The sequence below is a fragment of the Diorhabda carinulata genome, chromosome 4 (assembly GCF_026250575.1).
Source record: "Diorhabda carinulata isolate Delta chromosome 4, icDioCari1.1, whole genome shotgun sequence".
Classification (NCBI taxonomy): Eukaryota; Metazoa; Arthropoda; class Insecta; order Coleoptera; family Chrysomelidae; genus Diorhabda; species Diorhabda carinulata.
In genome coordinates, this window is record NC_079463.1 from 30,643,347 (window position 1) to 30,758,767 (window position 115,421).

General features: G+C 32.2%; 4 protein-coding genes and 1 non-coding gene across 10 annotated transcripts; 3 read left to right on the plus strand and 2 right to left on the minus strand.

Moving 5' to 3' along the window:
* Positions 1 to 4,771: 4,771 nt before the first annotated feature.
* LOC130893236 (cilia- and flagella-associated protein 70-like) lies at positions 4,772 to 24,875 on the minus strand. Its single transcript, XM_057799157.1, has 21 exons — positions 24,781 to 24,875; positions 24,620 to 24,715; positions 24,165 to 24,348; positions 23,717 to 23,893; positions 22,668 to 22,859; positions 22,359 to 22,597; positions 19,977 to 20,095; positions 18,744 to 18,945; positions 16,211 to 16,334; positions 15,837 to 16,075; positions 15,630 to 15,778; positions 13,996 to 14,171; positions 12,695 to 12,861; positions 12,431 to 12,595; positions 11,891 to 12,021; positions 10,160 to 10,260; positions 9,899 to 10,107; positions 8,696 to 8,836; positions 7,987 to 8,238; positions 7,783 to 7,932; positions 4,772 to 4,888 (listed from the first exon to the last, which is right to left on the minus strand). The coding sequence occupies exons 1-21, from the start codon at positions 24,823 to 24,825 to the stop codon at positions 4,808 to 4,810; spliced, it is 3,339 nt and encodes a 1,112-aa protein (XP_057655140.1). The 5' UTR covers positions 24,826 to 24,875; the 3' UTR covers positions 4,772 to 4,807.
* On the plus strand, positions 6,207 to 6,278 carry Trnaa-ugc (transfer RNA alanine (anticodon UGC)). The gene has a single exon. It is a non-coding gene; the product is annotated as a tRNA-Ala (tRNA).
* Positions 24,876 to 25,397: 522 nt separating the features above from the next.
* On the plus strand, positions 25,398 to 81,905 carry LOC130893237 (homeodomain-interacting protein kinase 2). Of its 6 annotated transcripts, none has more exons than XM_057799163.1 (18): positions 25,398 to 25,684; positions 26,432 to 26,855; positions 30,585 to 30,926; positions 33,965 to 34,106; positions 48,594 to 48,793; positions 48,855 to 49,085; positions 53,710 to 53,993; positions 54,050 to 54,353; positions 55,576 to 55,686; positions 56,444 to 56,629; positions 57,669 to 57,926; positions 57,997 to 58,308; positions 58,372 to 58,545; positions 59,014 to 59,346; positions 60,136 to 60,363; positions 60,437 to 60,732; positions 62,249 to 62,434; positions 63,366 to 81,905. In XM_057799163.1, exons 3-18 carry the CDS (start codon positions 30,588 to 30,590, stop codon positions 63,559 to 63,561), a joined length of 3,780 nt encoding a protein of 1,259 aa, XP_057655146.1. In that variant the 5' UTR covers positions 25,398 to 25,684; positions 26,432 to 26,855; positions 30,585 to 30,587; the 3' UTR covers positions 63,562 to 81,905. The 6 variants fall into 6 exon arrangements, with proteins under 6 accessions (XP_057655146.1, XP_057655143.1, XP_057655147.1 ...); XM_057799160.1 differs by having other exon boundaries at positions 25,643 to 25,791; positions 26,344 to 26,855; positions 33,965 to 34,118; XM_057799164.1 differs by having other exon boundaries at positions 25,659 to 25,791.
* Positions 81,906 to 83,092: 1,187 nt separating this feature from the next.
* Positions 83,093 to 89,560, minus strand: LOC130893238 (endoglucanase-like). Its single transcript, XM_057799165.1, has 4 exons — positions 89,380 to 89,560; positions 87,607 to 87,807; positions 85,001 to 85,179; positions 83,093 to 83,431 (listed from the first exon to the last, which is right to left on the minus strand). The coding sequence occupies exons 1-4, from the start codon at positions 89,408 to 89,410 to the stop codon at positions 83,126 to 83,128; spliced, it is 717 nt and encodes a 238-aa protein (XP_057655148.1). The 5' UTR covers positions 89,411 to 89,560; the 3' UTR covers positions 83,093 to 83,125.
* A 12,704-nt stretch (positions 89,561 to 102,264) lies between these two features.
* LOC130893045 (helix-loop-helix protein lin-22-like) lies at positions 102,265 to 102,784 on the plus strand. The gene has a single exon (XM_057798811.1). The coding sequence runs from the start codon at positions 102,265 to 102,267 to the stop codon at positions 102,706 to 102,708; it is 444 nt and encodes a 147-aa protein (XP_057654794.1). The 3' UTR covers positions 102,709 to 102,784.
* The last annotated feature ends 12,637 nt before the right edge of the window (positions 102,785 to 115,421 follow it).

Genomic DNA, 115,421 nt, shown 5'->3' on the forward strand with positions numbered 1-115,421 from the left:
TCCTAACAAACACCGTGAGCAACTTGTGAAATTCGTGGATCTCTCAATTGAGATTAAATAGATGAGAACATCGAAAAGATTAGTACTGATATTAGAAAACATATTGAAAAAGGTTTAAAAATCGCAGAGCTTTTTATATTAAAATAAACAGATTATATATGATTCTTACCTGCATAACAAAAACAAAATATCACAAACGATACTAGGAATACTCTCAATTCCATTTTACAAGCATCTGATTTACAATCTAGATCACAAAGTTTCTACAACGTAACCTGACAAACTGAAAGAAATATTTTCAATCTCATTAGAGAGATAATAAAATTTTTCGAAAATATTCTTACGCTAATGGGTATTTTAGAGGTTAATTATATTGCACTTTAAGAATATTAACTTAATGGGAATCTCATTTGGTTACAGCTTAATGAGATACAAGGCGCGACGAAAAGATATTAATATTTTTAAATTACCAAATATGACTAACAAATCAGAAGTGATATATCTTGAAACCATTCGTTTTAATTTGATATGTAAATATAATAAAAAAAGGGGATTGATTCTCGTTTAAACCGAAATTGAATTCATGGGAGATCATAGTATGTTCTATTGAAAAAATATTACTTCAGTGGCAAATAGTCTGTATCACTATTTACCTGTCATATCAGTGACTTAACTGTAGCCAAAGTTTACTACTTTAAAATTGAGTTATTTAAAATTAAGTTTAAAAAAACTAAAAAACAATAATGATTGAATATTACGAGTAGTATTCTTTTGAAAAAGGGAACTCAATTAAAGTGATGGGATATACTAACAATGATAAATCACAGAGGAGAATTACAAACAAGCTCACGAAATAACCCACATACAAGTTAATGAAAGCGAGTTTAAGAATCCAGTGTTGCCGGGTCTACCTCCTCAAGTTTCGCTACATCTTTTCTAAACATACAAGTTTACAATCTTGCTGCAGGTGTCTGACTTGAAGACTTTTGAATGCCATTTCAGTTTAGAATTGGCGCAGAAATTGGTGAACATTTAATTGAATTCTTTTAGGTTATATTTGATTTTGTGCAACGCAAATTGCTTAAATTTGCAATAATGAACTAAAATATTAAATTTTTTAGCTTGGCTACAATTCAGAAAATTTCTATATTCATACTATAACCTTTGTCTACATCAGCGCCAATCTGAAAGGATTTGAACTGTTATTTATCATACATAGTTGGACACTTTTTTTACTTTATTGACATAAATAAAAAGTTTGTTGATGTTTGTTGCTATTAAATTGTTTTTATGAATTGAAATAGATCAAATTTTAAGATAAGTTAAGTCGTTATGAATGACATTGAATGTTACGTTAGATTATAACACTAAAGTTAAATATTTCTATAGTTAGTTAATTACTGACGACGTTGAATTGCTACAAAATTGTCAAGGATTGAAACGAATTCTTTTCCGATTAGTTTATGACCTGTTATTGTGGGATTGTGGCAATAAAACACAAAAGTTTACTGTTTTCAATATATATTCCGAACTAACTCTCATCATCAACAAATAAACGGTTTTTCATTATATACCTCGTAATAAAAATAAATTCAATTGAAAAACATTCTCTCCAGATGCATTATTTTAATCAAAAGTCTGAATTGCGCAGCTGTTTCTTGTCCAGTTAACCATTAAAATACAAAATTGAATTTTTCTTTGCTTATAATATATGAAATAAACCCGTTCTGCGGGGGTGGCACAACCTCCTTTATATTATTTACCTTTAATTGATATAAAAACAGTTATTACAATTATTTGATAGAAATGGGGTGCAGGACCCCGATCGCGTGCCTTCGATATTTGATTGTAATGTATAGTAGCTAAAACCGCTAATTATTTTTTTATACGGGAAGATAGGGTGTAGGCAGTAGATGCACGTGTGCGTATTGTCAATACCTAATTTCCTTCTGGGGTAAAAATAATTGTAGTAGAAAAAAAATCAGTTGCGTTTTCCTTTTGTCACAAAACCAAAGCGCATTGCGACGATGTCCTAAAACAAGGATTACCAAAGTGATATCGATTCCTTTTTGTCGAAATCGGTTTGCCAATGAGCCTACATACACGAAAATTGACTTGGAGACTCAGATCTTAGAGTCAGCCGAGTGTTGAAGAGTAAATTCAACTTAGGGTTCAAGTGGTTCACATATTTCCAGTACGTCTTAGAACCAGCTCCCATCTGACCTCCGATGATGTTACTCGATGCTTCCGAGCTCGTTACGATTGCGCCAACTCGGGTCGGGGATATTTCAGGTAAACGAAAACGTAGTTCGAGCACTTAATACAATTCGTGACGTATTCATTAGGAGTATTACCTGGAATTTAGTACCTAATCCACTTTGTAAAATTGGAAAATCGAAAAATTTTCATTTCGTAATTAAAATCCCTAGCTGCCTAATCTTCCGTCACGAGTTGTATAATCTTCATGACAACATCCTTATCATGAGACACAATGTTTTTGTCAATGCGGCATTCTGAAATTATTGTGAAAATATTTTCTTATCTAGTGAGATAAGGGTGTGGGTACTCTCCTTCTAAATATTTTGTTTTCCAACCGGAATTTACTCAAAATCTGAGTGTTCTGCTATCCTCCACTGAAGTTCTGTGATTTTCTTCATCTTCTTCATCTCCTTCTTCCAAACACAGCGCAATCTTGGCTACATCGCATTTACCAAATGTTTTAAACATTGAGCGCAAGACAATATTGTTTGAATCAAGACTGGCGACTGTAGCGGAAGCTTGTGCTCATTCCTTTAAGGTGGGGTCACACTCCGATCCATTTCCGGTCCGATTTTGCTCCAAAGAACGGATCAGTCCGGGATTGGTGCGAAATCAAAACGGGTGACCACAAACACGTTTCGGAGTTCCACCTTCTGCACGATACATCCGCCATTCTCGCCAGTTTGGATTTGATATTTAAATCGCGAAAGGTTTCGTAAGCAATATTCTACACTTTTAACTCATCTGTCGAATGACGGCACAAAATTTTACCATTTTAGAAAGTCGATGGCGGCGTTTAGCCTGTTAGGACTCAAACTTCAAGAAACTTTGTCTGAATAAGATACATATTTTAGACAAACGATCAATTCTAGACGCAGTTTTTTGAGGTAAAATACTAATTTACTTTCCTTACTTCCATTTATTTTTTAATTCCAACAATTCGAGGTACACTGAACAAAAGTGTTAACAAAAATTGAACCGGTATATTGTATTTCAAACAGTAAAGCTTATTACAAATTAAAAAATGATGGTTCGGCGGCGTCTTCTCCAGTAATGGACACTAACACCGATACGCTTTTGTAGTTTTAAGATTCGCTCAAATTGATTCGCACCACACGTACCCCAGAAGGGAAATATGCGACTCAATAAGGGCATAATAAACTGTTAACGAAGTGAATAAATTCATTTCTTTGGAAACTGATCTCAGAGCAAAGCAGGAGGAACTAAATTTTTTAGATAAGGGGGCAATATGTAACTCCACTTTCAGGGAATTGTCCACAACAAGCACTAAGAATTTTACAGATTCAACGATGTCAATGATGGGATAGAAAAACGTATAAAAGGGTCTTAGAAGTGAATAGTTGAACAAGTTGTACAAGCTGATAAACTTAGTTATTCGTCATATAGTTCCCAAAGACCCAAAGGGCACCGGGCAGTGTTTCAGCAGCTGTGTTAAAACGATGAGGTGGCTATCCTCATAAGTCGTTTTGTGAGTTCCTTCCAATTTTATTAACGAGGAGTCTTAATTTCCTTTTTTTTTTAGGTAAATCTCTCCGCCTCATTATTGGATAATTCTTTTGGGGAGAGTACGATTTCCGTGGCGCAGCGGATTTGGCTTAATTAAGCCAAAATAAATCGAAAATGAGGAATTAAATTTTTTGATATCTCGCTTCGTTTTCGAGATATCGATACGTTATAATCAAAGGTTAGTTCAAAATTCGCTTCATTGAACAAATGGTGTTCAATACTTCGTTTCAAATGAATATTTCATCACTTCTAATTCAATATGAATCTTGTAATTCAATGAACAGAAAATTTTTTATTTAATTTTTATATTATTTATCCTAATTTTTATAACAGAATTGTCGGTTGTTTTTCATTGTTTATAAAATAAAAAAAATATTTAATGATATTTGAAGATTTCATTAGTAATTTAATGTAAAATTATGCTCTTTCGAGCAAAAAGTACGTTCTTTAAATGCTTTAAAAAGTTATTTATTTTCGTTTGTTTTATAATTGAAAAGCCCAGCTACTGTAGTATTTCACAATTATCATGAAAAAGTTCTCCAGCAATTATTTTGCATCATTTCTCTTAAGCGAATAAGAAAAATAACTGTAAAAAATAGTTCCAAATCTACCCGCTCCGAATTTATCTGCCCCCAATCTCCCCTTTCCAAACTCACCCATTTCTCACGGCCTGTGGCTGTGGAGAAGCCCCCCATAAGAAAAAAAAATAATAAAATAAAACTAAAATAATCTTCACGCGAAGAAAATTTTTCTTTAGACAATTTTGGCTGTAAAAAATTCACGATTTTTTAACTTTTTATACTCAAATTGCACCACAAGAAGGTTAGATTAGGTTAGGTTATGTTAGGTTAAGTTAGGTTAGGTTAGGTTAAGTTAGGTTAGGTTAGGTTGATATATACAAACATTAAATAAAAATAAATTTTTCCAACTTCAAGTATCGATATCTCGAAAACGAAGCCGCATACAATTTTACTAATAATTCAACTTTGTAATGCGTCAATTTTATTACATTTTAATACAACTAAAATAATTTACTCATGCTCGTTCTGCAGGACATTTGCGAGTCAATAAGTCGTATGATGTCGTCGTCTGATAAATTATTCTGAAAAACAAATAATAAATTTAACTCATTTAACTCAAAAAGAGAAAAATACAGTTTGAAATAATTATTTTAGTAACGTTTATTGCCTTCCCGAACTCTAATCAAATTAAGACAACGCCGTGGGCTACTTGTTGTTGAAGGTCGGCTGGTATCAAATTTCTGGATCTCGCCTTTTCGTGTAAATATTGCCCCACACAAGCTCAATAGGGTTTAAGTATGGGTCGCGTGCAGGACAGTCCAAAATTACAATAGTTACCTCTTAAAGATGCTGGTGTACTATCCTAGCAGCATGGAGATATGCATTATCAAACATTAACACAAAGCCTTCCGTATACAAGGACCGTAAGAAACAACATGTGGTTCTAAAATTTTGTAATGTAGTTATCAACAATTGTTAATCCTCTATCTAACAGTACTAATTCTATGTGTTTAATTTAATAGTCTATATTTTTTGTATTTTTGTGAATTTCTAATTTTAGATAAGAGAAAATAAGATTAAAACCAGATGATAAATAATGAAAAATAAGACATGAGCTTAACCTAATCAAAATTTTTTTGAGGTTACATTCACGAAGCAGTTTTGTTTTTAACCACAAACGTATTATGGTTTCAAATATTCTTCGATACCATTTGGTTTTGTTTCAATTCATTTCGTGTGAGTTTAGCCAACTGAAAACAACCCTAGACTTTCCCTTTTCCTATTCAAACAGTTCTACTTTGAACCTTTGCCACCAGTCGCCCAATTTTTCTTTTATTTCTCTGAAGAATTTTTATACAGACACACAACCGACTTTTTTCGAGAAATCGACTTCAATTTAATCAATTTCTCGACTCAAAAAACATGAGGAATCACTCCTGATGCTGCAGATTTCCAAAATTTTTAAAAACCTAAGGAAGGTTTAAGAATTATTAATATAATAAAGGTAAAAATAATGAAGGATATTCCAAATATTATCCGTGATTTATTTCAGGTACAGAAACTAATGTCACTTCCTAAAGACGGCCGTCGAACTCCCTTCGACAAGTATTTTAAAAATTAAAAAATTGAAAAAAAAATCGGTGAAAAACTTATGGTACATTTGAAGCATTGCATTATGGTTAAATGTAAACAAAAAAATTTTTAAGCCATGAGGATTTATGTTACCTCATACGGCTTAATCGCAAACGTGTTAATTTACGTTATTTTGCCTTCCAGTATGAACGTTATTCGACAACTTCTTAACAGAACTTATTTTTTTTCTTTTATTTCATTTTCGGTTTCTATATGGACTTAGTTTAAAGATACTTAACATAAACAAACATTATAAATTATGTATATGGGGATGTAGCTCAGTGGTAGAGCGTTCGCTTTGCATGTGAAAGGCCCCGGGTTCGATCCCCGGCATCTCCAATTTTTTTCAACTTTCTAGTAATATCTACAAATATTTTTTTTATATCTTTGTCTTATTTGATGATAGAGGAAACGATATAAAATGCATCGCATCATATATACAGGGTGTCCAGATACAAAATTTCAGAAATTGGTGACTTGTTTTGATTAATGGACACTATACGCGAAAATCCAGATACGTATTGCGCCCAATGGGTAATAATCCGTAATTTTAACACAAATGATCTGTATAATATAGTTTTTCTGTGATTTTACTTTCATTTTCCTCAGTACACCAAAAAGATATTGAAATAAACATTTTTTTCAATTCCTTTGCCAACCAAAAAATATAATTTTTTTACTACCGCGCGTACATTTTCGTTCGTATAAATTCACTTTACGCACTAGTGAGTAAAGAAACATAGTTTAACCAATAGTGCGTAAAAAGAATTATAATTAAAGTCTCCGTAGCGTAGTGGCTAGAGTACAAGGCCCACATGCGCGAGGTCCCAGGTTCAAGTCGCACTTAATATGATTTTTATTTTTCTACTTTTCTACCAATAATTGTTTTTAGATGGCATTTATTCATGTTGAAGAGGAGAGGAGAGAGAAAAATTTAATAACCTTACTCCACAAATAATATTAGTATTGTTAATAATTAAATTCGTTTTTTGTTTTGTTAATTTGTTCTAATCTTGAATAAAATATTCAAAATATTGATAAATTCATAATTTATTTTATGGGGAATCCATATATATATTTCTAAGGAAATATTAAACTTTCGCTAGTGGAAAAAATATTGTATGCAATTCGAGTGTAAAGGCCTATTTCGACTCGTGTGATTGCAACATTCAAATTCGTCGAAAAAAGGCTACTTTACACACTGTTACATAAATAACTATTTCAAAAATTAAATTCAAGAAGCATAAAAACGCGATCAAAACAAGAAAAATGTTACAAATAAAGCTGATAAATACTTTATCTGGCAAAAGGTATGAAGTAAACATGTGTACTCCATGTGGAACCATTACTTTACACCCAAAACAAAAAAATAATAAAAACAATGGACTGAAGAAAACCGGCTCCAAAGAAGACAAAGACCGTTCCATCTGCAGACAAGGTTATGGCGTCGGTTTTTTGGGATGTGTGAGGGAAAATTTTCATCTACTATTTTGAAAAAGGAAAAACTATAAACGGCGAGTATTATTGCGAAGAAATAAAGCAAAAACGGCCGCATTTGGCTAAAGAAAATTTGCTGTTTCATCAAGATAATACACCAGCTCACAAATCCGTTATTGCAATGGCCAAAATTAATGAATTAAAATCTGAACTGCTACCTCATGCACACCATTCGCCAGATTTATCTCCCTCGGTTTATTTTCTATTCCCAGACTTGAAAAAATGCCTCGGTGGTGAAAGATTTTTCGACAATTAAGAGGTGATTTCGGCTATTTTGAGGAGCTTATCGATTCATATTATAAAATTCGACAAAATCATCACTAATATAGTTAAAATAGATTATTACTTTTATGGCTTGATCCAAACAAAGTTCGGCTTCGTTTCGTCTGTCAAATTTGAAATTAAGCAATGCCAAATACCCCCATATTTCAGCGAATCTGTTATCCATGAGATTTCCTTCGGAAAAACATTCTTCGGCGCTCAATAAATCATTTTCCTGTAAAATAATTACATATTATAAAACCAAAAATTCATTTAAACAAATATGTACTTGATAATACAAGACGCCGGCTAGATACCACGTATATGGTGTAGGTTTATATTTACACGCCAGTAAAATGAATTTCCTTGCTTCTTGATCCTCCTCCAATTCCGCCAATACCCTCGCAAGATTGATACTCGTCAAATGCAAGTGATCGGGGCGATCAAATGATTCTAATGCGTGATAATATTGCTCTTTCGCTTCGACTTTTCTATCTAACGCCATCAAACAATGACCTGCAAGACTCGAAACAGCGTAATTCTAAAAACAGAGCGATACATCCTTCAATTATTCCGATTATTCAACTGGTTTTGAGCGTTTAATAGTGTGACGTGTACAGAACCGCGCGTCATCTGACGGCGTCCGTCATAACTTGATGTAATGAAAACTATAAGAGATGGTAAGTGGCTCTATCTATTATTGGGTAGAAAATGTTGTAGTTATTTCTAGAAAAAGCAGTTGGGTGTCAATGTCCGTACAAAACGGGCTGTTTTTTAGTTTCGGTCATTCGTTCTTAGAATGAACGATTATTTATTAAGAATTCATTCTAAAAAACAATAACTACACATAAAAGATGAAGCTACTTTTGAGTCTTCTACTTTTGTGACTCAGGCATCTAATGAACAATATTTAGCAGTGTAACAGTTTTACTAACTGTTCAATGTGAATTTCTTTCTGTTTGATGCAATGATAACAATATTGTGTATAACATACTTACGGAACCATAATATTTCAATGTTTCTTCGATATGATCTATGGCATGGCGATACAATTTCTTATAATAACAGATAGCTGCTAATAAATAATTCACGATACCTGGATTTGAATATATCTCTTGAGCTAAAGCTAATTCGCACCACTAAAAAATTTATTCAACTGTATTCAACTCGATAGTGTCTACATCTATTTACGTAATTTTGAAATAACTCCATCTATTGAGAATCCTGCCGACTACGAATTACGTACTGATTTACTGAAGGCTTCAAAACATAAGATGCCAAATCAGTGATGTTTATAGACTTAGTAATACTAGACCGACTATGGAGATATTTATGGTGAAAATGGTGAAAATAACACTGATCAACAGTGGTTTTGCTGCTATTGATATAAGGATTGATTTTAGATGCATTATTGGTCGCAATTTATGAAACTATCAATGATTTGCTCTCGATAAACATGAAATAAAATAAGATTTGTGTTTATAACAAGAGTTTTGTTCTGAAAAATTAGATACGTAGATAAGAATATAACGAAAACGTGTGTTATATTTGAATAAAACGCCTTCATCAGCTTTTCTATGAATGATGGAATGTTGCGGAATAATTTAGTCTCTTCAAAGATGGTCGCGCAAACATTCAAGATGAGGAACTACAACAACATTCAGTCTATACTTGGATTCAGCAAAGTTGAATCGAATTTTACTGTTGTCTGAAGTAATGGATGCCAGAAATGGTAACTCATCATCTCCGTGTATTTTTCGAATCGAACAAAAAACCTTATCGCTTATTTTGAGTTGGGAAAATTGGATCGCACTCCATATATTACCGATTTAACGCCTAGCGACTACAGTTGAATCTGGCGAGGCAGTATCATGACGAAGTTAAACCGACTATAACGAATAAATTATTTTCTTATTGCGTGATATACCGGGTGTCTTATTGAAAACGAACTTTATTTTTCCCCTCTTATACAAAATTCAAAAACATGAATTATGCAGTGAAATGAAATGGTCTTGAATTTTCAAATGCCCTTTATAACTGAGTGAATTTACGTATCGTACTAAGGAGTATTACAGGAAGAAGGTAAATGTGACAAATATACGGGGTGTAGCATTAAAGAGTTTGGTAATGTCCTCGAATAATTTCTACAATAACGTAATTATCACGCCCTGTAAACAAATTAAGACAATGATAATACAAACCTCGTAAAGTCTTAATTTCAATAAAAGTATGGCTGCGCGAAAAAATACAGTCTTAGGACAAATAGTACTAGTCCATACCAACTCATCGAATTCGTCAATATAATCAGTTGGCGGTTTCAGATCACTATATTTATTCGCCATTTCAATAGTTTTATCCATTCCCTCATAACTATCAATTTTCTGATAAAACAAATAAAAAATTGCCCATCCTGAAATTTAATTATATTAACCAACTTCTACTGTCCTTTGATATCAACAAACCTTCACTCCAAGTTGAATTATCAATCATTAAATTCAAAAAGCAAGTCTCGGCATCTTCTTTTTGTCCTTTGTTACATAACAATACTCCAAGTACCAACAAGCTGTAATTTAAACTTTTTAATGAAATCAATATTGGAACATTTTTAACTTTTCTAAAAAGTTAATTACAATTTAAACGCTCCGCTTGGTTTCAAATAAATTAAATCCTGATTAACATTTTGATTCAAGTATATTACGGATAGGTTAACACTAGTGACACCTATTAACGATTAGCCCAACGTAAGTACCAATAAGAACTGAGTATAATGAAACCTTAATTGCAGATTCCTGTAATCTTTCAAATTTCAATTGAACACTAGGAAATAGAACGCTGAACGTTCAAAGTCAATCTTTTTATTAAAATCGATATTTCTCAATATAGTTAGAACAAAAAAGAGACATTATTCAACTATAACATATATAAGTGGGTACTAGTGACACCTATGAACCAATTTGTTTACGTATAAACAAGTATAAACAAAATGTCACAAAAACTCAATAACAGAATCCTTTAATCTATTATTATTCTAGCAACTAGCAGATCGTCCATTTTTACTCCAATGTAAAGCAAATTCCGAAAACGTTCATTAAATTGTTTCAAGTATAATCGAAAATAAATAGAAAAGGTGAAAGAGTAAGTATATATTCGAACCGACGAAACTAATATAAATGATTACTATATTCAAAAGTTGAAGCACTATGACTAGCGACATCTAGAAACTGATAGCACTCACACATAATTCGGAAAGTTAACATTAATTACATGTATCAACTAATAGCTCAGTTAAAGAAGGATTTCTGTAAATTCGTCCATGTTTAATCCACTATAAATTGAATTTTGAAAACGTTTTTTTTTTGAGAATTACCAGGCAAAAATTTACAAAAAAGGTAAAAAAAGTGTATTGAAATTCAAAAAACTAATATGATTGATTACTATAATAAGTTTAAAACACTTCAACTAGCAGCATCTATACACTGACAACATTCACAATTAATAATAAAAACGTAATCTTACACAGATTTCTGTATTCACCTATGGTTCTATTAATGATATAAAAATGTAGAATGTGAAAATTTTAGCAAATTGTCCATATTTAATCTACAATGAATATAATGAATGATGCAATTGTATCCACATCTATGAACGAATAGTTCAGCTCAAAGTTAATAAACGAAACTGCAATTACAGATTCCTGCAATCTTCTATGTATCTTCAATTTATTGAGGAATATAGACAAAGCGTATATTGGCGTATATTTTGAAAACATTCATTGGATTGTTTCTAGTATTATTAAATCAAAATAAAAAAAATGTAGAAAGGTCGAACCTAACAAACTAATGTAATTGATTACAATATTCAAAAGTTTAGAACGCGACAACTAGCGACATCTTTAAGCTAAACGAAAAGCTACATAGCGTCATCAACAGATTTCTGTAATCATTTATAGTTCTGTTAATCATACGAAAATGTAGATAGCGAATATCTCATTAAATCGTTCATACTTAATCTACAAAAAATATAATATTGACAAGGATAAATCTGATTAGTATTTTAAAGATAACAAAACCAAAGGAGAAAATTAAAAATCGGATGATACACATGCTACTTGTATTTGAAAACTTTGATGCGTTATCCAAAAACCAATATCAATTGGATTTTTTAATTTCTGCAGTTGTACTTCTATTATTTACCTATATTTATGTTCCTGTTTCAACAGCGCTTCTTTCATACACTCGTATGCTTTATCGTCTTCTCTTTGTTCTAAAAGATATACACCATAATCTAACCAACAATCTGCATTGTTTGCATCGTTACAAATTCTCTACAAAAATTAAAAAATAGGAAAGTTTTTTCATTGAGTCTCAAAAAGTTATTGTGGCGACACCTATCAAATTATAGCTAAGGCTTAGTATATTATAGAAATCTATATAAACAAAAAATTAATAAAATTCAAAAAGGTTTTTAGATATAGTAAACTGTATGTTCATGTACAAGTTCTTCTAAACAATATAAAGCTTTTATCACTATACAGATCCGTTACTTCAAATTTAAATTTACATTTGATATGTTCATTATTATACCTTGAGAAGCTACAAGTAATGACGCCTAGGTAATGATGGGTCAAATAGGAAAATATCAAATTTCAAAGCAACACAATATATTTTTCACTGTGTTATTATTTTTTTTGACTACATTCGTATATTTTTATATTTATAAGGTATGGTAATTACCTCTAATAAATATCTTTCGGCCAATTTAGGTTTATCTACATCCAAAGCTTCTTTAGCAAAAAAGAAAAATTTATCTGTTTTCTCCAATGCCGTAGTAGGTTCCATGCCATGGCACATCATGGTATTAATGATTTGATTCATTCTAGATATTAAAAAAACAAATACCTAAAAATTTGCCATATTAATATTTTCCAAACAATAAAAATCGAATTTTCATATGTTTTTCTACAAAGAGAAACAAAGTACATAATTTTTGAAATATACCTCGCCAACGAACTTCTGAAATTCTCTGCTATTTTGAAAATCGTCCTTTTGAAACTTTTTGCTCACCAATAAACTGGTAGCTTGAGTAATAGAACTCACATAAGATTCATAGATACCCTCAACTTTGAGAAAATTTAGGAATCTCTTGGTGATGTCAGTAAAAGTTTCTGAAAACCAATAATTAATTTTTCCTATTCAAACCACAAGTTGTTTAATGGGATATTGCACACAAAATAGTTTATAAAAATATAATTTCATTGGTCTATTTCGTCTATACATGAGTAATCACATCAATTACTCATTCAACGATACATAATAACACGTCAAATTTCTATAATTGAACCTAGAGATTAATTGTTTTTAAATAATTGGAATAACTTAAGTATCAACAAATTTATTTCAATTTCAAAATTAATTACTTCTGATTTTAACTGTTTTTTATTGGTATTAATCACATTTACATGGATTTTCACATAAAATCATGACAATTTCCTTTTTGAATAAACTCAGTAACATTATGTTTGGTGAAAAACCATTCAAATGTGATTGAAAATATAATGCAATCTGATAGTCTATTAATTATTTTCTTACGATTACATTAAAATTGTGTTGATATCATCATCTACCGCACATATTATTAACTACGTATTTATCTCTTTATGAATCTTTTCTTGCAAGCAATCATTATTTAATTATTAAATATCTCATTTTATAAGGTGATTCTCGTCACAATACAATCTGTCACAAAACCACTCCTGTACAAAACCAATAACATGATTGCAGCTGACCAATAAGATCACGCGATTTGCACGTCAAACGAACGTAGATAGGAAGTCAATCTGAATTCAATACTTGTACATGTTTTTGATATAAAATTTAAATGTCTTGAAATTAATCAAATAGTTGGTGATATCGGAATGCAGTAAATTTCATGATATTTTATAGACAGAGATTAATTAATTCTCTCCAAAAATTAATTTAAATTAAATTAAAAGTGAAACCAGTAATACAATGAAGTATATCGTGTTGCCTATCTTTGATAATCAATATAAACAAATTTTTTCTTTAACTTAACATCGTTAAATGGATATTTTCAACCAATTTATCACGTTATATACTTAAAAATGTTTTTCCATAACGTTATATAGGCGATAAAAAAGTTTCTAGACACAATAATAAATATAATTCACTATGCCTGTGCCTAATTTTTATATGCATTTTAAGAATATAACTATACAAGTTTATTATATTATATAATCAATAAAATGAATGAATTTTGTCTAAAAAAAAAATGGAAATACCTTTTTCGGTAGATGGTGGCGGATTCTCCTCCAAAAAAACAATAAATTTCTGATTTAAATCTGTTATCATGGACCCTAACACTTCTTTATAATAATCGAACGTCATACACGGGGACAGGAAACATTTTTTGTTGAGAAATTTATTTTCTTCTTTTTCTTTCAATAACATCGACAATCTATAAGAACCGATTCTATCTGTATACACTTAAGCTACCATTATACAAGGATGCTAGCATCCCGGATGCTAGCATCGACACTTTGAGTCGAATATGTGTTGGGATGCTAGCATCCCGGACTGCTATTTTATTTTAATTTTTTGCCGGTCGTCAATATGGCCCCAACGAATCAAGAGATGTTACTAATTAAGAAAAGAAGGCGTCGTGCGAAAAGGAAGTTTAGTGTGGACCCCATTTTAGCTGTCCGTCGCGTTAAAAGCCTGCATTTTACATTGTTTGATGAAACAAAACTGAGATTTCTACTCAGTTACACATGCAAATCCAAAAGGAAACTACAAGCCCAACAAAACATAACGTTGAGACAAGCATTAAATATCTGTTGACAACAAGAAGCGATGAACTATACTGAGAAACAGGACCGCAAAAATGATTGGACATCTTGAACGACGGGACAGAGTAGTTGGCAACACATTCTAACCAGGAATTAATGGAGCTCATCAAGTACACCAGAAAGGATTATAACAAAGCCTCCCAGAATCTCCCAAAGAGCTCAAGGTAGAGGAAGGAGTCTACGCGCGAAGCTGTGACGCGAACGAGGATGAGGACCTGTAGAAGGACTACAAGGAGGGGTGGAATGTACTTCTTCTCATCCATCCGAGGATTTATCCGGTGGTGTATGCTTGGAAGGACGGAATTTCTCACGCACAATGTTTGTATACAAAGCAGAGTATGAAGTAGTTGGTGTCTTCTAAAGGCTAATTTTACTAGTGAATTTCAAAGCTCAAACGTCAGTTTGAACTACAGATATTGACTTTTTCACGTTTAAACGTTACCGGCGGTCTGGGGATAGTTTAAACTTCAGATTATCATGAAACTGAAGATCCGAACTAAACTTTTTCAGATTGTTCACATTTCTACAATATTATAAATGGTTTTGGTAAAACGAAGTCGACGATGATGATGAAGAAATTATCAACAATTGCACCACTTATTTTTCAAATTTGGTGTACTATTCACGGTCCAGTTAAAACAGAAAACAGAGAAATGAGAATTGTGATAAAATTGTTAAAAGAAATAATGAAAAAATCATAAAATCACACAGGGTGGGATTGTATGCACTAATCTACAGAATATGTGCAGAATAGTTGTAGACCAAGCAAGGAAAAGATTTGAAACAAGATGGAAAGACCAGGTAAATACAGATTTGAGTAGTATGAGAAAGGACACCCAATTATGGATAAAAAAATCAATTCTCATGTCAATATTTGAATGAACAGCGACACATTTTCAACTTTCTTCACTCAGGTAAAGTCTTTTTTATTTCACAATCAGATCTGAAGATGGCTCTGCCAGAAACAGTTGACGAAAATGAGGTAGCATTGAATGAGTTTTTGTTTGTAGAGCTTAGGAATTTTGGTTCGTTCTGAAATTTTGTTATATAACAATCATAGTACTCACTCTTCTCTTAAATCTTCAATTTTCCGCGTAAGTACTAACGGACTGGATAGTTCTATGGTGACTATAACAAAACAAGGTTTTCCATCTTCGTTATAAATAGGAACGCTGGGTTCTGGTTCTGGTGGTGGAATTGGCTTAGAAGGAAGTTTCTGAAATACGTACAATATTTGTAATACGAAAAAGATTAGGGATTAAAGATGAACAAACTTCTGCCATATCTTGTCCTTTCGATAGTTTCATTTTAGATGATTTAGAACTCTTGTTAGATTTGTTATCTTTCTTTGATAGATTGTCTTTTCCTTCTCTTTCTCTAGTTTCTTTGCCGTTTTTTTCCTTTGATTCCTTTTTTGGGATCGGAACGAAAAATGAATCTTCCAATCCACCGTATTTGGTAGCTTCGTCAACGGAAAATGTTGTTAGTGGAGCAGCAACTCGTATCCGTTTTACTGAAAATTCAGTAAAATTCATTCGCACGAATATTGTAAAAAGAAGAAATTGATTGTGGATAAAGTAGAAGCGTGATTCAAGACATCTTTATATTTATTCGAAGCTGGTAGGTTGCTAAACGTAAAATTTCTCACCACCAGGATATAGCAGCGCAGCTACATCTAATACGGCCATCAAATGTAAAAATTGTCCAACTTTACCAGTTTTTTTGGCACCGAAATCAAGAGGTTTAGCATATATACCCAATGAAGTATTTTTCTGAAAAATTATACCGTAATATTTAAGAAAAAAATTGTTTATATTGTACCACATATGTGAGGGTTCATTGCCGGCAATTTAATTTCTTACCAGGACTCTAAAGAATACGTAAACTAGTAAAATTCATGAGTAAACTTCAAGTGAGAATAGATTCTGTAATGTTCTTCTTATTTATTTAAACTTTTTCTTGTTACAAAACGAGTAAGAACAATTATTACTCATGTAATAAATGTATACACTTACTATTCACTAACACTTGCACTAATTTATTTAAATACACAGTTTAGTTTACGTGTCACTATCCCGATGAGTTCACTACGGTATCAAATTATTCATTGACTCCTCTGCTGCTCAAGAATCGTTTTATATATACTCAACTCACGTTGTTTGTTTCCTAGAAACCTCAATTCATCATAAACTAACGAACTAACGAACAGTGATCGTGTTAGTGTCCACGGTTTCCTCGAAGTTTGAATTTATTTTGATCATTTTATATTTTTTGGTTCAGCTTTTCATTTCCTCGGTGGGAAATTACAAGAAGTAGGCAGATTGAGGCATTGGAATCGGATCACTTCTTACCAATGAACGTATAACCTTACCCTCACCCCTCTTTTGGGAATGGTTTCAAAAGTAGGATTCGAAACGTCGAGAATTTTCAAAATTCCAACGGTAAACCCAGATATTTGTTTGTGTGTACCTTTTGTGTGTATCCTTTTATTCTTGTAAAAATTTTTGCATTTTATTTGCGGCAATTGTGATTTCACACGATTTTCTTGGGCGTCCTCTTTTTCTCTCTTCCATACTGTTCTCCATTCTACAAAGGTTTCAAAACTATCTAAGCCGTTGTTTATCAATTGTTTTAATCACAGATACGACATTCCAGTCTTCTCTTAATCGTTTTGTTTCATATTTCTGTTTCTGTTTTCTGAATACACGTTTGACTCTGCGTAACTACTTCATTTCAGCTGCTTGAATTTTGCTTCTGAGTGAGTTTGTAAGTAAATAAGTGATTAGATAAGTAAGTAAATTTACTTCTTATAAATCGGAATCAAAATCAAAAGACTGTCGCAATCAATATTGACAATTAGTAGCACGATCATCTCATTGGCCTCCACGTTTTCAGGCCTCACATTATTTACTGCGTCCAAAAACAACTGTTTAACATCATTCATTCCAAAAAAAATTATTTTTTCGTAAAACTTCCCCCTTTATCTGTATCCATATCCGTTCAATCGGGTCTAGTCCGCAATGACATGGTGAAGATCTAACCGACTACATTCCACGATGTTCTGCAATTTTGAATTTCTCGTTTTTCACCACTTGGTTTTGGGAATTTTCACCAAAATTGTCGAGTGTTAACTTGCATTATCCATTACTAGTATACAGTACTGATGAAAAAGATCATTTGTTCGAACCAGTCTTTAAAAACATCAACATTCATGTCCACCTTCAACAAAACCGTTTGAACTGCCGATCTGTATTATCATCAGTCTGGGTCCCTTTTCGTGTTGGTGGATATAAACCAGTAGATGAATTATTTGCAAAAGCCTGTCTTCTACTCGTAACATTTCCATTGTGCCACAATTTGTATAAGGAATTTTAATGGAACCAGGTCTCAAAAAACATAATATAAATAGGTAACAAACCTAAACTAGTCGCTACAAAAACTATGAATAAGCACCGTCCACCAAATGTTAGCTTCGATTAACATATAGTTTTTTATTGGTTTCAATTAACCTGTTATAGGTGCCTTTTTGAATTTAATTAAAATCCTAATCAAGGTATATTTACAAGTAATCATTGTCCGATATGTTTCTAACAAATCAAGCCCAAATACACGGTTCTAAATTGCCGAAAGCAAAAAAAAATATTTCAACAAATCCCTATTTCCTTAACTCGTACAAATTTTTCGGAATTCTCCAGAATAGTGGTAAATAATCTTTAATATGAGTTTTTCATGAATATTATTCCAAGCTCCGGGTCTAAGCTTTCTAATATCGTGATTATAAATGAAGAATACAGTTAGAGTTTCGAAAAACTTGAGCAAATCTAAAAATTTTTTATTGCACGATCAAAAGTTTGTTGATTGTCGAGTTCCTGCAAAATTCCAAGATATTGTACAAAAGTGTATGAATTCTTTTTTCTTTTCGATGTAGAGATTATCTCAAAAGCTTAACGGTCTATATCAGTGGGCAATAATATTTATATATATTTTTTTCGGTGAATTTCCTTGCTCAACTAATACAAAAATAAGTAAATGCCATAGTAGAATCGTATGTACATTCCACGGCTACTATTTTCCGTTCAAACATTCTTACGTGAATAAAATGCTAAAAAGCACTCATACTATAAACACCAGCCTCCAGAAATTATAGTACGGGAGCTTAGCGATAAATATAAATTACTCACAATTTTCTCTTTGGTGCTAACATAGAATTCCAAGACAATTTTTCTGTATACTCTTATATGATTAACTAATTGAGTGACGGCATCTTTTAACATTAAATGTCTCTTTATCATAGCAAATTGCAATCGGGGACTTTCCGTTTCTATATGGCTTTCGAAATTCGATTCAAATTTACAAATTATGTCTTTGTTAGAAAGCGGAGTGCTGAAAGCATAAATAGTTAGTCCGTTATAATATTCACGTTTTTTTTTTTTTAAATCATTATCATTTATTTCTTGATATTCGTTCAAGAAAATCCGTTTTGTGTCTAATTAAAAAGAGTGTAGTATTATTATTAGTGATGGAAAGTAATAGTGAAGAAAGTTCAAACTGCACACCAGAAGATGTTGTTGATTCGGCAACTGCAGCGATATTATTTGTAACATCTTTCAAGTTGCTTTAATATTCGGCAAAACCAACGACAATTTCGAAATTGACTAAGTTGTTTAGAAGAGGGTAGTTTGTGCAAAAAAGGAAATCACCCATGAAGGTTCACTTTGGATGTTTTTATTTTATTTTATAGAAGGCCTTATTCAACAACAATGCATAGAATCGCTTCCGTCGTACGTCTGTCAATAATTAATGTCAAGAAGGTCGGCCAAAATCGATTGTCATTTCGAGATACATCCGATGTTGTGCACAAAATAATTAAAGAAGATCGACATGTGATTAACAGACAGATAGAGGCGTCTCTTAGGATTTCGCAGACTCCAATACAATCGATTTTGCAAGAAAGTATGAGAAAGATATATTCCAGATGAATTCCACATGCCAGCTCCCATAGAGCACAACAAACAACTGAATGAGAACATCGAATAAATTTTTCTGTTAAACAAAAGATGCGAAAACAGCGATTTTCATCACATTAAAAAACTATTGAAAACTTGTTTTCACGATGTCAGCTTTAGAGTGGAGAAAATTTCCTCATTTTAAAGTTTTTTCGCGAATGAAACTGTTTTATTTGGCACGCACAAACTATTCTTGTCGCACGCAAAATGACTGTGAAAACTGCTAAAATTGGAACAAAAAATTGATAGATTAATTAATTTTATTTATTTCTTGTTTAGAATAGATTTATTATTGGTAATTTGATATTAATTAATATGTATTTATTGTTTTTTTTTTCAGCTTTTGTTTTCTCGGGAACAATCGACAACTTATAGCACTAGCTGCACAATATATTCCCCCATACTTACGTATATAGAGTGGCGTTTGCATCGCCATTAACTCTAGTTGTACCAGGCCACAGCTTCGCAATATTCCCTTTGGTGACAGTAACCATGGTTGGATTCGTAAATAACAAGGGCGATTTTTTCTAAAAGTACATACAAGAGTCCACATTTCAGTGATTAAAAACAGGCTAAAAGTTAATATACAACTTTGTTTTGAACGATACACCCAACTTCAATCAAAAATGGGCCAAATTTTGATAGTGGGACGAAACACGACGATTTGATTAGTGAATTAATTAGTAATAGCTGATAAATATCGAGAAAATACGATCGAAATCTGAGTAAAAATTGCGGCATTCAAAATGAATGGTACCCTCCAAGTGATCCCCATCTCTAACATGTCAGAATGGTGTCTTGATTCGATCGAAAAAAGATTAACAAAATTTTGACAACTTTCGAGTGTAGGTTTCAAAAATCTTATCAAAAAATTTGTATGCCATTGCACTTTTCATGTAAAAAAAAACATTTTTTGCGAGCCCCACAACAAAAATCAGCTTGATATTAATAAATTCTCGTCAAAACGAAGCCTTATATTAACTTTCAGCCTGTTATTAATCACTGAAATCCCTTATATGTGAGCCTGTGAACTAGATATTCAATAAAAGAGTCAAGATCTTAAAAAATGCGGCAACATATTGATAGAAAAGGTAAGACCCCTAATGCCCGATCCACACTCTCTATGAGGCTACACAAGGGAACGCATGGGCGAATTGTAGAGTCCAAGATCAAGACAGCATGAACTAAATAGAGAGTGTGGATGGCTAACACTCCTGTTACCTCGCCAAGACTAGTGTCGAGAGTCTGTAATAGGCATGAAATACGCAGAGAGAAGCAGTAGTCTAAAGGATAACTTCCTAGGTTGATTGTTTCCAAGTCAAACTCTAATAATAGACGTTTATGATAACTGATATAATTTTGTTAACCTGGTGTAGTTGTATTAAGTATTTTACGCATTTTTCTTAAGGAGATGCGGAAGCCAAATAACGGATTCCACTAGGAGAGCTGATGGATATGTGGGACTCCCCAACCCCCTAAACTGTCATCTTCTGTCATTTCCGTCCAACCAATGACGTATACATTCTACCTTGTGCAGAAAATTATTATAGCATTGTGTGATGTATTACTGAAGTTATTAAATGGAATGGTTTTAATTTTCATTCTATTAGAATAAAAAATGATTTTGATCAGCAGTAAATCTGGATCTGTTTCCTTTCCCTTTTTGTTTTCGCTAACGACTCAGTCAGGGTCATTCCGTTTTCCAGTTTTGCCAGTGCCTCACGCACTTCTTCGTGTGTCACGTAATCTTCTTCTAAATCTTCTTCCGGGTCATTATTATCTGCATAATCTTCGTTATCATTTGCTCCTGATCCATATCTCTTACATTTTTTGTGATAATTCCAGTATTAACTCTTATAATACAATTGCCTTTGGAAATAGTTTGTTTGGTCTATCGTTGGTTTAATCTTTCCATCCTTTCAAATGGTTATAAGAAAAACGAATGTACATAATAGGATGCTTTTCCTTTCTATATAACATTGTATTCTCAATGCCGAATTGATTGATTGGACGATTATTTTTCATTTTACACCAACGAAACCCTGTCCTGTCCCTGGATATCTTTTCTTTATGTTTCTACTTCTGTAACATGCGTTATATCGAGTGTTTCTCTTTTTATTGGGTATTGAAAACATCGGTGTTTCACAAGTATCAACCTTTTGTCTTAAAATTTTAATTCGCCCAATCGTTTGAGGACTCACACCAGAGACTGCAACAACAACACGTTCTTGAACGTCATCATCTAGTTTATAATTTCACGACTTTGACCTTGTCTCGGGGGGTTTTTCCACATTTGCCAAGCTCTAAATATTCGATTTAATCCACAAAATATCTTTCTAGATATACGAGAATTGGCCATATCGATTTAATTAAGATGATTCAACTTTCTAGTTATCTAGTTTCTGTATTTTCTTTTTATAGTGCTTCCTCGAGCTCTTTTGGATGGCTTCATCTGGTATATTTTCCCAATTCAACAACTGCTGAATCATTAGTGTGGGTACTATATGTCGAACTAATCGTTTTAGAACGTGTTAAAGGTGTTAAGTAAGGTCTGCACTATATTTTGGCAAGTCTAGTAGGTGCAGAACGGCTGGAAAGACAAAACAATCTAATATTTGGTCCAAATGAACACATGCGGCATCAAAATATTTGAGATATCCAACTGAAACACGGAGTAGAGGTAGATCACGAAAGGGGTGGATGGTCAGCTTAGAGGAAAGGTATCGAAGAAGAAACAGGCGTTAGACCTATTATGGAAGAATAGAGAAGAAGAGATATAAGCATACTCACGCCAGTATGCATGGGTAGCATAACGCAAGCCCAATAATCCATGTCTTCGGACATGACTAACGGCGTATTGAATAAAGTTTCTAATGTAAAATTCAAAAAAGTGGGATCTCTCAATTCTAAATCTTCGTCTATAGAAACCGTCACCAACACTTTTGGATGGGCTTTGAATGATAACATTCTATCGTCAAAATAATGATCCAAAGGTTTAATCAATAATGCTTGAGTGAATTGTTTATTACCTGAAATTAGCGAATTATATTTATTACTGAAACTCCATGTCAATAATCACTGGAGGTTGAGATTACGTACCATAAAACAATGGTAGAAAGTCCAAACAACACATTCCAAAAGCAGTGGATTCGTATGTGGTTTCAACTTCAACTGATTCAGTGTTAGTTTCCAAAGAAGAAGATGTTTTTGATAGGGAAGTTTTTATAAGTTTTTTGGATTCTTTACGAACAGGTTTGTCTGTTTTCGGTTTCTCTGCGCCTTTAGCACTACCTAAGGTATTATCAACATCAATTCCTTATTAATAATTGCAAAGAATATTAACGCTCATTATTTAGTGATGTTATATGTATAATGGAACGAATACGATTTCCGTGGCGCCTGGATTTGACTATGCCATTTTGTAAATCGACCCAAAATAAGTCGAAAATGAGGAATAAAATTTTTCGATATCTCGCTTCGTTTTCGAGATATCGATACTTGAAGTTGGGAAAATTTATTTTTATTCAGTATATGTATATATCAACCTAATCTAACCTAACCTAACCTTTTCGTGGTGTACTTAGAGTATAAACAGTTCAAAAATCGTGAAATAAACACGCCTCTTTACGCTGGTCAATCAGATTTAACTGCAATTGTTTTTTATACATAGCTACAGACAGGGTACAATGAAAAAATTAATAAATTGTTTACAGAATCCCAATCTTGCCGCCTTAATGTACCTCCTAATGACTAATGGGCGGAGCTTATAACCTCATAATCGCCATTATTGTCTGCATGCGCCGATATTTAAATTATTTCAATCAAAATTTAAACTAATGAAAATTTTACAAAAACTTATACAACCAGAAATATAAATAAGACGTTTAAAGCTAAAAGACAAATATTTTGGAAATTTCAAAATTCCGTATTAACGTTTTCAGAATTTTAGTTTCTCTCGAAGAGATGACGTCATGTTAGTCAATACGGGAAGTAGTTAAGACAGTTAAATACGCGCCGTTATTTGAATTATTCCAAAAGAAATACAAATAATCTAAGATTACATATTTGTTTTCATTATTAATTAATTTTTTTTAAAATATTCTATAAGTTACAAAAAAATTGAGAAAAATATTTTTTTGGAACTTTACCTTTATTCTTGCCTTTCTTATTTTCTGATATTTCTAGTTTTTTATTGTTCATAGCTTCATACATGCTGACAATGCTATCAAATGATTTGATCGGCGGGATTAAATGTAATTGGGTATTCAGTTGCATTTGTGGATAAAGAGATTTGTCCATTGCACCTTGAATTTGATCAACAAAAACTGAAAATTCAAAAATAAATGAATATACTAACAAAACTATTGCAATTAGTTTATTTAATGTGTGTGATAAAACTAAAAAATAATGGAAAGATTCGTAATACGAAATTATATCAAATTTTTGAAAATTTCGAAGCCTACGCTATTATTCATTAAACTGTATAATGACTACCATTTCAATCAGTAGCCATTTAATATGAAATCCAACCCTTGTATAAGAATATTTTCTTAAAATTATTTTTTTTGGATGTAGAGTATTGTTTTCTTTGCGTACATGTAGCTGGAGAACTTATAAGGGCATCAAGCTCTTTCGTATTATTAATATCCACTATGAAACTGAAATTTTCGTCAACAAGAATAAAATCATCATCCGTTATGGGTACCGCAGATGTAACACCTACAACATCTTCTCCATATTTAATTTTTGTCTGTATATCGGCTATTGGAAAAAATGGCTTCTGTAAAAAAGGAATAAATATTACATTTGGATATTATTTTACATTACACTTCCGTATAAAGGTTATCTATATATTGATATATTACAGAGTTCTGCTGCTGGTCAAATCGGAACAAGTTGTTAGTTGATAATTTGTCTGGTAGATGGTAATATGTTCGCACGTGTATTGATGTCAGTATAATCAATAGTATGTTTAAATAGAAACAGCATTTGATTTAGAAGAAAAAATACGTTAAGCTTTTTTTAACGATTTTTTTATCATTTAAACTTACTATATTTTGATAGCTTTCTACATGAATAGTAATTGTTCTTATTTTAGCTTCAGGTATAGGTTCGATATTTTCGTCTTGGACCAGTCTAGCGATGGACTGAAACAGTTTAATAAATTAACTTTGGCAAAACCGATATATTCGGTCAGTTTATTTGAATTTACCATTTTGGAAACTTCTGTTCCACTTTTACTTTTTTTGGAAGGCATTTTGTGTAATTAACTTTGAAGTTTTAAAATTAAAATGTCTTTGTAGAAATGTCAAAGTAGAATAGCATAATTTGAACAAAAAATACCTATATGAATATTCAGTCATAAATTTCATAGTATACTTGAAAATATTTAAATAAATGTGATGTAATATCATTACACAAATGAAATTACCAAACAATAAAAATTTTGTATGAATTCATTTCATAAAAATTTTACAACACTTTTAATTATTTAAAACCTATTATATTCGCTTCTTTTGTCAACTATAAAAAGTGTATCTACTTTAAATACGTCCGCTCAAAATCTCGATAAGTAACTATTATCGAGGTCATGAGTTTCGTTCTAATATGGAGTAATAATTATTCATAGAATTCTAAATTGGGAAACTTTTTGAATGAATCATAGTGTTTCTGACTTTCCAAATGACATCAACAGAAACCATATTGCAGGCAACACATAATATTCCTAACTGCTTTACTGGTTGTATAACTCCGCTTTTTGATCGATTCCATTTCAATTGCGTAATTCTTTATTATTCAATATTTTCTTTAATAGTCAACAGTGATAAAATGAGTTGCTATATTACTAACACATTTTTGGGCAATTAATTAAATTCAATAATTTGCTAAAAAAATATCTGACCTTAATCAGGATTATATAAAATTATTATATCGACTAGCTTATGGTGATTATCTAAAAGATTTGCTGGTAACTATGATATATATTACGTAAATCAGTGAAATAAAAACCGTTGAAGTATAACGTCGAAAATGAGAACGAGAAATCTATTTTGTAACGTGTCAAATAACAGTGAAAAAGTAAATTTAGTTGTGTTGGAGCGCACTTGTTGCTTGCGGTGAGATGAATCCTTTTTACGTAAACTGCAATAAAATGGGAGTCATATTTCTTAAAAAACATTAATTATTCTATTTAATTGTGAAAAATACATTATGAGAGCTTAAGGTAGGATTAATTTTGCAAAACGCCTAGGTAAATAGAAATTTTAAAAATATAAACAAGTTATCGGTACTGTCTACTCAACCTTCTATCCGGGATCTAATATATAATTCATGTAAATTCTGTTCTTTAAATATTTATGCGAATGAACTGCTCAGTTTTTAGAATATAATCCAGATCTTTGAAATTGAAAATATCCAATTAATTATTAATAATTAGAAAATATTTCCGAAGTTGTGACAATTTAATTCGAGACCAGTCCAGACACCAGGCTCAATACATTTATATACACTATTAGTTATTTAGTAAGTCACAAATTAATTGAAAGACTCATCAACTGAGCAAACCAATATTGATTTAGTCCTAATAATAATTATTGTTTTTGTACAAATATTAATGGCTTTCTTTCAATGATCATTTACTGTAGACTTTTATTAGATAAAAATTTAAATATAATATATATATAATTTATATTATAACTTATTTGATTTGAATTATCACAATCATTAACAAAAGTAGTTAAATTTTTGTTTCTATGATTTGTATTACATTTGGCAGAAGTCATAAGATATCAAAATGAACAAATGTCGCTTATAAAAAAAAATAAATTGCTCCTTAATCGAGAAATATTTATTAACTAATTTAGTGCGTCGCATTTCTAAGAACTATTTATAAAAGTATTGGAGTAATAGCCACTACTTTCGATTTTCGCCCCCTATTTGATACCGCAGAAGTAGCGACATATGTGATTGTCTCGAGAACTAGTACAGAGCCGCGGAATACGTTGTACGAATAGATTAAGAGTGGACGTGTGTGGCTCAGCATGAAGAAAAACGTCAAAATTGGAATAATTTCATAGTTAAAGTGTAAAAGTGCAAGAAAATAGTGCGTGGGGTGTGTGTAGTACAGTGTATATAATGTAAATAATGCCTTTATTAACTTTGGGAACTTGAAAATTATTTGTAAACAAACTGCGAGTTTCGTTCAAGATGGCTGGACTTTGAAGACACTCTTTGTCCGTATGTCATTATGAAAGTTGAGCTTATCGCTCAGGATAGAAGGATAGAGTGGTAAGAGAAATATATATTCATATTCTATAATTGGTATTTGTTTGCATTGTAAGAACACACCAATATGGTGCAATGCCGACATTTTGTAGGAGTCTACTCCCAATCTATACATACATGAGGCCCTGATTTATGTGGCCTCGTCTGTTACTCAGTTTTGTTTTTATCTACCATATCTAGTCTAAGGGAACTCAATTTCACCATTAATTTATATTTATTTATAAAACGTTTATAGTAATCATTGTTTTAATAAGCAATACGTTTTTAAGGAGTCAGGAGTCAGGTTACTTAGGTAAAAAAAAAATAAAAACAAATATGTTTTTACCAACATTTTTTTTTTCAATTATATAAGTTTTGATACAACTTTAAATGTACATATATCATATATAAATATAAAAAGTTTTTATTTAACGGTGTGACATACTTTTATTAAATTTTCACAATATTGTGGGTAGGTTAAAGAGAAAATCAACGTATAATCAATGTTTTTGGATAAAAATTGAATCAAAGTATTTATAATAATTGTATATCATAAATCAGTGTTACATTATATTATCAACAGGTCTTATTCTAAAATTTTCTCTCTCTATCGACTGTTTTTCTAAACTACCCACGTCCTTTTTTTTCAAATTTTCTAAATGTAAGTCATTGAATGTTGTTTAATTCTAATTAAAAATAATAAACTTTGAATTTACAACAAAAAAATTTGACCTTTTCGTTGGTATATTAGAATAATGATGTTTTGGATAATTTGATGGAGATTTTAAACAACATATGTTGATCTGACGCACGTGCTTTAGTTCAATAAAAGACAGGTTTCAATGGAATATAACATAATCTAAAAATATTGACCAATAACTATAATAAGGAGAAAACCTGTATGTTGACAATAAAATTTTATTCATGCAAATTCATATTATGTACAAAAGACTTGTTTTATTATCACTAGCAACAAGAATTTAATTTCACAAATTTATTCCTTCATTTTAAATTGAAAAGGTCATTTGCTGAAATGTTTTTATTATCAATAATTCTTGTTTTATAGTTGCCTTACCTTAGTTGGTTACAATTTCTTTTGATTGATTTACACCCATGATATTTTAGAATAATTATCCATCAACAACAGACAGTTCTTCTAAGTCTTAGGACTTCAAATATTCTAAAAATACCATACATTTTGAAATTTCATTAAGAATTTATTAAAATATATGTCTTTTAGGTGAAGGCTGAATTATTTTTTAAAAAACTCTATTCAAATGTCAAAAATCGAATTTATTGACAATATAAACTCAATGAATTGCATAATTATCTTCTTCCATTCAGAATCGAAATTTTCCTTTAAATTTCGTCAACGTGATTTGCAATATTTTTCCCTAGTCAGGAGATGATGTACACTACCATTCAAAAGCTTGTAAATATTAAAGGAAATAAAACAAAGCCATCTAAATTTATTTGTACTGATTTCAATATCAATTTCTTGAAGCCATAAAATTATTTGTTTGAATGGTTAAAAATAATAAATTTACTTAATTTTTCGTCTATTCCATGCTGCTAATTTAATTCTTTGCACTTAACTTTTATAAGGCTAATTCCAAGGACATAATGATTCACAAGTTTGTCTATATTAGTTTTATATTTCCTTATTAGAAATTTTTTTATGCTTCACAAGGTGATGTAGATATATCTATTGAGAATTGTTTCAGGAACTAGGATATGTATAATCCTTTTTAAACATATTTTATATGTTGATAAATATAGGGGGAATCAAAAACAATGCGAATTGAAAAAGGAATTTTTATGCTATAATTTGGGGCAGTATTAAGGGAGGTTTATATAATTAAACCAACGAAAATTACTAAAGAATTTCTATTTGTACTTTGTCATTATATATAATAAAATTTAACAATAATTTTGATTATAGATACTTAAAAAATCATGATTCTCTCTCATGAAATTTCTAGCAAAATCTCTATTTCTATTGCTTTCTTTTTTTGTTGTTGCTTGTATATTTAATTTCCATTATCTTTGAATATCTTTTCTTCTTCTCTACACTGTCCCCTACTTTCCTTCAAGAGTTGCTCCGAACATCTATAATTGTAATTTGAATTCAAAACTAGCTAGGAGAATAAAATGTATATAATTAACTGCCTGAATATTTATTTTTGATATTTGAAAGTAAAAAGTCAACTACTACATTTTTGAAATACAATTATGTAGAAAACCACCTAGGCTAGAGGTTATTTCGTGGTAAATATCACAAAAAATATGAATGTATATGCGCCAGATTAAAAATCCTTACCCGTGAATGAGGATACATTGGATGTAATCAGAACATGTTCAGAATTAGAAATCTGTGCTCCAAGAACACAGGATTTTGAATCCTGAACATGTTTCATTAAAAACGCGAACGGACAATTTAAATCTGTGCATAAATCTGGTGATATAACATTTTCAGGATATCTACCGCGAACATAGTTGCTAAAACGATAAAATGCTGGGTTTTCAAATAAGCACTTTCTTAGTCAGTCTGACAATAAACACCATATTGGAAAATCCAGATGGCAAATTTACTTGTTTTTGATAACTTTGGTCAAATTTCAACTGAAATTTATGAAATCACACATAGATAATGAAGATTAGGTTGTTTTGGAGGGAAATCAACTTTTTGCTAAATCAAATCATGATCTTCCAAATTACTCATGTTCCAAACAACCCCAACCTCCATAAGTATCATATTAATTGAATTGTAAGAGGTGAGCAAAGTTCAGATGTATAGTGAGTCAAAGCCAAACAATAATGTTGTATATTCCTCTATCATAGTTTAATATATTTGATCATATAGTTTTTTGGTAATAATGAAGGGTTTTTTGAGAGTTGAATGATCTTAGTTTTCAAGTATTTGGACAACAGAAGAATTGAGGTCGCACTATAAATTAGTTCTATTCCATTGATGAATTAATAGTCTTTTAGGTAGTTTTTCTTTATCTTGTAGCAGCTTATTCAATGATTGTGGTGATTGATTGTATTTCTCACATTCAATTAAGGGATATTTCATATTATTACACATTTTCCACATCAAATTATTTTTCTCTGAAAGACGAGAAAGGATCACTTATTCACTGCCACCTTTTTGTGTCTTGCTTCTTTGTGCCATTGCTCATGCAGTTTGCTTCTGTTTGAAATTGAGTTCATTCTATTAAAGTTATTCTTTGGTCGGTCGGGTCTCTCATTTTTTGCCCTTCTAATATGTGATGGGATTCACAAGAAATTAACTTATTTTTGAAGTTTAGTAGCTCTTTCTTATTAACAGTACTTAAAGGATGGTTGGAGTATAGTTGGCAAATAATTTAAAAGATTTTTTAGATGTAAACAGTGGCAGATGGCTTGGTGTTTTGTCCAGGCTTTCAGTGTGTTTGATTCTGGATCCGCACACTTCTATTCCAGTTCTGTCCGCTGCTTTAGATCTGTCCGTGCACCATTTAATGGTATTTCTGTTCATTTCTTGTATTATTATTAAGTATTAAGAATGGACCAGTTTAAAGGTGAATTATTGAGGAGATCAAGGCTTGCCCCAAACTGTAGTACCAAATTGTTGGTGGTGCTGTTGTTTATAAAGATAACAGTATCGTAACATTTAATAATTTAACTGAATATCAAAACTGGGAAAGTTTTGTCATAATTTACACTACGATGTATACCTTTATTTGTACGTAATAGTTTTAATTGTTGCAGGGAATGCGTGACATGTTCATCCAATCCCATCAGTCGGTTACGAATAGCAACAACAACGGGGCAGTCCAACCAAAAAAGCGTAAGGCAGAACATTATACAAACAGTACCGGTATTGTTAGCGGCAACGCAAGCGCGGAATTTACGTTCGTCGATCAAGTATTTTCTGTAAACGACGGCGGTACGCAAAACTTCGATTCTTCAACAACTTCTTTGACCAATAACATTGTTAATAATCAAACTAACAATAGTCATAATGGCAGTCCATCTCGCAGTAATCAACAACCTTTCGTGCGAGCGTCGACCATCAAACTGTTAGATACGTATCAGCGCTGCGGCCAAAAAGTAAGTATTCTAATATTTTCTATTTTGTTTATTTTTTTTACCATGTAGAAATCGTTAAATGAGCAGGTATCTCTAATTTGGATACCTTTATTACTTCTCGATGTCACTAAAGTTGTCGTTGCTAATTTGTTACTCGATAATTGTTTTTATTGATTCAGCCTTTCTCAAGAAATGCATGGTACCCTACCGTAATATTAACTTAGGGTGGCCAAGTGGAAGATTTCGGTAATGGAGGGAGTTAATGGTGCGTTCCTAGTGGCATATTCTGCTGTTAATTTGTTGCTTTCAGATGGTATGATCCATTTTCACAGGCATTACCCCCCGGTCATTTAACTTGATAACTTTCCTTTTGGATTATTTCGAGCATTAAGTTCCGGTAGCCAATTGCGATATTTCGGTAGTGAGATGAGCTAGTGACACTTTTCTAGGTCAAGCCAGGTACTTCTGGGACCATCTGTGCTGTAGAAAAATTGAAGGAAATCGGCTGAACGGACTTCTATTATTCTATTCTATTAGATTTTTATTTTATAGATTCAATAGAAATTCAAATCATTTCACACCAAACCTCTCAAAATTGGAAATGTCAGTTTTTGCCCATTCCTATAAGAACTAGAGACTAATGTATATGTGTGGTGCTTAAAAATTTTTTTCATAATCTACCAGTAACGTAAATGTATTACAATTTAATGTTCTAATCACTTATAAACCATTAGTTTTTGAAAACAGTAATGGGTTCTTATAATATCAGTAAAATTAATATGAATTTGTGGTAAACATTGTTTTCCCATAGTTTAAAATTACTTGAAAAAAAAATTTGTTTCCTTAGTTGGTAATAATCTTATTACTTGGGATAAGTATTACATACATTTTTTTTAATAACTGTAGAAATATGACGAATTTTTATTATTTACTTACTAATATAATTTACATCTAAAGTAAAGGGAAAAAATCCCTATACAGGGATTGGTGTAGTGCATCTAAATTATTCTTTGATTGAACCTAATAGAGTAATTGAAAATAATTAAAAGTGAAACTTTTCGATGTCTCTAAGTTATATATAATTTTGAAAATTATTTGGTAATAAGTTGAATGTTTTATAATACAAATAAAGTTAATTACCTATTACCAATTTTTCTGTATTAATACAGAACTAGGTCTAATTACACTGGTCGACAAAACAAATTTACCATATGTATTGGTAAAATATATAATATTTATTAAAAAAATAATTGCACATTTTTTAAATCGTGTATATTGACAATATTTATAGTTTACATCTAATAAACATGCCTCACATCTATTAAAAACAAAAATTGTAAAAAATATCAATTAGCTCTATTTTTTTCTTTTAAGAGGGATTGCACCAACAGTAATTACCCATCATGGCCGAATCCCATCGTCCTTGATACCGAATTTCCATTGTTCTAATATCTTTGACATCATCGACAGCTTCCAAATTTTCGGGAAAAAATGTCAGATGATAATGGAGGAAATTAATTTTAAATGACATTCGAGCACCAAGGGATTTGTAGGCGTCTAGAAGTTCATCAACTGTTGGTAGTTTGTAGCCATATTGTTGCCCAAAAATCCCCTCACTACACTAACAAATGCCTTCCATGCTCTAAGTTCCTACCTGTTGAGCTTTTTTGCAAAATTGTCTTCCTCAAGCAATTTTCTTATTTGTGGCCCAATAAAAATGAGCAACTGGTTTAGACGGTTTTAAATTTCCATTGTGTAATAACACTGCTTTCAAACTGTACACGCACACAACAAATTTTGACAGCGCCATCTGTGTGCCAGTCACACGACTTATTGAGAAATTTAATAATTATAAAGAAGTGATTCAAATGTTAAATGATTTTTATTATTATTATTTTTGGTATTTAAAACTTTTGAGCGATTTTATAATAGAAATGTTATTATCCTATCATTATCTATGATAAATAAGCTTTATTTTCTCGTTTTTATAAATTTAAAAGTATTTAGTTCTCTTGATCAAATATAAGATAATGTTAATTCTATTTTACATCAAAATCAAAAGCAATTTCCAAATATTTACAAAAATTAAATCTGTTAAGTTATTTGTTGTTTATTTTCATAATAATTACCAAAAGTTATTAAAATATTATTAATTTTATGTATTTTATTCTTATTCTAATCAATTAGCTATTACACAATACCAACCCCAAAGTTTTTGTGCAGGATTTCTAGTACTTTTCTTTTAAGTTCATCCCATGAAATTTGGGGTATGCGTAATTTTGACATTCTGTAAATGATGTGATCGCCTAGAATTTATTTTATGTATCGGTTTCAATAAAAACCAGCTCGGTTTTTGTTTCCATTGAAATGCCCGTCTAAACCATCTAGGAATCTCTTCCAAAAGCAACGTTTTCTTTCGTGCAACACTGCATCTTGTTCTATTGCTACCATGCAAGCGCATTATGTTTTTGTCTGAGAAAAGAGCAGAGCCCCATTTCTAGTCAATTTAATGTGTTCTCTGGCAAATCGTAGACGATCTGCTCGGTGGGCTGGGATTAATTTGGGGCCAGTAGCTGGCTTCTAACTGTCCAGCCACTCACAGGTGCCACAGTTTCTTGGTAACGATAGTAAATTCTGGAAACAGATTCATGTTGAGCTCATTCACCACTACTCGCTGACTCTGGCCTTGTGGCAATAGGATGATCGCTTGAGCGGCTTTATCACTTTTTGTGTCCATTTTCAGGTAAAATTCTTGTTTTTTGTTAATGGAGATGTGTATCGATTGATGTTTAAAACAGTCAGTTACCCCTAATTAGAACTATTGCAAATAATCTTAAAAAGGGTGATTACCGATCATAGCATATTGTTGGACTGTGAAACCAAGAAGCATTACAATATTTTATTTCATTTCGAAGCTAATGCCATTAGCCTTAATCGATTTGTTTGCTCACAAGGTACATCCTGCTATAGAGGTTCCCGTAGATCCCTGGGTATCCACCTGGACCATTTTGGGCATCACTGACGTAGAGTAAAATTTGAATAATTTTGTTTATTTTCAGAGAAAAACTTGGACGCCGGAGGGTAATGGTAATAGCTGCGGGGAAGAGGTCATCCCCAATACAGATTGTCCAATATCAACAACCACGACGGCCCACAGCAAGGTTACAGCGGCTCCGGGGGGCACCAACCCCCAGCCGCAAGGTAAGCAAAAAAGTAATGCCAACCTTTTTACTTTTATTCGACATTTCATCACGGTCATTAAATTTTTGTTCGGTCATTAAATTTTTGTTCGATAATTATATCATTAACTAGAGAACAATGTAATAATTAAAATTAAAAAAATAATAATAATCTCGATCAGACTGTATACAATACAAGGTATGTTTTTAATATTTGTCACGTTTTATTGCTTTAAAAAACATTCCAGGGAATGTAAGTATTGATAGACAAATAATCATTCCCTGAATGAAAACACTAATTGAGTTATTTTTAACTCGGAACTATTATGATTTAAATTCAACAAAATGTAAACATGTTATTCACTGCAGGCTTATATTTGACCCAATTTTCAATTAAGGGTCAGTGGTAATAATGAAAACTTTGTTTACTTCGAAATTGGATCTGACACTATTTAAATAACAATTATTTCACTTTTCCTCTTATCAATAGTCACAAGTTTTTCCATTTCTTGAAGCTCCGTTCCTCAATTTTCCTAGGATATGTTCATTTAACAATTTTTAGCATTAAAATTCATTATAATTAATTGGTCCTTAATGATGTCCTGTTTTCCATTGAATTTACTTTCGAAACTGTACTTTTGCATTTAGGCGAAGACACTAATGATGAATGTGAAGATTCTATAGAGAAGTTTCTTTATATACAAATATATACAGCGGGGGTCCTACAGTACGCCAAAATTTTCTCGTGTTCCCGAATAGCTTTGTCTACCATGTTTTATTCAATTCTTTCCTTCCAGATACTTGAGCTCTTCCTGCTTTCTTCGGCCACATGTTCTGAGCAGTTGCTTGGTCTGTATTCTCTCTGAAGTCATGTATACTCGACCTGTTCTTCGTCATATTTCTTCATCGATACTAAGGAATTGTTACATATTAATCGATGTAACTCCCTTTTGCTTTTATTATTTCGGCGCACATTTTTTGCTAATTTCGACAAATAATCGTTTTCCATTTGGCTCCATTCGTCTTTCAAAATATTCCAAACATATGAAGTGGAAGTTTTGTCCGATTTGTCCCACAATGACTCAATCTAGTTGAGATCGGGCGATTGTGACTTTCCAATTTTCTTTGCACAGCTTCGAGGAATGCTCGGGATGGTTCTCATGCTGAAAGATCAATTTTGGGCCTATCAGTTGTTGGCCAGAACGTACTATATTTTTTATAGCCTCAAATTTTTACCAGGCCTCCAATCACCTTTCCTCCGTGTTTTGTAGTCGGATTAACACATTTATTCATTACTTTATTTGCTATCAAAACGTATACAGTTCTTCAGAGTACCACTGTGGTGTGATGAGGTTTTCTCCAGCGACAAAAGTCTTCTTTATCCATTTGTAGGTCTGCTATTTTCGTCTTCTACCGTCTTGTGCTTCTATGAGTGGATGGAGTAACGTGTTTTCATGGTTAGCTAGTCGTTCATGATGTTACGTGATGCTAACGTCTCTCTCCTTGCAAAAAGAGTCGCTCATCTCAATCTACTTTTCACTGAAGACGTACCAAAATGCAGATCACTAGATTTATTGATCTGAGCTGCTATCTCTGGGCCTATGAGTTGTCAATCACGTTTCCTGACCAATGCATTACGTTTATCTTCTGCAGTTGTGGTTTTTCGAGGCTCCCGTGAACGTTTTCTATGGCCAAAGCCCGCTATCTTTGGGCCTGTGAGTCGTCGATCACGTTTATCTTCAGCGGTTAGCGGTTGTGGTTTTTTAAGGCCGCCCAGAACATTTTCTATCGCCAAAGCTTGCTATCTATGGGCCTGTGAGTCGTCGATCATGGTGGATGCGTATTTTTCCACGTAGTAGTCTAGATATTTTCAATTCGGCGGCATCGCTACGTTTACTTTTGCCTAGAACGAAAATAATTCGTATTCGAACTTCACAAAAACATGTCTTGCGTCTCACAGGGCTAACTGGGACTAAACTACAATCATAAACAACGAAGAAATCATTCAAAGATAAAGAATGATAAACAAATGGATTTTGGGGTGGTCAAAAACTTTTGACCGTTAGTGTATATCCAATTTAGGAAATATTATGGCTATTTGTAAACAAAAAGTATGGACCAACAATTTGACAAACACCAAAATATAATTTGTAATAGTGGTCATGGTGGTCGAGCATGTAAATTTAAAATGGAAATGAATGATTTATATAACATCGATATAAAAACGAAAATCGAACGACAGTGATTAAATAGTCGAAACATATTTATAGTATCTACGTCAAGAGTGATACTCTTGATTATCTGAATAATTTTATAACAAATATCAGTTTCATTGAAATGTTTACACTTTTCTTGTTTCATTTTTGTATATATTTCACCAATGGGGGGACATTACTTAATTATATGCCAACATGCAAAAAAATTGCAAATCCACGGATCGAAAAAATGTTAATAGACAAGATATATAATGACATCATGACAGGCTATATCATTTTACTATGAAAAATTGAAGATTAAATGGATGGAAAATTTTAAAACGCGCGTTTTTGTACACGATTCTGAAATTGTTGACCAATTTTGACCAATTTTCTTTAACCATTGCGAAGGAAACTTAATAAGGAACCTATTAACAAAAAATTGTGATTCAATTATTAAATTTATATTTAGATTTTGTCTTCCGCACCTCTTGATATAAAGATACCAAAACTCTATGTAGATTTTTCATACGAAAATTTCTTGATTTGTTCTTGGCGTATTTTTTGAAATGTGTCATTTCTTGCATTTTGGCCGTTCGTACTATCCTGTGTAGAATTTCAATAGAGAAACAATTTTGACAAAATTTCGGGGCTTCGATTCCAAAACGAATGATGCGCGTCAGCGCTCAAAAATGAATCATTTTTGTCGGTATAGGAAAAACTTACATCACAATTTTTTGTTAATAGTTTACTTTCGTAATAGTCCAAGAAAATTGGACAAAATTTCGGGGCTTCGATTTCAAAACGAATGATGCGCGTCAAATGAATTTTTTTGACGTTATAAAAAAGAACTATTATCATATTTTTTTTGGTTCTATGTTTTTTAATAAAGCGAACCTTTCGTGAAATATGTTTACCCACTTAATCTTCTATTTTTAGTAGTAAAACTATGTAGCTTGTTATAACGTCATTATATGTCTCCCTCTATTAACATTTTTTCGCAAAAGCTCGGTTCATTCTGTAAAAAAATATTCGTGGTAAAAATCTGTGAATAACTTGACACGGGTTCGAGTGGGGCTTGCCGTGTGGAGGTGCCTGTGAATATTGAGCTTGATCTTCTGTAGGTTATAGTGTCCGAGAAAAACGTGCCTTGGAAGCTGATTCCATAAACTTGCGCTTCTCCAAAGAAAGGATTCCCGATAAATTGACGTTCTGGGTACCTGCAGGCGAACTCGTCTGCCTGTCGAGTAGATCTTGCAAATACTGCTCTGGGCGGGATTGTGTTGGTCAGCTCGGAAGAGCTTACGCCGTGGTAGTATCGGTAAAACACAGTCAGGTCAGCGACCTTTCTTCTATGCTCTAATCTGTCCAAGTTTCTGATCAACTCCTGGATCGCCTGTTGAATTATCGTCTTCTGTATTGTGTAGAGTATCCTTAGGGTATGTTTGGGAGCCAAGCCAAGTTTTATATACATGGTCCTCTGCACAGTTTGTCAATTATTGCATTTTATTTATAGAAAAACTTCGTTTTGTTTGTTTACACAGTTTTCTTCCATGCGCCTTATTCTGTTCTCAATTCCTTTTCGTTTTTTTTTTGCTATTCTTATGTGCTCTTCATACTGTTTTTTGTCTTTATCCGTAACATTTTCTGTTCGTCTTGTTCTCTTTTTTTAATTTCTTTACATTTAGTATCAAATCATTCGTCCGTTTTCCCTGTTTTATTTTCTGTGGAATTATTTTACGCCTTCCGCCTTCTTTATAGTTTTCTCCAAACGTTTCCATTCGTCGTTTGGTTGCTTTGTTATCATTCTCTCCAATTCTTCGTATTTTTTCCTTGTTATTTCATTATCTTTGAACCTGGTCACCTGCAGTGTTGTTTACTATTGATTGCGGTTACTAAAAAGTGTCTTATGTGGGTAAAGTAACATAATTTCATGAATTTCGAGTCAAAAGAGTTAAATAATTAATAAAGTTGATATCTTCTAGAACAATAATTATCCAGTCCAAGAAGAGTATCACTCTTGACAAACCCACAAAATCTACACGTTGTTGGTATGTTTTATTATTGATTTAATTTACATCATATATAACAAAAATAAATTGTTTATTGTTCATATATTTGTTGATATATAAAAAAGTACAAGGTGAAAGTAGACTTTGAGTATGATAAAATTACAGAATACTCGCAAGCTAGTGATTTATCATCAAAAAATATGAATTATCCAGTTTCCAAACTTATTATACACTACACTATTTCAACGACCAATACGTAATATCCTACTGTCCAATTGGAGTCATTACCTATAGCAGGGAGCAGGATTCTGTTTCATTCCAGTGCAAGATGCACAATTTTCTGTATTTCGAATGTATACTAAGAAGTATACAAGCTAAAAAAAACTAGCTTTGACTGTACAGTAAGACTTTGCTTAACGTTCTATCAAAGTAGACTTATTACAGATAAAGTTGATTTAAATATGCATTTCGTAGCTCTTCGGCTTTTGGAGTGGTAAATTATTTGTGGTTACCACCCAGTAGAAGTCTTGAGTAATCTTTTGAAGCTTTAAATCCTGGTGCTGGTTTCCCTTCACGGGATAGAATTGCTCGCTTTGACACAGCGAGCATGAAGCGCTCTAGACGTTCTAAAATGTCGAAAGATAGTTGAAAAACTGTGATAACGAACACAATGATCGATCTTGACGTCCAAGTTAACCAACTTTATATTTTTACGCGCTGAACGCCACAATCATAACCTCACTTTTCTAGTTTGTAGTTGCAGATAGCCTGAAAAATGACTTCTCTGAGTGAAAGGCTGATAGAATTTGTACGTGCTCATATAACAAACATTCGGTTGTATGGGGGAATATGGGGAATCATTTTCCCGTTTGAAAATTCCATGACTAGAATTGATGATTAACTTCGCGATCTAAACATCAGTTTTCCTTATTGAAGTCTCTATTCAATAAGTTCGAAAGTTCATTATTCGACTAGATCTATTTCGTTCATTTCGAAATGTGTCTATATTTCAATTCAAATTGAGGAAATCTGAGCAGACCCGTTGACGCAAGAGATTTTGGTCAAGAGTTAGAATTTTTGGCACCAACTTCGCCCAAACTCTTGTCATGTGTAATTCATAGTGTAAAATTTTTAGTTTACAGCCTCGGCAATCATCCGGGTGCTTATTCAACGATCTGCACGCACAATTTGGTTGATTTTGATCACTGTTTCCGGAGTTGAAACAGTCACAGGGCAACCTGGGCGCTGGTCATCTTCAGGCCCTCACTAAAGCGTTTACACCACTCAAAAACACGCGCACGAGATAGAGAATTGTCCTCATAGGCCTCTTGCAACAATTTATAGCACTCAGTCGGTTTTTTTTTTCAATTTAACGAGAAGTTTGAGATTGATACGTTGCTTTTTGGAAGATAGTTTCCTCGTTCAATTATTGTTTTTAATGTCGTTGGGAATTCGGCCGCCGCATGTTTCCTTCAAATTCAACTCTTGATTCGCGAGAAAAACCACCACCCAGCTTGTCTGGAGCATGTACATCGATACCAGAAATAGAATTTCAACACCCCTTGTGGCAAAACATCTAAAAGGCTTGGATAACAATAAAACCATCGGCCCAGATGGAATACTACCAATAGTATTCAAAAATTACAAAGCTGAACTAACAAGTTCGCTATGCAAATTTTTTTCTCTATGATACATATTGGACAATCGATCGACTTCAACTCATACCACAAAAAAAAATGAAAAAAGACGGTTCCCAATATCTACTCCCCGATTGTTTTAGTCCCAGCCATTGCCAAGGTCATGGAGAAAGTATTTAACCGTCAAATGTCTTGAGTATACAGGATTAATTGCAACGCAGTTTGCTTAATTTATCTATTGTATATCAATTTTGACACATTTAAATCGACTCAATAATAATTTTATATTACAAATTCGAAATTGCAACAACTAGGACTCCTACGAAAATATTTTTCAAATGTTTTGGCGCCAATATTACTGGGTGTTTTAGTGCCAAGGTTCTCAATTGCAACATTTATTTTTAAAAATAGATGGAAATGGATATCTCCGAATTAGATGCACTCCATGATTAAAGCACTTTAATCTTTTTGAAACGAGGTACATTTGAAAATAAATGTTGTGAGGTGTGTCAAAAAATATTTAATAAAATTTAATTAGCTCTAGTTATATTGAAATTTGCCTCAATAGTGATCACGAGGATAGTCCCAGAAGTACCTGGTCCAACAAATAAAACACAAAAAATATATTTATCTTTCAAAGTCATCTCCTTTTAGCTCCATACACTTTTCCCAGCGATATTTTTAATAGGAATCGTTAAGCTCCTCAAAATAGTTATTAACTGTCGACATCACCTCTACATTGTTGGACAAAATTTGTCCACCCAGCCATTTTTTCAAGTCTGGGAACAGAAAATTATCCGAGGGGGCCAAATCTGGCGAATAGGCTGCATCTAACTCTAATTAATTCATTAATTTTTGTCGTTCCAATAACGGATGTGTGAACTGGCGCATTGTTTTGATAAAAAACACTTTCTTCTTAGCCAAATGCGGTGATTTTTGTTTGATTTCTTTGTTTAAATGTTGCAATAAGTTCGCCGTTGATAGTTTTTCCTTTTTTAAGGTAGTCAATGAAAATTATCCCACGCGAATCCCGAAAAACCGACGCCATGACCTTGCCTGACCTTGTTTTTATTGCTCTTTTGTTTCGGGTGTGAAGGGATGGACCCACGCTTCGTCCATGGTCATGAAACGGCCCAAAAATTCGGTTTTTTACCCAACTTGCGTCAGCTTTCTTGCTTGTACACTTTCAGTCGACGATCATCCAGTACCGTTTTGTGGATTTTCATCAACATTTCTGGAGTCATCACCCCATTTGATCGACTACAGATCAACGCTGGTCTTCGCAGGCCGTACGGCCTCGTTTTAACTCTGCTAACCTTTTTTTTATTGTTGATAACGAAGAAGCAGTATCACTTAGAGTAGAATCTAATTCAGATTTTATACTGGTTGGGCTAATGCCTCTCAAATAACGATTTTTTCCATAAATTGAAAATGTTCAGTATTGATGGCTCCCAAACAAATATTAAACAAACTTGAAACATCTATTCTGATACAGTGTTATTTTTTAAGTAACTATCGCCATCTCTAGGTAAGGCTAGGTACTTCAGGGACGACTATCCTCTTATATCCATAAATCTGAGCAAATCAAAGCAAAGATTTTAAACAAAAATTCAATATTTACTCGCTACTTTGTTATAATGTCATAACTATAAAAATGCCATTAAGAAAACGAGCGTAAGCTATAAAGCATTTAATGTGAACTGTACCTTTCCATTGTTGTCAGCGTTAAGTATTAGTAATCTATAATTTTAATTCACATCACATTGTATACAGGGGGATCGATGCAAACCCTCCGTAATTGATAAACACATCATTATAAATCTATTTAGACATACTCTACCGGTCAAAAGTTTTTTTCCATCCTATATTTTGCGTGATACACGACAAATAAGAACAATAGATCGATTTTTATATTCAGATTTTGAATAACATTCGAAAGAACAACGAAGTAATTGCAAAAACTGTGTCAAATGGAAATTGATTTCATAGCTATAGTCCACTTAGGACTGGCACAGTCTACTTGCGTTAATTATTACTTTTTATCAATGGAACAACGCCACGTGGCAAGTGTAATTTCTGACAAAAATCTGGATTCATTCTCACTAGATCTTAACAGCATCTATGATTGTCCTAAATAACTTTCAAACATCTTCTTGCCTTGCCCGTAACCTGGGACAACCTGTACAATCCAAAGATAGCGAAAATAAATTTTTCAATCGATTTTTTGTGTAACTCGATAAAATTGATGGTGCTTCTTTAATTGAATTATATCATCACCGGAATCCACTAGTAGAGACTCCGAAGAACATCAAAATGTATGCCCAGTGTAGTTTTTTTTTTTGGATTAAGTAAATTAAAATATGTTGCGATAAGCGAGGAAATTTTCGAAAAGGTATTAATAATACCTACAACTTGGGTTTTGCATTTTTCGTTTCTATGCTGCAAAAAGAAATGATCTGTTTTGACATTTGTGGGTCGTTGGTTTTTATATTTTCTATAAATGTTTACTAAACTTAATCTATTGTCAGATACTTCATCTATAACAGTAAATTGACGTTGAACATAAGTTTTTGATTGTGTTTTAATACCTTTACATTTCGTGATAATTCATCTCGACTTTCACTCCCGAATTTTTTGCATCAAGTCCCGGAACGCCCCGTATTATATACGTTTTCGAAAAAGGCGTGTTTTGTAATTTAAATGAAATTGTTCAATGTCGCCATCGACAAAAATAGTCGAAAAAGCATATCTTAGACAAATAAATTAATCAAACAAGTTAATACGATTACAAATAGACAATAAAATAAAAAACGCGACAATTTTTTTTTATATATCTTTTTAATAATAATAGAATACATCTCGTCCGTAATATTTTTTTACATATTTATCAACCTTTATGACATTGAAATATAATTGTACCGGGTGGGCAATTAAGAACGGATGCAGGGAAAAAATTACAGTGGAAACTCGATTAACCGGACTAATTGTTGTTGTAAAGCCGCGTCCCCACTGGACAAACAATGTTTGAAAAACAATGTTCGCCGGTGATTTTGGTGTGGACGCTATCCCAACAAACATTTCATGTATGGAAGGAAAAAGGGTCGCCATTTTTGTTTGTCTAGAATGTTCCCGTCCTAGATCGAACATTGTTTGTCAGTGACTTCCCCTACGTGGTTTTCCGGCGTAATTTTTGAATATAAACATTATTATTTGTATTTTTTTATTGAAAAGATTCAGTGGAAAAGTGTGTGTGGTTTTTCCGCAAAATGAGTAGAAAGTTTTGGAGCCAGGAGAATTTGATAAAGTTAATTAACGTTTACGAAGGTAAACCTTTATTGTGGAACCCTAATAATGATGGTTATAAAAACAAAATCAAAAGATTTAGGTGTAAATAATGTCGCCGAGATAAAAAGAAAGATTGAAACTCTTCTAGTGCAATATAGACGAGAGAAAAAGTTACCAGCAACAAATTGTAAGTCCGAGATGGGGGCCACAGAAAAAAAGAATCCTTAGTGGGGATTAACTTATTTTAATTTTTTGGCTGACAAATCAACACCCCGGGAAACGTTTTCCATCGTTGTATGAGTCCAATTGGAAAATAGCGACAGTTACTTGAGTGCCATTAACACTTTACTGTGATGACCTTCATCAAGGGCTCCTAGGTATCGATCGAACTGCCATATGTTTGTAACTAACTCCCATTCTTTGGGTGTTGAAGGTGTCTTTACGTACTCTTTCAAACAATTTACAATTGCGGCGCAAACCTCCGGAATAATCTTTGAAATGCTTTGTTTGGATACCTTAAATAAATACATCAACGCAAACCAAAAACCTGAGTGTTATAGCCAGACGATATTGAACGCTGATTGCTCGGCGAAAATTAGTATTTTCTTTACTTATCACTGATTCTATAATCGATATTAACAATCCAAAATCCCCATTTGACATTCTCGTAAAATTTTTAAACAAACACCCGGCTGTCAAATCATTTCGAAAATCATCACCATTATATTCATAGCGCCGTAAAAACAATTGTCTCTGCCACCATCGACGAGAACGAGGTTCTTTCATTAAAATATAAGCCGCTGCAATGCAGGCCAGACGACGTCGGCGGTTCAAATCACCCATTCTTCGACAAAACCTAACTGACTTATGTTTCATGCCGAATCGCAATTGTTTGGTGAAATAATAAATGTTTGTTAAAACTGCACTTTAATCAACGTGCTTGAAAAACTTGTTTTCCCATTGTTTGTTCAATGGAGACGCATCTTAAGGCCCCTTTCACACCAAACGAATCCGAATCAAGTTGAATCTGAATCGTCATCTCCACTCTTTCACACCATCTGAATCACTGCGTCAAAAATCGTACTATATTCTTTAACTTTTAAAATTAATAACTTCACATCCATCTGGTATGGTTGTTGATTCAAGACTGACCGGACGAGGAATCTGACAGGTTGAATCAAGTGCGACCTGATTGAACCAGATTCGTCTGGTCTGAAGGCGGGAAAAGAGTCCCTTCACATTTAAACGGAGCGCTCGAAGCCGAATTTTGGTCAATCAGATTCGACTTGATTCGGAGTGATTCTGATTGATTCGGATTCGTTTGGTGTGAAAGGGCCCTAAGAGATTCGGATAATCGAGAGACCGGATAATCGAATGTATGAAGAAAAGCGGGTTTTGTCAAATAAAATAAGTTAAATAATAGTAATATTTATCAATAAATAATAAATTATTGAACAAAAATAATAATAAGTTTAATTTGGTTTCAAATATTTGGTAATTGGCATTTGACGTAAGCTATTTTTCATCTTCATTGCTGCTATATCGCGTTTTAGTTGTAGTAAACTCTCTGTTTGTTTATCAAACCATTCGAGAGCTGTTTCCAGAGCCCGAAGACCTTCATCATTTTCCACGTCTAGATTTTCTTCTGTTTCATCTTTTTGCATCTCCTGCTGTTCATTTATCTGCAATATGCTACGATTCCGTCATCCGACATAATCTGAAAGCCTTGATCGTTACTATCACAAGTGACCCACTCTTTGATATCTTATATTTCGTAACTTGGCTCAATATTATTTAATTATTTAATTGGTCGCAGTTGATAGTCCGGATAATCGCGAATCCGTATAACCGAGGACCGGATAATCCAGTTTCAACAAATGCATCAAAATATTGGAAAAAGTCGCTTCAATAACAACGACTTTCAAAAATAAATTTTGAATTGTATGAATCAATTGAAACACATTCAAAGTACAATAAAGAAATTTCGGAGTTAATAAATAATTTTGAGGAATATTTTCCGTATATTTCTTTTAATGATATGTGGATTGAAGATCCTTTTTCTATCGATATTGAAAAGGAAGAAATGATTGATCTTGATGATTAAGAAGTTGATAATTGAATTAAAATTTCACCGATCTTAAAAAAATGTTTCAAACTGCAGCACTAATTAATTTTTGGTGAGGAAGGGTACAATACAATCTCGAAAAAATTTTAAAACTCATTCCAGGCCGAAGTCAAATAAAATTTGGGAAACGCTGGTCTAAGCTATAGAGCAATCTAACGAATTGTCGAAATCAGCTGATGCCCATTTAAAAATGACCGCCGTGTGGTAAACAAATGCTTATGTCGTAAGTTTTTATGTTTGGATTTTAGACCTTATTACTCCCAGTTTTTTCGAAGTGGATTTTTAAAGAAACGACTTAGTTGTTTTTTCGACTATACTTGTTGAAAAATGAGCAGGAGTCTGATTAAATCCCTTCTCATCTAATGAATAGGAGTCAACCTCTCCAAAAGCTTTAAGTTTATCCTTGTACCTTTCAACTGCCACTGGGTTCGGGGTCGTAGCTAGAGTGGTGGTACCTTTGCAAAAATGATAATTTTTGCGTGCTTTTCGCAAGTTTCCGCGACGAACGACGATTTAAACTTCAAAAAAGTTAACGTACGAAAAGATTGAGGTAGATATAACCGAAAGCCATCTCCAGCGTTATATACTTAACACATCACTCAATAAGTCGTGTGACTAATTAAGAAAAACACATTTTTTTTGCAAAAAATCGATTTTATTCATCAACGTAATCTCCTACAAGAGCAATACAATCATTTCAGCGCTTCTCTAACTTCCCTTATAGAAAGATTTGTCGTTTGCCTCAAAATAGGCTTCAGTTTCAGCAATTGCTTCTTTATTTGAGCTGAATTTCTTACCGACGAGCATTTTTTTGAATTCAGTGAATATCCAGTAGTCACTGGGGACCAGATCTGTACTATACGATAGATGAGGAAGCAATTTGAAGCGTAATTCGTTCAATTTAACCATCGTTGCCATCGACTTGTGAATCAGTGGATGTCTCTTCGACATATGAGGCCGTTTTTCTTTGATTTTTGCATTCAACCGATCCAACAGCTCCATGTAATATTCGCTATTGATTGTCTCTCCCTCTTGGAGATAGTCGATGATTAATATTCCATGCGCGTCCCAAAATACTGAAGCTATAACCTTTCCAGCGGACTGTTGTACCTTTGGAAGCTTCGGACGTGGTTCACCGACTGTAGTCGATTCAAATTGTGATCGTTTTGATTCTGGAGTTAAGTGATGGATCCATGTTTAATACATTGTCACATATCGACGCAAAAAATCTGATTTATTACGTGTAAACATGTCCAGACAATGTTCTGAAGCATCAACACGTTGATTTGATCGACTGTGTGTAAACCCACTTTCTCATGGTGAAAATGTTCATGCATAATTGTAAATACACTGCCTTCTGATATCTTTACGGCGTCAGCTATCTCACGAATTCATGAATCCCACGATAATCATGAACAGCTTTTATAATATCCAAATGATTCTATGTTTTCAACGAACTCCACCATCTGAAATTTGATGATGTCGATTTCTTGTGAACAATTCGTAACTATCCACATTTTGATTGTACTTTACGCCAATATCTCTTGCACAATTTTCCAATGTAGCTGAAGACCAATTTTTCTATGAAGAACTGAAAGTTGTTGGCAACTTTCTCATATGCTTTAGACCTGGTCGTCATTTCGGCAGTCAGTTTGTCATACACACAAAAAGAAGATTTTTCGCTAAAATGAAGCACCCTTCGGCTTTTGCCTTTTCCGAATCCAAAGTCTTTTTACGTTTAATTCGTTTTTTATGGAAGCTACGTATTCTGCGCCTTTGCGGGGTCCTCTACCTCCAATGCGTCCGTCCTTCATTGGATCATCCACCTTAAAAAGTACCTTGTCGCATCAGTGGAAAGTTTTCTGAATTGTGTAATTTGCTTGACCAAAAAAACTGCAAAAATACCCAGTTTCCGTTCTAAATCTAAAAAACCTAACACTGTTACATACGTGTGGATTGTTTACCCCACGACCTTCATTTTGACGTAGATCAGCTGTTTTCTTAGATTGCCTATTATATAAAAACATCTTGACGTACGTCAACGTAAACGTCACTTTTGTGACATTGTCAAAATACCGGTTATCCTATGTAAATTGCCATACGTTCGTTTTATTTAATGGAACACCGAGTATATTTGTATTTTCATAAATAATAATTATCCAATTTCAATTGTTAGATGTTAGATTCCAATTTTTGAAAAAATTACCAATTTTGAATTTGGAATATGAATAGTTTCGGGTAGTATATCCATTTAATAGATTTCTCAGTTAACGAGAATCTTATAAAATCCAGAAACCTATCATTGAGCTAAAATTCATTATTACGAATTATTGGTGTCAAGGTGAAATGTTTTCGGTAAGTTTTAAATTACCCACGTGCTTATTCTTTAAAGACAAGATCTAATTGTAAACGTAGTGTGAATTGGTTGAAACATAAACTATATAATCTAAAAGAAATCTTTAAACAATTGTATTTATCAACATCGTTAAAAATGCTTCAATAAACATTTTATTCTGTTTAAAAACCATGCCAGCATTATAAAGTAGCTCCAGTCAAAGTGTTGCGCACTAGTTGCGTCTCGCGGTCAACCGGACCTGTAAAGGTCTATACTAGTTGCGTCCGGGTTACTACCAACAATTAGTGGAACTGGATGAAGCAATCGAAGAAAAACGACCAGAATTGTCCACCATGATAATGCAAGGCATCACACATATATGGCAACTCGTGGGAAACTATTGGAACTTTGCTCGGAAGTGATGCCATATCCTCCATACAGTCCTGATCTTGAACCATCTGATTACCATTTATTTCGAAGTTTGAAGAATTCTTTGAATGGTCAAACTCTCACTAAAGACGATGACCTTCAATCTGGTTTAGTTTTTTGTTGATAAGGACCAGAAATTTTACGAGCGCGGAATCATGAAGATGAAAGAAAGATGACAAAACCGAACTTACTTTGTCGCCAACCCAATATATATATTTTACTTAAGATCCAGGTAAAAAACTGGTTAACCAGAATTCAATATTTAGATATCGATAATCCTTGGAAGTATGATTAGTTTAGGTTGGTATTAGGGACGCAATTCATATACGACCCTTACAGTACCCCGCATTGAAAATTGATCAATCGCGGGATGCGACTAGTATGCAACCAATTAAAGTATATAAATAGTAGAATACCAACACCTACCGGGTAAGGTGGTAGATCTACCTCACACGAACCGTTAGGGTAAAAGTCGATTTGATTTTGTTCAGGGTCGGCCGCTACTAGTGGAGCCGACGGAGATTATCAATTGGTACAACATGAGGTGTTATATTCCATGACTAATCAGTACGAGGTACTGGAGTTTTTGGGTAGAGGTACGTTCGGCCAAGTGGTCAAATGTTGGAAGAAAGGTACAAACGAAATAGTCGCCATCAAGATTCTCAAGAATCATCCTTCTTATGCCAGACAAGTAAGTAAAAATGTTTAAAAAAAAATTTTACCCTGCAATAATTTTATTATTATTGTTATAGGGTCAAATAGAAGTGAGCATATTATCCAGACTTAGTCAAGAAAATGCGGACGAATTTAACTTCGTCAGGGCGTACGAGTGTTTCCAACACAAAAATCACACGTGTCTTGTGTTTGAGATGCTCGAACAGAACCTTTACGATTTCCTGAAACAGAACAAATTCAGCCCCCTGCCTCTCAAATACATCAGGCCTATTTTGCAGCAGGTTTTAACGGCGTTGCTCAAACTTAAGGTAAATTATCAAACATTGTTTTTACATGTACAGGAAACCGTTTCTATGATAGGAAACTTCTAAAACTTGTCAATAATCGTTTTATTGCTTCCCAGTTTATTAAAATGATTATTTCAAACGTTAAATTTGTAAGGAAAATCATGAAAAACAGTTGCCATATTTATTATTTAGAAATTATAAAAAAAAGATCATGTAATACAATTAGTAAGTTATTTAGTTGTTTGAGCTGCAAAAACGAAGCACTAACACCAGTTTCCTCTTCTTCTTCAACTCTAGTAACTTTAGTTCATTTATTAATTAATTTTAATTTTGCATTCAATGATAAACTAATATTAATTTTTTTATTTATTTCATCAATAACAATGTTTATGTGTTTTTACAGATTATTGAAAAAAAATCATATAAACATGTTTATTTACTAGTTTTTACAAATAAAATTTTATTAATGTTTCTTAAAATCAACTTTTTTCTTCAAAAATCTGTAAAAATATGAAAAATCGACATTTTGATATAATTTTCTTTCTAAAATGTTCGTATAGATTGATAAAAAAAATACAAAAACTTTATTGGAAAAATTATAAAAAAGTTATTAATAATTATATTTCGCAGTCACCTGGTATTTTTCCAAATTATTTGTTTTTGCGACAGATTTATGTAAAAAAATTTATATTCTCAAAAAAAAGTTTATAGAGGTAGACTTTTTGAGTTTTTATGCTCAAAAAACCAGGTGACCGCGAAATATAATTATTAATAACTTTTTCAATAAAGTTTTCGTATTTTTTTTATTAATCGATACGAAGAAAACGAACATTTTAGAAAAAAAATATATAAAAATGTTGATTTTTCATGTTTTTACAGATTTTTGAAGAAAAAATTCATTTAAACATGTTTATTTATTAGTTTTTACAAATAAAATTCTATTAATGTTTCTTAAAATCAACTTTTTTCTTCAAAAATCTGTAAAAATATTAAAAATCGACATTTTGATATAATTTTTTTTCTAAAATGTTCGTATAGATTAATAAAAAAAATACAAAAACTTTATTGGAAAAATTATAAAAAAGTTATTAATAATTATATTTCGCAGTCACCTGGTATTTTTCCAAATTATTTGTTTTTGCGACAGATTTATGTAAAAAAATTGATATTCTCAAAAAAAAGTTTATAGAGGTAGACTTTTTGAGTTTTTATGCTCAAAAAACCAGGTGACCGCGAAATATAATTATTAATAACTTTTTTATAAATTTTTCAATAAAGTTTTCGTATTTTTTTTATTAATCGATACGAAGAAAACGAACATTTTAGAAAAAAAATATATAAAAATGTTGATTTTTCATGTTTTTACAGATTTTTGAAGAAAAAATTCATTTAAACATGTTTATTTATTAGTTTTTACAAATAAAATTTTATTAATGTTTCTTAAAATCAACTTTTTTCTTCAAAAATCTGTAAAAATATTAAAAATCGACATTTTGATATAATTTTCTTTCTAAAATGTTCGTATAGATTAATAAAAAAAATACAAAAACTTTATTGGAAAAATTATAAAAAAGTTATTAATAATTATATTTCGCAGTCACCTGGTATTTTTCCAAATTATTTGTTTTTGCGACAGATTTATGTAAAAAAATTGATATTCTCAAAAAAAAGTATATAGAGGTAGACTTTTTGATTTTTTATGCTCAAAAACCCAGGTAACCGCGAAATATAAGTATTAATAACTTTTTTATAACTTTTTCAATAAAGTTTTCGTATTTTTTTTATTAATCGATACGAAGAAAACGAACATTTTAGAAAAAAAATATATAAAAATGTTGATTTTTCATGTTTTTACAGATTTTTGAAGAAAAAATTCATATAAACATGTTTATTTACTAGTTTTTACAAATAAAATTTTATTAATGTTTCTTAAAATCAACTTTTTTCTTCAAAAATCTGTAAAATAATGAAAAATCGACTTTTTATATAATTTTCTTTCTAAAATTTTCGTTTTTTTTTTCGTATATGAATGAAGTTTTCGTAATTTTTTTTATTAATCTATACAAAAAACGAATATTTTACAAAAAAAATTATGTAAAAATGTTGATTTTTCATGTTTATGCAGATTTTTGAAAAAAAAATTCATTTAAACAAGTTAATTTATTAAATTGTTGCAAATAAAATTTCATTAATATTTTTTAAAATCAACTTTTTTCTTCAATAAGCGGTACAAAAAATGATAAATCGCCATTTTTCTATAATTTTTTTCTAAAATGTTCGTTTTTTTTTGTATAAATTAATAAAAAAATACGGAAACTTTTTTGGATCAATTATAAAAAAGTTATTGATATTTATATTTCGTATTGTTTTCCAAATTATTTGGTTTTTGTATTTGTATTTTGAAAAAAAAAAATTAATACTTCCCACAGTTTTATAAACATAAAATCAGCTTCTCCTATAAATGTTATTTTGAAGAACAGTTGGAATTATTAATTTTAAAAAGGTATTTAGAATTTTTATTCTACATTTCACTGTGAAAAAAGCATTAAATGTATACATTATCTTCTCTTGCCAAAAATTCGTTTGTTTTTGAAAGGTATTCAAAAATAGAATGAAACTTATTTTCGTTTCAAAAATTTGTTTTATATCGGGATTTTTATTAACGTTCTCTAGGTAATCGAATGTCATTATAATAGGTATAAAATAAAACATATTTATATTTCTGTCAGTTGAAACACTTTTTCTTCGACGTAAAAGGAGCGCTGGTTCGTATAAAAATAAATTCTAAAAATATAAAAATTCATTTGGAACGTTTTTCGTTTTTGTTAATTTAATATATTTCAAAAAAAAAGTAGAAGAATGCAAGGAATAAAAATGAAACACTCCGATCAGTGCCGTTTTACTCAATCAAGTTTATTTACGATAAACTCAACAGCAACCTGACGTTTGGTCAATTATTTTACGCATCAATTGATATCAATTTGTTTTGACATTGCTGTACTTTAAACTATCCCTTTCGAGATAGGTCCATTTGTTTTTTGCTTTGGATGGGTTAAGAAGATTTTTTTCTATTTTGTTGCTGGCTTTTGAAAAAAATTATAAGAACAAAATCCATAAGCAACAAATTTCAAATGACCTCAGGATGCAAAATTTTATTCTGAAGAATTACCTAGAGCAGAAAAATTTTTCAGCAACAATTACCAACAAATTTTCCAATAAAACTCGATTTATTCACAGACTGTTCAATGTTTGTTCTCGCTTTGAAAGGGGTATTAGGAATTTGTTTGATATCAGATTAGTTCCAAAAAATTTTTTTCTTATCGGTAATTGTTTTATTATATTAATTGTATTCTAAAAACCACGTTGGTTACATTTCTATTGCATTTTTAACCTTATGTTTGTAAAATTTACCTCCAATTATTACACAAACGATGAACGAATGTTTTGAAAAAAATCATATATTTTAAAGTAACATTTCTTTGAAAAAACGTATCGCCATTATAATATTATTCATCATTAGCATAAACATACAATAGATGCTTTTTTATTAACATTATACAATGTTAATGACCTCTAAAAATATCGGTTTTCTTTAATACAAACATGTCCATCAGAAAAACCTTTCAACTAACACTATTTCAACAACAATTGTACACCAAAATGAATCATACAAGCCTGAAAATAATACGAGATATAAACAAAAAATATAGTAAATTGATTAAAAATAAGTCTGTTAAGGATGCGTTAAAAGGACAATGTTTTGACACCATTCTGGGACATGTGTATTAAGATATCATATGCACCGGAACCCAAAGAATCTATTGTTTCCCCCTTACTTGCTGTGATACTGGCGAACCCAATTTTTACAGCTGATCCATCAATCCCAATCCTCTTAAAAAGCAGCTGTAGCTGCCAGAGATGTTCGTGTTCGATTTGAAGGTATAGTGCTCTGGAGTTCCTTATGGTTTCACTCTTTGAGAAAATGTGCATATAGGATTTGTCCTTTGCGTAACAGAATCTGCAGGCAGCATTATCTACTAAGTCTAACGTCTTCAATTGTCCATTGAGGCCACAGTGCCCCGATAGGCTGATCATTTAGCAGCCCCTGTAGATTGTCCCAATAATTAGTTTTACACCTATCTACCTTTTCCAATGATTTTTCTATTGGTGTGTAGATGTTACCACAGAATGAATTAATCCAATGACCACAACAATGAATTAATAAATAATCTATTCAACCAGTCGCCAGCAAAGGGAAGATTAAAGGGAATATGACCAGAAGATTTCCCACAATACATACTCTCAGAGTACCGTCAATGGATGGTTCCTGATTGACTTTATTGACCTATGTTTATTTTATACCTATGACGTAACGTAATATGGTGGCATTACTGAAATGTTTAAACTACCTATAAAATTTTTTATAATTTTCAATAATTTTTTTCTACCTATAAATTTTGATCAAAGAATTTGAAAAAAATATTATAATGAATGTTGTATATAAACTATTTTTCTCTTAAACCATGCAAGTACCATATTGAAATGTATAACACTCAAAAAAGGATACAATGAGAAATTAAAATGTGAAGTTAATATAAAATTAGGACCATTACAATATAATGTACATTATGAATTTGTTTTTCAGCAATTGGGGCTCATCCATGCCGATTTGAAACCTGAAAATATCATGTTAGTTGATCCGGTGCGACAGCCGTACCGTGTGAAAGTAATAGATTTTGGCAGCGCTTCGCACGTCAGTAAGGCAGTGTGTAATACGTACCTACAATCTAGGTATTACAGGGCACCGGAAATTATTTTGGGATTACCATTTTGTGAGGCAATCGATATGTGGTCCCTGGGATGCGTCGTCGCGGAACTGTTCCTGGGATGGCCTCTATATCCAGGATCATCGGAGTACGATCAAATAAGGTAAAACTTATTCATAAATATTTTCATCATATGATTATATGTAATTTTTTTTGTAGGTACATAAGCCAAACTCAAGGTTTGCCTACAGAACACATGTTGAACAACGCCTCCAAGACGACGAAATTTTTCTACAGAGATATGGATAGTACTTATCCTTTCTGGAGGTTGAAAACACCCGAAGAACACGAAGCTGAAACTGGTATCAAGTCCAAAGAAGCGCGAAAATATATTTTTAATTGTTTAGACGACATTGGGCAAGTTAATGTACCAACTGATTTAGAAGGTGGTCAATTGTTGGCTGAAAAAGTTGACAGAAAAGAATTTATAGATCTGCTGAAGAGGATGTTGACAATGGACCAGGTAGCAATATTTTGTTTCATTATAATCGTTTATTAGATCCTTTAATTGTTATTCTTTCTACATCTTTTTGTTTCTTTATAAACACCCTAATTTACTTTCCCCCTAACGTCCTTTGTCTGTAATTAGTACTAACAAATAGTGATGTGGACCTGCCAAATGCCCAGTAATTTACCCATAACCTTTTTAAACGCTTTGGTATTTACGATTTTTTTTTAAAAATGATTTTCAATCTTACTTTACCAAGCTCAATCATACCTTAAGCCAAAAATAAAGAAGAGGATTCTCGATGATGATGATGATGGTGTATTCTGGGTGAGAATTGACAAAATAAAAAAAAAGCTGATGAAGCCGATTGTTCATATAGAATCTAATGAGCCACAAATTCATAACCCAGAAACAAATCTCATTGGAAAGCTTCCGCTTCCTTTCCACTGTAAACTGCAATTCTAACGAAATTCAAAATTAGGAAGGAATTTGGCATCGCACCAATTCACTTAGCAACTAATCTTGATGATCCAAAAGAACAAGGATGTAAATTAAAATCTGTTGTGATGCGAAACAACAAAGCACACAGGCTTAGAGTTACTTCGAGTGATTATTTCAAAGACGAGCAAGGAATTTTGTCTATACAATTTGTGTGGGAAGGACTGGAAAATAATAATTATGTCATGGCGATAATCGAGAAGAACCAGTAACATTTGATGCCACTGAAAGAACATTTAATACATTTTGCTAGATTCACAATAAAAATCGGCTAACAAGTAAAAGGGTAGCAAAACTAACTTATCCAGCTTATAATTGGAAATTGGCACATAAAACTCCCAAGAAAATAATGAAGCAGAACAACGAAAGAAATGGGAGCAGAAAATATTGATGAAGAGGACATCTCGGGATCTGAGTTATTAAAATCAAACGAAATTAGTTCACTAGACTAAATATACAAAAAATTTGATCAATAATACATCATTAAACCATATTTGTCATTAAGTCTCATTAATAAAATGCTTGTTTGATGATAATTCAGTATTTTCTCAGAAATACATAAATCCCCGGGCATTTTGCTGGGTATATGTCCCATCTTATAAATGACTGGACATTTTGCATCACTACTAACTATTTACAAACAGTAAACTTTTATGGTTTCAGTCAGTTTATATTAATTTTGTTCTTGGAAAAAAAATATATATAAAAACGTTGTTACACATAATGATTCTTATTGTAGGAAAGACGGACAACACCTGGTGAAGCCTTAAATCATGCTTTTGTTCGATTGGCTCACTTAGTAGACTACGCACATTGTAATAATGTGAAAGCTAGTGTACAAATGATGGAGGTAAGTATTTTAAACATTTTAAGATTACTTAATTTAAAAAAAATTATTATTAATTAAAGGACGAAATATCGAAAAAAGTTTAGCTTTGACCAAAAAGTTCAGCTCAATATTAAACCGTAGAAGTAATTGAGATCAAAACACCATACGAGAAATGCCATCAAATGGTATATGGGATGGAATAGGAGTATAGGAGCCTCTAAAAGCCTGGGCAGTAAACCATGTAGAAATATATATATATATATATATATATATATATATATATGAAATTGGAAAATGTGCCCAGTTCAATTTGGAAAGGAATTATTGCAAACAGGATATGATCATCCTGTCCAATAACCAAGCATCCATTAGAGCTCTAAGCTCCAATATCATGAAATGAAATCCTGGTTTGATAATACTTGGACGAGGTAGGCAAGGGGAATAAAGTTATACTGTAATGAATTTCGGGATACACTGAAGAAGATAAATAGGGGTGAAACCAATTATTGGGACGATCAATAGAGACTGAGACAGGCAAAGATACTCCTGGGAAGCTATAACCAGGGAATATCTACTGAATGTATCTACATGGGAAATCAGAATACTAAGGGTCCTGTCAGAGGATTAAACCTCTATCCACATTCTCTGGATGAGTGTGAAAGAAACACTACTGAACTTATACATGAAAACCTTTTTCTTTATTTTTAATCCAATCCATTCAAGTATTTCAAAACAGCAAGTTGTACTTTTTCCGAAAATAAATTTTAATATTTTATAGGTTTGTCGAAGGAATGATTACAATAATACAACATCCTCATCCCACCATCAACCGGCGCAACAAGCACCATCTTTGGTCGCCAATTTCGTTCCAAATTCAAATGGTAACGTCACGTTCACCATAAACAACCAGCTATCTAACCAGGTTCAGAGGCTCGTGCGGGACAGATCCGGATATGATAATCTGGTATGTAAGCAGTTTGTTGTTTTCGTTCGTTTTCCTTTTGATGATATTTTTTTCTCTTCCTATTTCTAATCCGTTAAATTAATTCTGATAGGGCATCTTGTGGATCTTTGCATCGAATTATGTATTTACTTTTAGTTTTCACAAAATTTTTGAGTAGTACAAATAACATTTGATGCAAATCTTATCATTGACTTATGTGTATATAATGAATTATTCCACCATGATTTTTTAAGATAATTTGAAATTTCTTGGAAGCTTGGAAGCTACTATCTTTGTACCTTGTCAACCTGCGATACCGCAATCTTAGAGGCGTTACTAAACGTGATTCCCCTTTGCCTTATAGTGAAGAAAGAGGCATTTAGCGACGCCCAAAGACTAATCCAGACAATGAAACTAAAACCAGGAATTCTGGTAGGTCAATTCTAGACGTGATAAAGCTAGAAAGTAGTGACAAACCAATGAACCAAATGCATAGCATATTGGACAAATATATCACATTCAAAGAATTAACGACCAGCAATCCTGGGTCAATAAAAATCTTCTGCAAGCTCAAAGTGTATCTTTGTTACACAAACGGTTCGAAGCTAGTGCGAGGAGTTGGATTGGGTATTTGTGGACCAAAATGCAAGCTCTCCATACCACTAGGAATTGTTTGGATAGAAACCTCTCCAAAAAGCGCATTCACATTCTCTCAAATAGCTAAGAGGCCTTAAAGGTCCTGAAAGCTATTGAGTTCATATCCAAACTAGTGTGGGAGTGTAAACAAACTCTAACAGCACTAGTTAACAAAAAACGAACTAACCCTTTTGCGGCTATATGTTTAAAATACATTCTCAAACAGTAGTTTACGGCAGGTTAGAATTAATAGTCATTGAGAAGCATTATATTTCTATAATTTCATTGCCTTATTGGTTCCATTGCTAGTTTTTCTTTTTATCAAGATCTCTAGCCTCATTTTCATTCTGTATACTCCAACTTAACCTTATTTTATTTTATAAAGCATTTTGTATATCAGCTAATTATTGATTTTTCTTCTTAGTATCAAATATATAACGGTAGAACTGTCGGTAGACAATATGCCACTAGTAGTAGGGCAGATCCATTCCAACATCAACTTGTCTCGAGCATTTTATGTCCTGCTGGTTATCAAGGTATGGGTGGTTCGCCTGCAAAACATGTAACCGTGGTTCAACAACAACAATTGCAGATACAACCTCCGATTTTAAGCCAACCGGGTCAACAACAATATGTGCCGGTTAGTGTGGTCGAACCTAGTGGTAGACAAATGCTATTAACCGTAAGTACATGTCAATTATTATATTCCGATTAGGTTATATAAAATTAATTATGTATTTTGTTATTTTTAGAATGCCGTACAGACATCCTGGCCGACAAATCGTCAACAAATGGCTATAGTTCCTTCGTGGCAGCAACTTCCACCTCAACATGCCGCCATACAACAACCTCTACTATCCGAAGCCGAATGGGGTCGTCCATTGTTGGTCGATTCGTCTGCCATCCTTCAAGAACAGCGCCCCGTATTTCCAGTGGATGTCACAGCGGAAGTTTATAATCCAACTATAGTCGATCATACAGGAGCCTCGTGGAGTAGCAAAAGGAGTTCCAAAAATCATCATAGTCAACAATCTGGAGGACATCATAGCCATCATCATTTAATGGTAAATAATATTTTGACAATACTCTACTTGGATGAAAATAAACGTTATTTATACTTTTTATAGGTACCGTCTCACCATAGATCTCAACACGATAAAAAAGAACAAACGCAACTGAGTCCAGTTAAGAAACGAGTAAAGGAAGGCACTCCACCATCAGAGCAGATCAGTTACTCGAGCAGTAGCAGCAGAAGGAATCACAGTCCCACAAATCAATGGCATCATTCGTCATCTCATCAAGTAAATATTTCAACATATCTCCAACTTTATTTTCTTATTAAAATTCAGCATAACTAATTATTGTAAAATTTTTCTTCTTATTTATTTGAACAGTTTCTTAACGGTGAATTATAAATTCATAAACACCGTGTTTCTCACTTAATTAATTTATGCACTAAACACTTGACTATTCGCTATTTATAATAGTTATCCGTTAACACTCAACTATTTACCATTCACTCAAAGATAAACAAGCACCTATTTATACAAAACGGATATCTCGAAAATTCGGGATCTAAAATGTAAACAAATAAAATTTAGAAATAATTGATTCTATAAAAACAACCATAACATACTGTAAATAAATTATTGGAAAATTAGACCCGGCGCGTCCACCAAATTTTAGATTCTATTAACCTAATCTAACATGGCCGGCTTGACGGTTCATGTCATGGACGAATTAGTAATATATTTTGTTTTATTATTTAGGTTTCTTCTCATGATCATCATACTCAAACGGTTCATCATCACCATCACCACCACCACCACAACAATAGTAGTGCCGCCGCGGTCGCTGCGATTCCTTCGAAACAACACACTATTACCATTAACGATACACCATCGCCTGCAGTTTCTGTTATAACAATATCCGATAGCGAAGATGAAGTAACTCCAGGGAAAAAATCTATACACACTACCACTCAAACTCAACCATTAGCACCGCCCCCGCCGGTAGCAGCGGTTCAAAGAAAGAATGTCATTAGTTGTGTTAGCGTTCAAGATAGCGACAACGAGGAAAGGAATTCGGCTAAGGTTAGCAAGGTGAGATAAATAAGGTTTTTGTTATGCAAAATTATTTATTTTGACAATAGTTTAATCAAAATGAAACAATGAGAGTTCTATATGGAAAACCAATCCTTTGGTTCGTTTACCACCGCACTTTGGAATTTCCAAAATAAACAAAATCCTTGGTGAAGGAGTTTATCTTTTTTCGATATTCTTGGCCACTGTACCGGGTGTATGTTTGTCAGCTTACAGTCGGCCAGACCAGACTTTACTTCGTGTCATCGAGAAGATAAAGTTTTCTTTCCTTGAACGTTTGAACGTTTTGAGCCAGATAAATCATTAACCATGTAACGGTCATTCTAAAGTATGTTTTAACGACAAAAGACACCTTAAAATCGAGGTTCAAATTTCATTCTTTGTCCCTCATTAGGACCCTTTGATTTTTTGACAAGTGACAAGTTCCTGGTGGGAACCATTAGGATCTGGTTGGCGATACAAAGTGTCTCTTATTTTACTCTCCATTAATGTTTCGGATTATCAAATTTTTGTCTTGTATTAATGTAACTGTAAAAAATTATGAATTTAGCTATCCAACTTAAGGATTATTGTATTCGTTAAGATGTATGATACACGATCCTAATGGAGCTCTATTAACGTATCGAATTACTTACTTTTACTTTATATCGATATGACTCTAACGACCATTCATATTTATAGCCTTTTGTACAATAGAATTTTAGTATTTACGTTATAACTGAAACTCATCATTAACCTTGCTCGTAAAAATCAAACAAATTTTTTTATATAATATTATCATTTGTTTAGGCTACAAGTCATACGCATAGCTACAATCCTGTCATCAAAAACGAACCTTGTCAAAATCAAAGCAGTAGTCACAACAGTAATACCAGCAGCATCAATTATGCTTCACAGAAGAAAAGAATATTGGCAAAAGCACAATCTGAATGTATGTTAAATGTTCCAACAAAACAAGAACCGACTGATTACAATTATTTACAACATTGCGGATCTGCATGCAAGGAACCTGTACAGGTAATTATAATATAGATTTTTTTTTAAATACGAACATTGATATTCTAATTTCGAAACAATATTTGATTTGTAGTCCTATCAGTATGTCAGTACATCTCAGCACGATCAACCGACGTATTCAACAAGCGATAAAAGAGTCTCCTGGGCTCCACCTGTAGCCCATAACACCTCGAGTCACTCTAGACGACATTCTGCAGTACCTGTAGTCAGTCTACAAGAATACGCAGTACCCGCTCAACCTCATAATGAGTATATTCAACCGCCGGCGGCTCATTCTACCAGAGATACCTTAACCGTCGCCAGAGAACAACATTTATTAGCTCCCGGAAAGAGTTGGGGACCACCACAAGCTATACATCCCAGTTATAGGTAAGTGATTCACAAAAAAATATTGGGCATCATTTTAGCAGTAGGGGAACAAAGTTTGTATGGAGTAATGTAAAGTTTATTTGGAATATATTTAAAAGTAATAAAAACACTAACCAAACTTTTGTTAATTAAATTAGAGCAGCAAATGATTGAATTATAGGCAGGACTATTCATAGAGATTTAATCTTTAGGTACAAGTTTATATCAAGAAATCTTCATGAAAAGATGCACTAGCTATGTATCAATCAACCCTAATTGAGTGTTTTCCTACATCTTGTAGCTTGTCTGTAATTAGAAATAGGCAACCTAACGCTTTTACCACGGTTGTGCTTTCTATTTACCAAAAATATAAATGATCTGGACGTTATATTGAGAGGATTTATTAGGCAGAATATTGATGGTAGTTTGTTGTTGTAGTTTGCCGAATGTTTCAATGATCACTTGGATGCATTTTCTTCTTGAATCAAGTCAGTTATTTGACTTTTACAACCTCTTATTTCTAATTGCCTTGTGCTCTTATAAAAATTTTCACTGTATTCTCAATCTTCTATGGCTACTGTACCTAGTTGGTTTCTTTTCTAGTATTACAATTTCTATTATAATAAGGACTTATATATTGATTACATGTTTTAATTTTCATCCATGTTTGATTATGGTGAGGAGGTTTTCTTCTGCCTTATCTGTATCATAATTGTCAATGTGATTCAGTATATTTCATATTTCCTTATTATTCAGATTCTTCACTTTACCAATTGGCATTACAGCTCAGTGTGAGCTTTGGCCTCCTGGACAATTCGTCTCTAAACTGGTCTGTTCTTCACCAACGTTATCCATCCTCTCACATTCATTGTTTTTAAGCCCAATCCATCTAATGCTTCTTTTTCTACTGCTGAATTTTTTGCCTTTCATAATTCTCTAGTACTCGATTCTTTGAATGAGGCCAAATCATCTTAAACTCTGAGCTTCATTGATTTCTCTATTATTTCGGATTCTCCAGTCTGTTTTGTTCATTCTAATTCCTCCATATATTCTTCTGATAATTTTTGGTTACAAGTATTATATCGTCAGGATAGGCGATTATTTTTCCACCTTAAATTTCCTTTATGAAGCTGTCCATGCTCCTGGTCAGCTCTGGAACGAATTGCTCTATTCTGTATAGAGTCTAGCATCCTCAGGGTATGCTTGGTGTGGAGTCAAAGGCCTGTTAAAAATATTTCAAAGAGAGGTAGCACGTCGAATTTTTGTTTCTTAATGTTGTCCGGACTTATGTTTGAATCTGTATCGCCTTGTTAGTTTTTTGAGTACCATTCTACAAGACGACGTATATCACTTGAATTCAACTTGATATTCTATATCTGTATAAATATGGAATCCAATAAGTAAATATTTCTTATCACTCTAGAATCTACTGTAGGTATTTCATTTGTGCATGATGAGTTATTAAATCGTATCGATAACTGAGGGTATATAATTGAATTGCATGTGTAAGTTTATATTTTGACATCCGTAATTGTAGACACGGCCAGGCTCATCTGTCACCCCAACCGTTATCGGCTGCTCCAAGGCTATCGCCCCAACATCCGTTGGCAGCGGCAGCCGGTCAGCCACTTTACCATCAAACTGAACTTTATCGAAGACCCGTCTACGTAACTACCACCCAACCCGCCTATCTGCCTACTACGCACCAGGTAGCGCCAGCTGGGTAAGTACTAGATATTGGATTTAGATAATTAGTTGAGAATAGGTTATTTAGAGGTAAATATTTTTTTTTTCTAAATGAAATTTGTAACGTAACTAATTATTATTGCATGCTATTGTTGTTCTGATAGTGATTTAATTGGTATAGTATTTTCCAGTTAACATTTTCTATTTATTTCTATTAAATCAATAACTCCCTAAATATTTTTAATTCATAGATATTTTGTTGGTTTCTCGATGCAATTTTTTCATGTTTCAAATAATCTAGGAACCTAATAGCATGAAAAAACCATTGTATTGGAAATTGGGAGTGACAAATAAAAACCCCGATATTACTCAATCAACACAGTAATCTTTATCTGCACAGACAGCAGAGCTGCTTTAACAGCTGATACGGTGTGTTCTAGACCTGTGCTAAAATGTTAAAAAGTCAGATATATCATTTTCTCCAAATAAAGATAAAAAAGTGTTCAGATGAGAGATAATTATATAATCAGATCGAATATACTGCAATGGTTGGACCATTTGTAAAGAAAGGACTCGAATAAACTAAATACTAAAGAAGTAATGGAAGGATGTTTCATTATAAGAAACAATTAATGGACTAGAAAAGTTTAGCATTAGCAAATTCTCAAGGCTATAGACTTAACAGTCCTTTCCTGATTCTATTTATGGATTGTTTTTTGAGAATACCTTCAGACACCTGAAACTTTTATGTCTTTTCGTTTGGTTTCTTCAGGATGGTTAAAAATTCTAACAGATGCTAGTTTTTTTTAAAGTATGTCTTACTTTGTTAGTTTATCAAATATAGTTGGTTTTAGTTTAATAACAAATAGTGTAGTTACTTTATTCGTATCCGGTATGAAATAAGTGTGCCAAATTTTTGTTTTTAAATTATACAAAAAAAGTATTAATTGTAAATATTTATTTATCAGCCGCGCGCTACCTCCGCCACCAGCACACCATTCGAGTGCTAGACCAGTTTTAGCCAGCCACGCCAGCCATCCGTTACCCGCCCATTTGCAGTTTCCGTCGCATGCTCAAGTGGCGGCAGCTTCATATGGATTCGCTCCACTTAGCCCTGCCAAGAGTCATCAATATCAACCTGCAAGTTTGTGGTTCGCCGAATGATAACGAAATAAAAATATATATAAAAATTGAAGAAAAAAAAACTATAGGATCTAAACTGGACGCCGCTCAAATTTTGGTCCGGTTTTACAAAAGTTGTATTTAATTTTGGTTGTTAGTTTTATGTTTGGTATTACTTACGTTTAGTTGTATTTTGGTATTTTACGGGAAATTCCCAAATATATAAATGAATAGTTTGCGTATTTTACTAAATAACAAATTTGATATAGTTGGTACTCATAGACATTTAATTTTTATTTAAATTATTTAAAAAATCCAAATTTTGCTAAACGTATTTACGACCAAATTAGTGTTACTGAATAGTGCCTATGTTTTAATCATATTATTTTATTTTTCATGTATTGTGTGTTGGATTTTTAAAAATGTTTAGAATTTCACAACTTATTTTATAACGCAATCGTAATTTGTATAAGAGGGTAGTTTTGTGCAATTCGATTGTTTATTATTCGCAACCCTTTCGCTGTGTGTATAATTCGTTATTCTATTGCTATCGGTCTTTCTATTAAGTTTCCGATACCTTCCTTCCGTCCAATTTTCTTCGATAAATCCATTTTCAAATCCGGCTCGAAGGACCAGAAATAAGAATATTCGGTATTGCATAAATTGCGTCTTATAGAAAGTTTTAAAAAGCGAAAGGGTTGATTCGATTGAAAAATATTTTATAAGGGGCTTAATTCTTAACAATGTTTGGCGTTTTTCTTATTTTTTTAATTTAAGGTATTCTATCTTGCTATTTATACAAAACAAAGGGTATTAATATATGTTTAACTTGATTGTTTTATTTTAATTTTAGATTATTTTCTGGTGTTTTTTTTTGTAAATATTTAGATGTTACACTGGAAAATAACCCGCATCTCATTTATATACTTATACTGCCTCCATATCAAAATAAAAACAGTTTAATTGGACGTCCGCTCCTAATTATAGTGGATCTTATAAGCATTTTTTTTCTTAAATTATATTTAGAATAGTTTCATTGAAAGTAATCTTTTAATTTTTGTTCCGCTATTTTATTTTTTATTATATAGCCTATGTGTTTCGGTGTATAATCCAATTGATAATTTAGACGCCGAAGTAGCTGGCATTCCTTTTTGTTAACCTTAATTTTAGATGTAATCTCTTCTGGACACGAAGATGTAGCAATTTAGTTTATTATTAACGGGCTTGTTTTAAAGCTTGTATATTTTATGTAGTAGCAATCACTTCTTTCATTTTTCAATACTTGATGTTATAATTACATTGAAAATGGAAAAGATGAAACCTGAAACGCGTGTACATAGTTAGTTCGTTGCTTTATTTGTAATCTTGATGTGACATTTGGCGTCCGAAACGCCAATATAATCATTAGATAAAATGTAAAATTTTGAACGATTTCAAGAAATTCAACCACCAAATGAAAACGATGAGTGATTCTTTCGGTTTTATACAAATTATATGTACCTGGAATTTTTCTATAAAAATATTTTCCATCCCATAGAAACATCAATTTTTTTTTCTTTCAAACTATTGACTAGCAGAACAGTGTCTCTATTTACTGCTATCCATTCTGTTACTTCCGTATATTGCCACTAACTGGGATATTGAGCTTTTTCGATATCAATAAATCATATACAAATAGAGTAATGAAAACATTCCATGGGATCATCCTCAAAATGGAATCGATACCTAGTTAAGTATATAAATCTTTTTAATATATTTGGAGAACGCAATCGTAGTTTGCTCTACACCTTAAAATGACTACTAGCGCTTCTTTGGTTCCAATATTGTTAGGAAACACTAATTTGATCCCTGATGTGGTTCAGTTTCCTAAACGTTTTGTAATGAGAACATTCCTTGGGATCATCCTCAAAATTGATTCGATACAGGGTTTATATTTACCTAGTTAAGTATATAAACGTTTTTAATATATTTGGAGACCAAAAGTTTAGAACAGTTTAATGTTTGAGCGTTTCAAACATTTCTTGAAGTCATTGATACATATATACTTGAAAAAAATTCGAGTCAACGAGTTTTCCACTTAACAAGAAGTTCTAGATACATGATTTAACTGCTGAAATTTCTACTTACAAAGGCGCGATTTCTAAGTATGTTTTTTTATTTGTAAGGTTATATTCATATTAAAACAAATTATATATTAATAAGGTAAAGTGTACACTAAAAAAATTCTTGTGATTTAAACAATTTTATCATATTCAAGCTTGTCGAACGCTTTTTCGAGGTCAATAAAACATATAGATAGGGTTATTGTCGTCTATGTATACCAATTTCCTAAATCGTTATGAAACCCTAATACAATCCTCGTTTTTTTTTATTTATATCATAGATTTGTTTGTTTAAAAGTAATATGATTTGAACTTGATTTTTTTAAATTTTCCGTTACTCTTTCTGTTACGTAGTACAATATTTTTTAGAAAAAATTCCAAAGAAAATAAATTTTTAATGGTAAATGGATTCTTAGGAATAGGATTTATTTGTAGAATTAATTTTTGTTTTATAAAAGCGTGTTTTGAGAATAGGTGTAATTGAAAATATTTTTTCGCGAAAAATTCAATTTCTGATATTTCATCGTTCAAATTTAAGAAAAAAATATACACATTTTGATTATATTGTATAATTAATTTTATTTTTACTATAAGTTTATGGAATTTCTGTTTGTTTGTAAGAATCGTTTCTTGATTTTAAAAATCTTTTCCATTTTTTTCATTCGTATTGAAAATGTTGTTATATGCTACTACTTTAATAGATTTTTTCTGTTTATTCAATAATTGATAGAAAATTCTTTTACGCCGTCAGGTGTTTAAAGACTTTTTAGTGGTTTCTGCCTTTCAGCGTTTTAATGGATAATTCCTAGCGATTTTGTATTGTCAAACACTGTATCTAGCTAGTCAATTTTTGCAATTGAGTCTGTGTCAAAAAAATATGTAGGGGGAACAAAATGTATGTTGTTTTAGATTTCAGTCATAAATAGATACTTTAAAAATCGCTAATTGTATCTTCAGTCCGGCTTTTATACGGATAGAAGTCTTTTTCGACATTTTGGGGTTTCATTTGTTGAAAGTAAATTATAAACAAAATAATTACTTAGTGGTGTTTATTATAATGAATATTTCAATGAAAATTCTAGTGTTTAAAAAAATGTTTGATGTGCCTGTAAATGTAATAATCTTTCGTACACTCTATGTTTGACGTTATTTAATGAAAAAAGAAACAACTATGCACTAATTGTCGTAAGTGTTTTCAACAGGGATATAATATACGTCAATATAGTTGTGGAATATATAGTTGTGATATTTAATTAAATGATTGAAAATAATCAATTTTTTTAATGTACAAAATGGATTCTTCTATAACGATACTTGTTTTTAACTCTAGCTAGATTATAAATTGTAAAGTGTCTACATGAAAAGCAACGTTTCACTTCTTCATTTGAGGAACTCACTGTGTCATTAGAAAAATATAAATACAGTCGCATTTCGTTAATACGAAACTCGAGGGATTCTTAAAAGGTTGAGAACTATCGAATGCAAAGAATATCAAATGGTTTAAAATTTTAACTAACACTTTTGCCAAAGGTTCTGATGTGTCGTCCTCCTCATCTTCATCGCTGATTTTTTCATTTGTATCTGTCGCAGATAAAATTTTGCCATCGGTTAGCGAACCGTAGACAGTAACATCCACTCGAACAAAGTCGGAAAAACTCACACTGACTGATGTCAACCATGAAACCAGATTTTTGAGGCAATGGAAAATCATGTGGAGGGATACAGTTCCTTGTCAAATCAGTAAAATAGCCATCAGAACCGTGACATTCGTTTGTGGAGAGATTCTAAAACGAGCTTAACAATTTCTGTACGATAGAACGTCTCAAAATTATTATGAATGATTCCTTGGTCCGATGGTTGTAATTTGGAAATTTTATTCGGAAAAAAGAAGTAGGGTTCTACGTTTGACAATGTAGAAGGACTGTTATGGACAGTGCAATAAATTAAAAAGAGAAAAAATTTCCACTTTTGTATAAAAGGATTTTACTCCTTTGAAACACGGTTTCATTGCTTTTCCTATCACTAAGGGTTTAAATTTTCCTAATCCGTCCATATTCACTGCAATTAAAACTATCAACCTCTCTACATTGTTTTTCATATGACATTTTTCATCTTTAAAAGCAAGCGTCTTGTCTTGTAAACAGTATTAAAAATGTTGTAGCATTGAAAATTTTACGAATGACTTTAGGAAGGGTCTTCATCAGGAAAAATTCGTCTAGACTTACTAAAGTGAAGTGTAGCACGCCGAGAAAGCCTTTCTGGTTCAACTATAGAAGGGCGTTGTAGTAGAAAGGTTAAAAATAAGATTGTGCATAGTCCTTTGTAGAAAGAAATGAAATAATTGAAAAAAAATCGATTTTTGATTTTAGAAATTGTTAAAAATTTAGAGTTAAAAAAATTTTTTGACCTGCCGTTTGAAGGGGACACTTAAAACATTATAAACCAACATATTTTGGTACGAGACTCGAAAAAAAAACATAAAATAGATAAAGAAATTAAAATAGAGATGATATAAAGATCACATCTTCTATTTTAACATTTTTTGTCATTTCATTAAATTCTGTATAAAATTTTTGTTGCATAATTTTACAGTTTATTCTAGATTTCCTCACTATTCAGATTCCTTGCTTGGATATTTTATATTTCATTAAATTTATTTTGTACCCCAAGCATTTATTTTGTCGCTAAGATATTTGAAATAAGCCTTTCGAATATTTTGAAACTGTGGACACATTTACGGTTAGTGTAGTAATAAATATTTGGGAGTTGATTGATGTGTGGTTATCAGAAGAAACTTTCTTGTACAAAACATTGCCTACAAAATGATGTTTTGATAATATTTCGTTATTCTTAAAATCGAGATTATCGAAGTGTTGTCAGAGATTTTTTTCAATTAGTTTAGAAATTATATCTTAAAAAAATCTAGATATAGAATTAGAAATATATATAATAAATATATATGGTAGATGTAAAAAATAATATTTTTGGATTGTGTAGAATAGTTTTTTCGGATTACTAAATAATACAAATAATAATATTCAGGTGTTTTTTCGCTATATATATGTAGGTTTTCTTCTCGGAAAAGCACTCTAGACACGAATGATCGTTTTACAATATTTTCAAATTTTAAAAAATAAGTATTATATACGTTTAGTTAAAATGGCAAAAAGTTTTAAAAATTGTTTAAAAATAGAGAAGGTAGAGATTTTATTCAAATTTTGGCTCGAAATTTTACAGTTTTCTCTAAAAGTTATATAAAAACATAAACATCATAAAATCTGTGAGTTGTTTACAACAACGGAATGAAATCAGAAGAACGCACCTGCTAAAAGATCCAAATATTCACAAATATAATTTTCATTCGCAAAATATAATCACGATCACATGCTTCTTAACTAAATTCTCATTTTGCTTTCAATTACTTAAATTGAAATAGCCACATGAAACGACTTTTACGTGTTTTGTGATGTTGTTTGTATTTAACTGCTCAAATTGTTAACCAGGGACAAGAACCATTGCCTTACAGTTATTTCTGAAGCAAAAGTAACTCTTAGTAATTTCTTAGGATATTTCTCGAAATAAACAACAATATTTTCTCATTTCTCTAGTAGAAACGTACTTTTTAGAAAAAGTGGAATTCCATTAACTCTGTTACTGTAATGCACCTCTAGAGAGTTATATTAAACTTATATTCGTCGTGGTTCACCTGATACCCTTTTATCTCCTACAATTTGGAAACTTGACGATTACCTAACTATTTTTCTATATTTTTTTCCTTTTATAGCTTATTTTTAAGTATTTCCAACCCATAATGAAGGCAAGGACACCTGCAGAACATATAATCTCTTCTCCATTACATTCTTTGTAATAGACGTTACTCCCCATTTCTGGAATCTAATGCTAACAGTACAATATCTAGTGATCATTCCAATGGTCTCCTGGGTCGCCTGATTCTTAAAGTTAATTTTTTTCATTCTGTCTTGGCCAAATTTCTTTGGATATCGTGCAATCACTTCTATTTGACCACATATCCTGATGGTTGCTTTGTAGCACCGTAACTGACTCTTTGGCATCCTCTTCTAATTTTTTCTTATCTGCTTTAGAGTTTCCTTCCACGCCATAGTTTCCAGGTATTGTATTGTAGTTTTTTTATTTGATTCACCCTTAATAGTCAGGATATTACATCAATTTTTCAGTCTGTACGACTATTTGGATCTACAGATTTTTGGTTACCGAGTCAGTTGTTGAAGATTCACAGTTTTTTTATCATTCATGATAAATTTTTCATCCCCTAGTTGTAGGAATATTTATTTGTATCCTTTTTTGTGATCATATTAGAGGAAATAATATGCAATTTAGTTTAGGTTGATTTTTTAACTAATAATATAATACTTCAGGTGTTATTGTTAAAATAAAAAACATCTTCGCGATATTATTGTAAATGATCCAAGTGTCTAGATTAAATTTATACTATCCGGGTATATGCATGTAGATGTACAGATTCTTGGACGTTCAGTTCCTCAGCACTTTTATATTTTATTTCAATCAACAGATTTGTATATATATTTTTTAACGTTGTTGGTTTAGAGATCTTTTTTCTGTGATTGTCAAAATTTCTTTTGTATATATTTTCATTTTTTTGGCATGTACATTTGGGGGAATGGATGGGGTGGAGGTCAGGCCTATTTGTTCTTGAGAAGAAATCGATGGTAAAGATCTAATTGAATAGACAAAAATGTTCGAAAAGAAAATATGCTTGTGAAACTTACCATTTTAATATATTCTTCAAAAATAACCAGTAGATTTTTCATTCCGTTTAGTAAACAAGATTAAAAGTGAAGTTATGATTTAAAACAAGACAAAATAGGTAATTATATTGCTTCTTAACCACTGTCAATAAGGCTTAGATCCGGTGAACAAACAAGCCATTTTGAAACTGGTATGTTTCCAATAGTAAAACTTAGAGTAAATGCTTTGTTATATTTAAAAATAGATTTATCTACACTTTTTCCAAAACCTAACATCAAAATCAACTTAAAATTTTGATTAAATTGAGAGTAATGGAGTTTTTGCTTCGATCATAATACCTCACCTGAACTTCACAGTGTCTCCGTTTACATTTTGAAATAGATTTGGCAACCTGGAAACTGGAGCTCCATCAATCAATTGATCACTTGATTTAAGGCACTGAAAAGGGCACCATTTCCAATTTTCCATTGTCCAGTTTCGTTTTTAAAAGTTATGCAAACAAGAACAATCCCAAGAAATCGTTTCAAAATAGTGGTTTACAGAAATTATCATTTCAGGTCTGGATTTTTCCTAGAAATAAATCAAAGAAATTCTGTTATTCACAACTCTTCTACGACTTTGCTTTAGCCTGTTTTTCTTGAATCAACTTCTCGTTCAAATATAATCGTGCTAGATTATAAATTTTATCGATATACTCAACAGTGCTACTACATATTAAAATTTTTATATTTATTGCTAGATATTCTTCTGCTCTGAGATTTTTGCTAAGGTGGAGGTGAATGTTCTACCAGCCTACGCTACGAACTAGTGCTAGCATGTACTAACACCTACTCCACTTATGTCCCCCGCGGAAACCGTCATTACTAAGAGGCATTAGCTCTTCTTTATTACTTTCCTGCATTACCCAATCAATGCTGGTTGGTTGAAGAATCAGACTGACAAATTGGGCTCTTCTTGTTCTTCGTCCTGGTAATTTCGGCACGAACCTACGTTCCTCTGTAAATGGGAGCTTGCTGTTACATAGCATGAAGCCTTAGACTGTGTGTCATTTTTGACGTTCTTCTCGATCTTTGTCTTCAGAGCTAAGCATTGCTTCGATCAAGGTTTTAAGTGTGATACCTTATCCAGCGTGAACATTAAAAAAACATGCTCTGAGTATTCCTAACTCATTGTGGAAAAATATAGGGATACTTATTTGATTAGTGTCATGTCCTAAATTTTGATCTGCGGGTGAATCAGGAAATAAGCTCACATAACTTCCAGGGGGTTAGGGGGAGTTCAAAATGTTTTTAAATTGTATTGTCTTGGCTCTTCAGAGGGTGCTATTTGTTATTACAATTAGATTCTACTTATATCTTGCAAGATATAAATTATTTGATTTTTTTATTTTTTGGCTTTGACGGGGGACCCTCCTAACGGTTTCACAAGTCAATTTTCTTGAAATATGTAAATGTTTTTATATTTTATTAAAGAAATGGTTTACCTTGGGTCTACGCGAAATTCTATGAAATAGTGAATTGGGGTTATAATCTCAAAATGAAAATGATTTTAGTTTACACTAGTGTCAAATGTATAACTTTTCTAGTTCGTTAAGTATTTCGTGTAGGTCGTTGGGAAAGTATAATACAGTTTATGAGGATATACTATTTTCCTTACTAGTTGTACAATATACTATTGTACCTTTTTCTTCTATAGAATTAAATCGATAAGATGTTAACGATTTTGCCAAATGTTACAGACCTTATTCGCTTTAACTAGTTTTAATAATATTGTAACCGCCTTATTGAGAGACAAATATTAGTATTTTAGACTCTTTAAAAGTCTTTTTAGATATGTATATTGTTTAGACCTTTTTGCTCTCATTTTTTCCCAAATAATGCACAGGGTTTCTATATAGATTTATCAAAAAAAAAAAAAATAAATTAACAGCGAATTAGCGTAGTTGCCAAAATTTTATAGTCATCGAATTAATTTTTTGCTTCTTACAATTTATTTATGTTAAGTTTCTTTTTTTGGGGCTTTCGTTAGTATTACTTAGTATTTTATTTTGATGTCATATATATGTAACTGTGAAATAACCTTTTTATTATTCATTACTAAACTTCGTACCTTTAATTAATATTTATTTGGAGGTAATTTTGACTTGAAAAATAACAAAAGTTTGTTACTATGCAAATTTATAGAGATTATTTTTAATAACATGTACTTAGTACCCGAAACTTTATTATTTTTTAAATTGCATTTTATACAATTCATCCCCTAAATTAGTAGAATTTATCTTAAATAATGTAATTTCTGGAAAAATTTGTAACAAACTGATAAATAACAAAATCATCATCAATAAGGGGGTGATAATCTTTCATTTAGCTCTATATTTTATGAAAGTTTTATTTCGGTCCTTATTCTCTCAGGCTAAAATCATTTCTGGTCCTTTAGGCTGCTTTTTTTACAAAACCTTCTGAACTGTTGTTAGTTACTATCTATTTACCCCTTATTTAATCTAGCCTTGTTATTACCAACATTTTCCCGATATATTCATTTGACAAGTGTTTTAATTCTGTTCTACTAGTTTATGATTTTTTACTGATTTTTTCCGTATACTTTCAGTTACCTTATTTTGTCTAGCCCCATATGTTTCAGTATCTTTAACAATATCTTCATCTAACAATTGGTTCTTTTCTATTTTGACTCTAATATAAGTTTCTTTCTTTCACCGATGGTTACAACTGTGTCTGGAACATCTAGGTATGCTCGGTGTACTAATATAGCCTCATCAATTTCATTATTTTCAGTTTTTGGATCTTATCCTTTTACTGATTTAGTTGAATTCGATTTATTCATTCCTCACTTTGTCTAGTCTAATCAATTTCACTGTTTTTCACCAAATTTTCATATGACTAGTGGTTTTTTGTATTTTCAATTATTGTACAATCTAATTCACACCCTTAACTGGCGCTTTCTGGGCATATTTGAGGATCACAAACCATAAAAATGAAAAACGTATGAAAATTGAGGCGGCTAGAATCAAAATCCGCAAGGCCATCTCATGAAATTTTCGGAAAAATGGAAAAAATTGTCACAAACAGACCAATGATAAAAAATTATCAATTTTTTTACCAATAAATCAATTTTTACTTCATAACAGAGGTAATGTATGATCGAGAACACCAAAATAGTTTCATAAATATTTAGAAAAATTTAAAATCAATATTTGGACTTGTCGGATTTTCATACTGAGATTGGGATTTGGCGGGTGGCGGTATTTGAAAGAAAAATAAGCTTAGACTGCAAAGGGGTTGAGCTATAAAAGCTATACTAATTGTAATTTTTACTCAAAAATTATTGCAAAGTATCATAAAATAAAATTTAATATTTTGTAAAAAGTAAACAAAATCTTTATTGTTATACTAGGACACACAATATCTGTATCAATTTCCTCATCAACAATAATGTTTTCATCTTCTTCATTGTTGAAATCTTCGGTTTTACAAATCTCGAAAAAATTTTAACGTCTCGTGGTTTCTCCACCCTTATCCAAAGTGCTTTTTAAGTAGTTTCGCAACATCCTTTATTTTTGCAGCTTCAAGACTAACCCCCTTGTTGATGGCTTTTTCTTTCATGTGAGACTTATTAAACTTTGGTTTTCTGACAGATTTTGCTTGACAAGTTTCAGTTGTATAAGAGACATTTCACCCTAGACCAGACTGTTTTTTTTAGCATAATACTTTTTGATGGACTGAACTTGAAGTGCCTTTTTTGCACTTTCAGATTCAGACTTTCAGTATTTAACCGGGACAGTGACTCTTTTTTTTTTCAAATCTGTTTCAATCAATCCAAACACCCTGTGGAAAATAAAGCATTAAGGCTAAACAAATCGCAGAGGATCGTGGGTAGTCACGTGACGAAACTAGGCGCTCCTATTGGCGGATTTTGAAACTGAAAATGGCGTAACTGCCTTTAGACTTGGCGGAAATTGCAACTAAACCTCAACTCTCAGATAACAGTTGTTCTGAATTTGGCAATAACAAACTCAACTTCGAAAAAATATGGACTTGAAGGGTTTTGATTCTAGGTACCTCAATAATTCAAAAATTCAATTTATCGATTAGTTTATAACTAGTAAAACAGTAATTTCACCGAAGGAGAGATTTTTTGAAATTTTTAGTTTGTTACAAATTTGAGCAACGATACACGTTACATTTCTCGATTTAAAAACATTTTAATGTAAGTCAATAAGTGCAGAAATTCAAATCAAAAACAATTTCTTGTTAATATTCATATACCTCAGGAAACTGCACCTTATAAAATGTACAATTTTGGGTACGCATAATGATTAAAAATATTAATTTTTGGGCAATATGTTTTGTATATATACATATAATATAAAGTTGGGTTGGTTATGTATTTTTATATTAGTTACCATATATAGAGATGCGCTTGTAACGGTTGTAGTTCAATTGCAATTTTTATTAATACTAATTTTTTTTTCATTCATATAGGTCTACATGTTTCTCAATAGATATCAGAGAAAAATAGTTTGAATCTTTTTAATCACTTCCAATATTAAGATATAACAAATATTTAAGATTTTTACTATATATGATCTAAAGGCTGCACTACAAAATAGAATTTTTTAAACGATGTGGCAACATTTCCAAATATTCGTTTAGATTTTTTAGTCTTTCATTCACTAAATCATTTTCAAACAAAAAATTCAGTTAATGGAGGTAAATATCGTTAGAGACATTAGGGCCAGTACGGTACTGCACTTTGTTTACAATGTTGTCAAGTGAAATTTTATATTCACTTCATTTATTTTGGTAATATAAGAACAGAGCCTCTGATTTATTAATTAACGAAAACAATTTTTAATCAGGGTGGCCTTAAAAAGAGTAACGGATACCCAAATGTAAAAATTACGAAGTGAACGCCATCTGTTAATTTTCTTTCACACTTCAATAGAAGTAAACAATAAAACCAGAATATGAATTAATTTTTGTTGTTTCATAAACAATCTCATGAGACTGGGAAGTTAGACCGACAAACTTTTAATGGTTTTTTAATTTGTTCACATAATACCGCTTCGCCTTCTTTTAGTTGTCTGCTTCTGACTCAAATATATTTCGTGATTTTAAAATTTTCGTTATTCTTAAACCGATTCTTAAACACAACTTTTTGTTCTAAATACAAAAACACGTTTATGAAATAACGAGAATTGCAAAATTGAAGAAATTTCTACGAAAATCACAAAAAACACATAAGTAGCATCAAACACCCTTACGGATTGTATTGTTAGAAGCCAAATTTAGCGCCATCTAGTGACACGTGATTTTCTCCAATAGACTATCGATTTCTTCTTTTCCTTTTTTTAGAAAGCTTCGTTGGATAATATTTGTGTGGGATGAGGAAATTTTTTATAATGAAAAGGATTCATTGGAATTATCCCTGATATATTTTTAAGAAGGATAAAGGAAATTTTTTTATAGGAGGAAGGTTTAATGGAGTTGGCCCTGATATAGGAGTTGCTCTTCTGTAGGGCTGGGGTTGAGGCTCGGTTTGAGGATATTTTTTTTTGTTTTCAAAATTTTTCGATCATTTGACATGACATTTATATATTGTCAACAAAGAGCAGGTTCGGACTGGTTAGAATTGGTTTTTTTTTTCAAATAAGTACTACTAGAATACTTTTGAGTTAAAAATTTAGAAAAAATGTAGTTAAAAATAGAAAAAAATGATAATAAGCCCAGTTACAGTTTTCTTTAACATAAAAATAATATCCTTTTTAAATTGATAAGAAAAATAACAAAAAAATTTAGAATGAAGACTATGTTTGATAAAAATGATTTTGGATGTGTTGCTGTGTGAGTTTTGTAGATTTAACTATTATAATTATTAGTGTTACACAAGACTGGTGTAGAATCATGTCAATATTTTAGCAAATTAGTGGTGTTTGTACACCTTATTAAATGGTGATAGGCTATCTAGTAGTTATTTGTATATTAACTAAAATAACATTGGATTGTCGGAATTATTATTTCGTTTAGACCAATTGTAGGTGATGAAAAAAATAAATATTTCCAAAATCAGCATTCAAATGAACTTGAAATTGAAAAAAGATGAAAATTATATGAGTAAGTTTTTGTTAAGATAGTTGACTAAAGTAAAACATCTGCAACTGGCCTAATAAATTTTTTCATACGCAAATCAAAAGTACATTTAACGAATTTTTCTTTTAACTTGAAAATATAGTACAAAATGAGATTTGTTGAAAGTGATTGTATATAAAAAAATATTTATTATAATTGTAAATAGTTTTACCGATGGAATGATTTTTGGTTTGTCTTTTTTTAAATAGTATTTCGATTGTATGAGATTTTATTTGTTTATAGAGGCCTTAGTAGTTGAAATAAAACTACGTTATTAAATTTTAATACAAATCATTTTATTGAAAATTACAGCACTTCCGAAATGTCATTTACAAAATGTAATGTTCGAAAAAAGATTCGTTAAATCTACTAAATTCAATTAACTGCTAATTATTGTATTTGTTCGAGTACAAATTATAAAAATCGTTACAATAATTGTTTAATAACACAACACTGCTGTATAATGTATTATATGTCATTCAATAAACAAAATGTTATATTTAATATTCGTCTTTTAAAGTGTTTGCACATTGAAATTCAAATTTTTCGATTTAAATTAGACAATCTGTAGAAATATTTGTTGTATATCAACTATTACACTAATAAAAAAATATTTACTTCAATATTTGTGATATTTTGAGATTTTTTAACGAATCCATCAAAATTTATTTTCTTTTTTTTTTCTCTAAGAAATATTATATGTAACGAAAAAGAGCTGCCCGTACAAAAAAACATTAGTTTACACGGTTTTAATATCCTTGATAAATTTTGTTATTAATTTGGGTAGAAAAAATAATCTGTCACGTCTTGTTTAACAAATATTTATTAACTCAACTAAAATACAAAATTTTGGTTTTAATACTAAAAAAAAAAATTAAAAGTGGCTAATTTTTACTTTCTTTTTATAGCTATTTGATCCCATTTTTCTTATGATAGACCGACAGTAATCCCCTGATATGTTTCCAACCCCAAAATCTTTAATGTCGTTATTCGAAAACCTTAAAATCTTAGTGAGAACGTTCCTCTTGCTCATCACTCATACTTTCTAAGTTTTCAGGGAAAAAACTCATATACGAGTGCAGAAAATGACTGTATAAAACTGAGAATATTTCGTAATTATACGGATTTGTGGGCCAACAAATATCCCCTCTTACAGTTTTCCCTCTGTAGAAAGATTTTTTTGTAAATACCGGACTGTTTTTGTCCAAGTTTTTCAGAAAATTTGCCCTATAATATACTCATTCCGAATAGGCCATTTTTTTACATATGTTGTTTTAATATTATTTGTTTCTTCTTCTCCTATCTTTGAATGTCAAAGAAATTATCCACTGTCATTTTTAACAAGCTTGCACTACTGTAAGATCTAATTAATTTGGAAGAATATTAGGAACCTTTTGCAAACTTTCTACATTTTTTGTTGGTTTTTATGATCAACATTGTGGATTACAGCATCTGGATGAACTACTATTTGATATTTATTGGTACTACTCTAGTTACTATTATTTGTTTCTTCTTCTCTTATCTTCGAGTGTCAATGTATGATCTAAATAATTTTGAAAAATACTAGAAACTGTTTGCAGATTTTCTTCGGTGGCAGAATTACACCAAACGAAATTATCTGCAGGTGAGTTATGTGGAATATTTGAGGAATTCTTGATATTATGTAATATTTGCACAAAGAAATTTATTATTGAAACAGTAGTTTAGGCTTAAAATAATTTCCAAATTTCCAGAAAAAGAAATACTTTGTCATTTGGACAATGATATATACTACATAAAATATTTTTTATTAAAAAGTATATTCATTTAAATATCTTTTAATGCCCATTTAATAATGAAAAAGTATTTTTCACAAATATTTAAATCAAATTATTCAAGACAATTATTGGTTGGTGTTTCGATTAATGATACAAGTTTTATTCGGTACAGTATTTAACCGAATCATTGAAAGTATCCAAATCAATCATGAAATTAGTGAAAAAAAGGTATTTACTTATTTCAAATTACGTATTATTTAAAGGCATTAAATGACTTATATTTTGATTCGAATATAAAATTGATTGACTTGATTAAATTGGAAAAAATAAAATTTTCACAAGCGAAATAGAAATCTCAAAATATTACTGACTTAGTCCATAACGTTTCGAATGTGTGCTTATAAAATCCCTTCCATATATTTGAAAATTAGATTAAATCTTGGAGACATTGCAGTGATTGAGATTTATTGGTCCTAAAGCATTATTTTTAATTTTAGGTCCTTATTGGGGACTAATAGGAATCATATCAAAGAAATTTGTGCTAAATGGTGTATTTCGGACTACTAATTTTCAGATTTTATTTATAAAAATATTTGTAGCAGGAAATCCGAAATACACGTACCGTCAACTTTTCCCAAAAAATATTAATTTTCGCATAAATAGTGAAATAATACTTATAAACATTAGCAGGGTATTCGTTTTGTGTGATTATTTGTAAACGTTCATATTTTCTGAACTAAAACTGACGAGTTTGTTAGAACAACTTTTCGGAATATTCAGAAAAATATGTTCAAAAATTTCGACTGCACATACTGACTGCATCATTAACCTGCCACTGTTGTTAGTTGGACCAAAATAATATGAAACGTGATTATGCTGCCAACAGAAAAAAAATTTCCATTAAATAATCAATTCTTTTGATAATAACAGTGAATAAATAAAACACACTGTATATTTCGGTAGTAATAGTAAATAAACATTGATTCAAAAATTTTGTTTCAACTGTAACCAGCATAATTACCAAAAAGTGTAAAATACAGTTGGAAAAATTTGGAAAAAGGCGTGGGTAGGTCAAATTTACATTTTTTTTTTACAAAAATTAGAAACCATTGGAAAGTAGAAATAATTTATTTGAAGCTGAGAAACTTTTTTCTTCGTTTATTTCCAAGTATTCTTCGGAAAACTTTCTTTACTGATAAATTTGAGGCTATAGAAAATTTTACAAATAGAATTTGTTTTTACTTTCTCGCAATCTTTATATAAAATGATATAAATAAATAATTACGAATGGTGTTGTAGGTTGAGAACTGAGTTTTTTAATTGCCGACGTTTCGACCCTTTATTTGATCATTATCAAGGCTCTGTGTCATATGTATTGTCTATAGATTCCAGTTTAAGATGTGATTTTTTATACAGTTGAAAACCCTAAAGCCGAGCTTGTTACAGGACCGTACTTCATACTTAAGAAATATTTTGCGGTTTCGTACAGATAAATTATAAATAATTACGTAGAATTATTATATAATGTGAATGTGAAGTTTGGAAAAGATATAAAGTGATTTTCCACTTATCAAATGGAATTCTTTAATAGTTTCAGGTCAGAAAATTTAAATGTTTCATTTCGGTTGAGACTTGAAAAAGATACTCACGGAAAATTTGCCTTTTTTTCTTAATTTTCTTGTATTTCATCTTTATCAATATTCAAAATCATTTTTATAAGACGCTTTTTATTTGTAGTACATTATGGCGCCTCTGATTTGTACCAATAACGATGCCGCGCCGTGTTTCCCCTCTGATGTTTACGTGCTGATCACGCCCTGATCATTGTTTTGATGTATTATTTTTTTTTTTCTATAAATAGACTTTAGTTAGGACAATAATATCAATTTATCCCTCATTCTAAATATATCAATTCGAAGATGAAACCTGCACTAAATTTTATCCAGTATATTCATATTATCATGAAAAATTTTGCTACAACTAGTTATCAATCAAATAATCGATTTTTGAATAAGTATTGAAAATAAGTAGCTAAATTTGGCAATAACGGGGCAAGTAAGAATACAATTTATTTTCAAAGTAATTCTTATTATGAATATTGTTCTTCTTTTTCAAAATCCGGCCATACGATAATGCAATGTTGCCCAAGTTAAAGTCACTTTTAATTTCAATTATTTCTCTTGAACATTACTTAATCGAGTCTTTTTTTCAAAATTCTTTCTATAATTTTTTATTGTATTGAAAACTCAAGATCGTGTGTAAATTCCTATTGACTCGTATTGCGTATTAGCGGAAATCAAGGTCGCGTTCTCGATTCCCAAAAGATAAATCAAGGTCTAGATTACTTTGTAAATCTACCAAACTGATCTAAATCACGGTCAGGCTCAGAATCAAAGAAGTCCCAGATCACATTCTTGACCAGTAGAAGCCGCCTCAAGATCTAAATCACGTTCGGGTTCTAGAAAATCTAAATACCGTCAGGTTCCAGAAGATCTAGATCATATTCGGGCTCCAGAAAATCTAGATCAGTTCTAGAAAACCGGATTCTAGATCACGATCTGGTTAGGTTGAATTAGAAAATGAATGGAAACCAAGGTCGCGTTCAGGAGGCACAAAACATAAATCAAGGTCTTGATTACGTTCTGAATTTATCAAAATGGACTCAAGATCTAGATTACGTTCAGATTGGGGATCAAGGAAGTCGAGATCGCGTTCAGGTTTCATAAGTCCGGATCACGTACTTAATCAATAAAAGCTGTTTCAAGATCTAAATCACGTTCGGGTTCTAGAAAATAGAGATATCGTTCAGGTTACAAAAGATCTAGATCACTTTTGGAGTCTAGATAAAATAGTGGGAGTTCTAGAAAACCGGATTCTATATCACGATTTGGTTCGGTTGAATTAGAAAATGAAGGAAATAAACGGAAATCAAGGTTGTGCTCTCGATCCCCAGATGATAAATTAAAGTCTAGATTACTTTCTGAATCTGTCAAAGTGACCTCAAAATCTGGATCACGTTCGGGCTTATAACAATGCAATGTTGCCTAAATGGAATGTAATAGTTAATTTCAAGTGGTTCTTTTGAATTTACGGTACTTTAATTTGAGCATTTCAAATAATTTAATATTGGTTCGAATCCTTGAACACATACTTAGATCCAGCGCACAAAAAAATTTGTTTTACCATTAATATTTGCTAAACTCTGATTAAGACTTTGTTTTTCTACGTAATGGTAATTTCTACATAGTGTTAACAGTACTGAATAGTTTTAAGGTTGTGATGGAATCCAGTCCAACTTTTCCAACTGTTTCGATTAATATTCGTACAAATCATCTGTCGATGTTTGAAAAAAAAATGTACTAGTTACTAATTATTGTGATTTGGCCTGAAATAATAATTGTAAACTTAATGTAATATAGACTATCTGCATGTATCATAGATTAAATTTATAATAACTGTAAAAGCTTGCATAGGGTTTTATTAAATATTTTAGTATGTTTTTCTCTCTATGAATAATTAATGTTGCATTTTGTGAAAGAGTACTTGACTTTACTGATGTAGATACACATTTGTGGATACAAAATTATCCATATCATGTGTATTTGCAGTAATAAAGCTTGTTCAATGCTTAACGTTGTTTTATTTTCCTTTCCAATAACCAAAAGACGAATGTATTGGTCTCGAAACACTCTCTGAAGACGGTAACTTGTGCTCCATTGGGTTCAATGATACCAGCCAATTTTGGTTGGTCTCTTTCATAATCGAGGCCATCGGCTCCCGTTGACAGTGAACGGTGACGGATGACGGACATTGGGCGCCATTATTGCGGGTTCCGGGGGGTAAGAATTATAATGATATTGCGTACACGTCTGTCATCCATCAACGAGAGCTGATGGCCTCGATTGTGAAAGAGATAAGTCAACACTGGCTGGTGACGTCCTGGTTTTATAAGCGTGCGTTATGGTACTTGTAAAGCAAACGCAAATATTCACAGTTTTTACTACTATGATTACATAGCTCTCTAGTTAACGTTTTTCTCTTTTTGGAAGGCAATAGGCCTACGCAAAAGAGAGGGGAGTTGGACACCACTACACCATCATTTACGAACGTAAAATTTTGGACAAACGACGAGTATTCGGAACTGCCAAAGACTACGACAATCATCGAAAATGTTCACCAAATGGTACTGGATGACCATGGGATTGGAGCTTGAGAGTCTTGATTAAGTTCTGAATCTATTAAAGTGGGCTCAAGATCTAGATCACGTTCAAATTGAGAATCAAGATGACGTCCAGGTTCCATAAAGTTCGGATGACGTACATCAGTAAAACCTACCTTTAGATCTAGATCTAGATCACAAATAAACGGAAATTAAAGTCATGTTCAGGATCCCGAAAAAATAAATCAAAGTTTAGCTTACGTTCTGAATCTGCCAAAGTCGCCTCTAGATCTAAATAACGTTTAGGTTCAGGATTAAGAAAATCCAGATCACTGTCAAAATCATAATTCTAGATCTAGGAAATCTAGATCGGGTCCTATAAAACCGGGATCTGACAAGATCATATGTAGGTTTAGTATTAAAAGGAAGTCGCATTCAGACTCCAGAAAGTCTAATTAACGTTTTGGATCAGTTAAAGCTGCCTTAAGATCTGGATCATGTTCGGGAATTAGAAAATCTAGATCCCGTTCAAGTTCCAGAAGATCTGGAACACTGTCGGGCTCTATAAAATCAAGATATAGCGGTAGCTCGTTTGGGCAAGTTCACGTTGTTAAAGTTTTTCCTAATTTCCGATTAGTACATGTCAGTTCAAAAATAAAATGATAGTTTAAACGAAATTTATTTAGCAATTATTCAAGGAGCTAGATTACAACCACTTATAGCAACGAGTTCGTCGGGACATTCGACTTGGTCGAATTGAATTTGTGGGTTGTTGGCATTATTCATAAAATCGAATCTGAACAAACAACCGGATTGGAGAGCTTCTGGTAAAAGTGATAGACATTCTTCTCTGGAATGGACTCCTCCGTATTGGTCACCCCAACCGGTCCAAGGGGCATTCCATTGATCGTGACAACCTTGGTTGAAAATACCGATACCACCTCCGGGTAGAGCTATATCGAATTGATTAGCACCCAGATCACCTCCAGTGTTGGTGAACTGAAAAATAATTTGCAAATCGTATTTATGATATAGATAGAAAATAGAAAAAAATGGAAGCGAACGAAAAAAATTAGAAAATTAATGTTTACTTTTATAAGGAATATTTCGAATAATTGTTTAAATCAAAATAATTCAAGAAAATGAACGAAAAATTTATGATATAACTGATAAATTTGAAATAAAAATCGGAAAATTCGAGACAAAAATCGAAAAACTCAAAATAATTGTTAAAATTCAAATTATTTAGAAAAAAAATCGACAAATTTGACACAAACATCACTAAATTTGAAAATAATGATTAAAATTTAACTTAGAAAAAATCCAGAAATTTAAAATAAAAATCGATAAACTCCAAAATAATTTCTAAAAAAAAAATAGTTAAAATTGAAACAAAAGTTTCGGAAAGGATTTAGGATAAGAGAGGCTACGAATATGGGAAAAATTTATTGCAGATTAAGAGGAAGAGGGAATTTAGAGGAATTGTGTAGATGTGATCTATTGTCTATCTTCCTGTTGTAAATCCTTCCTGTTCTTTCCCTATTTTCCTTTGTATATGCTCTACAATCCAAAGGGGCTAAATTTGGCGAAAAAAAAGGGCATGAGATAGCAATTCAAACTTCATTCAAATTCATTAATTTTGACCATTGCAAAAACGGATAGGTGAGTTGGTGCATTGTCTAGATGAAACAACACTTTCTTGCCATGATATTGCCTGCAAATAGAACGGTCTTTGCCTTCATTGGAGTCGGTTCGTTCTCCCTTTTTAGTCCTTTGTTTTGATTGTTTTTTGTTTCGGGTGTGAAGTAATGGACCCAAATTTTATCCACGGCTATGAAACGGCTTTATATCTGTAAAACATTGTTAAACACTCGGTGGAAACATCTTCACGACGGTGCTTTTGTTCCATCGTGAGCAAACGCGGCACACATCTTTCTCATGTCAAAATTTTTAGTTGTACCACACTTTTTGAAATGTCTATTATGTCTACTAGCTCGCGCAATGTCAGTCGACGATCATCCAGTACCGCTTTGTGGATATTCTTCAACATTTCTGGAGTCGTCACCGTCATTTGGTTAACCACTGCGATACTGGTCTTCGAAGGTTGAACGGCCTCGTTTAAACTCTGCCACCAAATATTTTACTGCTGATAACGAAGAAGCAGTTTCACCCAGAGTAGTAGCTAGTTTAGCTTTTACATTGGTTGGAATGAGGTCTTTAAAATAAAAGTATTGTATCACATATCGATAAACAATTTTTTCCATGTTTACAAAACCCAAAAACGTTCACTATTGATGACTGCCAAAAAAATACCAAACAACGTGGCCTCTTCAAATTTGAAACATTTGCTGTAGAGATTGTGTACTTTCTAGTGCAGTGGCAACTACCACCATCTCTAGGTCTGGCCAGGTACGTCTGGGATCAAAATTATGTCTTTCTTCATTAGATTTTTATATCATTAACCTAGGAATTATTTTATCTAAAGACGGAGGAGTAAATGCAAATGTTAAAGACAAAAGACACAACACTGATTATAATACTACGAATAGTTGAATAAACGCCACTCACTTGCAACACTAATTGTTTGTCTTGAATTTGATCGAGGAATTTAACTAAATAACATGAACAACATAAATTTGTATCGGCACCTCCGCTGAACGAAACAGCAGCAAAACCGTAACCAAGAGTTTCGTTAACAGCAAAAGGTTGTTGGTTGTTACACATATACGATGTTCCTCCAGCGCAACCTAGAAATGGATGATTGAAAATTTATATAATCAATACTCAGCAAGGGATTAATCACACTAGTGTACGAAAATTTATTATTTTCCTACGATTTAAACAAGAGAAACGAGAGAAAAAATAAATCAATGTTTGGATTACGTTCTGAAGCTGCCAAAGTGGCCTAAAGATGTAGATCACGTTCAGTTTCAGTATCAAGGAAGTCTAGATCGTGTCCAGGTTCCACAAAGTCCCAGATAACGTACTTAATCAGTGAAAGCTGCCTCAAGATCTAGATCATATTCGGGCTTTAGGAAATATGAATACCGTTCTGGTGCCAGGAGATATAGATTACATTCTGGCTCCAGGAAAAGCCAGGAATAAAGTTTTAATTCTTTGCTTCAAACCATCCTTGTTTGCTAAAAAAACAACGCCAGGTGTATAATTAAATTACACATTAGAATGTTATTGTGCATGTCTTTCGATCATTATGAGCATAAGGTCTAGATCACGTTCTTAACCAGTAAAAGCTGCCTAAAGATCTAGATCAGGTTCAGATTCAGGATAAAAAAGTCTAGATCTCGTCCAGGTTCCATTAAGTCTGAATCTGGTTTTAGAAAACCGGATTTTATATCACGATCTGGTTCAGTTGAATTAGAAAATGGAGGAAATAATTCAATGTTTGGATCACGTTCTGTAGCTGCCAAAGTAGCCTCAAGAAGTAGATCACGTTCAGTTTCAGTATCAAGGAAGTCTAGATCGTGTCCAGGTTCCACAAAGTCCCAGATAACGTACTTAATCAGTGAAAGCTGCCTCAAGATCTAGATCATATTCGGGCTTTAGGAAATATGAATACCGTTCTGGTGCCAGGAGATATAGATTACATTCTGGCTCCAGGAAAAGCCAGGAATAAAGTTTTAATTCTTTGCTTCAAACCATCCTTGTTTGCTAAAAAAACAACGCCAGGTGTATAATTAAATTACACATTAGAATGTTATTGTGCATGTCTTTCGATCATTATGAGCATAAGGTCTAGATCACGTTCTTAACCAGTAAAAGCTGCCTAAAGATCTAGATCAGGTTCAGATTCAGGATAAAAAAGTCTAGATCTCGTCCAAGTTGCATAAAGTCTGGATCTGGTTCTAGAAAACCGGATTTTATATCACGATCTGGTTCAGTTGAATTAGAAAATGGAGGAAATAATTCAATGTTTGGATCACGTTCTGTAGCTGCCAAAGTAGCCTCAAGAAGTAGATCACGTTCAGGTTCAGTATCAAAGAAGTCTAGATCGATAGATATACTAGTACGGCTATAAAGTATTTTTCTAGATCTCTCTGTCCTTTACCCATGTTCGTCACTAACTGTTTCTAAATTGTCAGTAAAACGAAAAGTGGAATTTGAAAGATATGCTACTACCCCTTTCTTTTGAAGCATTGAATACAAGATTTTTGTAATTGCCATCTTTCAAGGCAACTAACAGAAGCACTTGAAGGTGGTCCGTGCTCTTAATTCAGTTTTAGTAAAGTATCATATTTCAAAAATGGATCTATAAATATGACTCCTTCAATTTCGTCTTTGCTGAGTCTTCAATTTTTGTTTTGCATACAAAAACTAATATTTGACTCATTGGATTTTTTTACGCATATCTGTCCATTGCACAGAGCACGTAAAGCTTCAGGAAAATCAAAATTTCAAATAGAAAAACTACGAAGGAAAGTACGCATGTCCTTCTTTAGAAAAGAATTTCCGACAGTAGACAATGTTTTTGCCACGTTTCACTGAAAAAAGCTTTCCAGAAAGTCTATTTCAATAAAAAGAAACGATATCGTGGTATGAAGAAGAAATTACCTAAGGACTATAAAAGCAATGAGAAACTGTTATGTTGGAGGTGATTCATTGACTTTTGAATCTACTTGTACGAGTGATTACCATGAGGTCATGAATCTTCTGTCTAAGAACTGTATAATAGTGATGGATAATGCAACTTATCACTCGAGACTTTTAGAAAAATTACATACAACCAAGCTGTAAACACGGAATCACAGAATTGGCTAAATTCAAAAAAATACGCTGACTATAGCTATGGATTACGAATGTTCTATTATTTTAATACCCCCTCATTTAGAAAAATTAACTATAGTCATTGTTGAAACTGGATTCTATTAACTACAAAAATATAAAACGAAACCTATCGTAATTCAATACCATACACGAACCTAAATTTTACTGTTTACGTATTCGCTTCCAACAAAACACTCCGAAGGAACCAAAAACGCTGCGCACTCCAAACAATGGTCCAAAAAATACTAGCAAGTTATTTAGGAACAGAGGAATGGTCAGATCTTTGATGTTACATATCTAATACCGTGTTCTAAAGGTATAAAAATAGAAAAATTTTCGACTTTAAGTCACCGAAAAACATAAAACTGTTTTGTCAGAGGAAGTTCGCTTACCTGATTGGACGGAAGGATCTAATTTAGTTACGCCATCAGCAGCGCAACTGGCTATAGGCGTCATATCGGGAGTGTTGATGTTTTCTTTCCAGGAACACGATGGTTTACAGCAGTCCCAGTAACGTGTAGTGGTACCATATCCGCTTTTACCGTTCGGAATTTTCTTAATTTCCGGGCTGTAGGCTACAGCCACAGAGATAACTAGAAAATGGAACAGATATTGAGCATTATGGTGAAAATAAGGACACATTCGGCTCTGGTAAACAGTCCCAGATTTTTACGCTACATTTCAAAGATCTGAAGTAGTTGCGGTAAATTTTAGGTATTGTAAGATCATTACACATTTTTTTCAAATCTTGAAACTTTGCATTGGAAATAGGCAACTCATCATTATAAGGCTTGTTTAATGCAACTTTTCTTGGCCGTCCTTTTTTGAAACAATTTATCTCTTTAAAATCTTCATCTGTATAACTTGTTTTAAAGAAAATTTTTGTGGGCTCATCCTTTACATAGCGAAGCCACCAAACTTTGCGCCATGGAATTTGATTCTAATTGTTGAAAGACTGTGTTCCAAATGCCTTAAATCGAAAAAGTCTTGGTGTGTTAGGATTTAGACTACAAAAGGTCGTGGCCTTATTCTTGCACTGCGCGGGAGATGCATGTCAGTCAGCTCGTTCTTACGGACAATCTCCATTTAACGCGAGATTTTTCATAGTATCTCCTACAATAGAATTAAACTAACCAAATATTCTTGGACCTAAAATGGCTTCTGTGTATTATACCACTGAATAATTTACCTTCAAACGCTCTTTACATAAAACCATTTAAGCGTTTAGTTCCACTATATACGATAAATGTTTTGATTGTAATTATAATACATCGAAATCGAACCATAACCCTGCTAATGTAGGGACAAACAACCAGAGACAGGATAAAAGAAAGGATTGAAAAAGGCTCTCAAGCCTATGGAAGAAACGAAAGCAAATTAAAAACAAAACAAAATAAAATAAAAATGTACAAAATCCTAATAAGACTAGTAATCACGTATGCGATGGAAACAACAGTAATCAACAAAAGGGAAGAAGAATCATGAGATAATGAGAACTGTAACAGGTCCAAATCCAACAAAGGAGGGAGAAAGGAGAGCAAAGAAAAACGGAGGAATAGTGAAAGAGTTGGAGAAGGAAAATATAGTGAGATACATAAAAACACAAAGACTCAACTGGGCTGGTTATATAATGAGAAGAAAACCAACTCAAATGATCAAAAGAATAATGCGATGGACCTCATTGGGGCCAAGGAGAAGAGACAGACTTGGAGAAACGAAATAGAGGACATATGCCGGAAACGGAAGGAATGGAAATTAATAACAAGACAAAGGATAAACTATGAAGAAAACAAAAATGGAAAACGAGGAGAAATCCGCCTCAAAAAAGGATTTTAAACCGCTATAAGGGATAGCCATAATCCAAAGGATTGAAATGCTTGATGATGATGATGATTTTCATATTGTTACAGAGAGTTTTTTTTACAAAACTTTGCATAACGTCCAAAGATATTTCATCATTAGTTTACGGTCTATTAGGGCTATTTTTCGGTGATTTAGATACAACAGTTTTTATCAAAAGGATATGTTTTAATTAAACGGTGGATTTACGTAAAAAATTTCATTTTCGTAAAGGTCGACAAAAAATATTAATAAGCATTTTTAGAAAAATTATTTGGTAATTATAGTGTGTATGTATAAAAAATATATTGAAAATGATTACTTACAAATAGCGATAATAACGAATGATGTGTTCATTATTACAAAATTACGTGGACTTAGAAGACTAAAAGACCATTACGAGTTTTTATATACTATTTTTAATCTTTAATAATAATTTTTTTAATATTTAGATAACATATCTTGTAATATCATCTGATAAATTTTCTATTGCAAATTAAATATTGAGTACAATACACTATAAAGTGAAATTATGTAATTATCAGACCCACTTATATCTGTCCATGTTAATACGTGGTGATTTATTGGATTAAAAAATATGATGAACGATTTTATTTGATATAATATCAAATTGAAACGTCAAGAAAACGAACCAAAGTCCTTACATACTTTCCGTTATCATATCATTCTAAAAGCAATAACAACGAAACAAAAATTTAGTCATTTCGATACAATTTTTTTTAAATATGCACATTTTTCCGAAATATCCAAATAATTGATTAAACGACAAAATATTTAATTCATTTGATATTCATTCAATATGAATTTAGCATAGAATTCGTTCTTTAGTTATAAAAAAAGTCTCTATGACTTTAGAAAATTCAAAATTTCCCATTTTTGTTAACAAAATTTTCCTAAACAACCGCTTACCAATAATTTTGAATTGAAATTGTCTGATAACGAAAGTAACATTAAAAATAATATTTTGAAGTGTTTAACAACTTGATATTTATTTTTATCTATCACTTAATCCAATTATTAAGAATAACGAGTAGATATTTGGAAAACGAATTGAGGATATTTTCAACATAAACCTGAGGAATTATTATTAATAATAATGTACAGCATTGTTGTACGAAACGGTTATAACAAAAATCATCTCATTTTGAAAATTTAATGATTTGAGATGCAATTCAATATTCGTCGCGGTATTAGCCTGGAAAGTAGTTGTTTTCTTCTTTGAGGAACGCCAAACCATCTCTTTCAAATTATGCAAATTCGAAATAACATAACGGGGTGAATAGAAGTCATTACATATATTTTGGATATATTTATGTTTCTAAATGTTCTTGATTTTAGGTCTCTTCTGTTTCAAAATTAGTTTTTTAAATAATTCTAAAAAAATTATTAAAAGAAATACGAAAGTACGAAATACGAAACCAACTTGGTCCTCAAGATATTTAAACTGATAAATCTATCCAACTATCAGATCCTGAATTTAGACGCTTAGCTATCCAAAAAACAAAAACTGCATTGAAAGAAAATAATTATCCGGAAAAAATGATAAACAACATATTCAAAAAAAGGATAAACAGATACTATAATCAATTAAAAAACAAAACAGAAACAAAACATCAAAACATAAAACATTTTTCATTACCATATGTACAAGGACTTTCCCAACAATAATTGAATTATTTCAATAAATATGATATTAGTATATAAAGTCATAAAGGACATAATAAATTATCCAAATTAAAATCTAAAACACCAAAAAACAAAAGAAGTAATATTATATATTAAGTGCCTTGTACTAATTGTGACGCTGTCTAGATAGGGCAGACATCTCAATATTTAGAAAAGAGACTTAAAGGTCATCAATACATTAAAAAAAATAACTGCATTAACGAACCGTGAAATATCAGAAATAAACAAAAATTCAATTATAAATATTTAAAAATTCATAAGAACGAAAAAGATATAAATGATAAAAAAGACCTAAATAATTTAAGTAAACTTTATAGCTCTATTTTGTAAATTCTAATAAAACTACGAATAATTTGATATTTGAAATATAAGGACTGAAGAAAAATTAATTCATGATGAAGGTGATCTATTGATCAACATAAATACGCAAATTGTCAATGTCAATATCATATTTTGATAAAGACTTAAAGAAAAGTCGAAACGTCAATTTTTATCTATCTTTTAAAAATTTTTAAAAAACTAATTTTGAAACAGAAGAGACCTGAAATCAAGAACATTTAGAAACATAAACATATCAAAAGGTCTAATAAATAAGAAATTTATTTTAATATATTGATATATGATTATATATCACCTCTACAGATCTTTAAATCTACTGCGTACTGGTGATGGTTCTTTTAACTGTTTGACATTTTGATGACCGGGTAGTTTTCGATAATAACTTATACTCAAAAAGTGTATTCCCTCTTCTACTTTTTATATCATTGTGGAATGTTTTATTCCTCCCTTACCATAGGTCGTTGAGAATGTATTTTTGACTGAATTTGTTGTATTATTTTTGTGTTTGAAGGCTTTAAACAGCCTCACAGCTGGATACCATAGGTCCAGATTGGTTTGAACGGGCAATTGTACAAAAAGGACTTTGAGAAAGATGCCACTACATTTGTTTGATTGATTGATATTATTTTTACTGTATAACTATTGGATTTACATGTTAGTTTTGAGTTCAGAACTAGACTTAAATACTTGACTTCGTTTATTAGGAGGAGGGGATTATTATACGTTGTAATACTAGAACTCTTGTAGTGAGTACCAAAAATAATTTACAGCATTTGAAAATTTAATGATTTGAGATGCAATTCAATATTTGTCGCGGTATTAGCCTGAAAAGTAGTTCATAACCTCTACAGATCTTCTAGATCCTTGGCTTCAATCTTCTTTATTATCCTTCTTCCTATTTCATCTATATTCCGCTTGGCTTCTGGTAGCAATTTATTTCTTTGGACACTTTCTTATTTTCCATCCTCCTCCCTCCACCACAATTCTCAAAATTCTTTACTGTGACAATTTGGTGTAAAGTGTCATCATTATTTCTCAATTGGTAAGTTTGCTCTAGATACTTTCTACCATTTTGACATCGCCGTTAGGTCGATTCAGCGGACGGTCTCGAAGACAGTTGTAATGTTGATTGCGGGAGTTACTGCAGTGGAACTTCTTACTATGGATAAAAAGGTGATATACAGGAGAAAAGCAAAGGTATTTGGAGTTAGCACGAGAAAAGTGCTCGCACGATATAGTAATGGCAAAATTCTCGGAAGCAATATCTAAGAAAGACGCCTAGACGAAGTTGGGTATTACGTACCTCACACAATTACTATCCGGACATTTTGCGCGCTATTTATACATAAAGGGCAAAAGGTATCCGCTTATACTGCGATAGAGAATAGAGATGATGCTCCGCATATGTTTTCTACTGTGAACGATAGACAGTGGACAGAATGGACTCACTGGAATCTTGTTTTTCAATACATTCAAAGATTTCTGCGCACCAAAAAGGGCTGACCTACATAGCAGCGGTTCAAACGAGACAAAGAAAGGAGTAAACACGAATGGCAAAAGAAAAAACCCAACCTGAAATAATGTATTAAACAGTTTTAAGTTATTGTCGGAAAACGTAGCGAATCGGTAGGGAAATTGATGAAATTTCCATTCCAAAGTTCTACGTTAGCACACTCTAGTAATATATTTTAGAGTAGTAATTGTATTTTTTTTAAATACCTTTCAAAGTATACTAAAAGTACCTTTCGGGTTTCTACAAATAATAGAACCTCATTTGACGAGTTGCTTGTGTCGGAACCCACGCATTTCTAAATGGTATTCATCGTATACGGTTGCGTGAACAAATGACAAAAAGATCAACTCATTCAATACTACCAATGGTCCTTCACTAACCCATGAATGGACCTTCACAATTACTCCTATATTTTTCATAGTATTTAAGATACAATTGATATATGACGGCCAGATGTTTAGAAAAAAAAATGCGTATAGAAAGTTTTAAGAAATTTGGCACGTATCGTCCTTACGGATAGAAGTTGATATTATATTTGGAATTAACTATACATTTTATTTACGAGGTTATTCTGAAAAGTTTCTGCGTCCAAGGGAAAACTATACCATAACTCCAGATGGGTTTTAGTGTCACAATCCCTTTAACTATTGATTAGTATATGTATACTCCAAGTTAGTCGTCGGTCTAGATGAGTTCCAAGGTGTTTAGCACTCTCTTTTTGCTGCAGAAGATGTCCGTTTAATATTATAGTTTGACAGGTCCCTCTCCGTTGGGTGTAGGTAACATAAACAGATTTATTTTCATATGTTTTCATTCTCCAAGTTTCTAGAAATAGGAAAAATCTATCGCAGACAAACTTTGACGCTATTTCCTTAGTGCAAAATACCTTGGAATTCATCTAGACCGACGACTAACTTGGAGTATACATATACTAATCAATAGTTAAAGTGATTGTGTTTAAAACTCAGTTAAATATACTGGTTAATAGGTCGAAGATCACAACTAACAACCAAAAAAGTGACACTAAAACCCATCTGGAGTTATGGTATTCAACTATGGAGCACTGTATCCAACTCAAATATAGCAATTCTAGAAAGATTTCAGTCGAAAATCTTCTTCTTCTTATTCATTTTCAAAATCAGATGATCTGTTAGTTGTGCAGGTTCCTTTGAATCAGTTCCTGGGAAGTAGACTACCAGCTGTCCATCCATCTCTTAGGTGGTCGTCTGGGTTCTCTTTTCCTTATTGGTTTCCCTTCAAGTACGATGTGTGGCAGTCTACTCTCTTCCATTCCATCTTTTTCTTTGTCTCCCCCATCTTACGATGTCTTGCACCCCACATTGTTCCCTGATGTCAGTGTTCCTGATTCGATCTACTCTTATTTTTCCCACTATAGTCCTGAGTGTTTTCATTTCGTATGTCATGATTGGCCTGATACAAGTCTTATAGATCCTAAACTTGCTATCCTTTCGCATGTATTCGTTCGCCCATATTGTCTGCCTTAAGCAGACCCATACGGCAGTCGCTTTGTTGATCTGGCTTCTTAGTTCCTTCACTGGGTCGTGATAACTCGACAGGTCCATACCCAGGTATTTAAATTGTGAGATTTGATCGATTCTTTTGTCCTGAACTACCAGCTTACATCGTAGGCGCTCTTTAGCAAAGGATATGCTTTTCGTTTTTTCTGTGGATACAGTCATGTTCATCGCTTGGCTGATCTGGCAGAATTTGTGTAGTTGTATCTGTAGGTCGTCCTGCGTTTCCCCGAAAATAGCTGCATCGTCGGCGTAGCATACCATGCTGATTCTTTTATTCTGTCCCATTCGGTATCCCATATTTAGTGATGATGAAGTATCAGTCGAAAATATTCAGAATTATTGCAAATGCTCCATAGAATGTAGATATCCAACAGCGTTATTTATCGTAATAATCTAATTAATACAGTGAAAAAAAGAAATATCTCATTTCTCCCAGAAATATTCTCACCGCAATTGAGCCCATCCCAACAATGCATTGGCTCAAGCTCTAATGAGATCTCCCACCAAGCGAAATCAACTTCCGTGTGATCTGTGTGTCTCAATCAAACTATTATTTTGCCACTTGATAATTTTCTTTTAAGATAACTTATATATAGCTTTCAATCATTTGCTAGTTGTATGCAGAAAGAAAGGGGTTTAAAAAAATATCTGAACCCCGCTCTTCGGCGAGTTTATTATAGTCTATTTCCATGAATGGGAGAGTAGTAAGATAATAAAACATTCGTAATCCATTGGCGTACCACTTCTTTTAGTAGATAGTTAGAATAGTTTTATTTTTTCAAAGGATATGTTAAGAACATTGTGTCATGGTGGTTATATAGATTTAGGAGGGTTTAAACTTGACTTTTAAACAAGTTATATTCAAAAATAATAATTTTAATATAAAAAGTGACCAGTATAAATTGAGCTACATTTTACAAATCCAAATCAGAATCACAATGAGTGACTCGATTATTTCATCAGTATTCTTTAATCGCATGATTTTCAGGCTTCACCCTTTATCTGTGTCCATATCAGTTCAATGGGGTATAGTTCGGAAAGATATCGTGGTTATCATTTCGCGATTTTCTGCAATTTTTTCAATTCTGTATTTTTTAAATCCCTCTTTATAGAAGAAACGGGATGGAACTTGATATTCTTGAATTTTTATAAAAGTTTCGAGTAATAATTTGCATTATACTGTTATACAGATGTGAAGAAAAATATCTATCATTTATTCCAACCATTCGTAAAAAACATTTCCTCATAGTAGCCACCGGAACGAGTAGATTCAAAAGTCAATAAACCACCTTTAACAAAACCGGTTGAACTGTGTCCCCTTCATGTTGGTGGATTTAAACCAGTAGATGAATATTTGTAAAAACCTGTTTTCAACTTTTAACAGTTCCATCAGGTCAAAATATATTCTTTTTTTGGTTTCTTCTCCATATCACAATATCGCTCTTTTTTATTCAAATATCCTTGCTGGAATTCTTTTTCCAACTAATATCAATTTATTTTGAAAGTTTCCATAGTGTGCTTCAACTTATTTCAAGGTCATCCTTATCATCTTGAATTGTGGCAAGAACATTGTCTACTGTCGTAAATTTTTTTCTGTATAAGAACGCATGCACTTTCCTGATTTTCTATTTGAAATTTTGATTTTCCTGGAGTTTGAAACTCACCAAATTTCCCTTATAACTCTTTAATCGGTTGGATGGTCTTGTTTCAGGCCCACGCAGGCAGAACCAGCACAAACCACAGAGAAAGCTGAAAAACAACAAAAACAGCTCATGATGTCAGTTTGGTGGGATTACAAAGATGTTGTGTTTTTTGAGCTGCTTTCAAGGAACCAAACGATCCAATCTGACGTTTACTATCAACAATTATTGAAACTGGATGAAGCAATCAAAGGAAAACGGCCAGAATTGTCAAATCGGAAAGGCAAGGTTTCACGCATCTTTGGCAACTTGAGGGAAACTATTGGAGCTTGGCTGGGAAGTGATGCTATATCCTCCATACAGTCCTGATCTTGAACCATTTGATTAACATTTATTCCGAAGTATACAGAATTCTTTGAATGGTCAAACTTTTGCAAATGATGGATGACCTTCAATCGCACCTGGTTGGTGGTTAGTTGGTGGTGAAATGGGAAATATATAATTGATTAAAAACTATTCTTTGTTTTATTTTATACTACAAAACCGAAATTACTTTGTCGCCGACCAATAAAAATATAAATTTAACATTTAATTATGAAAATTAAATAACTTGCCCTCGTATGACACGAAGTGGAGTTTTTAACTACAATTTCCTACCAATTGGGTCTAATATGGTCAAATTGCTTTAAAATTTGGTCTATTATAGAAATTAATAGTCTGTTCAATGACTTCCTTTTAACTTTTGGGAGTATATTCGATAAGAATAGATGTCACACTCGAATGGATAACAAATATTTTTTTTCTATAGAAGAGAATATTGCCGTTTTGAAATTTATTAAGTGGGGCATAATAGATGACATGTCATTTTTTTGATCATACTTGAATTCTATAATACATATGTTCCGTGCTAGGTAGATTTTTGCTACAAAATATTTTTCTTTCAGATTTATTTATATAATAAAAATCGATTTATAGAAATGAAACCAATGGTGCTTGAAACGCGCGTATTAGAATCAATTATCAGTGGCATAACAAGATATTGGATGAGAGGTAACAATATTTGAGTATGATAAATCACCCCACGACGATCATCATCAAACTCTATACAGAGACTATTGATATAACGAGAAATCGATTTATCATATTTATTTAATGCGGAAACATTTACTTCCGGAGGTACAGAAAGTGGCCATTATCTCAGAAAGGCTAACAGATATCGAACCATGGATAGATCTCATCAAGATCTATCTGTGTGTGTGTGTGTGTGTGTGTGTGTGTTTGTGAAAAGTCATGATGATTGACGATAAATGATGAAGACATCAGATTTGAAGCTTGCCCAGACAATGAAAGAACTTGTGAAGTTTTGATTCCTCTAACCAAAAAGCACGTGGCTCCAGGAAGCATAGTTCATACGGATGGCTGACTAGGCTATCGATGCCTCAGCGATGAAGGCTAAACACATGAATTGGTCAATCAGAAAGAAAGATTTGTTTCTGACAGCGGGGTCCATACCCAAAGAATTGAGGTCAGCTGGATACATCTGAGAGTATTCTTCTTTTTCAGATTGGGAAGACAGAATAATAGAATAAACATGGCGACGAGAATGTCGTAAATCCGAACCAAAAATAAACCCATTCATTTCATTAATAGAAGAAAATTATTTTTGTTTACATTTATTTCAATCTCTAACACAACTTAACCTAACCTAACCTAACTTATCCTAACCTAATCTAACCTAACCTTTCAAAAATTACTAAATCTTCATTTTATCTATTGATTTTTCGTGAAAATAATGCATTTGCATACTTTTTCCATAGAAACTCTTCTGCGCGTACGTAAATTATCATGACTTTTCGCACACAGATAGATCTTGATGAGATCTATCCAACACAGTTATCAATGATTCGATATCTGTTAGCCTTCCTGAGATAATGGCCACTTCGTCGTTGGGTGGCTTTTAATACTTGAGCCCAATATTTAATAAAATTTTATTCTATCTCTTGGTTAAAATTGGTTAAAAAAAACAAGTAAAAATTGACTCGTTTATGAGTTATAGGTCTTTAAAGTTGCAAAATGAGAACTTATATTTAAGTATATTTTTTAAATTATAAATTCGATCATTATAAATTTTTAATGATGATAATTACGTGTTGACGGAATAAATAATTCTAAGCTACTATCTGAAGGCCCGTAACATTTACATGGACAACCTGTACAATGTAGAATTAGCAAAAATGCTTTTTCAAATCGAGTTTTTAACAAAAATGTACTCTTTGTTTAACTCGATAAAATTTATGGTTTATGAGATATTTAGATTTTTAGATTGTTGTACATGTCAAGTAAACCGTTCGCCTCAAAGAGACATTCTGAAGAAAATTATCATAAATTGTTATTATGTATAGAGCCCTACAGTACTATACTAAACTTCTATATCATTAACTGTCCTAACATCGAATCCTTTTTTATGATTTTTAAACAACTGGTGCCCTTCTCACTTTTTTTCTCCTGAAACCTTGCATTATTTATATCTTCATAAGCAATAAATTGTTTTCTTTTCCATCGTAAGCCTCTTAACTCGTCTATTTTTACAACCAAATGATGAATTCCTGGTTTTCTATTGATACCGAATTCATGCTATGATTAGAAAGATCACTTTGTGTAATTGTTTGTCTAAAATTTTTACATTTAGTACTCAAACTTTGCTATAACGTTATTGTTGACATACAAATTTATAAGTAGTACTTGTATCGTTCTGGCTTCGGGTACAAACACGCTGTATAAGTCTTGTATCTTCCTTCTTCTTTTATATTTGTGATAACTAACTATACCCCACATTAATAGTTTTAGCCACTAATCAGGTGGAGTTTAAATTCGAATGTTTTTATATACCGATAATGTAGCTGATTAATTTCTATTTTAGTTTGTTATTATTATTATTATAGTTAAATAAGATTCTAGAATGGTGATGTATCTCATAAATTAAATGAAAAAGTCCTTTATCCAAAGAGTAATAAGAATTTTTAGTTTGAATAACTTTATTTAGTTGTTGAGTGCTTTTGACATGATCCAAATTAAAATTTACCGAATCTAGTTGGTTATTATTTGAAAATACAGTATAGAAAGAGAAAATATTTGTATTTTTTTGTTGTACTGGGTTTTTCGGGACAGTTTCTCATACCTGGCATTTTTTTTTTCAAAATTTCGGTTAATAATTAGAGCGTAATCCTTTTATATGTACTTCGCGCCATCCGCCAATATTTAGATCGTTTAGGTATCTTTACCTACACGATGATTTGAATAAAAATAAAGAGAAAAATTCGTTGAAATATATGAAAGAAAAGACTAACGTACTTGTTAAATCCCATCATGTAAAGAAATACCTTTCGAAGTCTCATAGAAATTTACAAAAGACAGGAAGAAGGAGGCGCACACTTGAAAAATGAGAAATATCGAGGGCAAGTGAATCAAGTTTACCTATGAAATTAAAACCAACGGCAGGTAAGTTTTTTATGCCAAAAAATGATTAGAAAAGGAAAGTTCCGAACAACACGTTCTAAATAAAGATTATAAGAAAAAATAACACAAAAATGTGTGTCACGAAACGGAAAATATTGCTGCCCAATTAAATTTACAGCTTATCAAAGTGTGAACGAAAAAAAAACGTAACGAAAATAATTCTCCAAGCAATACAATAACAAAACAAACGTCAAAGTCACATACGAGGTGAAAAAAGCTAAACTTTCTCTAAAAAGACCCTAAAAGATCATTTATTCTTAATAATATCTTTTTAAACTTCAATGCACTTATTCCAGTTATGTTTTGAGGTCTGCATTTCATCCTGTCGTTTTTCTTTCATGAGATTTGGAAACAAACAGTAGTCAGAGGAAGCCAATTGTGTCGAAATAGATTGTAACAGCTCAATATTTAAACCAGATCTTGTTGTTGTTACATAAGATTACAATAATACTAATGTTTTACCAGTTACCAGCTTTGGAGGTGAAGATAAGAGCCCATACTCGTACTCCTTGGCTTATCGTTTTGATTTACCATCATAGTTGTTATCTATACTTATAAAACGACCCCTTTTCATTTCTAAAACCCTCTTAATTGTGTTGAAAAAGTCTTATACGAATGTATTTGCAGATGCGACATACATTTTTAAAAAACTTTCCATATTTCGGAATATTTTCCGGGATTGATGAACTTCTTCAACGTACTTTACGTGGATCGTCTTCAAGAAAAGTCCTCATATACTTCTAACGATAGTTTTTGAATTTGTTTTTGGTTCATACTTTCAATAAAATAAAGAGAAAATAAGAAAAAGTAAAGAACAATTAAAGATCTGGACTTAACTAAAACAATGAAAGAAATATAGATTTATGGTGAAGAAAATACAATTACTAATACTGGAGAACAAAACGAATATTGTGGAGAAGATCGGTTTAATTCTGAGCGAGACTGGTCTTGGTCTTGCAAAAAAGCAAGACCAAGACTAAGATCAGCTTTAGGTTCGTAATACCAAGACAAAGATCAAGCAGTGCAACCCTTAAGGCCGCTTAACACGACAACGTGCAAGAAATTGCATGCAATTTCGTTTGACATCAACATGAGTTTAGCTATTGAATTAGTCTAGAAAACATACAAAATTATATTTGAGAATGGATGAAGAAACATTTGACAAACTCCTAAGAAAAATGAAACATAAGATAACAAAGAAATCCTTGGTAAGAAACGTAATATCAGCAGATCAGAAACTTTTCATCGAGAAATATTGCGTGTTGCATTGCATTGCACGTCTTCTTGCGTCGTGTCAAGCGGTCTATGCAAGATCAACAACTATTATTGCAAGACTTACATACGACCCGAAATTCACCATATAGTGATGGAATTACGACTATGTTATTATCATATTCTTCAGGTTTCAGGTCAAAATAAAAAGAAGAAACCTTTGAATATATAGCATTCTGTTATATGTTTGTCTGTCAACACCCTTAATGTCGGACACACTCACGGAAATATAAATTTATTTTCCTTGATATAGAATTATGGAATATTACAGCAAGTTATTTTACTTACGCAGTTTTAGTAGGCAATAAACCCAATTAGCACTTGGAACCTGCATTTCGTTCAATTCAATTTAACATTTTATTATCCTGGAACAAAGTTTTTAAATTTGCTCAACATTAAACGCTATAGAAACGAAAATGGTGAAACGCCGACGAAATTAACTGATTTAAGAAAGGAATTAGTTTATGATCAGAAATACAATGTAAAATTTACGCGCCCTTTTTCCTACATGTGTCTCGGAAAATTGCTGAAACAAAATGTCATTAAAATGTTCAGCAACTACATTTTTTATTATAGAACAACAAATCTACATACTTTTATTCGTTTTTTATTTTTACTATATGGTTCAATGACAGAAACACTTTATTGCACATTTTTCTTACTGAATATGATAGATACCAAAATACGAGGTCTGGCTATTAAATAACGAGACTGCGCGCCTAGAGGGCGCCCGAGTAGTGCGTTGAGTATCTAGATATCTTGTCTATGCACGCCTCAAAACACGTTTTCGTCACTATTATAGTATTTGTGCAGTAGCGGTTTGAAATTAACGTGTTTTCCAATCTCAAATTTCTCGTTAAAAAGAAAAAAACTTCGAGTGAGTGCTATAAATTGTTGCAAGAGGCTTATGAGGACAATTCTCTATCTCGTGCGTGTGTTTTTGAGTGGTGTAAGCGCTTTAGTGATGGCCGAGAGAGTACTGAAGATGATCAGCGCCCAGGTCGCTGACTGACTGACTGACTGACGATTACTGAATGGGTTCCAAAGGGTCAGACTGTCAACCAGACTATTTGTCAGTTTTGGCAACACTGCGAGAACGAGTTCGTAAGAAACGGCTCGATTTTGCACCGCCGTACTAACCAGATTTGACACCGTGCGACTTTTTTTGTTTCCGAAGATAAAATATGCTTCGAAAAGGACCCGATTTGAGTTATTGGAAGCTGTAAAGCAGAAAGCTCACCAAAGAAGACTTCCAGCACTGCTTCGATCAATGAAAAAAACGTATGGAAAGGTGTGTGGCGAGGGAAGGGGAGTATATTGAAGGGGATCATTAGAATGTAGAATATAATTTTTATAATAAAACCTTTTTTCGTAATCAGTCTCTTTATTTAATAACCAGACCTCGTATAGGCAATTTATGAACACACTGTATAAAAATAAGCACGAACATAGCAACTGCATTATCATAAAAAGTGTGCACCACTGTTTCTTTAGCCTTTTACGTTCTCCGCCCTTTGACAATACCTTATTGAACAGGTACAATGGTCTCTTATACAGAAGTGGGGATCAATGAAAAGTCTTAAAATCGTAAAACCTCTTGACAATCGTCATTCTTGTTGAATCTTTCAAGTAAACAACTTCGAAATTTCCCAAAAATATATAAATCAGTAAATTTTTGTAGTGAAAATGAAAACAAATATAAAAAAACAACCTTCGGAAAGTCGGAAAATAAGAAAACCGATTATGGAGAAAAAACGTCGCGCCAGAATAAACGACAGTTTGGAAACTTTAAAACAAATTTTACTAGAATCGAAAACTTCTTTTAAAGAAATTAAAAAAGGACAGAGAACATCGAAGCTGGAAAAAGCGGATATTTTAGAAATGACAGTTCAATATCTCCAACAACTCCAAGAACAAAACAAAGAAAATCATCCCGATGTCAAATCGAAAAAAGAAGAAACGTCGAAAAAAGAACCCGTCCTTATTAGACCGGCTGATAGTTCTTCCGAAATTGCAAAAATGAGTGTTACTAGTGGACAAATTGTTTATTTACTACCGCAAAATTTGAAAATCAACGTACTGGGTAATTACTGTTCCGAAAAGAAATCGAAAATGTGGCGACCTTGGTGATTTCGAAAAATTTTTGTTGTATGTATACAATTTTTTTCGTTTGTAAGTTTACTGTAATCTATTTAGACTGTTATATTTTTTCTGTGATATTTTTGAATTATATTATATGATTATATTAAATGGAAATTATCATTTTTAATTTACAACACACAGTGGATTTCATTTAATCATATTTCTTCAAACTTCTAAATCATCAATCATGAAAGACTAGATAATCGTTTTATCAAAAAAAAAAGAAGCTAATGTTATAGTCTATCTAAAGATAATGTGAGGAAAGATATTTTCAATCCGAATGATGGCAAACACCGTCCAATGTCGTGCATATACAGGGTTATTCTAAATGATGGACCCATTTTTAAAAATTCTTATTCATTAAAGTTCAAATGCTACATGAATAATTTTTATACCGATGAAAAGAGAAAGTTTCAAAGTTTTTTTAATGTATTACAAGCAGGGCCGGATCAAGATTTAAAAGGCCCGGGGCTAAAATAATGACGGAATTCGGAAACCCGAAAAAATTCACGAAATAATATCAATACGTTAGATTTGTTGTATCAACACATCAAAAAATACAGAATGATTTCCAAATGATAGGGCCCTCTTGGACCTGGGGCCCGGGGCTATAGCCCCCTCAAGCTTAATCCGGCCCTGATTACAAGTGTAGGTAGGCGATGATGGTTCCAGAAGCGGCCGTTAGAGTTTTCGCGGCAATCTGTCACTGCCAGTTGTGAGTGAGTGGTGAGTGAGCAAATTGTAATGTAGTTCAATACCAAATTCGTGCTGATTGTGCTATTGAACCACCAACTAGAAAAAGCATTACTAGTTGGTTTAATCAATTTAAAGAGATTGGAAGTGTGTGTAAAGGAAAAAGCACAGGCCGACCGTTTGTGTCAGATAAAGACAGTTTTGTTCGCATCCCAAGTAAGCCTACCAATAGAGCTAGTAGATTACTTGGAATACTCCAACCAGCCCTACGTTTAGAACTCGTGCAGGCTCTCAACCCTAGCGTCTCTAATTTTGCGGTAATGTGCTAGAAGTGATAGAGGATGACACACAGATGACGCGTAGATGTTTGCCGTGCAGCAGATGGAGGTCACATTAAACACTTGTAATACATAAAAAAAAATCTTTGAAACTTCCTCTTTTCTTTGGTATAGAAATTATTCACGTAGCATTTGTACTTTTATAAATACGAATTTTTAAAAATGGGTCCATCATTCAGAATAATCCTGTATTTTTGATAAATTGTTCTCAATCGAATCAATAAAGCAAATTAGAATTAGCATACAAGTAGATTCGTGCTGAAAAAATTGTGTTTTTCTTATTTCAATTCCGGCCAAGCTACGAATCAGTGGATTGCGTACTTCTTACTCCGATAGAGTTCATAATAAAAACACAAAAACTTCAAGTATATTCTGATCATTTTATGTAAATTGTCTTCGATAATTTCACCTTTATCTTGTGCGACTGCTCTTTTTCTTTTAATAGGACCCTGTCCTGTTAATTCCGAATATTCAACCTCCTCTCGAGCTCCTTTAGAAACGCAATCATACCGCCTTTTTGGGGTACCTTTATGTGTTTAATTTCTGTTTTTTTTTGCCCATTTTGTTGATCTATCATCTTCCGACTTGACTTCATTCAAGTTCAGAACATACAAAGCGTAATTTGTCGCAAAAAAATTTAAAATTGTCACAATAAAATCGATCTAAGAGTCAAGAGACAACAGCTGTCAAATTTCCGGCCGATTTTCCTGATTTCCCACAAATATTCTGAAAATGATGTTACGAAATTAACTTAAAAAATGTATACCTCGCTTTAAAAACCCTTCCGTAATCTCGAGAAGGCTTTTGACATTGTAACTCATCCTCAGTTGCTGGAGTTTCCGAGGGATTTTGGATTCCGAAGGGCATCTGGGAGATTCCTTCATTGCTACTTGAAAGACATAAAATACCAATATAAAAAACAATGTTACTGGGGATGCGGGTGACCCTCTGGGGACAGTGATTGGCTCCATCCTCTTTACCTTCAATATAAAAAGCATAATCCAAAACTTAGTACAGTCATTATTGGATATTTCTAACCATAATCTGTTTAGAACAATAGAAAAATGTTTGGACTGGTCACAATCCTGTGTATTGAAGATTGCATAACCGCATCATGAGATCTATCCGTACCTATTTGCCAATAAAACTTAGAAATTTGTTGTGCATTCTCAATAGTTTGTAAATTCTAGTGTGATTAGTGTCCTACGAGAGTTAATTAAATAGTTATTTAAGTATGTGGAGTTGCATGAAACGAAAAAAGGTCTTTAGACACGAATTGCATCCAATATTTTTTCTACAAGTGAAAATTTGATCAAAATACAGAAGTTGAACGGCAATTTTCCTTAAAAACTATATATTTATTAATCTTTGGAACGTTTTAATCCAGATTAGAACAAATTAACAAAAAAAATTAGTGCAGTTGTTGAGTTTGTTAATTCTTCTCTTCGGCATGTATAAATTAAATCTAAAAAAATTATTACTACATAGATAGAGAAATGAAAAATGGCTTCAGCGCGATTTGAACCTGGGACCTCCTCTGCATGTGAGCCTCGTACTCTAGTCATTACATTACGGAGACCTTAATAATACGTTTTTTAAGTATATATTTTAGGCACGGTAGTAGAAAAAAACATTAATATTTAATTGTTTTGAATCGTTTACAGATTAATATTTATGTAAAAGTGTTGATTACAAAGCGGAATTGGTTAGTAGTATCGCTGGTGTTCAAAAATCTACGATTTACAGAGTTATTAAAGAAAAGAAACGTGGCGAGTTTCAAACAGCCCGCGATGCTCCAAGAAAACCAAAATTTCAAATAGAAAATGATTTGAAAGAAATACTTTAAAGGAAAACTTTCTCATTCATAAAAATAGAGTACTTGTGGAGAGATTCTGTATTTCAGTGGCAGCACGAAACTTGAGAGGAGTTCAAACTGACCTTACCTATCCAAACCTTGAATTTTTTTGTAAACTTTCAACTTTAGGGGCAATTTTACAACATAGGGTAAAACTGAAGATTAAACTAAAGTTTAAACTATAGTTTAAGCCAAGAATAAACAGGATTGATCTATTTTACAGGTCACAGTTAAATAAACATTTTCCTGCCAGTTGTCACAAATATAACCAAAATTTTGCCGATATTTATTTTAAAGTTGAATTGTTTAAGAAAGTTTTATAAACAAAAATTAACAAAGAACAAACGAAATCGTGCAATTTGTATGAAGTAGTACTTTTGGTTAACCTTGTGGAGAAATACAAAGAAACAGTCGAATTCGAAAATGAGATACGGAAACTTGAAAGGAAAAGAAAGTTCGATAGAACCACAACAAACTTTTAAAATGTGGAAGGTTTTAAAGATTCGTTCTAGAATGAATAACTTTTTGTTTTTTCGGTACAAGGTTGATAATTTCTTCATCGTCATCGTCGAGTTCGTTAAATATAAAATGCAAATCTTCAATATTTTTTATTACTTCAATATTTTGGTTTCGTATCCTGCGTTTCATATTAAACTACCCTTAGACCGCCGTTTAAACCGAAGTTTGTTGTAAACGCCACCTATAAGACGGCGTTTGAGGTTTAATCTTCACTTGTAAAATCGGGCTTTGATGCGAAAAAGACTAACTAAAATAGTCATAACTTTGATAAGGTTTTAGTCCTTTCTACTTGCCGATATAATCGTTAGCTACTTGAATGTGTCTAGTCAACCACAAAACATTCTTTCATGATTTGACGCTCTTTTCTTGTATATTGGTGTGAATTTGCGAGAGATTAAACGATGTCCGTTACAAATTTAATCTTTTCTTTTGTCGGAAGTGAGAAGTTTCTGAATGAATAGGTGGATCTTGGTCATTTTCTTCAATATAGGTGTTTTCTAACTGTAAAATCAGTGGCGTATTATTAAAAAAAAGAGTAGCAAATATATTTTACTTCAATTATTCCAATATTCCTTAATATTATCACGGAACTTGAACAAGCATCATCTACAATATTCTCCAAGGTAAAGCTTCAACATCTGCTGTATGCCAAAATAGTCCATTGAAATGTTACAATCTTAGAACACTTACTTTGCGTTTTTCTGAGGAAGCAATTTTATTTTACCGATGTGTGGGGAGTCAAGAAAAGCTAAACCCCAAGTTTGTGAGCTTCCACCACTTGTCCCCCGGCCACCATCTTAAATAAATGGGTGAAAAGCTATTTTTGACGGAATTTCGGGAACTATTGCCCCTACAAAAAATTCGTGGAGACATAAATTGTGGCAAATCGCGTTGCCTTCAATTTGTTCTACGACACTTTTTGCCATTAACCGCGAATTTAAAAAGTTATGAGCAAAAAAGTGAAAAAATTTGTCAACAATTTCTTTTTTTGGCTCAATAACTTTTTATTTTTTGATTTTTTAATAAAATTATCTCAGAACAATCTTTTCGATCGTTCTTCGAGGGTTAATTTTATATGTGGATTTTTTGGATTCCACTCATTCTTGTGGCCTATTAGAGCGCTCCAAAAGTGCGCCTATGCTCACAATATTTTTTTTTCTTTACAGATTTTATATTTATATATAATTTATTATTTTTAATCGACTCTTTTCCCCGCCACCTATGAGGTAGGAGTTTTTTTACGAGGTATCCCCAGTAGGCCAAATCCTCAGATAAGTTGTAGGTGGGAGACATTTGATTATTGATGAAATTTACTTGGCAATTTGCACAACTTAGTCTATTTTAGTTCTTTTTGATGGTCCAGGTTGTGTTTCAGGGTCAGTAACTACATACATACATATGAATTAGCACATTTTCCATTAGCATTAATCGCTGAGGATAGTATGACAAAATGTACCAAGTCGTCTTTGTTTAACGCTTTTACTCCGCTAGACCAAACCTCTGAAAACATGAACAGAAGTCATTTTGTTATTGATGGTGGTTTTCTATTGCATAAAGTGGTCTGGGATCGAAATTCGTCAGTAAACAACATTCTTGAGAAATATGTATTTGATAGTTACTCCGAAAACCCCGATATCGATGGAACAAAGTCTTGGGAACGTCTGCGTCGCACCAAAAAACATCAATACACAGAAATTAAGTTTGATAAAACCACTATATCAACAATATCACAAGAAAAAGTTGATCCGTCTTTGTTGGTTCTTGTTGGTGAACGTTTTTTCACAGCATTATATGGCGGTAATAAAGAAGATTCTCTGGACACCTTGCGATATAAACGATTTGCCAAAACTGTGACTAAAAATTCTTTTAGCTTATCATCACTACTTCCAACCCAAGATGCAGCTCGTGTCCACAGACTTCGAAGATTGGGGTTGCAAGAAACAAACAAACGTGTGGATGCCAATACAAACTTCCAAGCCTCCAGCACCCCAGGAGCTTACGAAATTAATTTTCTATAGATATAAAGGAAATTGTGGAAGCATATGTGGCTGCAGAAAAACAGGCCTCAATTGCTCTGTAGTATGTCTTCATTATTCTGGCGAAACTTGCAGCAACATCATGGAAATATCAAAATTAATAGAAGATGAACTTCCAACTATGACTCCAATTTTAACTCCCGTCATTCCCAAACTTTTACTTTTGACACAGATGTAGATACTGACCCTGAAACACAACCTGGACCATTAAAAAGAACTAAAATAGACTAGGTAGTGCAAAATGCCAGGTAAATTTAATCATTATTCAAATCTCTCTCACCTACAACTTATTTGTGGATTAGAACTACTGGGGACGCTCCTAGGGACTCTACCTTTTAGGTGACGGGGTAAAGAAATAAGAAATAAAAAAAACTTTTGGCACAACGTAGTGGGCATTGACACTTTTGGAGCGCTCTATGAGTGGAATTCATAAAGTCCGCACATAAAATTAATCCCCAAAGAACGATCGAAAAGTAATTTTATTGAAAAATCAAAAAAATAAAAAGTTATTTAGCGAAAAAAGAAGTTTTTGACAAATTTTTGCACTTTTTTGGTCATAACTTTTTAAAATATCGTCAAAAATAAGTTTTCACCCCTTTATTTAAGATGGCGGCTGAGGTACAAGGCGTAGAACCCCACAAACTAGGGGTGAAGCCTTCCTTGACCCCCCCCCCCACACATCGGTAATTTGACATCATTATGATGTGATATATTAGAGTCCAAATTTACAACATAATGAAAAGATTATGAACAATTAATGGGTATGTAAAATAGCGGTACTACTTTTATCTAGAACAGGGGCCACTTGAGGGATTAAGATCCACCAAATTTGGTATAGAGATTGACAACATGTGTGTGTGTGTTTTCTTTTAATTAATAGAAATAATAATATTGCTGTCATGGGGTGTATAGTGAAAAAAAACAAATGGATAATATTTAATTTCAGATTATATAATTCCAAAACTAACTGAATTTAAATTATATTAAAAATGAAATATAACTATATAATATCAAAAACAAACTTAATTAAACATCTGGCAACCCCACACGCAGCGAATAAGGTCGATTCACATTAATTTGTCAACAATCTATGTTGTCGTTATTTGTGTTGCATATTTTTGCCAAAAAACTTCAAAATATTTTTTTTTGTTTCGGAATTATTTAATTCGCAAGTAAAACGCTCGCGGGCCACAGTTTGTGCATCGCTGATCTAGAGCATATATTTAATCGACACTAAACAATCATAAATCTAGTTTTAGAAACATATAAGAAGCTAGTATTGCCATCTATCGTAAGAAATAAAAATGATCGACTAACTATTACAGTTTACTTACAAGTTTCCTATACCTTTCAATAGAAGTTCGTTATTTCGTGTATCTAGTCGATAAGAGGTGTCACTACAAGTAACTCAAGCATTCACTATTTATATTTATATAATTATTAATATGAATTCCGAAAAAAAAATTATTATTATTATTTTTAATTTAATGCAGCAGATTTCCTTATGTATCATAATGAAATTCGCTGATGTTCAGCTTAGATTTAATCGACACTAAACAATTATAAATCTAGTTTTAGAAACATATAAGAAGCTAGTATTGCCATCTATCGTAAGAAACAAAAATGATCGACTAACTATTACAGTTTACTTACAAGTTTCCTATACCTTTCAATAGAAGTTCGTTATTTCGTGTATCTAGTGGATAAGAGGTGTCACTACAAGTAACTCAAGCATTCACTATTTATATTTATATAATTATTTATATGAATTCCGAAAAAAAAATTATTATTATTATTTTTAATTTAATGCAGCAGATTTCCGTATGTATCATAATAAAATTCGCTGATGTTCAGCTTAGATTTAATCGACACTAAACAATTATAAATCTAGTTTTAGAAACATATAAGAAGCTAGTATTGCCATCTATCGTAAGAAATAAAAATGATCGACTAACTATTACAGTTTACTTACAAGTTTCCTATACCTTTCAATAGAAGTTCGTTATTTCGTGTATCTAGTGGATAAGAGGTGTCACTACAAGTAACTCAAGCATTCACTATTTATATTTATATAATTATTAATATGAATTCCGAAAAAAAAATTATTATTATTATTTTTAATTTAATGCAGCAGATTTCCTTATGTATCATAATAAAATTCGCTGATGTTCAGCTTAGATTTAATCGACACTAAACAATTATAAATCTAGTTTTAGAAACATATAAGAAGCTAGTATTGCCATCTATCGTAAGAAATAAAAATGATCGACTAACTATTATAGTTTACTTACAAGTTTCCTATACCTTTCAATAGAAGTTCGTTATTTCGTGTATCTAGTGGATAAGAGGTGTCACTACAAGTAACTCAAGCATTCACTATTTATATTTATATAATTATTAATATGAATTCCGAAAAAAAAATTATTATTATTATTTTTAATTTAATGCAGCAGATTTCCGTATGTATCATAATAAAATTCGCTGATGTTCAGCTTAGATTTAATCGACACTAAACAATTATAAATCTAGTTTTAGAAAAATATAAGAAGCTAGTATTGCCATCTATCGTAAGAAATAAAAATGATCGACTAACTATTACAGTTTACTTACAAGTTTCCTATACCTTTCAATAGAAGTTCGTTATTTCGTGTATCTAGTGGATAAGAGGTGTCACTACAAGTAACTCAAGCATTCACTATTTATATTTATATAATTATTAATATGAATTCCGAAAAAAAAATTATTATTATTATTTTTAATTTAATGCAGCAGATTTCCGTATGTATCATAATAAAATTCGCTGATGTTCAGCTTAGATTTAATCGACACTAAACAATTATAAATCTAGTTTTAGAAAAATATAAGAAGCTAGTATTGCCATCTATCGTAAGAAATAAAAATGATCGACTAACTATTACAGTTTACTTACAAGTTTCCTATACCTTTCAATAGAAGTTCGTTATTTCGTGTATCTAGTGGATAAGAGGTGTCACTACAAGTAACTCAAGCATTCACTTTTTATATTTATATAATTATTAATATGAATTCCGAAAAAAAAATTATTATTATTATTTTTAATTTAATTCAGCAGATTTCCGTATGTATCATAATAATCGAAGATTTGTTTTATTTATTATAACATATGGTAGATAAAGATAAACAGTAAAATCTGTGTATATGAAAAAATATCAGTCGAAATGTGTCCAATAAGGGTAGCGCCACTTTAGCATCAAAATATATTTCAAACGAAGCGTCAAATAAATCTATTTAGATGCACTTTTCCGCTTAAATTGTTTCTCTTGGCTTATTTCAATTCAACTTTGTCTACACCAGCTTCAATTTTGGAAGGTTTTTGATCTTTTGGCACATTAACTGTTCATTGATAGGTCGTTAATCTAAAATTTTACGCTGCAGTCGAAACGCAATTGCACCAAGTCGATGCATTTTTTCATTGTACGAGGATGGTCCTAGAAGTATCTTATCTGACCTAAAGATGGCGGTAGTTGCTTGAAAAATACCACTATTAGAAAGTACACAGTCTATACAACATATGTTTGAAATTTGAAGACGCCACGTTGTTTGGTATTTGTGTGACAGCCATCAATAGTGAACGTTTTTGGGTTTTGTAAACATGAAAAAAATTGGTCATCGTTATGTGATACAATACTTTTATTTGAAAGACCTCAACCCAACCAATATAAGAGCTGAACTAGATTAATCTTTGGGCGAAACTGTTTCTTCATTATCAGCAGTAAAATATTTGGTAGCAGTACGTCCTACGAAGTCCAGAATTGCAGTGGTCGACCAAATGAGGTGATGACTCGAGAAATGTTGAAAAAATCCACTGAGAGGTACTGGATGATCATTGACTGTGCGGTATAATTAAAAATTTGGACATGAGAAAGCTGTGAGCAAGATGGGTGCCGCGTTTCATCACAATAGAACAAAAATTACGTCGTGAAATGTTTGGCAATGTTTCACAGAAATAAAGCCTAATATTTGGATCCATCACTTCATATCCGAAACAAAAAAATAATCAAAAACCTGGAAGGAAAGGGAGAACCGGCTCCAAAGAAGGCAAAGACCGTTCCATCTGCACTCAATATCATGGCAGCGGTTTTTTGGGATGCGCGTGGGATAATTTTCATATCTTGACTATCTTGAATTATCTTGGACAAAGAAATCACGCAAAACTACCGCATTTTGCGTTAAATATATTTTTTTATAAATTTTTTTCGTTTCTTTTGTTGTACCAGGTACTTCTGGGACCTCGAATTAAACGTTGCATTCGGCAGTAAGCCAAAACATTAAAACTTTGCGTATTTTTTTAGTATAATAACTTGTCTAAGCAGAGAAATTCTGAATTACAAATTCATTCAAAATTTGACACGACACATTGGGAGAAAGTAGTCGTTTATTTATCAATTTTTTTTCAAACATTTGAATATGACCTAGAGTTTAAAAAACATCTTCGTCTGAAGTGAAATTGATAATAAAAAAATTTTTAGATAAATGGTCATATCCACCATCTGTTTATTCGTTGTAATACTATGTTAACGTGAGTATTTCTATTCGTTTATCGTTCGTTACTCAGGCATAACAAAAAAGAGGCCAAGAAAATAAAAATCCATAACTAATTTGAGATTGGGTATAAATATTCATGTCTATTAAGTGATTTTCTCGGACATACAATCGGTAAAGAGTTAACAAACCCCAAAATAACCACAATTTAAAATATCTCTCACCCACACGAACAAGGTCTCTATTCACAAACATCCAAACGAAGCTCCCTTTCAAATATTTTTTTGTATATAATTTTGATCATTTTTCAATAATTATTCAACAGTAGAAGTTTTTTTTATCGGTTAAATTGCTTTTTATAACGAAATAATTTTTATAATCAGTAATTTTACAAGAAAATCTCGAGTCCGAAGGTCGATTGATTTTGTAAAATGTCGGTTTTTCGAGCAAAATTACTGATAGAAAAATTGCGAGTTAAAAAGAAATTTATCCTTAAAAAAGAAGCAACAACAATAATTATCATATGTATTGATACAATTAAATTATTTACTAAATACACAATTGTTATAAATTGTTTGGATTGACGTACCGATTTCAAAATTTTTCTCACTCTCAGACCGTTTTATAAAAGCTCATTTTAAAGGTCTGAAAAAGTACTTTAAAAATGTTTATTACAATTTAATTCAACTGACTAATTTCTTTGTTTTTTTATAAGCTTCAATTTTGATAAGAATAATTTTTTCCAGAAAATGCGTAATTTTCGTGAAAAAAATTTGAAAAACGTAGTTTTTTTTTTTTAATTTTCAATCGCGAATAACTCAGAAATTATTGAGTTAAATAAAAAACTTCATACCACATTTTCTTCAAAAAATTCAATTCTCTATCGATTCCCGGTGTTATTTTTAAATTTCCACCCCCGAGTAAGGGTGGCATCCACCCATGGGGTTGAAGCGTACATTGGCACCAAATCAGGTTTGTTATTTGCATCATTTTTGAGCTTCTGTCAAAATTTCAAACTAATCTATGAAGGTCTTTAAAATTGCGGGGTGATTTGCTTGGTTCACTGTACTACTCGAAGCTCGTAAGGAACTAATAAAATCTTCGTGATGTTCAGGATCAATTTGGAGGTAGGGTTTGATAGAAGATGATGATGAGTATCCCGTTATCTTTGGCTAACTGGGAAACTGTACGAGCACTGTTCGAATGATTGGTAATTTTATTATTTGTATTGTAGAGTCCAATTTTAGTTGCAGAATATTTGGTCCAAGTAGAAATCGTATAAATACCCATTGGAACATTTTTGTACCAACCTTTAGTTTTTCCAAAAGGGATTTGGAGTTAAAAAAAGTCGTTCAGATGTTACGTTTTCATTTCTTTTTTGTAACAGTAATTTTAACAATGCAACGAGACAAATACCTTCATCCATTTCATTTTTTGTTATCCATTTGGTGTCTGTCAATTTTTTCGACCCACCCTGTGTCGTCATTGAAAATATTGTATTCAAATCTTCTTGTTGAAGTTCCATCTTGATGTTTTTCTTCTTCAAAATGGTAAATTTTAGTTTACAGCTTCTCCCTCATCCAAGCTAATTCATAAGAAGCTTTATGAAAGAACGGTTTCTGTAATCCCTCTGGGTTGTTTATATTCCGCAATTTTGCCATTTTTACTATATCTTTCTTGTTCAATTGTATAGAACTTACTTTTCTTTTCTCTGGAATAATAAATTCTCGCATCACGAGCTGCTTCAAAAGTTAAGTCGACAAAAGAATGAAATTTAATATTAATATTAATAATCTTCGAAGTTGAATTCCTAATTGATTTAACTGCATATTCTTTATAATCTTCCCCATTCATATTTTCCATATTTTTTGTTATTTATTGAGCGGAAACTTCCCCAAAACGACTCATGTTGTAATGTTTTAGTATCAATTATCAACAATACTTAAATACGAGGTCTGGCTATTAAATAACGAGACTGCTCGCCTAGAGGGCGCTCGATTTGTGCGTTGGTTATCTAAATATCTTGTCTATGCACGTCCCAAAACACGTTTCTGTCACTATCATAGCATTTGTGCAGTAGTACTGAAGATGACCAGCTCCCAGTGACCAAAATCAACCAAATTGTTCGTACAGATCGTCGAATGAGCATCCGGAGATTGCACAAGCTGTAAACGCCGATTCCCTTGAGGGTTTGAAGATTTGAAAGAGAACTGCTTTGAAAGGGACCCGATTTGAGTCGATGGAAGCGGTAAAGCAAAAAATGGCGGAACTCCTAAACCAAAGAAAACCTCCAACAGTCTCGTTATTTAATATCCAGACCTCGTAACTGACAGGGCAGACATTATAGTGACTAGATGAAGACGCTTCAAAGGAACAGGCGTTTTTATCGGTGTTTGTTTATTACTGTCAAAATGTCATATTTAAATTAGTTATTTTATCATAATTTAATATTCGGAAAGCGATTATAATTCGAATAAACGTCCAGAAACTTTGTATTTTGTAATAAAATTCAGACAATATGAAAACATAGTCAAAAATATACGATGACTGTTCACTCCTACAAAAATGTTAGCGTATATTTTTTCGCCTCCATGTATATATCAAAGCATCCTACTCTCTTGATACCGCAACACAAAAACTGAAAATAGATTTGCCGCTACCCATTTATACAGGCCGTTACTAGGCATACCGGGGTTCAAGTTATCATCGTGCAGCGAGCATCAGCGATTTCCATCAACG

Bases quoted from the DNA above. Each gene is read 5' to 3' on its own strand.
- LOC130893236 (XM_057799157.1), bottom strand. From the start codon at position 24,825: ATGCCTTCCAAAAAAAGTAAAAGTGGAACAGAAGTTTCCAAAATG. The intron at 24,716-24,780 runs GTAAATTCAAAT...AAACTGTTTCAG, and splicing joins GAACAGAAGTTTCCAAAATG to TCCATCGCTAGACTGGTCCA. The intron at 10,261-11,890 runs GTAAATAATAGA...TTTAAATTACAG, and splicing joins AAACAGGAACATAAATATAG to CTTGTTGGTACTTGGAGTAT.
- LOC130893237 (XM_057799158.1), top strand. From the start codon at position 30,588: ATGCGTGACATGTTCATCCAATCCCATCAGTCGGTTACGAATAGCAAC. The intron at 49,086-53,709 runs GTAAATTATCAA...TTTGTTTTTCAG, and splicing joins CGGCGTTGCTCAAACTTAAG to CAATTGGGGCTCATCCATGC. The intron at 60,364-60,436 runs GTAATTATAATA...TTTGATTTGTAG, and splicing joins CATGCAAGGAACCTGTACAG to TCCTATCAGTATGTCAGTAC.
- LOC130893045 (XM_057798811.1), top strand. From the start codon at position 102,265: ATGAAAACAAATATAAAAAAACAACCTTCGGAAAGTCGGAAAATAAGA.
- LOC130893238 (XM_057799165.1), bottom strand. From the start codon at position 89,410: ATGAACACATCATTCGTTATTATCGCTATTT. The intron at 87,808-89,379 runs GTAAGTAATCAT...TCCATTTTCTAG, and splicing joins ATTCGTTATTATCGCTATTT to TTATCTCTGTGGCTGTAGCC. The intron at 83,432-85,000 runs GTGAGTGGCGTT...ATTATTTTTCAG, and splicing joins ACAAACAATTAGTGTTGCAA to TTCACCAACACTGGAGGTGA.